Genomic DNA, 141,290 nt, shown 5'->3' with positions numbered 1-141,290 from the left:
CCCTGTTCATATAACCACACTGACAAAATAATTCCATACCCCCACATAGCCTCCTCAATCTGTCCCCTTTCATGTGCATGAGAAAGAAATGATGAGGGTGAAGGTAAAAGAAGGAAAATGCTGTGGGTGCAGTTATTATTGCTGCCCCCAATTCCTCCATGAGGATCAAGAGCAGAGAGCAATATGACCTTGAAGGCAGCAAAGAAAAAAAAAAAAAAGAGATAGCAATAACACTTTAAATTGAAAAGGTGTGAAACTTAGGAACGTATTTTCCTGCTGCTAGGAGGGTAAATCAGTAATTAGTTCATACTACACTCCTTCAGCTTCCCTGTCCTCTCTCCCAGACCAGCCTCTGCTGGCATTTCATTGCAGGGAAAGCCCAAGGGAGGAGAACTGTGACCCCTGCAAACTCCCCACAAGCTCAGCTTGGGACTATGAGCCCAAGCTCACATTCCATGAAGTGGGAAGCCTGTGGGTCCAGGAAAGAAGCGGCTGTTGCAGCTCCTACATTGCACCCTTAGGGAGCTAGCATGGTCCCAGAACCATTTCTATGCACACAACAGGAAGAGGCTTGGCCTGCATAGCCTAGACTCATTATTTTCTTCTGATCTGCTTCTGAGGAAGACAGCCCTCAGCTGTTATGCTTTCCTGTCATTATTTCTCCCCATATGCTAGGCCTTGCTCCTGCTCCAGTTGAACTATTTGTGGTTTTGTTAAGCTGGTTTCTCCAGCTTTTCCTGGTCTCTATGCCTAGCAGCCCTGCCCTTCAGGGTCCTGACTGTTCTTCCCAATTAAGGGTCTTCCACACACACACTGCTAGCACACTTGATTCCATCATCAGGACATAAGTGGAAATATTAAATGCTATTAAGTAATTATTCCTGAGAGATCATTTTATAGATTCCAGTCCCCAACTTTACTTTGAATAGCTGGTCACGGCACTTAGAGCCCAGCAGATCATCTAGTTTGCCACCTACCATACAGTCCACTTACCCATCACATAACTCAACCATTTGGTTGCAAGGGGACTATGCAACAGAAAATGGGAAAGGTCTCACTAAAATCTATGTACTCTACATTTAGTACCCTCATTTTTTCTCCATATCTGCAGTCTTGTAGAAGAGTCAGTGTTGTTAGTCAGGCATGATTTGCCCTCCTTATAACCAGGCTGGCTGCTGCTGATCACTGTGCTATCTTTTGTATGATTAACAAAGGCATCTGAAGACATTTGCTTTGAAGCAGTTCAGGAAGGAGAGAAGGGAGTACAGATGGCCTGTAGTTCCCTGGATCCTCTTCCTTTCTCCTTCTGAAAATGGGTATGATACTACCTAGAGGCCATCCTTCAAGTGTCATGACCCTTGAGAGAGAACAGAACAACCTCACAATGACATCACCTAACCTAAAACCCTTGGATGCATCCCACCTCATCTCATAGATACTAGTATGTCCAACTGGATTAAGTGTTCCATAAGGATTTTTCCTTTATAGGGTGTAGGATTTCACTCCCCAGAATTCTATGAAGAGACTCAGGGACCAGGGAGGCCTGGGGACAAGCCTTACTCATGAGATGTAAGGAAAAAGAAGCATTTCAGCCATTTCCATTTTCCTTCTCATCATTTATCCTTTTCATGGACCAATGAGCATACAATCTTCTTCAGAGGAGACAGATTCCTGACAGATACAACACAGCAAAGGGCACACAAGAAGGGAATACATGCAGAAACATGGCATATGGTGCACTCAATGAAGAAATCTCTTTGGCAGAGATAAGGGGGAAATTTCAATCAAAGATGATGCCCTAAGTGTGCTCCTGTCACTGTGTGGTACCCAAAGAGAGTGGGAAGAGAGGAGAAGTGTACTGGGAGCCTTGCAGAAGATATTGGAGCTGGTGACCTTGGCTAGACAAGTCTGCTCTTTCAAGTCTTGTACTTTAGGATTAAGAAGCCCTTACATTAGCCCGCTACATTAACCAAATCATCTTTGAAGGGGTATTTTTCCTTTATGGCTTGGAGACCTTCTTTCTCAGCTCGGAGACTCTCTCAGTTTGGAGATTCTCAAATAGGAGACTCTCTACCTCAACCTGGAGATTCTCCCTCTCAGTTCAGACTCTCCCACAAACTCCCTGTCATGGTTTTGCAATTTTGTAATTTTGCTATCAGTATTCCACATCATAACATCATGATAAAGCATGGATAATTTTGACGAATGTGCTGCTCACAGAAGAAGACTGAATGTCCCAGAGAACATCACGGTCAGTCATATGACAAGGACTCTATATAATCTCACTTCAGTGCTGGACTTGCTCTCTTGGATCCTGCCAGCTGAGGGAGTGTGTGGAAGCATTCCAGCTGTTTCGCCTAGAGTTACAGTAGGCCTCTTGGTTTTGGGACTCACTCTCTCCTATTTTACTTGATTCATTAGCCTTAATTCCAATTATATTGTATTACATTGTGTTATTCTGTATTCCAATATAGTATTTAGTAAATAAGTGTGCCTCCTTAGATCGTTGCTGCTGTATTTATTTTCTTTTTCCCTGTTTTCTTTTCCTTCTGGGCCAATGGTCTGCGGGCTGACTGCCCCCCTGTCATGGGTGCAGGTAGATTTTAGGTTAACCCACGACACTCTCCCTTTTGTGTCTTTTGTCCTTCTCGACTCAGACTCTCACTCAGTTTCAGAGATCCACTTCCTCTCTGGAATAGTGTTGAATAAAGCCCTGCAGGCATAAGCCAGGCCTCAATTAATTTGTGCCTCCTCAGATTTACCTGAGCTGCAACATCCCTGTCTCAGCTGTGCTGTTCACTGGTGGGTATAATGACAGAAATAGAATTTCGTCTTATAGGGAGAACATATATATGATATTTTTTTGTTTTTTTGGGTGGAGTGTGTAAGTACAAGAAGGATTTTACGAGCAGCAGCTGCTGAGCAGGATAAATAGCATGAGAACCAAAGATACCTCTAGGAGAAGAAAGAACGGCTTGCAGCTATGGAGAGGGTTGCTCAGGGTTGTTATTGTAGAAGCTTCCCACCAATAAGTGTGTATGATTTTTCAACACCCTTGTCTGTTTCCTATAAAAGTATGGCTTTTTGTGTAATAAAGTTAGCATGATTTGACCATACTGGTTGATGTCATGACCTCGGACGTCAGTTTCTACAACAGGGGAGGAAAGAGCTCTCTATGGAAATGGTCTGCACAGTGTGATATGAGCAAATTCTGTTGGTTCTACTCAATACCGCACAAATGTGGAGTTTCTAGCACCTCAAGGGAGTTAGTATTTATTCACTCTTTGGAGAGGCCAGTTCGCACTGTAAATATTCGTCTTTCAGATACTGTCTCTCAAAGCACAGGAAGATATTCCTAGACATTAATCTACTACCAGTGCCCATCCAGACCTTCTTGGTCTTCTTCTGGACTCACTGAAACAGCTCCATATCTTTCTTGTGTTGGGGACCCTGGCCTGGATGCAGTGCTCCAGGTGGGGCCTCAGAAGGGTAGAGTAGAGTATGAGAATTAACTCTCTTGCTCTGCTGGCCACCCCTCTTTTGTTGCAACCCGAGGCACTGTTGGTCTTCTGGGCTACAAGCCCATGCTGCTGGTTATGTGTAGATGGATGGATTCATTGCAAGGCTGAGAGCAGGAGCTGACATCCAGGACAAGGTCAGACCCAAGAGGGACCTGGCTGAAGGCTGCACCCAGTAACCACAGTGGACCAACAGGAAGCCTGGCCAAGCCATGAGGTCAACAGAAGGCCAGGCCAGACTCAGGCTGTCATTGGTCAAAATTCCCATTCAAATGACATGCATCAGGCTCTAGGAGACATGTCTAAGCAGAGACACATCAAGGCAAGGATGGACAGTCATTGCTTATGAAGTAGCTCAGGAGGCCTGCCTCAGCTTCAGAAGACAGTGCCTGAAAGATGACATCTCTGCGGTGTACACTGGCCTCTAAGATCTAGAACAGTGATGGAGTCTCCTCAGCTGATTCGCAAAACAACCACTCCTTTAGACATCTATGAGCAAATGACAAGAACACTGAAGGACACAGTAGAGGATGCAGCAAGTGTATAATGAATCGGATGAAGGACATGATATCACTGGAAATGCAGATGGCAAGTGTAGTGAGTAGCAGGTACAGAGATTAATCTGTTCCCCAGTCCTACGAAAGCATTGCCAGCAGGCCAACGCATACTGACCAAGAAAGTATGAGAGGCTTAGAGAGGCTTTCAGGTCACTTGTGGCTGGTTTTGAGGGTACTATCAGAGATCTCTGAGGCAAAAAGAAAACCAAGATATTAGATAGGAAGAGGGAGAAAAAGAGAATATTGGTAGACTTTCTCCATGTTGTCAGTGAAGACCAGGTGGCCCCGTCCTTTCTGTCTTGCAGGGCAAAAACAGCAGTGCAACATTTGTCCTACTGTCCAGTGCCATGTTGAGATTTCCAGGGGGACCTTGCCTGGGATCAGTGTCCAGCACTTTTAGTAGGGGTTGCACCTTTTGCCACAATAGCGGTTGGAAATGCAGGAGAGGTCAAAGCCCCCCGAAGTGATGGGCACTCCCTGACAGCTGAGGATGCTGCCAACAGCAGTGGAGGTGGAGGATCCGATGGCAGTATTCCAGGCAGGGTCACCACTGTGGGAGTGTGCTTAAATTACAATGGTGGTGTTCTAGCAAACACCTGCTATGGTAGTGGTATGGGTGACCAGAAATTGTGCTGAAACCTTTCTTGATTCATCCAGTGCTTGGCAGCAGAGCAGGGAAAAGACAGGAGATGCAAGTTCATGCATCATGATCCTGTGTAATACCAATAATTCTACAATCTAATCTCTGAACACAAGCTCAGACATTCCTGTGCAGATGTCTAGTCCCCTGAAGCTCTCCAAGAATGAGACATGGGACTCTGAGCTAGAGCTACAGGGAAAATCACAATAGAACATTTTGGATTAAGGTGTTATTTGTTCTTCTCCATGTTGATGAAAGAGATGAACACATGCACATGCGCTAGTGCCCACAGAATCTGTGGAGCAGTAGCAAAGGTCAAGAGAATGATCTGAGTGGTCAGATCATAGGCTTATACTGAGGGAAGTTCCTGCAGCTGTTTACACATCTACCCCAGCAGTTCCCGAGCCTTTGTCTTGATCCTGAGGGGCAAATAGAATGTTCTCTATGGTGGGTGAAGATAGAAGTTCCTGGCCAGTCCTGGTCCTTTCTCATCAGGGCTTGAGCATCAGGGCAGCTGCACTGAGGGAGTCTAAACAGCTGCACAGCAGAAGACAGCAGAAGCTGGACTGGACTGTGAGTACTGAGCTACGCTTTCCAGGTACAGCATTGTCTACTGTGAGGTGTGCTCTTCTCATCCGGCAGCACAGTTTGAGATGCAGCCCTTGTGCATGGAGAGCTGGGGAATGGCTGCAAAAGGTCTTTAACCTGAGGAGAAAACAGGTGACCAGCTACACACCCCAGTCCAGCTTTTTTAAGAAATTGAGCAAAAATGGCAGGAGACCTGCATGGATGAGTAAGGAGTTTGTGTATGAACTCAAAGGGAAGAAGGTCCATGAAATGTGGAAATAAAACCTACACATTTGGGAGAAGTATATGAATAGTGACAAAGTCTGAAGGGATGTAATGAGGAATGCTAAGGCCCACTGAGAATTCTGTCAAGCGTGGACAAGAATAATTCCATACGAGAAGCATCTGTCAATTACTGCTGCAGTACAGGCAGGAGGTGTGTTTTATGTAGTTTGACTCAGTTCCAGGGTGAGAGCCTGGACTAGGCCTCAGACAAAGGCAGACTCTGAAGTGATGATGCTGAATGCTCCATTCAGTAAATGTCCAAGGAGCCTGGCAAGGCCTTGTGAAAACAGGAGGCCTCCAAACAAACAGGAACACATGCAGCAGGTCTGCAGCAAAGCTGCTCTAGACATGGCCTTGACTGAAGGATGAATGTCTACTGAATGCCCCTCTCTCCAGTGCATAGGGAAGAGATGGATTTGTGCTAATTCCCAACAAAACAAGAGTTTTCTCATCTGACAATAGCAAACAGAAGTACAAAAAGTCACACAGAGACAAAATAAAGGATGCAGCAAAGGTTTATTGAATCAAAGGAGGGAAATGACGTCACTCCAAGTGGAGGCCCAGAGTGTGGGGAGCAGCAGGAGCAGACAAGAATCTGTTCCGCTTTTGCTATGGCAGAGTTGCCACAGGACAGCCATCTAAGTGTTCATTAAAGGAGAGAGGCTGGCACGTCACTCATCTGGTTTCTGGGACCTTCACAGAGTTTTGTGGAGAGCAGAAGGCAACAAAGAGAAGAGTGAGAAAGTGTGAGTGGAAAAGAGTATTGGTAGACATTGGCCACGTAGTCAGAGAGGCCAGTCTGTCTCCTCCTGTCTGTCTGGACAGGGCAAGCCTGACATGGTCATCTACTCTGAAAACAGCAGCACAAAGTCTGTTCTTCTGTCTAGCACCGTGTTCTGAGATCGTGGGGGTCCTTGTCTGGGATCGGTGTCCAGCACCTTTAGCAGGGGCACCTTCTGCCACAGTAGCGGTTGGAAATGCAGGAGAGGTCAAAGCCCCCTGAGGTGATGGGCACTCCCTGACAGCTGAGGATGCTGCCAACAGCAGCGGAGGTGGAGGATCCCACAACAGTGTTCTGCGGGAAGGAACTGAGGATGGGTCCAGGCAGGATCAGCACCACAGGAGAGGGCTCGATGGCAATGGTTGAGTCCTGGCACTGCCTCACACAGGGCTCATTGCAGCTGCTGGCCAGAGGAGTCGGGCCACAGGGCTGGCATGGCACACATGGGCTGCAGCAGGACATGTCTTGGGGATCAGCGTGCACCTGTTGGGAAGGAGGGTTTTGCAAAGAAAGTGAAGAGCGTGGAGCAATCTGTCATCACACTTTGATGGAACCAAGACACATACAGTGCAGGGAATAGGAGCCATTCTAGAGAGGGACAAGGCTCTCTTGACCTCTTGTCAAGACCTAGATAGACCCCCCACTGCCTACTCAGCTACTGCCGTGGCCCTACCCCAGAAACCCCTTGAATGCAAGCCCAGGATCTCTCCCAGAAAAACTTTTTTTCCCTCTTCCTTCCTCAAGGACAAGCAGCTCCAAGATCTTTCATGGAAGACAGCTGACATCAGATGAGAGGTTCACAGGGCTCAGGCCTCCTTCTGGAGAATAAGAAAGACAAGAAGGGGACTCATACTCACCTGGTTCTGAAGAAGAAGGTGTCTAGAGTAGTGGATGAGAAAGCAAGGAGCTGGGCTGCCTTTTATAATGGACTTATACTGTCCTATTTCCTGAGGCATCAATTATAGCAATGATTGTTTTCTGACAAGTTCCTCCTGAATGCATGATCATCCCAGATAATGATATGGGCCCTGTATTTTCTTCCCGTGCTGCTATGTTTCATTTCCAGCTTTTGACTGTGCCCATCCCACACTGAAGGCATCCACTTAGTAGCATGTAGGGAGGCCCAAGCATTTCCGCACAATAAATATCAGTGTGGGCAGCAGACTCAGGGAACGTGCTGGAAGAGTCCATCAAAGGCAAATGATGTCAGCCTGGGTCACTCCTTAGGGATTCTTAGTTTCCTTTCTGGCAAGAATTGTAGCAGGTCCTGGGTGTGACTCTGTCCTACTTGACAGGGCTTTGTGGAATATTCTTTCCTCTTTTCTTTCCTCTCTTTTAGTCTTTGGGTTCTTGGTATGAGGCAAGAATAGTTTTGCAGTACTTTTTCCAGGTTTTTTAAGAATAACCCAACAATAAATGGCATAACAAAGGGCATGCTTCAATATGAAAGAGTAAGAGGAGCCATACACCCAGTGGGTGAATCTCATATCCTTTCTGGGGATGGGAATTCTGACTTTGTGAGGAATTGTGCAGAAGGAAGTGGATTTTTCTGAAATTGCACTACATAGTGTAATATATCCATAAAGAGCTCCTTCTTTATTTCCATATCATGGTGCCTTTTATTTTTTGTACAAGACTATACTGTTCATATTTTCCCTAACTTACTTCTGTGATTATTCCACAGCAGTACTCAACACAGGTAAGCACAGCTCAAATGGATGGCCTAATAAAGCAAACCTGTCTTGTCAGTATCAGTGGCTTCAATGTCTTCTTCAGGTCTGCCAGTGTGCCTTTCCTCTCTGTGCAGTCTCTCTGAGTACTATGCAATTTCATTAACAGATATAGGGCTACTAACATACACTTGTGTCTTCTCTGTGTTGGATTTGTGCAAATGTCTGTGAGTGCAGATTTGAGCATGATTCCTTCCTTGTGGGCATGAGCAGGTGCCCCGTGTCCCAGGCTGCATTACATGACTTAGTGCCACTGATTTTCCAGGTCTACAGTAGTGCCAAGTGGCCTGCATGGCAGGTCACTGTACTCTCACCCACATCTGGCACAATCAAGGGACCAGGGCTCAGCAACACCACCTCATCCCATCTTATTCTTTCTCTCTTCTGTCCTTCCAGCCCCTCTTTGCTGGGGGTGCTCTGGTGCCTTCAGTTCTGCCAAAGGAGTTCTGCAATCATCCTCCAGCTATCCACACACATGGCTGTAACCCAAAATGTTCTGCATGGTGGGAAGAACACAGTTTACATCAGACAAAGCACTGGCTGCACAGATTTGCCCAGCAGTCACATTTCAATCCAACTTCATTAAGAAACAGAGCAAAAATGGCAGGAGATCTGCATGGATGAAAAAGAAGCTCATGGAGAAACACTGGGAGAATGTGAAAGTCTATGCAATATGGACATGGGAGAAATATGGGCAACCTGGGTGAAAGTATGAATGGTATCAGGGACTGCAAGGATACAATGATGAAGGTTAAGGTCCACATAGAATTAAATCTGGTGAGGGAAATGAAAGAAAATACAAAAGGCTTATTTAAGTATGTCAACAGCAATAGAAAGATGAGAGAAAATGTGGGTCCTCTGCTTAACAAGGTGAGTGCGCTGGTAATAGGGAATGCTGAGAAGGTGGAGATGATGAATACTTACTTTGCTTCAGTCTTCACTTCTAAGACTGCCCCTTGGACAGTCCAGACCATGGGGGTAAGAGACAGTCTGGAGAAAGGATGCTTTCCCCATAGAAAAGCTATGAGGAGCCATAGGAGCTCCTCAGAAATCATCTCAGCAAAATCAATGCACACTAATCCATGGGCTCCATGGGGGATTAGAGAACTGTCAGGAGTGAATGGAAAACTGCTCTTTATCACCCCTGAAAGGTCTCAGAGAATGGGATAGGTGCCTAAATTTTGGAGGATAACCAATATAACTCTAGTCACATAAGCACATTAATATATATGGTGTCATTAGCATGTATTCACATGTTCTGTGTGCTGGATTTGTGCAAATGTCTGTGGGTGTGGGTTTTTTAATTATTCCCTTCATAAGCACATGAGAAGGTGAACTGTGTCATGGGCCACAGCATAGAACCCATTCCTGTGATTGAGTTTCTGCATTTACAGTAGTGCTGGGTGACCTGTGTCATTCTGAATTATCCTGCTCTGACCCATGTCATGCGTATCCAGGGATCCAGGGCACTGCACCATTGTTTGTTGCCTAAGAGAGAGTGTTAGGAGGAAACAGAGCAGATGGGTATGTGTAGAGAATCCTGAAATTCTTTCCTAAGGAAGCCATGGCATCTCCTTAAGAAGGAGGTGGAGGCTGTGACACTAAGTCATGTCCTTTTGTCATGCTTGGACCTTACAAAGAGAAGCCTTGTCTTCTCAGCAGTTGCTGTGAACTAAGCCCAAGTGCAGTGGGAGCTGCCAGCCAAGACCAGTGAGAGCAGTGGCATCAGTATCACCTACTCACTTCCCAACATATAGTCCAGCGATTACATCCACTGATGGTGTCAGCTGCAATGTCAAAGCCTTGCATTCCTCATGGGTGACATTAAAGGCTCCAAGGAGGTGCTAGTTCCAGCAGAGTGGCTATTGGTAGCAGCACAGTCCTGTCTGGGCCTGCAGAGAAGTGCTACATCCAGTGCAGCCAAACTCCATCCAGACTAGGGTGCACCTCTGTGAATTCTCTAGTGAAAAGACTGCAGCACTCATAGCAACCACTGACTTAGGCCAATGTGAGTAAAACACAGATAGGCAAGATGGTACGCAACATGATATCCAACTCATATTTCCTGAAAAATCCTTAGAAAATGTGAACTGAGGTGAACTGGGAGGAACAATCAGAGAACACCTTCTGGTGAGTGAAAAGAGAAGGAACAACAATTGTGGAAAGAATGCATGTGTAGGAAGCTACACATGACAGAATAATCTAGATGATGAGAACAGATACCATAAAGTCAAGGACTTCAGTCAGCACTGCCTCTGCATGCCAGGCTCAGAAGAGGCTCAGAATCAAAGCAGAAATGGTCAGTGATGTACCTGGTACTGACTCTTTATACATCAAAAAGAAATATACTGAGATCATTTGGTGTTGGTACCTTCCTACAGTTATAAAGGTGAGGCCATTTCCATCAAGATTAGGAGAGATCTGGAGAACGTAATGACAAATAGGACCATGTGCTACCTGGAATGTTCCATTAAGACCAGGAGTATGAATTCAGATACAAATGTCTTGTTCTCATTTGCCATGGCTCCAAGATTTCAGAAAGGGATGGTGTCAGAGCAAGGATTACTACTGCAATAAAGGCACCAGTAAGCTTTAAAGATGAAGCCCTTGTCTGTCCTGTATCTCTTTTCTCACAGCCTCTGTTGACTGCTGCCTGTCTCGTTTTCCATCTGTCTTCTCTCATTCTCTCTCTCCTCTTCCATACAGATGGAAATACAAACATTATTACATACAAACATTATCCATCCTTCTCAAAGTATCCATCCACCTGCTCTTAACTTCATAATTGTCCCTGGAGGTGAGATATGAATTAATCTATCAAATCTGGAACATGGGGTGTTCAGTTCACACTAACACGCAAGAAAGAACTTCTTTACTGTCAGAGTGACAAAGGACTAGAACAGGCTACCCAGAGAAGTTGTGGAGTCTCCTGCTTTGGAGATATTCATGACTTGTCTGGACACCTTCCTGTGTAGGGAAGTTCCTGTAGGAATCAGCTTTAGTGGGGGGTTAAACTCAATGACCACTTCAATTCTGTGATTCTATGATTCTGTGAAGTCCAGATTTTATTTCCTGTTTATCAGTATTTCTCTTGTATTGGTTTCCGGTGACTGAGGTCAGACAAATATTGAGTGTTTGATGGTTCTGGGGGGCTGGCTGGGAATCAGTCAGTGGATGGTGAGCAATTGTTTTGTGCATCGCTTGTTTTGTATTTATATGTATGTAATTATCATTATTGTTATTTATCTCTTCCTTTACTATCTAAGTAAATTATATTTTCTTCAATCTACGACTTCTACCTTTCCTTCCAATTCTCTCCCTACTGGGAGTGGGGAGAGTGAACAGAAGACTGTGTGGTGTTCAACTGCATATTGGATTAAACAATAACATCAGTTTTTATTCTTTTTCTCAGTTCAGCTATTACTGAATTGGGTTGCTGGAAGGCTGGGAAGGAAGGATGGGATAACAGTTTTAAACATGTACCTCTAAATTCAGAGTGATAGTGTTCATCTTTGGGTTCTTTTTTGTCTATTTGTTAGATTTTCCAACATAAATTGCAGTATTCTGCTTCTGAAAAGGAAAGGTTGGTGTACCCTGATTAGGCCCAACCATGTTCCTAGTTCTCTCACTCAGCATTTCCATGCTTGACTCTGCCTATATTACTAAAAGGGCAAAATATGCCTTGCTTGGAATAGCTTGGTAATGTCTAGGAGGAATCAAACATTGAAGAGTTTAGGAAAGTAAATCCTGCTGATATCACAGTCCACAAAACTGCATGAGCAGATTGTTTCAAGAAGGGAAAGGAAGAATAAAAGAGCTGCTGGGATAGTGGCATGGGTGGCCCCGCAAAGTTGAGTAAAAATCTTGCATGCCCAGGACATCAAGTTCTTCCTTTCTTTCAGTTGCTCAGATATGACAAGAACAAGTTGCTCAATCACCTTCTTCAAGGATGGACATGAAGCTAATTTATCCATAGCTCACTGCATTGTCCTTCTTGACTTGAAGTCTGGAGTGCCACTGGCTATTTTCCAGTTTTCAGGCACCTCTTCCATTCTCCAATACCTTTCAAAGATGATACAAAGTAGTTTTGCAATCTACCAGCTCTAGAGAGCTGGAAGGTTCACTCCATCGTTCATGGATGAATTCCATTGCGGTCCATAGACTTGTGCACATTAATTTTGCCTAGATTACCTCTGACATCTCTCAAACACGAGGAAATCATCTTTTCACCAGACTCACTCTTACCTACAGGAATGTAAGATAAACTGGTTAGGGTATTCTAACTAATATTGTGGATATTCTTGTTCTTTCTTGGATGGAAATGATCTGTCCTTAATGAAGAAGTGAAGGCTGGCTTGGATCAGCTTTCTTACTAAAACAGCCCTTTTGTTAAACCATTTGTTGTTGGGCCTTTCTTTTGAGATGTGGAAAAGAATCTGTGCAAATTCTTGCCTCATACTAATATCACTGAAGTAAAACAAGTGGAAAAACAGCAGGGCAGAAAAATATTCCATGGAGAAGTGTCAAGTAGTTCAGAGTCACACCCGGGACCTGCTACAATTCTTGCCAGAAAGGAAACTAAGAGTCCCTAAGGAGTGACCCAGGCTGACATCATTTGCCTTTAATGGACTATTCTAGCACGTTACCTGAGTCTGTTGCCCACACTGATATTTGTTGTGCGGAAATGCTTGGGCCTCCCTACATGCTACTCAATGAATGCCTTCAGTGTGGAATGGGCATGATCTAAAGCTGGAAATGAAACACAGCAGCAAAGGAAGAAAACATACAGCCCATGTCATTATCCAAGATGATCTGCATTAAAGAAGAGCTTGTCAGAAAATAATCACTATTATAAGCACTGCCTCTGGATATGGGACATCTTAGATCCAGTATAAAAGGGAGCCCAGCTCTCCGCCATCTCATCCACTACACTTTTCAACTGCTTTAGAATCAGGTGAGTGTCAAGTTCCTTCCTGTCTCTCATGCTTTCCATATAGAGGCCTGAGTTCAGGGAATCTTTCATTTGTTATCAACATTGTTCTGGGATAAATCTTGGAGCTGCTTGTCACTGAGGAGGGAAGATGGGAGAAAGTATGACATGGAGGGTTCCCAGGCCTGCATTCAGGGGATTTCTGGGCAAGGGTCTCGGCAGTAGCTGAATAGACAGTGAAGGGTCTATATGGGTCTTGACAGGAGGAGGCCAAGATAACCTTGGCCCTCTCTAGAATGGCTTTCAGGTCCCTGCACTGCATGTGCCTCGGATCCCTCAAAGTACGATGACAGATTGCTCCACACTCTTCCTCTGTTTGGCTCCTTCTCAACAGGTGCACTTCCAGCTCCAAGACATGTCCTGCTGCAACCCATGTGTGCCATGCCAGCCCTGTGGCCCGACTCCTCTGGCCAGCAGCTGCAATGAGCCCTGTGTGAGGCAGTGCCAGGACTCCATCATCGCCATCGAGCCCTCTCCTGTGGTGGTGATCCTGCCTGGACCCATCCTCAGCTCCTTCCCGCAGAACACTGTTGTGGGATCCTCCACCTCCGCTGCTGTTGGCAGCATCCTCAGCTGTCAGGGAGTGCCCATCACCTCAGGGGGCTTTGACCTCTCCTGCATTTCCAACCGCTACTGTGGCAGAAGGTGCCCCTGCTAAAGGTGCTGGACACTGATCCCAGACAAGGACCCCCACGATCTCAGAACACGGTGCTAGACAGAAGAACAGACTTTGTGCTGCTGTTTTCAGAGTAGATGACCATGTCTGGCTTGCCCTGTCCGGACAGACAGGAGGAGACAGACTGGCTTCTCTGACTACATGGCCAATGTCTACCAATACTCTTTTCCACTCACTCTTTCTCACTCTTCTCTTTGTTGTCTTCTGCTCTCCACAAAACTCTGTGAAGGTCCCAGAAACCAGATGAGTGACGTGCCAGCCTCTCTCCTTTAATGAACACTTAGATGGCTGTCCTGTGGCAACTCTGCCATAGCAAAAGCGGAACAGATTCTTGTCTACTTCTGCTGCTCCCCACACTCAGGGCCTCCACTCAGTGTGACGTCATTTCCCTCCTTTGATTCAATAAACCTTTGCTGCATCCTTTATTTTGTCTCTGTGTGACTTTTTGTACTTCTGTTTACTACACTCAGATGAGCAGATTGTCTTGAGTGAGATCACGTGGCATGCACAGGACAACTGGGGAATAAGCCTAGCCAGCATGATCTATGATCTAGTGACCCATCTGGTGGATGAGGGAAAGGCTGTTGATGTGATCTACCAGACTTCAGAAAAGCCTTTGACACTGTCTTCCGTGGTATTCTCATGCAGATGATGGCAGCCCATGGCTTGGACGGGTACACTCTTGGCTGGGTAAGGAGCTGGCTGGAAGGCTGGGCTCAGACAGTGGTGGTGAATAGACTTAAATCCAGCTGGTGACCAGTCATGAGTACTGTTCCCCAGGGGTCCATGCTGGGGCTTGTCTTCTTCAATATCTATATTGATAATCTGGTTGAAGGCACTGAGTGCACCTTCAGTAAGGTTGCAGATGACACCAAATTGGCTGGGAGTGTGGGTCTGCCTGGGGGTAGCGAGGCCCTACAGAGGGATCTGGACAGGCTAGAGAGCTGGGCTGAAGCCAATGGGATGAGGTTCTACAAGACCAAATGCCGAGTCCTGCACTTCGGCTACAACAACCCCAGGTGATGCGACAGGCTTGGGGTGGAGTGACTGGAAGACTGTCCAGAGGAAATGGATCTGGGGGTATTGACTGATGCTCGGCTGAACATGAGCCGACAGTGTGCCCAGGTGGCCAAGAAGACTAACTGCTTCCTGGCTTGCATCAGAAACAGTGTTGCCAGCAGGAGCAGAGATGAGATTGTCCCCCCATACCCAGCACTGGTGAGGCTGCACCTTGAGTACTGTGTCCAGTTTTGGGCCCCTCACTGCAAGAAAGATGTCGAGGCCCTGGAACATGTTCAAAGGCAACAAAGCTAGTTAGGGGTCTGGAGCACAGGCCATATGAGGAGAGGCTGAAGGAGCTGGGCATGTTCAGCCTGGAGAAGAGGAGGCTCATGGGAGACCTTACTGCTCTCTGCAGCTTCCTGAAAGGAGACTCTAGTGAGCTGGAGGTCGGCCTCTTCTCTCATGTCATTAGTGATAGGACTAGAGGGAATGGTTTCAAGCTGCGGCAGGGGTGATTCAAGCTGGACATTAGGAAATATTACTTCTCAGAAAGGGTGGTCAGGCACTAGAATGGACTGCCCGGGGAGGTGGTGGAGTCACCAGCCCTGGAGGTGTTCAAGGAACGATTGGATGTTGTGTTGAGGGACTATGGTTTAATGGGAGCTATTGTTGATCAGTGGATGGTTGGACTGGATGGTCTTTTAGGTCTTTTCCAATCTTGGTGATTCTATGATTCTATGAGAAAGCTCTTGCTTTGGTGGGAATTAGCACAAATCCATCTCTCCCCTATGCACTGGAGAGAGGGGCACACTGTAGACATTCATTCTTCAGTCAAGGCCATGTCTAGAGCAGCCTTGCTGAAGATCTGCTGCATGTGTGCCTGTTTGTTTGGAGGCCTCCTGTTGTCCACAAGGCTTTGCCAGGCTCCTTGGTGGTTAACAGAGAAACTGATTTTTTTTCCAAACACACCTGGTCATCCTGATTAACGTTTCTAGCATTCTGTGGTATATGGGATGTTCTATGTGAGTGGCAATTTCTCAACACTGGTAAAAGCTAACTAGTCTTAGTAGTGGATCACGTTGGATATAGAATACACAGTGTTCCCAAAGGAAATATTAAATGAGGCAAATGTCAAATCATTTTGTCTCAATATTTTTTATTTTTTTTTTTTAAATGAAAGCTTTTCAAAGTACTGCATATGATGTAAACTGATACTGAATTATCCTTCTTTCCCTTGGGCAATAGGATCCTTCAGCCAGATTTCCTCCTCTTTACCCAAGACTGAACAATGGGGAAAGCCTTCCACTGGAAAGACTTTTATGAGGTTGTATTTGGGGGATGATGGTAGTCCTGGATTTGGATGGTTTTGCAGGTAGGGGTGTCTCAGGACATTTACAGTGTCACTGCTGTTACTTTGGAGCTATTGATCCCAGATGCAGTGTCACCACCTCCCTCCTATTTGTCTCTCTAGGCATTCCCTCTTCTCATAATTCTTGAATTCCCTGGCAAAGGGCCCTCTGAACCTCAAAGCTACTGCACCTCAGGGAATCAGCAGAATCTTGTATAAAAGTCCTTTCAGATGTGCCAGCTGGGATGGACTCATGGAAACAGATTAGCTTCTGGAAACTGCTGGAAGGGCACCAGAGAAAGGCTAGATGAAATCTAAACACTCTAACCTTTCTTTCATCCTGTCAAACTAAGAGAGTCTGAGCTTGCACCAGCACCTGACACCAGCACAGAAAGGTGACAGTGCAGGTTCCGGGTCTTGTGCTGGGCAGAGGATCCAGGTAATTCTGTGCACATGTGCACTAGCACATACTGTGTGTGCATATGCGTTGCACACTCAGATACATAGGCAGGACAAAATATACCTGTGCCTGCATGCAGGTGTAGTTACATCAACACACTCACAAATGCATATGCAAACAATGTGTGCACAGAAACATGCATGTGCACACCTACACACATAAGGTACGCATGTGCACTCACTCACAGGAATGGATGGACACTGTGGGGAGCTGAGTAGATACTGGGTACCCTTCTGTCAGGGCAAGTCTGCAAATCTCTGAGCAGGACAAGCCTCCAGGTGAACTGACAATATAGTTTGTGAAAGTGTAGGGACTGCTCAGAGGAGTCCAAGATTGTCAAGCAATTTCTCTAGAGGGCAACTGGAGGAGGAAGAGAAATGAACACCAAGAATCCACACAACTGCCTGGGAAGCCAACCACAGGTCCACAGGTGACTACTAGAGCAAGTTGGGAGGGAGGTGAAAACAGAGTTATGGCACAACGGAATGCAGGGAAGCTCCTGTGTGTTAAGTCAGGGATTGCAGGGCTGGGAGCTGCTGAGCCCTTGCTGTCATTGTGGCCAGAAACAATGCCTCCAGAGTGCCCCAAGGCTAGCATTACTTGCTTTTGTGGGACCCATCTGACACTGCAGCTGAGTCCTCTGCCATCACTGACTCATTCCTTGCTCAGAATTCCTGGGGCTTCTCAGTCCCCACACTCAAAAGAAGCCTCCATGAGGGAATGGATGTAGTGTAAGTCAGGAAATGAAGTGACAGTATAAGAGAAAAGAACCACATAGTCTATGTCATTAGCTGAGACGTTTTCCATTCATCTTGAGCTACCTGGAAAATTGTCACTTCTGTAGAGGCTACCTCTGGGCTGAGGCAGAGCAGGGTCAGGCTTCTGTGCCCAGATACAGACCCCTTGCTTATAGACCCATATCCTGAAGAGAGTGAGCCCAACCTTCACTAACCTCATGTGGCGAGCCTAATGCTGCTGAAGGCTCTGGGAGATCAGCAGATCACAAGCTTGTGCAGAAGGGAATTCTGCTCTAAACAGCAGTATGCTGGGGAGACAGATTAGGTCATAAGACAGCATCAGATGATGCAGGATTGTAGAAGGCATGAGAAACAGCATTTGCAATAGTCAGTTAGAGTGACTCTCCTCATCCTCCAGTACCCATGCAGAATCTGGAGGCATGATTTGCACCTGAGAGCAAGGAAGGAAGGGATAGTGTCAGAGGGTGGTGAAACACTGGAAGAGATTTCCAAGAGAAACTGTGGATATTCCATCCCTAGAAGTTCTCAAGACCTAGGTGACTGGGGTCCTGGGAAGCCTGATCTAGACCCTGCCCATGACAGGAGGGTTAGAACTAGATAATATTTAAGGTATATTTCAACTCAAGCCATTCTACAGTTCTACATGATTTTATGATTGTACTGAATGTACCCTCCAAACCCCAAAGAGTCCCCTGCACATCCCAGAAGTCAATTAGTTTTGCAAAGCATAAAGGACTCACAGACTGACATTGAAATTAGCCATCCAGATTACACACAGGGCCTTCACTCCCCTTGCACACACCCAGCTCCTTTCAGACAGGGCCATCCAAGACAGTATTCAAGGTTCAAGCCACACAAGGAAGAACTTCCTTACTGTGAGAGTGATAGGGCACTGTAACAGGCTTCCCAGAGAGGCTGTGGAATCTCCTTCTCTGGAGAATCGGGACCTGTCTGGATACTTTCCTGTGTGACCTACTGTGGGGAAAATGCTTTGTCAGGAGGACTGGACCAGATGATCTCCAAAGGACCTTTCCAATCCCTACAATTCTGTTATTCTGTGCTTCTCTGAACTCCATCATGGATGACCTATGGTGCCCTGGCTTTTTCCAGGCATGAATCAGATTCCCTGAATCCAGCTCTCTTCTTGTGTGGGCCTTTGGCCAGTCTCTACCAGGTGGTCTGATCCCTCACTGAGATCCTTGATAGAGGCATACAGGCTGTTGTCTCTGCAGAAGAAGTGAGGCAGAGCTGGGGGGCCCAGGAGGCAGGGCAGGAGGAAAACTCCATGGTTGGACAGAGTGCACTGAGGATAGTGCATCCTCCCAGCACATGGCCATGCAGTAGCAGCCCACATGTTTATATGGAGAATTAACCCAAGTTTTTGTAACTAGGTAATACCAGGGAGGAGTACTGCAGGTTCTTTTTGATTTTTATGTTCTTGTTTAAGTAAGTGTCACCTCTGAGTGGCATCATGGAACATATACTCCAGGAGACACACCAGTAAGAAAACATGCAAAAACACTGCAGCAAGGGAAATCAGAAAGTAATGAGAAGCATAAAGTAATCATCATATACATGACCCCTACCTCCTGCATTGTTCATCACCTCCCATAGCCGGTTAGCCACATAACCCATGGTGTTACCAAAAGCCCTTGAGGCAAGGAAAGGGTGAAAACAGGGGCTTTGGTGGGAGAAGGGCGAGCAGTTCCTTTCTAGGGATATTCAAGGATCTGATCACTAGTTCCCCAGCAGCTTGAAGGACAAGCTTGGGAGTAAGTAAAGGAAGGTGCTTCCTGGGAAACTTCCCTCCATGTACGTAATACTCTACAGCCCTCTTTTGCTCCTCATCCAGCCATGCTGCCCTCCACATCTCTTCTGAGTTGTCAGCAAAATTTCCATGGTAACAAAAGCCCTGCTCAGCTGAGATCTGTTCCTGAGGAAAGAGATGCTCCCCAAACACTTCAGTCAGGTCTGGTGCATTCACACACTGGTCCAGACAGGATTAAAACATCAATGACTGACAAGCATTTGTCCTTTGCATATCTACAAACATCCAAAAAGAGGTTACTATAAACTATTCATTCAAACTGCAGGACCCATTGGAAGCCTTCAGAGAAAGCTGTTACAGTTAGAGAGCTGATAGGTACAGGTGGTATGAAAGGTTTCCCTCTACTATAATATGCCCTTCTTCTTGGGTGGTAATGTTCTACTCCATGGCACCTTGGAAAAAAACCTAGTTCAACACTTGTGCAGGGAAATCAAGAGGAGATACAAGGTGGTGAAAGAGAAAGATCCTGGACCTTCGGTTTACAGCAGAAGTCCCAGGAATGGAAACAGCAAAGCAGTTTTGGTCTCTTTGGAAGTCTGAGACCAAAGATTAGCATAGATCCAAACTAAAATGATACCCATTACCTCCCACAGGAGTACTTCCCAAGGAGTGCTGTCTTCAATTCCTGTTCTCCTGCTGCCTTAAGCAGCTGCAATGTTACAGCAAGATGAAAGGTAACCATCCCCAGAGGAAATCATGTCTATTGAATCAGACCTTCAGAGGATAGCACTGTGTTGAGCAGACTCCCACTTTATTCAAAATCATATGTTGACAAGAATTCTAGACGTTGGCCTCTGGTCAGCAATTTTCACTGCTAATCTGGCAAGATAATCAATTCATGGCAAATTGTTGTGGCAGCAATCACATTCATGAGCATACAAAGAACTCATTTTTGAGTTTTCTTTAGCCACAAGATTCTTCCAGCTCTCCAGCCCAACTGTGGCAAAGAAAACAGAAACAATGAGCATGTTAACTGAGCAGGTTCTTTCATATCTTTTTCCCACAGTATTCCATGACTGAAAAGCCATTGAATTGTCTCCCACTAAAATCTTCAGTAGTACTAAGGCATTTATTTATTCAGGATGTTATAAGGGTCAATGAACAGGGAAAGATAAACATCTTCCACAGTCCTTATCAGCGTACTCTGAGTACAAGAAGCATTGGAACCATATAAAGTATCATTATACTGAGGATTAGTATTGCCCACATATTCCAGTTTATTTACCATTGAGTTGGCTTTTCTTTGCTTGCTTCTGTATTTGAATGTTGTCTCTCCTTCTGACATTTCTCCCCAATACTCACCATCATCCTCAGCACAAATAGGTGTACCTCATCTCAGAATGTCTCACTATAAATATCTTCATGTCTATTCCCTCAAGGAAGAAAAATTTTCAGGGACCATGTCTGGATTTCTCAGCTTCCACCACAGCTGCTCTCCAGGACTAGCTCTTCAGTTCCTGAAGTAGGCATTGCAACACAGGAACTGTGTGGAGAGAGAAAAAAAAATGATCCTCTGGGCAATGAGCTGTTTTTTCTTGGGCAGAAGTCAAGAACACAGGGAATCTTCCCACAAAGAAATGGTGATTACCCAGAGCTGAAGGAGAGATATGTAATAGCTCCAGGGTTTCAACAGGGAATCTTCTCACCTCTTTGGCTCATGGGTCTTACTCATCTGCTGAGGATTTAGTTCATCCTCCCATGCAGGTCCAGGAAGATATTTCCCCTCCTTTGGTTATGCTGAGAAGGATGGAATATGAAGGATGCAAAGTACAAACACTAATGTATCTCCTACCAAGGACCTTCTTCTCCAACACTGATTATCAGCTTCCCAAAATTCAATCTCATTTTGAACCCATGCCAGTTTTGCTAATTTCCTCAGACTTCAAGTCTAATTTCAGCTGTAAAAGTCACGTGGGGTGTTCTTAATGATAGATCTCTCTGATGCACAGGATGGGGATGCAGAGATCTAGACTCACGAGAGATACAATCAGTCAAGCAGAGACATAACCACTCCCAAGGCACCCTTGTGGTACATGCTACAGGCAATTATGTGGGCTCAGCTTACAGAGACAGACAGTGTTAACTTGGAGCTTGAGGTCCTCCACATATGGAAGTAACAGGTTGTTCTCTGCAGACAGTGCGAAGTGCCTCACTAAACCTACCCTAGATCTGAATCTGGATTGGTGGCTATCCACCAGCAATAGCATTTAAGGGGCCCAGATAACTGGGGGACTAAGGTGTATCAGAACATGTGTCATTAGAACAGGGACTGGAGCCGCTGCTGGAGAAGTTTAATTGCATTGTTAGGCAGTCTCACCCCAAGATGACTGTGTTGAGAATGGGACTATTTCTGTGCATGATATGAGAAGCCAGAAACTCATATTTACACTGCTTGACCATACATCCCCCATTTTATCAGCTCTTCCCTTTCCCCACCGTCCATCTCACTTCTTACAATCTAAAATAAATAAATAAGTAAATAAATCTGACATGTATTGTAGGCTTGTGTCAAAACTCATACAACAGTCTGCCACTTTATACTGCTTTCAGCAGTATCTCACCAGGCACTGACTCCATCAGTTATCTGTACATCTGCTACTGATAGAGTATAGCAGCCAGTTTTTCATTTGAAGGAGAGGTAAGTTTTCATGCTTCTTTTTATGCTTCTTACCAAATATTTTCTGCACAATTCCTTCCTGGGCCTTCTGCAGTATTTCATCTATCTTTATGTTGACCTAGACTTCTTTGCATAGCTTAGAAGGATATTTTCCCTCCTATCTATCTAAAACTCAATTATTTTGGGATTGTCTGAACACAGTAGGATCACTTCCATAGAAGTTGTCTCTCTCTCTAAAAAATGATGTAAAAATAACACATGAAAATGTGTTTGAAAATGTAAAAAGTAATGCACAAAATGTTATTTCTCCTTTTATGCTCTGGTTCTGATTTGCAACCAATGTCATTTCTCGCGTGACCAAATGATCATTGCAGGGCTGGGAACATCTGGACTCCTTACTGTGAACAACATAGCAAATAGCCCTACCAGAGACCAAACATCTCTGGACACCTTTAGTGTTCAGTCCATGTCTTCTGACTACAGTGATGATACTGACGCATCCGTATCCCGGAAATCCTTGTGCCTCTCATTGCAGCACTCAAAAAAAATTGTACGTGAAGGAATGGGCATGACATAAACCAGGAAATACAAAGGCAGCATAGAGGGAAACAGCAGCACATTCCATGTCATTAACTGAGAAGTTTTCCGTTCATTATGAGCATATTACAAAATTGTCACTTATGCAAAGACTGCCTTTGGGCCTGAGGCAGTGCAGGACCAGTATAAAAGCTAGCCCAACTCTTTATTCTCTCAACAACTTCTCTCACCTCCTCCTTCAGAACCAGGTGAGTTGGAATCTCCTTTGTTCTTCATCTCCTTCTCTAGCCTTCAAGGACATCTTAGGCAATAGCTGATCCTTGATCTTCTGTTAGTGCTCTGAGATCCTGGTCAGGGGAGAGGGAAGACAAGAGAATACGTGTATAGTAAAAAGGCTGATTCTGGGCAGAAACATTCCTGGGCCTCATTGCTATATGAAGGACTGTGGTGGGCTCAGACAAAGAAACCCTCATGCCATGCTGCTCAGTCTTTATCTTTCCTCTCTAACTGGCGTAGGTTGCAATCTGTTCCTTAAGTAATCCTGTGCTCTGTTTCTTCTCTTCCCTCATCCTCAGGTGTACATCCAGTCCCAGGACATGTCCTGCTCTGACAAGTGCCTGCCGTGTGAGCCCTGTCAGCCATGTCGGCACTGTGGCCCAACCGCTCTTGCCAGCAGTTGCAATGAGCCCTGTGTCAGACAGTGCGAATCTTCTACTGTTGTTCTCGAGCCCCCTACTGTGCTGGTGATTTTCCCTGGCCCCATTCTCACCTCCTTCCCACAGAATACTGTTGTGGGATCCTCCACTTCTGCTGCTGTAGGCAACATCCTCAGCTGTGAAGGAGTCCCCATCAACTCTGGATGCTGTGACCTTTCCTCTGTTACCAGCTGCTACTGTGGCAGAAGTTGCCCTCCCTGCTAAAGCTATGACTGACAACTCAGAGAAGGATGCCTACGTACAAGGAACCCAGAAGATGATGCCTGACTGATGACAGAGATGTTGGTCATTGCTTTCAAGAGAGGCTGATTATCCCCTGCTCTTTCTACAAATGGTGGCCGTTCATTAAAAAGAATGAGCCTGGGCTCTCTGAAAATATGGCCAATGCCTCTCTTTCCCTTACTCTCAATTTTCCCTCCTTTTATTTCATTGTTTATTGCTCCTCTCGGCCATGAGGTTCCCTCTCTTTCTGCAGGGATGCCAGTTGGCTATCCTGTGGGAACTCCTTTTTCATTATGGAGCACTGACTCTCTCACCTGCCCATGGCAACCTTTTTTCTGAGGGCTCCCCTTGGAGACATCTCTTTTCCCACTAGACTCATTAAACTCTGCTGCATCACAGACTGTTGCTTTGTGTGGTCCTTGCATCTGTGGGCACTCTCTGAAGCTGTCCAAGGAGAAAGGAATTACTTCGGGAGAGGTAAAAAGGGGGCACAAAGGCCCCCTCCTCATCATTCCTTGAGGAAAATGATGGGACTTAGTGCATTCAGTCCCTTTAAGGCACTGTTCCTTAGAGCTGAGAATGGCACTTCAGGATATTTATTGCCAGTGACAATCACCTTTCCCTTGCTGCATTTGGGCCCAGAAATATTTCCCTGGAATCAGAGCATGATGTGCAGATGAGGAGTTCAAGGACTGGAGAACTATCTTATTGCTATCACAGAAACATGGTTGAATGATTCACATAATTGGAACACCATGATTCAGGGCTATACAGTTTAGAAGGAATAGGCAAGGTAGGAGAGGTGAAGGAGTTGCCCTCTGTGTTAAGAAGGGGATAGACTACAAAGAGCAGTCTCTGATAAATAGTTATGAACATTTTGAGAGCTTATCAGTTACAATTAGGGACTCGACCAATAAAGAACATCTGGTGGTCAGGATTTGCTACAGGCTGCCCAAAGGGAGCCTGTTGATGCTTGAGATGCAGGTGTCATGCTCACAGGTTCTCATCCTGATGGGAGATTTCAGACACCCAGATATCTGCTGGGAAAACAACATGGTGAGCTGCAAGCAACCCAGAAGACTCCTGAAGTCCACTGACAACTTTCTGGCCCACATACTGGACAGACTGACAAGAGGTGTACTGTTGCTGGACCTGGTACTCACCAGTGTGGAAGAGATCATTAAAGAGGTTAAGATCTGGGCTACAGTGACCATGCCCTGGTTGAGTTTGTGATCTTGAGGAACATGGGCCTGGCCCTGAACTTCAAGATTTGCAGGGACCCCTGTCCTCCAAATCTGACAGGGTCACCCAGCCCTTTTTATACCCATGTGAGAATAGGCCAGGACAAATGGATCAGGTGGAAATCAATGCAAGAATTCCCCTAGTATGTCTGAGGATGTTTTCCTCATGAGCTAGATTATATTTCATTGCATATAATTCTCTTTTTAGAACTTTCAGATTCCTTGTCTGTCTTTTTTTTCTGCTCTGATCAGGTAGTTGTAAAGCCTCAGCCTTCTCTTCCCCAGGATGAGCAAGCCTTATCAGCCTGCCTGCACTTCATGTTCTTCAGCCCCTGAACCACTCACAGCTGCCTCTGCTAGACTTGTTGCAGTCTGTCAAGAATATTCTTGTACTGGAAAGCCCTCAAATTGATGCAGTACTCCAGATGCAGTGTCATAAGTCCCAGACAAAAGGACAAGTTCATATCTCCCAGCATTCTGGCTACACTCTGACTAATTAGTACGCCTTCTCTGCTGCAAGGGTACATTCCTTATTCCAGTTCAGCTCGTCCACTAGGACTCCACTTTTTTTTTTTTTTTTTATGAACTTCTTCCAAGATAGTTGGCCCTCAGTCAACTTTCATGCATAGATTTGTTCCTCCCAAGGTCCAAGAGCTTAGCACTGCATTTATTGAACTTGTTGAGATTCTAATTAGCCCATTTCTTCAGTCTGTTTAGGTCCCTCTAACTAACAGGCCTGTCCCAAAACATACTGACTCCTCCCCTCAATTTGGTGTTCTCCACTAATTTGCCAAAAGTGCATTACATTCCATTTTTCCCACTGTTAATATAAATGTTAAACAGCAGTGATCTCATTATTGATCACTGAAGTGCCACGCTAATTACTACCTACCAGGAAAAATTTGCATCACTTGTCGTGACTCTTTGAGCATTGGCAGTCATCCATTTTGTCAGCCATATCTCAATAATTTGTCAATAAACTGCTACAGGGGATAGTATTGAAGAACTTGCTAAAATAAAGGAACACAACATTCACTGTCCTCCCATTGTTCGCAGTGACAGTCAACTCATCACAGGAGGCAATTAAGTAGATCAGGAATGATTTGACCTCATTAAACACTCGCTGACTGTTCCCAATTGCCTTCTTGTCTTTTATGTGTTCAGAAATATTTTCTTGGAGTCATTTACTTCTTAGCATTTCCAGGAATTGAGGGGTGGATCACTGGCCTGCTCTTCATTCCTCTGCACTTACAAATATGGAGGCAATTTTACAATCTTCAGAAACTTATTCCTTTTATTTTTCAAAGAGAATAGAATGACCATGCAATGACTGGATGCCTTTCACCTGGTTCTATGGACTCATGTGTCTCCACAGTTTGTTAATGTTTCCTTAGTTCTTTCTTCCTCTCTTGTGAGTGCAGTTTTATTTCCACACACACTGCTGGCAGGCTCAGGGATGTGGAGGTCTGAGGACAAGCTTTTGCTAATGAAAACCAAGAAAAAAGATAAGCATTGAATATATCGGCTTTTTCCCCATCCCTTGCCACTTTGTGCCCTGACCCACAGAGCAATGGGTCCACACTCTCTTTAGCTTTCTTACTGCTGCCAAAGGACATGAAGACATCTCTGTTTTTGTCCCTCAACTCCCTTGATAGTTTCAACGCTGACAGATCACTTGCATCTTTTATCCAGTTCTCACATGTGCTAATAGTGCCACTGTACTACTCCCAGAAAACCTGCCCCTTATTCCACCTTCCTTGTAATTTCTTCTTCACAATCAGCTGGGAGCTCCATATTCACATATTCCAGTCCTATGCTGTGTTTGTTCAACTGAGTCATTCAGGGAAGCTGGTAACATCTCTAACTCAAACAGGGTTTGTGGAGAAACTGAGAAAATATATTTATGACAGGATCATAGAGAGAAGGAACAACAAAGACAGAGCAGTCAATAAAGGGAGATGGATGGCATAGCTGGTGACAGTTCCCAGAGGACTGTGGATCATAAGTAACCAATCATTGGAGGGTGTAGTTCCCTGAAGGGACTGCATTCTGTGCAGAACTCATGCTAGAGCAAAGGAAACAAGAAGGAAGAAACTGAAGAATAAAAGATAAAGGAACAAGCAGAGTAAAAAATAATCTCTAATGTCTGGAACCCAGTCTCCTGTGTTGCCTGTTCCCTCACCAAAGGGACTGAGCATAACCTGTGGTGATAACAAGGGCAAAGGACGCTAGTCAGGTGGAAGTAAAGTTGTTTCTATCAAGAATGCAAGATGTTTTTCTCTTGAGTGTGTAAATGTTTGTCATCTTTGTTTCCCAATCAATATCTAAGTATTCAATGTTAGATTTCCCAGGTCAAGTTTATTCTGACTTCAGCAGTAACTGCTGATTTCCCCGACTTTATTTGAGCCCACAAGTTTGCTTGCTCTTGTGCTAATTATTTTCTCTCCTGTCCCAATGAGTGAGCAAGTGGCTGTGTGGACACATAGCTGCCAGCCAGGGCTATCCCAACACAAGCACTGAAGCAGCCTCAAAAGAATGAACTTGGCTCCAGAGCTGTAAGTCCACAGTAGGTATGCTTTAATTCCTCTGAGGAGATGTCTCAGATAAGTCAGATGACACCTGAAGTCTTTTCAATCTCTGAAGCCAGTATAGGTTACATTTGCAACAAATTTACATTCCAGAACAATCCAAAATCTGAACATCCAGTGGTCTGGTGGCTAATATCAATTTCACAAACTATGTATCCTACATATTTCAGTTAACAATAAAATTTGGCTTCACACAAAGAGGAGAAGGAAGGCATGACTTCATGGAGTAAGAAGAAAGAAATGGTTTTTTGGTCAGGAAAAGATGATGGATTGCCATAATGGAGAAGCGTATGTTGCAGATGTGAGCAGACATCCATTCTGTCAGTCAAGTCACATCTGGTGACTGCAAAATGCTAAATAGAAGTATGCCATGGAAGAATGAAGAGAGCTTCAACCACACAGCATCATCTCTTGTTTTCTCAGTCTCAGTGACTGCAGTTGATGAGGAGTCTAGTTATTTCAGAAGCTCCCTGTGCAACCATGGGTGTAAGTCACTGAGGCACTGACATGGTCACAAGGGTGTTGCAAGGATTCACATGATTATTACTCACCTACTGGAGTACATTCACAGCAATCAAAAGGTTGTCAAATGCATTCTAAAGATGGATATGTGGCCCCTGAATAAGAAGGAGCTGTTCATATCACTGTGGCTGCAGACATGGTATTTTGGCTACGCTTTATCCAAATGTTGTCTCCTTCCTTACAGGTGAGTTGGAGAGAAAGGAAGACATTGATGTGGACTTACTGCAAGAAAAATTTGGAGAAAGTGCAATGGGAGGTTGTCTGCCACCAAGGGAGATCAAATGCAAGAGATATCAGGATAAGGACAACGGGAAATTCCTAGGAAGTTAGCAAAAGTAAAAATCACCTTCAACAAAAAGGGGGAAAAGGTTGTTGTCAGTACACCTGGTATGCTCAAATCTCAGGTTTCAAATCTTCCAGCAGTAATGAGGACCAGCTCAGCAGTGACAGCAAACTGGACCCTTGGTAGTAAGCATCATGCCATGCCACAGTCTTTTTCTGCTTCTCATTCAGTCCCTCTCTCAGGGTGCAGATCATAGATCTTATGAGCTAACAATGTCTCCTTAGCTATACACAACCTACCTGGCTGTGACCTGTTTCTGAGGACAGGGGAAAAAGGGAGTATCAAGAAATTCAGTGGAAAAAAGTCTGTGCAATTTTGGGAACTTGGCAAAAACTACCATACGCAAGGAATTAGTGAGCTTGTGTAACCCATGTCTATTCCTTCAGGCCTTACAATTAAAGGCTGAGAAGCTCCTACAATTGCGTGAGTACCACTGTAAGGGAATGTGATGGAATACTGAAAGAGCCTTTACTGGCCTATGCTGCATGTCAGTGGATGTTATTACAGAGATAACATCCCAACCTGGCTGGAATAGAGTTAGTTTTCTTCATAGTGGCTGGAATGGTGCTGTTTCGGATTTTCAAGGAAAATAGTGTTTATAATTACCATGTTACAAATATAGTTTGACTTTACCTGACAGAGCTCCCCAAACACAAGGGCTTTCACTGGACCGATAGGAAAACATTTAAAAAGAAAGATGATTTATTGAAGCAATACACATAATTGGTTTGGGATTGTTACTGATAAATGCGTTAACTGTAGTATTACTAATATATGACAATAGCACCAGCACTAGGGTGGTTATTCCCTTACAAAGCCATGACACAGTGCTAATATAGAGGTGAAAATGTCTATGGCATTCAGTATTACATGAGCTAGACTGGATAGAGATTGGGCAATTCACTTTAAAAATCCTGTGATTTAGGTTTGCAAAGACTGAAAACAGCCAATATTTTCTTTGGTGGTTTACCTGTGAAGCACTGGGGATTGTCAGAATATAAAAGAGAGACAATGAGGGTTGGAGAACTAGGGAAAGAAATGCTGGTGAAGGGTCTGAGGTCATCAAGAGAGTAGATGTTTCTTCTCTGTTGCCAGATCTCATGCATTATCTTTTCTAACAGTGCCAGGAAGAGCTGAAGAAAGGTTATAAGCATAGCAGCTCCCATTCACAGCTTTCTTCCTGCATGGATCTAACGTTATCCTTGCTTATTTGAGGATATGGAAGAAGGTTGGGCTGTGCTCTGCCCATGGCTGTAAATGTGCTACTAGCTCCCAGATAAAAAAAAGCTCAAAGGGGAACAGCTTTGAAAGAAAGAGACTGCTCCTGGTAGCACAGATATAAAACACAGTAAAGAATTTAAGTCACAAATACCCATGGAATTTTTACTTATCATAGTCACTGCAAAAACAAAGAGAAACTGAGAAGTCACTGTGGTGATCTGACCTTGTCTGACTGCCATATATCCGCCTGGCTACTCTCTCACTAAACCTTCTCAATGGGACAGAAAGAGAAAATAAGACAACCAAGGATTGAGGAGTTCAAGTAATTTTCTACTCAGTCCTACCAGTAAGGAGGATGGATGGGAGGAGGAGGAGGATTTTCCAAGTTAACTAATGGTTGTTGGCATTTGTTGTATGTTGGCAACACAAGGTGCTGGCAACAGGATTTTGGTTTCTATGACCAGGGGGCCCTGTTGGAAGACTGACACCTGATGGAGAGAGATGTGTTCTACCTGTTCTACCTTTCTAAGCAGAGCACATGTCTTAGCCAACAGGTTGGCCAGCCTGGAAAGAAGAGTGGTACTAAGAAAGGTGGGGGAAGGAAATATGTAGAGACAGAGTAGTCAGCAAAATACAGCTTAAACTGGAATGCTTCCAGCAGGTGCAAGCAAAGAAATGCATATAGGGCACAGATGTGGAAGATTTTCTTTCAATGCTACAGGCAAACCTGCATGTTCATTTACATCTCTGAAATGCCTGTACACCAACGCACACAGCATGAGGAATAAACAGGAAGAATTAGAGATCTGTTTGCAGTCATAGGTCTATGATCTCATTTGCAATTACAGAGACATGGTGGGGTGGCTTGCATGACTGGAATGCTGTCAGGGATGGCTATGTGCTTTTCAGGAAAGACAAGCCTGGAAGGCAAGAGGATTAAGTTGTTTTCATGTGACAGAGCAACTGCAATGTATTGAGTTCTGCCTAGGGGTGGATGAAGAGTAAATGGAAAGCTTGTGGCTAAGGATTTAGGGCAGGTTAACATAGGTGATAGTATTACAGGTGTATAGTATAGACCACCTAATCAGGAAGGGGGAGTCAATGAAGCCTTCTGTAGGCAAATGAAAGTAGCCTCATGATCACAATCCCTGGTTCTCAGGAAGGACTCCAGCTATCCCAGTATCTGCCAGATATCAGTTGCTTGTTTGTTTGGAATCAGTTATAACTAGTTCTGCCTGAAATGGGGGCAGCCTCTGGACTGTTTTCACAGAGACCACCCCTGCAGCTGCAGCAGAACACTTACAATATGAACCCAGTATAGTGGTTCAATGGATTAGGAAGCAAAATTAGATAGATTTTATTTTATTTTATTTTATTTTATTTTATTTTATTTTATTTTATTTTATTTTATTTTATTTTATTTTATTTTATTTTATTTTTTAATGACATAAAAGAAGCAGTTCAGGCTTCAGTAAGGAATTCTAGAAGAAAATTCTGAATGATATTAAAAGAAATAGGATTATTATTGACAATTAAAGATGTAGAAAAAATACTCCAAACACACAGTCATTGCCCTTTGTAGAACATTTTAAAGTAAATTTAGCAATGCAGTATTGAGAGGATGGAGCTGATTATGATCTCTGTAATTTTGTTATCATCAGCACTTGAGCTTCCTGCATTGATGTATTTCTGTGCCAGAAGTCCTCGGGCCTTTTCTCTTTCATTTAAAAAAGTCTTCTTATGTGAAAGCATGTGGCATAAGCCAGGAAATGAAAAGGTAACAATGCCGGAAACCAAAACTCAACCCATATCATTAGCTGAGATGTTTCACATTTGACATGAGACTCAGAAAATAATTACAAAGAGTGACTCTGTGCCTGGGGCAGTGCAGGACTACTATAAAAGCTGGCTCCTCTCTACTCTCATCCAGTTCTCTTGCCTCCTTCTCCTTGGAGATGAGGCATATGTGATGCTATTTCTCCTTCTCCTTCAAGATCACCACTCTCCTAATGAATGTCTAAGCTGATACCAGCTGTTCTAGCTGGGAAATAGCATCTTCCTCACATGGAACAGGGAAGAGGAGAGAAGGTATTCTACAGTATGAGGTTAGGACTTATCTGAGATGGATCCTGGGCTTTGAGATAAGCTGTGCATGCTAAACCAATAGGTGCCATTTCTTCTCCCGTGGCTTGGCACATTGCTGCTTCTCATAAGCTTCCCCCTTCTTTCTCCCAGGTGCACCTCCAGCAACTAGACATGTCCTGCTCAAACAAGTGGCAGCTATGTCAACTTTGCTACTGTATCTCCTGCTTTGGTAGCTGCTACTGTAGCAGAAAATGCCTCTCCTGCTAAAGCTGCTGGAGGAGATCCCAGAGAAGGAACATCAGGAACCAAGAAAGTGATCAGTGACAGAAGATAGAGCTTTAGAGGCACACACATGCACATTCAGAGTTCTGGGACTCACTAGAGGAAAAGACAAAACCCACTTTTATGTGTTGATTGTGCATAGCTTGAGTATGGATTACATAGACAACAACAGAATGCAGTGGGGAGAGGTGCAGAGCAGTATTAACTCCACCTCTTGCACTCACCACAAACATTCAGTCAAATCAAAACCTGTGTGTTATGTCCTCTTGTGCCACTTAGAGTGTAAAACACTGTGATAATAATATTTCAATTGACTTACACACGTATGTGCCTGTGAAGACGTGTTTGTGTTATTAAGGAGAAATGTAGGTTTTCTCATTTTATTATTAAACATGGGCTGTGTTATTTCACAAAATAATTGAATAGGGTAACATGTTCACTGCCAAAGAAACATCCAACTCATGCAACACTGTCAATTTTTTGAATTTTCAGTATTTGTATTGTATTTTAATTAGTTTTGCATGGTACTTTATTAGTGTTTCTACTATTCTGACTACATGGTGGCAATATACAAGTAATAATTGCCTCACTTTCCATTTTGATCAAGGAATTTGTGAATAGGTTTCAAGACAGACAAAAAAAATCAATTTTTCTTGTATATTTGCAACTCCATCTTCAGTCAACATAAATATACAAATCTTCAAATGGAATGTTTAGAGTTACAATCAGATATTCAACTCAAAAATTTGATCATGTATCTTTACTAGACTTTTATAAGTCCTATCTTACCAAAGGGAAATATCCCTCACTTCATTAATGTCACCACTTTTTGGCAGTACATGTATTTGTGAGCAACTATTGTCAAGGATGGAGGACAGGAAGAGTAAAATTAGATCAAAAATCTCTGATAAACTCCTTGAGAATTCACTAAGAACTGCAACCATTTCCACAGAATCAGACATTTATGCATTAGTTTCACGAAAGCAAGATCAAATTCCCACTGGTATTATACTTCTGTTGCCCTCTTTTTTGTTTTAAGAAAAAAAAATATATAAAAATAATTTGGGTACTTACATACATTAACTCTATTATGTCTTCCATGTGTGGCCCAAGACAATTCTTCAGTCAGTGTGGCCCAGACTAGCCAAAATTTTGGATACACATGTTCTACATCTTGGCTTTGCTAAACCTGTCTTGTGAACTGCAGGTGACCTCAGACTGCACAGTGGTGAGGCAGGGCAATGAAGAGGTCAAGGCACTGAACCCATATACCCTGGAGTACCATAATTTCAGGATCTATCACAGCTTTGCATGTCCTAAGCTGCACAAAGCACCTGTTCCCTGTGCATCCCTGCAAGAAATCCCCACTTTTTGGTCAGTTTACATGTTGTTGTTCTCTGGGAGAATTATAGCCCAAGTGGTACCCCAAAACAACTCACTGCTTTCTGCAGTCTCGTAACTTCTGTCTTCTCATTTTCATCTTCCCTGAGTTTGTATGAAAGACATACAGCTTCATTATTAACAGCAACATTTAAATGTTCTCTTCAATCATACTAATTTTCTTTCAAGGTAGTGATTAAAATGTTGTCATCCTAAGGGAACCACCATTTTCAGTGCAGAGAAGGAATTCCTGAAGGCACTGCTGAACTTGAAATAAGAGCTCAGGCATGCAGAATCCCATGCACTAGGCAATGCTCCCCTCACACTCCTTCTTCTATGGTTCAGATCAAAGCCACTATCTCTACTCAACTCTCTAGGCCCTGGGCACCTTTTTTTCTGTTCTTAGAGACAAATATTTCAGTGAGACCTGCAGAAATGGCACTGGGAAATTTGCCAGAGTGAGAAAATCTCCATCTCCTCACTTTTTCTGGGATAATAGAGCTTTGTTCCATGGGCTATTTGTCCTCCAGCAGAACTCACACTCACAGGATCTGTGTCAAGAGAGTAGGAGAGAAAGGAGAGTAAATCTGTGCCACTAATGTAGGAAATATCTACCCATGATAATCTTTGCTGATTAAAATGCTAGGATGTACAGAAGGAAGTCAGAGTCCCAAAGTGTGTATTCAGGGACAAAGAAACTATCTATCTGAGATGGCAGGATCCATCCCTCTGGATGTGTCTTGATTCTAGCATGTGAGGTCCAAACACTATAAGCTGTTTGGGGGGCTCTGGGCAGTAGTAAAATGCAGAATTGGGATTGAGTCCATAGCACAGTTCCCTTCTGACGTGATGGGTGGACTCAACAATGACCTGAGGTGAAGGCTGAGACCAATTCAACTGTTGGTATATGAGAGAGAAAGCAATCCACCTTCCTCAAGAGCAGAGTTGCTGAAAATGACTTATCCAGGAGGTTACCTTGCCCACTTCCCTCAACCTTTCTTCATAGGAGAGGTGCTCCAGTCCTCTGATAATCTAAGTGGCCCTCCTCTGGACTCATTCCAAGAGCTTCACATCTTTCCTATACTGGGGGCTCCAGGCCTGGACACAGTACTCCGGATAGGGCCACACAGTAGCTGAGTAGAGGGGTACATGCACCTCCCCCTCTCTGCTGGCCATTGAAGAGCACTGGTTGTAAGACCAACCCCTGAAGTACGCTTGTGACTGGCCTCCTACCTGACACAGAACCATTAATCACAACACTTTGGCTGCATCCAGCCAACCAATTCCTAATTTATTGAACAGTCCATCCTTCAAATCCATACATCTCCACTAGATGTTTGCTCCAGCAGAATGAAAAACTTAGCTAAAACTTCTTAGAAGCCATAATGACTAACTGAGTCAGCTTCCAGAACAGCTGTTTCCAGAGCCAACTCTTTGCTGTACCAATAGGATTTAGTATGACAAAAGCAGTGTTCACAGATGGATGTATGTGTGTGTTGAACACACTCTGTGCAGTAAATAATTAAGCGCATTCTGCCATCTCAAGTCTTATTAAGTTGCTGCCTTAGTTGCAATAAAGCTCTATTAAATCACTATATTTTATCTATGTTATATCAATAAATATATTCTAGCCTCTCTTCTGTAAGTTCCATCTGCAACAACTCTTTATCGGTGAGTGTAATGATAGGAGAAGGTGTAATGTCTTTAAAGTAAAAAAGAGTAGATTCATGTTAGATATTAGGAGTAAGTTCTTCACTGAAACAGGTTGCCCAGAGTAGTTGTGGATGCCCCATCCCTAGCAATATTCAGAGTTGTGCTGTATAGGACTCTGAGCTACATGATCTTGAGGAAAATATTCCTGCTTATGGAGGTGATTGGAACTAGAGATTTTTCAGGTCCCTTGCATCTAAAACATATTCTATGATTCTGTGGCATTTTTTGTGAATTCACAGGTAGCATAAAGAAGGGACAAGTAAAAAGAGTCAAGAACTCTTTTTCAGAGTGTTACGTGGGATGTGGTAAAAGCCAGCAGGAAACCTACACTTATGGGAAGGCCAAAAAAAATGGCCATCAAAGCAAGATGAGGAGACAGGGGGAAAAGAAAGACATAACACGTTCTCATGCACAGGAAGGCTTGGGTATCCAGATGATACTTGCTGGAAAATATCCTGAGGATGGCACTTCAAACAACCCCACTGCAGTAAACCAAGCTGATGACACTTACATGCTCAGGACTGGTGCAGAACTTGAGCTAAGTTTTCTGTCTCATTAATGCAATACTGCCCTAAAAATCCTTGGGCCTTTCATCTCAGCACTCAAAAAAAGCCTTCATTAGAGGATGGGCATGGCATAAATCTGGAAATGAAAAGGCACCACTGCAGGAAACCAAAGCACAACTCATATCATTAGCAGGGATGTCTTGCATTCAATGTGAGCTTGCCAGAAAATTATTACCTCTGCTAAGGGTACCTCTGGGCCTGCAGCAACAAAGGACCAGTATAAAAGGCAGCTCAATTCCCAGCTCTCCCATCCACTTCTCTTGCCTCGCTCTCCTTGGGAACCAGGTAAGTGTAAAGCTCTATCTCCTCTTGCTAAGCAAGATTTTTCTTCAGTGGCCTTGTTCTCAGATAGTTATTCTGTTCTATGCTCAGGAATTGGAGCTCCTTGCTATGGGAGGAGAATATGGTCTGCAGAGAAAGGCTGGGACATGGCTTACATGTCTTGTGATTTATGCACTCTGTGATAGACTCCCTGAGTCAGGTTGCTCTTTGTAGGGCCCTGGCACAATGAAGGGATGTGACATGCTGTCACAGTCTTTATCTCTACCCATAGCAGCTGCCCTGGCTCCTTCGTGAGAGAGTATCCAGTTGCTCTTCACATAGTCATGTACTTTGCTTCCTCCTAACTCTCTCCTAGGTTTATCTCCAGTACCAAGACATGTCTTGCTACTCCCAGTGTGTGCCATGCCGGCCCTGTGGCCCAACCCCACTAGCCAGCAGCTGCAATGAGCCCTGTGTCAGGCAGTGCCAGAACTCCAATGTTGTCATTGAGCCCTCTCCTGTGTTGGTCACCCTGCCTGGACCCATTCTCAGCTCCTTCCCACAGAACACCGTTGTGGGATCCTCCACCTCTGCTGCTGTTGGCAGCATCCTCAGCTCAGAAGGTGTGCCCATCACCTCAGGGGGCTTTGACTTATCTGGCTTTGGAAGCCGCTACTGTGGCAGAAGGCGCTACCCCTGCTAAAGATGCTGACCATGGTTCTGGGAAAGTTCTTCCAAAAACATCCAGATAAAGGAGGAATCTTCAGGCTACCGCTTTCCTGACCATTCTCAACTATTCTAGCAAATGCTGGCAGGAAGAAGAAAACTTGGCTTTCTTAAAAGCCTGTCTCATTTCTCTTCTTCCATTCCCCCATCTACCTCTTTCCATTTTCTCTTCCCCTACCCCCCCCCCCGCCCCCCAGCCTCACCATGTTCCTCTGGGTGTTGGGATTACTCTGAGCCACCCAATGCTCGGCTGGAAAGTCAGGCACATGCTCAGCAGGAAATTTTCCAATGGGATCAGGTGAATCCTGTACTGTGGAACCTCTGTTTGAATTGACATTATTTTCCTCTTTAAACATTCATTAAAGATTTCTGCATATCACTTTGGGCTTTTGATGTTTCTTCCCACTGTATTCTGCCACCAAGAGCCATTCTGGTGGAGTTTCAACCAGTTTTGTGCCTTGGACAACTGGTGCTGTCAACTGGGGTGGTCAGACCAGGAACAGATGGTACCAATGGGTAGTGACCAACTTGTTGGGGTGCAAGCAGCTGGTGTTAATATCAGGTGTCCTCACTGATCTCTGTCAACAGCTCCTGCTGTACGTGGGCTTTGCTCACAGCCATTGTCTAGTATATAAAACTATTTTGTGCCCAGCCCTGTCTATTGTTTTCAATGACAAATCTTGCAGAAATGGTGAAGAGCATACAGAGATTGTAAGAGATTCCAAAGGACAATGGTAACATTTGCACTAAGTGATGTGTGCATTAACAGTTGGTGAAGAGATTAATGCATGTATCACAAATACAAAGGTGGAATTGTTGATGAAGAACTTGAAAGAAGCAGAATGTAAGGAATGACTGTATGAATTACAGACCTAAAGAGAGAGAGAAAAGAAAACAAACAAACAAACAAACAAAAAAACAAAAAACAAAACAAACAAACAAAAAAAAAAACAGCAAGAGCTGGATGAGATTGGATTGATGAATTCAAGGTGGGGTAGGAGCAGAGGGAGGGATGGTGCAAGGGACATGGAGTACAGAGTGATCAGGAGCCACCCTGGGCCTGAAGACACCCCTGTGGGAGACAGCAATGTGAGCAGAACCATCTGTAGTGACACTGGGAGCAGGGAAGTGTGGGAGGGGCTGTCTCCAACATAGACACCTTGGTCACGTGGCACTGGTGAAGGGAGGGTGGCTGAGGCTGTGAGAACAAGGAAGACTGAACAGATAAAGGAAGAGAAGCTGAACATGCAGTATGCAATGGCAGATGGAGAAGAGGGCCTTGGAGAAACACATACCCAACTGAGAAAAGAAGACAATGCCTTCTCCTGGCTTACTTTTTTCCTTAGAGGCTATAGAATGGTTGGAGATGCTGCATGTAGGAACTTAAATGAAATGTTGAATTTTTCTTTATCAGAGAAATGAGAAAAGCAATTTGTTTTGGAATGTGAGCTTGTCCTTGGGGGCAAGTGTGGCACAATTTTCCTGACTGTGAGATCCTTGACTGGATATTGTATTTCTTTAGTCATACATATTACCACTGAGAAAATCACTCAGACCATAACATGAGTTTCACTTTTATTCCGTAGAGATCTTTGGCTGAACACATCTTCCCACATGACTGGGAGTGCATCATTTATTTTGAGATGACACTGACTATCCCAGACATCCAGGTGTTCCTGGCAGTTAGATTTGGGAATATGTGCTGAGGTCTGTAAAGGTACAGAGAAAATGAATGCAGAAACAGTAAAGAGTAAATGGATGCAGAAAGAAAGATGGGAGTATCTAAGAGGTTGCCTATCCATCACTGTGATCAGCAGCAATCATACTAGTTACATCAGAGACTCCTGTAGAAAGATGTCCGCAATAAGCCCACCATGACATCAGTTCTAAACACAGATTACATACAGTGTGCCTTCAGGTTACCTCATCCTTTCTGTGGTGTCTCCTAGGAGTGTAGAAGAATCAAGTGGAATCAAATGTAGAGAAAAGGACCCTCTCACTACTGTGATGCTTATGAACCTAATTCACTATTTACTTTCTTATGGGGAATCCAGCTTACATAGAGAGATGATGTTAGACAGTGTGTTGGGGTACTAAGTTGTCTTTGTAAGGATTTATGAATGCATACAGTAGTTCTGAGTAGGAGTGTTCTAGAGTAGCTGCGTTACGGCCTGTAAGTTAAGAGTTAGTGGGCGGGGGGGTTAGGTAGGTGTGTGTACAGGTTCTTTCATGTGCATTGGGTTTTGCGTAGTGGGTGTACGCATCTGCATGGGATTTAGGGTGGTATATAAGGAATGTGACACAGCAATAAATTGAGAGAAAACTTCATGGCATCCATATTTATGTCTCTCTCCCCCAGATGGTTGAGGTCCTGGGATAAGTCGGGTTAATTGGTGAAAGGTTTACTTTGAGAAATACTTAATATTCATTACAGCTATCCTAAGATATGACTACTTCTTATATAAAGAAAATAAATAAGCAAATTAAAGGGGAAGGAGGGAAGGAGGAAGGGAGGAAGGAAGGAAGGGAGGAAGGAAGGGAGGGAGGGAGGGAGGGAGGGAGGGAGGGAGGGAGGGAGGAAGGAACCTACATCCCATCTGCACCTGGACTTGTGTAGGCCCAATTTCCTTGGATTCCCTCTATCTTGGATCTTCCTCTCTGTGGTTACTGCTTCCCTCATGCAGGTTCTTCCCTCATTTCAGGGATGCTAGAAGGAAGACATCACCAGGGAAAAACAAAGCAAAAATATAGTCATCATAGTCTTCAGTCCATGCTTGGTCAGTAGACATTCTGTCCTATTTAGAAGTAGGCCATTTTCTCCTCATCCTGCTCCTCGATGCTAGTGCAGTTCTTACCTGCATGTGTAAACAATGTCTCTGTATCCCTTCTGGATAGCTCATCTGCTGATAAATACACCCCTGAAGCAGCTGAAGTCTCCTTTCATAGTTCTGATGCTGAAATTTGTCTTATCCACTTCACAGGGTCCAAGGCTTCTGTGTTTTTAAAGGTTTACTTGTGCTTTTGTGTAACAGATACTCATGATCAGAGTAACCTGTCCAGCTTCTCTCCTGAACATACATTGATCTTGCAATAGATTCAAACTGCTCGAGTACATAAGAGAATGTTTTGTTCACATTGCCTTTATCAGCACATTCTGTCCTCTCTCCCAGTTTATTCTTAAGGCCAAACATGGAGCCAATTACAGTGCCTGAAAGCCCTTTTGTGGGAATACAAGAAGGATTTTACAGAGCAGCAGCTGTGCAGCAAGATAAGGACTTCACAGAGCAGCAGCTGTGGAGCATAAACAGCATGAGAACTAAGGACACCTTTAGGAGAAGAAAGAATGGCTCGCAGTTGTGGAAGGGGGGGCTCAGAGTTGTTACTGTAGAAGCTTTCAACCAATAAGTATGCGTGATTTTTCAAATGCCCTTGTCTGTTTGCTATAAAATTATAGCTTTTCGGGTAATAAAGGATGTCATGACTTCAGCTTTCTGATCCAGCAACACCCTTTCAGTGAAGAACCTTTTCCTAATATCCAGTCTGAATCTCCCCTGTGAAGATTTACATTGTTCTCTCAGGTCCTATTGCTGGTCACAAGAGAGAAGGGACCAGAAGCTCCATCATAATTCACCCTCATGAGGAAACTGTAGACTGCAATGAAGTCATGTCTCAGCTTTCTCTTCTAAACTGATTAAGCCAAGTGACACCAATCACACCACATTCAACTTCTCCTGCAGACCTTTCACTATCCTGACCAAAACTGCACACAGTACTTGAGGTGATGCTACATAAGCACAGAGTAGAGTGAGTCCTAGAAGCTCTGACTGACTAGCAAGAAGATGGTTTTGTTCCACCTTTTCGGTTGAGGTTTCAAAACTGCTTGAAGTTGAATGCTCGAAGAGAAGACGGAAACCTGCAAAACTTACTTCCGTTTTCTGGACGTTGGCTTGGCACCCTCTAGAGGCAACATTGGAACATGGCACTTCAGGGCAGCCCACGAGTCAGGTGTTGATTAGATCTGAGCAGGCAGACCTAGATGCATAATTTTTGTTATTTTTAATTTTCTCAAATTAATGACTGCAACAGCCTTAGCTGAGAAGCAAGTGGTATATCAGTATAAAGAAGACCGGGCAGAGTTTTGAGGAACATTGCCTAATAGCTAGGACTGGCCTTTGCCACACATCATGCTCCCATTGCATCTAGAAGCCTAGTGATCCCTGGATCCATTCCTTTCCATAATTGCCTACCTGCCTACATCCTTGAAGAGGCACACAGTTTCTTGGGAACATTAAATAATGCGTACACTTGGTGCCTTGTAGCTGTAATGCAGTCTCACAGATCTCAGGGTGTCTGGTTTAGAAGATGAAGTAACACTAGATAATAGTTGCCAGTGTGTTTGCACAGAGGAGGTAAGCTGCAGTGAGGCATCTGCTAAACTGAGCATTACTCAGGAGTCAGTTCATCAGGGGCATCAGACATTTGCCAGCTTGATGTGTGCTGGCTAATTGCTCTTGTGGAACAAGGATGTTGCTAGGGAAGTGTCCCTTGTTGATACAAGCGCCTCATTGTTTGGGATTTAGCATCAAAGTGCCAAGCAGTGTCTGTGAAGTACTTCTTCAAAGGCCAGTCACCTCCTCACACACACGCAAGGCTTTCTCTCAACCTCTGTCCTGAACATGTTCCTCCTCACTCTCCTCCATTTCCTCTTCTCACTGGAAAGGTAAAAGAACGAATCTTCCTGCATTTTACCTCTGTAACAAAAATCAGAATGGGAGGTCACATGAAAAGCAAGCTTAAGCCAGATCTCCAGTGAGATCTAAGAACAGGACATTTTGCCTGGACAAATCAATCTCACATCATTTGATGTGAGTAGCAATTGTATAGCTTCAAAGTAAGTTGGCAAGCTAAACTCTACCACTCTGTTTTCCCACTACCCCTCCCAGCTTCACCCTTATTATGATAAGGATAGTTCAATTAAAGAAAAATAAAAACAAACAAACAAAACTGAACAAAACATTTGTTAATAAAAAAAAAAATAATAAATAAATAAATCAATAAATAGATAAATAGATAAATAGATAAACAAATACAAAATTAGCCACATAGAAGTAAAGGCAGATAGAGGTTATTTACAAATAAAGTATGAGGCAGCTGCGGTTGATAAGTAAGTAGAAGAGAAGTCTACAGGAAGATGTCACTGCAAATTGCCAGCATTTGAGGAGAGCTTATAAACAGGAAAGATACTGATTTCTTTTGTGGTCCAAAAGTAATGAGACTGTAGGAAGATTTTGTTTACATACAAGGAGGGAAATCCTTAGTCAGGGGGTGATGAGACACTGGAATACGTTGCTCATACAGCCTCTGTGATGTATGTCCTCTAAGTCTCTTTCTGACCCTTACTCTGCTCTGTTTGGGTGCAGGATGGGAAACAGAAAAGGCCTTCATGCTGTGCTAAAACTTCATGGTGTTAGCTCTACTGTTTAACTACGCCTTTATAACACAACATCATATGGGCCGTGGTGAAGAAAAATGTCTCTATCTCAGCCTGTCCCAATACTGCCCAGGTCACAGACTCCTCCTACTGAGACCATTTTCTGCCCAGCACCACTGTGTCCACAGCAGGGGGAATTGCTGCTCCTGCTCTGCCCTCTCTCCTGCTGTCCCCTTCTGCAAGCTTGTGGAGCTGCTGCACTCCCAGGTTCCCCTGCAGCTCTGGCTCTTCAGCCAGGGCCAACAGTGAACACCTTCTGCATGGTGTACATCAAGGCCGAGGGAGCATGTCAGGACAGAGAAGCAAAAAGGTAGTTCTGAAGGCAAGGGATGCTACAGGACTCATGGGCAACCCCCTCACGAGTGAGCGACAGTGATTTCCTAAGGGATCTGCCAGCAGTGTTGCAACCTTCAGGAAAGGTGTAGTGTTCCAACGTGCTAAGACACCTGCTGAAATCCATAGAGCAACACCTTTCCTCCAGGCACTTGTTGTCTGGAGTGTCCCATGGGGAAGGACAACGCAGAGGCACAGGCTGGAATGCAATAAATCTTTAATGAGGGAAAAGAAGGAAACGAGGTCACTCTGAGGGGAGGTCCTGGTGGAGGAAGCAGCAGGGACAGATGACAGTCTGCACTGTGTGGCATGCCAAACATGCTGACAGTTGCCCATCTGCCCCTTCCACGGAGAGAGAAGGACCGCTAGGTCCTTTTTGAAACAGATGCTGACATTGCTTGTCCCTCGGGAAACAAGATCCCAATGCTCTGTTCCCGGGATATTACCACCTTCTCAGTCTCTGGGAATCTTCCCCCAGGACCACGGCCAGCAGCTTTAGCAGGGGTAGCACCGCCTGCCGCAGAGGCGGCTGCCGAAGCCGGAGAGGCCGAAGCCTCCAGAGGAGATGGGCACGCCCTCAGAGCTGAGGATGCTGCCAACGGCAGCGGAGGTGGAGGATCCCACGGCGGTGTTCTGCGGGAAGGAGCTGAGGATGGGTCCGGGCAGGGTCACCACCACGGGAGAGGGCTGGATGAAGACGTTGGAGTCCTGGCACTGCCTGACGCAGGGCTCATTGCAGCTGTTGGCCAGCGGGGTGGGACCGCAGGGCCGGCACTGCAGGCGGGGCAGGCACTGGTCGAGGCAGGACATGTCTGGTGTCTGGAGGTGCATCAGCTGGGAGAAAGGGCGGAGTAAAAGGAGGGTATAGTAAGAATCAGCCTGCCATCACAGCATGTGAGTTCCAAGGCTCAGTGCGGCCTGGAGATATGGAGTCTGTGTAAGGAATCCTGTTGTCTTCTCCTTACATCTGGCCCCTCCAAGAGTGGCCAGGCACCGTGGTCACAGGTGCTGTCTAGCCCATAGTTCAGAAGACACCTCAGGCAAGACCTAGCATCTGTTGACACCACAACAGCTGCCCTCTTCCCTCTCCCCTCACTAGTTGCCTTCCCAAGACCCAACAGAAGATGAAGGCACTTCTAAATAGAGAGAATTCCTGGAGGAGGACAGAGTGATGAAAGGGCTTCAGACTCACCGTGATCCTGGGGTGATGGAGGCAAGAGGTGTGGATGAGGGAGAGAGCAGATGGACCCACTTTTATACTGCATGGGCATCGCTCCAGGCTAACAGTCACTCCATGTGAGCAGCAGTTTCCCTAGAGACTCACCTCAGATGCAAATTATGCTGGTCAGTGGTGCAGGTTGTGGTTCTGTTTCCCTCTGTTCATCCATTTCAGTTCCTCATTTCTGAAATGCCAGTTCTGTCAGGCTGACCTCTTTCAAGTGTTGGTATGAGAGACCTAAGGATTACACCAGGACAACAGCACCAAAATGAACAGAAAAGGAGGAAGAAAATGCTGTTGGCCAAACTCAAGCACAGTAAAAAGTAGGAAGCCTCACAGTAAAGCCCCACAGTAAAGTAGGAAGCCTCTGGAGGATGGAAGCGTGGACAGGTAATGCGAGAGGAATGCAGCAATAGTGTTTGTGCAGCCAGGAATCAAATGAAGAAAGCTAAAGGCCCGAGAGAATTCAGTCCATCAAAGCACATCAGAGGCAACACAAAGTGCTTATACGTGGATCTCAATGATAACTGGAAAATAAGAGTGTATGAGGGAGTTCTCCTGAAGTGAACAAGAGACCTGGTTACTTGGGACAGCAAAAATGTTGAGGTCCTGATTGTCTTCTTTGTTTCTTTCTGTCACAGGTTACCTAGATCTACCTGTGCCTGTGACAGGGGGCAGCCGCCCTGTAGGGCCCCCGGCCCAAAAGGGAAAGCAAAAGGGGAATGGTAAAAGAGAACAGCAGCAGCAATCTAAGGAGGAAAAAGTGTTTTACTAAATATGATATCAGAATACAAGATAACACAATATAATACAATATGATTGAGGCTAATAAATGGGACACAACAGAGAGAGAGAGTCTTCGAAAACCGAGAGGCCTACTGTGAACTCTAGGCAACACAGCTGGAACACTTCCCACTCTCTGAGAGTCTGACAGATAGTTCCAGCCTGGGAGCAATATTATACATATGTCCTCCTCCCATGACTTATCTCTGACCATGATGTCCTCTGGGATATGTAGCTTTCTTCTGAGAGCTGAGTATTCGGGACGTAGTTATTCCATGGAACTGGAGTATGAACTTTTTAATGATCCATACTGCACATGATGTTATGATGTGGAATATTGACAGCAACATTACAAAATCATGACACTTTCTTATCCAGCAAGCGTGGCTTTCAGAAATCTCACGGCTTAGAGGCCAGGCTGAAAACCTGGAGCTAACAAGATGTACCGTTTTGTCAGGGAAACCTTGAGAAAACTGGATAGTTGTAACACATTGCTCTCTTTTGTTCCAGAAACATTAGGGTGTTGTGTTGAGGGACATGGTTTAGTGAGAACTGTTGGTGATAGGTAGGTGATAGGACTGGGAGATCCTTTGGGTCTATTCCAATCTTGGTGATTCTATGATTCTGTGATTCTATGAAAATGAGTCCCCAGGCAAAGAAGGTCCAGGGTATTCAGAAGTGGGACGCACTGACATGAGGATATGCTTGCCTTGCTGCAAAGGCGGTTGGTTACAAATAAGGTCCTGACAATTCCCAAGACAAACAAGCTATGCCTGAAGCGCAGAATATGTCCGCTACCCACATTGACGTATTTCTGAAAGGAAACTCCTTGTGCTTTTCATCCTGGAACTTGAAAGGTGCCTCTGTGGACCAATTGGGAAGGTCAGAAACAAGGAAGTGAAATGACGGTGTTGACGGAAACTGACACCTCATCCTGCATCATTAGAAAGGATAATTTGCATTTGAGGTGAGTCTCTTGAAAAATTACTGCCTGTGTACCAGTGACTGTGGGCCTGGGGCAGTGCACAAGCAGTATAAAAGAAGGCCTGTCACCTATCTCTCAGTCATCCACTCCTCTTGCCTTCATCTCCCCGGGAACAAGGTGAGTCTGAAGCACTTCAACCATCATCTCCTTCTCTTGGGTTTGTCTGCACATACATGTGCCTTTATCCTAGGCTGGATTTTTGGGAAGCAGGTAGCTGAGAGAGAGAAGGGGGCAGACAGTGTGGCATGATGCTGGACATTACATGGGCTGTCTCCTGAGCTATGGACTAGTCAAGAACATAGCTGTGCCTGGTCCCTCTTGGCAGGAATACTGGGGTCAAATGGAAGGAGAAGGCCGCGGGCTTCCTGACACATCCAGCATATCCCTAGTCAGCACTGTGCCTTGGCTCTCTCCTGCTGGGATGGCAGGCTGCTCCTCCCTCACATACTTCTGATCTCCCAACCCTCTGTCCCAATAGGTGCCCCTCCAGACAGCAGACATGTCCTGCTACGACCAGTGCCTGCCCCGCCTGCAGTGCCGGCCCTGCGGCCCCACTCCGCTGGCCAACAGCTGCAACGAGCCCTGCGTCAGGCAGTGCCAGGACTCCAACGTCTACATCCAACCCTCTCCTGTGGTGGTGACCCTGCCCGGACCCATCCTCAGCTCCTTCCCGCAGAACACCGCCGTGGGATCCTCCACCTCCGCTGCCGTTGGCAGCATCCTCAGCTCTGAGGGCGTGCCCATCTCCTCTGGAGGCTTTGGCCTCTCCGGCTTCAGCAGCCGCCTCTGTGGCAGGCGGTGCTACCCCTGCTAGATCATGTTGCCATGGTCCCGGAGAAACACCTCCAGAGTCTGTGAAGTTTGAAGCAGACCTGAGAGAGAGCACTGGGGCCAACCTCATCTCAGAAAACATGTTCCATGAGTTGTTTTCCCCTATTCCATCTTTTTTTTTATTTGTTTTTTTTTTTCCCTCTGTCCTTCCTGCTCACCATCAGCTTTCCTGTACTGCGAGTCCCACATCAATCGGCCTTAGAAGGACCAATTGGCCCCGTGCTGTGTGTACAAAGGGCAGATGGACAACTTGGGGGCATGGCTGCCATGGCCATGTTGTGCGGATTCTCATCTGCCCCTGGTGCTTCTGGCGCCTGGGGCTCCCCTTGCACTGAGCTTGTTTCCAAATTTCCATTCATTAAATATCTAATGCATTTCATTCTGAACCTCTGGGTTATCCTTTCCTTTACAAAGGCTGCCCAGGGTGGGGGAGAGGTGTTCCTAAATGCTGGTTCTGGGAAAGGGTTCCTTACTTGCTAAGCTTATTGGGAAGAAAGAAATAGTGTGAACAGCAAAGTGGATAGCAGTCACTGAACTGCACTGGATACTTTAATGCAGCCTTAATTTGTCTCCTAAGGGTACAGCCAATTCAACTGCTCATGGCTCTGAGAAACTTGATAAAAAGCAGTGGTGAAAATACAGACAGGTGAGATTTCTCACTATTTATTTAATTTCTCACTATTTAATTAGTGTTCTCCTTCCACAGAACAGATGATGGTGTGAGGTCGTTACTATCCCCAGAGACTGTTACAGAGTGTGGGCATTGCCAAATAAGCATAGAAATACCTTTCCAGAACATTAACCACCAGATAGAGTTAGATGTAAGACAATGGAGTCCTGGCTCTGCCTGACACAGGGTTTGTTGCAGCCGTTGGCCTGAGTGGTTGGGCTGCAGTGCTGACATGACTAGCAAGGCAGGCACTTGTTTTAGTAGGACCTGACTTGCATTTGGAGGGGCATCTGTTGGGAGAGAGCACTGGGAGGAGCACTGGGCTTAGTGAAGAGCAGCATTCCATCCCTGCTTGTGAGTACGAGGACACTTACTAACTGGGAAGACTAGAATTTGTAAATTTTACTAGACTTTGTAACTCTATCCACAGGTGTTCTCCTTCACTCTCATCCCAGTTATCCCTAACAATAGTTGCTAGGCCCAACCATTTTTCCTCTTTCATCATAGCTCAGGAGAAATTTCAGAAAGTGCCAGGATCTCTCCATGACACACCTAGTACCCCCTTCTCTCTCCCAATGTTAGCAGGCACCTCAGTACTCAAAGGAAGATCAAGGATGAAGGATGTGCTGAAAAACCAAGAAGAGAACATTCTTCAGACTCATCTCTTCCCGAGAGAGATTGAATTAAGGAAATGGATAAGACTGTGATCAGATTGGACTGCTTTAAAACTGTCCTCGGCCCAAAATAACTCTATGAAGGCAGTGATTTTTCAAAAGGCTTACCTGAAATGCAAATTATGTTTCATAGTGATACAGGTTGTGTTCTGCTTTCAGATCATCTCTGCCATTTTATTTTGTTATTTTTGACCTGCTCTTTGAGAGTCAGGTACTCCTTTCATGTTCCAAGATGAGAGGTGCAAAAATTGAATGAGTAGGGACAGGCCAGAATGGGAAGAGCACGTGACCTAAGTGCAGGAAAAAAACCCTGCAGGAATGAATCCTATCTGGGAAATGAAAGACCTGCCTTAGCAGCTTCCTTTGAAGATACATAGCTTTCAGCTACTGTAGTTCCCATCTATATGCTAAAAATCTCCTGTGTTCATGAACAAGACATGTTCTTCTCTTTCCCCGACTGACTTCCAGCTCGCTCTGCCAGACACTGCATATCACTTGCACAGGCAGGTGTGCTGCTGCGTTCATACATGTTCAACCAAGGCTTCCCCTTCTAGGGGGAAATTTGCCTGTTTGTCTGACCTCATCCCGTCTTGTTGCAACCTTGAATTCATCTGACAGTCATTACCATGAGTTGTTTTTTGAAAGGATGATGTTCTCATCCGAAATCCAGTGAATGATCATAGATTCATAGAAAGGTTTGGGCAGGAAGGGACCTTTAAGATTATCTAGTTCCAACCCCCTTCTATAAGCAAGGACATCTCCCTCTAGACAAGGTGGCTGAAAGCCCCATCCAGCGTGGCCTTGAATGTCCCCAGGGAGGGGGAATCCCCAACTGGGAGTAGGGTAGTACCAGAGTGCAGGTGTGTGCAGACCCTCCGCAGCACATCATACACGCTGTCACGGGAGATCAGCGACACGAAGATGTACTTCCTGCTGGCGGTGGTTGGTTACGATGCAGGTCATGACATTTCCCCAGGCAAATGTCCCCTGCCTGCATCACAGAACCCCTACAGCACTTGGGAAATGTCTTCTACCCATACTGACTTGCTTCTGCAAGGAAACTCCTTGCACTTCTCATTCTGAAACTTGAAATGAGTCGTTGCGGCCAAACTGGGAAGGTCAGAAATAAGAAATGACAGGCTTGACAGAATCAAAAATCAAACAAACCTGTGCCACTTGGAAGCATAGTTTGTATTTGAGATGATTCTCCCGGAAAATTACTTCTTGTTTAGAGTGACTGTAGGCCTGGGGTGGTGCTGGGGTGGGATAGAAGTGGGTCCATTTCCATATTCTTTCATTCACTGTTCTTGCCTCCATCTCCCTGTGTACGAGGCAAGTCATAGTATCATAGTATCATAGTATCATGCGAGTTGGAAGGGACCTTAGAGATCATCGAGTCCAACTCCCGGGTTTCGAGCCCCCTGTGTAGCGAAGCGACACTTCTACCCCTGCACCACAGGGGGGGGATTCGAACCCGGGCCCTCCAGTGCCGCAGCCAGCAGCTTAAACCACTGCGCCACTGGGGGCACACAAGTCTGTAGCCCTTTCACCAACCACTCCTCCCCGAAGATTTCTCTGCACATCTGAAAGCCTATGAACAGTCTTGGAATTATAGCTTGCCAAGTTAGAGGGAAGAGGTCAGCTGTTGTGTGGCATCAAGTGTTGCTAGATCTTGCATGAGGTGTTTCCTGTGCCTGGTTGTTCTTGGTAGGGTCAATGGAGCCAAAGGGAAGAAGAAGACCATGGGATTCCTTACACAGCCTCCACATCCCCTGCCAGCACAGTGCCTTGGCTTTCTTCTACAGGGATGGCAGCATGTTCCTCACTCTCCCCTTCCTTGGCATGGTCCTCTATCCCAACAGGTGCCTCACCAGACACAAGACAGGTCCTGCTACGAACAGTGCCCACCATGCTGCCATGCTGGGCCTCCTCCTCTGCTGCTGTTGGCAGCATCCTCAGTTCTGAGGGTGTGCCCATCTGTCATGGTTTTGCAATTTTGTAATTTTGCTATCAGTATTCCACATCATAACATCATGTTAAGCATAGATAATTTTGACGAATCTGCTGCTCACAAAAGAAGACTGAATGTCCCAGGGAACACCACGGTCGGTCATATGACCAGGACTATATAATCTCACTTCAGTGCTGGACTCATTCTCTTGGATCCTGCCAGACATGGGGGAGTGTGTGGAAGCGTTCCAGCCGTTTCGCCTAGAATTACAGTAGGCCTCTCGGTTTTGGGACTCACTCTCTCTTATTTTACTTGATTCGTTAGCCTTAATTCCAATTATATTGCATTATATTGTGTTATTCTGTATTCCGATATAGTATTTAGTAAAATAGTGTGCCTCCTTAGATCGTTGCCGCTGTATTTTATTTCTTTTTCCCTGTTTTCTTTTCCTTTTGGGATAGCGGCCCTGCAGGCCATCTATACCCCTGTCATGGGTGCCGGTAGATTTTAGGGTAACCTATGACATAATTGGTGGAGAATGCGGGCAGATTGCCAAGAAATTTGGGCAAAAAGGGGCAAAAGTGGGCAAAAACTGCAAAAGCTGCTGTTTTTCCTGCTGTTCCTTTAGCTTCTTACAGAGCTATGAATTTTTTTGTTTTTTTTCATTAAGGAGCTATCTAAAGTTTACTTTTCTGCACCTGGGAGCTTGACCTTGTAAGTCTAGGAGGACAGCCAATACCCCGGAATATTTTGTAAACTTTTAGCTCTGCTATCTCGTTATTGAAGAGAGGAAAAAAAATGTGTGCTCTGTTAAAACTGCTTGTAAAAATGTTTTTCAGGGGACTGAATGCTCCTTGTCTCTTCCCTGAATCCATTATGCAGTTTTTGAATGCCCATTTGACCACACTGTTAATTTCCCTGAACATACTGTTGATTATTTTATTAATCTCACTCAGTATCTGGATTTATAACATTCTGAGGAAGTCTTCCCCAGAACCAGAGAATACTGAGTGGCAGGGAGTGTGGAGAGGCTTTGACTTTAAAAAGAGAGACATCTTCAGCGTCATGGAGCTTTACTCCTGAACACTTGAAGAGTCCCGAGAGTTTGATCGCATATTTGAGGCAGAAGTGGTACGGCACAGGCAGATCTCAGGAGGCACAAATGATTTGGGGCCTGGCTAATGCTTATTGGGCCTTATTCAATTTTGAAGCTGAGAGAGAGAGTCTCAGAGCTGAAAAGGCAGAGAGGGAAAAAGTTTTTGAAGCTGAGAGAGAGAGTCTCAGTGCTGAGATGGAGAGTCTCAGAGCTGAGAGAAATGACCTCCTATATCAGTGTGACACCCTCCAGTCCGAACTTGATGCCCTCTGGTCCAGGCAAGATGCACCCCAGTCTGAGCGAGACACCCTTCGGTCTGAACGAGATGCCCTCTGGTCCGAGTGTGACACCCTCCAGTCTGGACATGACACTCTCCAGTCCGAGCGCAACGCCCTCCAGTCTGAGCACGACGCCCTCCAGTCCGAGTGTAACAACCTCCGGTCAGAGCAAGGCTCCTTCCCGAGCCCAAGCGAGGCAGCCTGTAGCGGAGCAGCGCAACCCCAAGCGGACAACACCGGTCTCGGCTCTCCCGGTGGGTCTGTTCCATATCTGGAAGGGGTTGGTGCGCTTCCAGGCTGAGCAGGCGCCCACTGCTATGGCCATGGGGCAGGAGGCCGCGCTGCCTCCCATCCAGCCCGATGGAGGCCCAGCCGTCTGGCATGAGGGGCTGGCCTTAGATGTGGCTGAATGGGAGAGGTGGACAATGCTTCATCTTTATACTGACTCATGGATGGTGGCAAATGCCTTATGGGGGTGGTTGCATCAGTGGGAACAAGACAATTGGCAACGACGAAGAGGTAAACCTATTTGGGCTGCTGAACTGTGGAAAGACATTGCTGCCCAAATAAGAAACACTGTTGTAAAGGTGCGCCATGTAGATGCTCACGGGCCTAAGAGTAAGGCTACTGAAGAACATCAAAATAATCATCAGGTCGATCGAGCTGCCAAAACTGAGGTGGCTCAAATAGACTTGGACTGGCAGAACAAGACTGAATTATTCCTAGCTCAGTGGGCCCATGAGACTTCAGGTCATCAAGCAAGAGATGCAACATATAAGTGGGCCAGAGACCGAGGGGTGGACTTAATTATGCATGCTATTGCTCAGGTCATTCATGACTGTGAAACATGCACCATAATTAAACAAGCCAAGAGGAGGAAACCTTTTTGGGGGGAAGGGCGATGGCAAAAATATAAATATGGGGAGGCATGGTAGGTTGATTATATCACCTTGCCATGATCTCGCAATGGTAAGCGTTATGTGCTCACCATGATGAAGGCAACCACTGGGTGGCTTGAAACATACGCAGTACCCCATGCTATCGCCCGAAATACCATATTAGGGCTGGAGAAGCAAGTTCTATGGAGGCATGGTACTCCAGACACTTCCCCAGCAGTTCCACTCCTATCCCTGTCACCTGGGCAAGAAGCTCATGGTGAGGATGGTGTGGATGTTCCAAGTGAGCCACCCTGCAGTGAGGGGGGTCATCCTGCAGTCATGAGGCCTGGGTTCGCTGTTCCCCTATGAGGGTTTGGAGCTGGACTCTCTAGGCCAGGATGTGAAGCTGCTGGCACCATCGTGTGCCCCGGTGGCACAGTGATAGAACTGCCGCTTGCAACACCGGAGGCCCGGGTTCGAATCCACGCTGTGGCACAAGTGGTAGAAGTGCCACTCTGCTACACAGAAGGCTTGAATCCCGGGAGTTGGACTCGATGATCTCTAAGGTCACTTCCAACTCTCACAATACTGTGATACTGTGATCACCTGCTGGGGAGTTTCTTGATGAGCCTCTCCTTGATGTTTCTGTTCCACTGGAGGGAACAGATACTTGGAGGATGGCCATACCACCAGCAGTGATGCTGGTCTGCTTCTCCCCCTGCTTATGCTCTGGGCTCCTCCCTGATATCCAGATTGATGGAGACAGAGGAGGACAGTCCCAAGAAGTCCTCTGTGCAGTGGCCCTGTAGCTTAGGGAAAGGATGAGTGCACCTTGATGTGGGGGACGCCCTGCTAGTGCTGCCTTTCTCCTTTTTTCTCTCCACTGTTATCATGTTCCTCTTTCCGGCACTTTTGTCATTTTCTCGAGTTAGCAAATAATAGTGTGTTAAGTTACGTAGTATTATTTTCAGCTTAGGGATTTGCATGAAATAGATATAAATTGTTAAGAAAATAAGGTTGCTGATTGCTCACAACTATATATGTGTGTGCGTTTGTGTGTAATAAGCATAATGTAATGATGTAGAATAAGGGGTGGAATGGAACGGTTTTGCAATTTTGTAATTTTGCTATCAGTATTCCACATCATAACATCATGTTAAGCATAGATAATTTTGACGAAAGAAGACTGAATGTCCCAGGGAACACCACGGTCAGTCATATGACCAGGAATATATAATCTCACTTCAGTGCTGGACTCGTTCTCTTGGATCCTGCCAGACATGGGGGAGTGTGTGGAAGCGTTCCAGCCGTTTCGCCTAGAATTACAGTAGGCCTCTCGGTTTTGGGACTCACTCTCTCTTATTTTACTTGATTCGTTAGCCTTAATTCCAATTATATTGCATTATATTGTGTTATTCTGTATTCCGATATAGTATTTAGTAAAATAGTGTGCCTCCTTAGATCGTTGCCGCTGTATTTTATTTCTTTTTCCCTGTTTTCTTTTCCTTTTGGGATAGCGGCCCTGCAGGCCATCTATACCCCTGTCATGGGTGCCGGTAGATTTTAGGGTAACCTATGACACCATCTCTTCTGGAGGCTTTGGACTCTCTTGCTTTGGTTTCTCCACATTCAGTAACCTCAACTGTGGCAGGGGATGCCTCCCCTCCTAAAACTCTTGGCAACTGCTCCCAATAAAGTTCCCCCATGGTCCCTGAAGTTGGTAGAGGACTGGGGTCAAAGCTTTGGAGTCTTGCTTTCTGTGGGTTTGTTGATACATAGAACCCCTTGCAATAGGAAAGGGATAGGTCTAGTCTGAGCTAGGAATAAGCTACTGGCCTTTCACCTTCTGTGCAGTGGGCAGGTGAATAGCTGGCTATATAGCTCAGACTCTCATCATTCTGTGGTGCCTCTCTCACTGGGGTCTCCAATCCCAGGAAAACTTTTACTACATTCAGCTAATTAAACTTCTGCTGCATACTATCCTGGGCCTCTGTGTTTATGTTTCCCATTAAAGACACTCTCCTACTAAAGCCTGTGGAGAAACAGATTATTCTTCAGTAGTTCTGGAAGTGGGCTGATGGCACTGGTTTTGCTGAGCAATAGTTAACACAAACTTGCATTGAGTATGCTTAGTCATGCATCCACTTTAATCTCATTTTTTTTCTAAAAATGACTTCCAATGCAGATATCTCATGTGTCAGTATTGGGACCAATAAATTTCATCTTATTTGTCGGTGACATCATTGGATGAAGCGTGCATTTCACCAAATCCAAAGATGCAAACCTCTTTGGAACCTTTGTTTCTGGAGTTTGTACTATCTGGGAGAGCTCCTGGATGCCCCTTTGACATTCAGTATGCTTCCCTGTACCTCCTCCTGCCCATAGGCTCTTCCTTCCCTCCTCTGCTCATAGTTTTTGCTAGGATGCCCAGGCAGAGATGGAAGTAGCAGGACATGAATTCTCAAAATGATTCAAACAGCCTGAGCTGAGAAGCAAGTGGTATATCAGTATAAAGAAGACTGGGCAGAGTTTTGAGGAACATTGCCTAATAGCTAGGACTGGCTTTTGCCACACGTCATGCTCCCATTGCATCTAGAAGCCTAGTGATCCCTGGATCCATTCCTTTCCATAATTGCCTACCTGCCTACATCCTTGAAGAGGCACACAATTTCTTGGGAACATTAAATAATGCGTACACTTGGTGCCTTGTAGCTGTAATGCAGTCTCATTTACAGATCTCGGAGTGGCTGGTTTAGAAGATGAGGGAACACTAAATAATAGCTGCCAATGTGTTTGCACAGAGGAGGTAAGCTGCAGTGAGGCATCTGCTAAACTGAGCATTATTCAGGAGTAACTATTGCCAGATTGTCAGAGGCATCAGAGCTATGTTACCAGCTTGATGTGTACTGGCTAATTGCTCTTGTGGAACAAGGATGTTGCTAGGGAAGTATCCCTTATTGATACAAGAAGTACCTCACTCTTTGGGATTTAGCATCAACGTGCCAAGAACGTAGCATCAACGTGTCTGTGAAATACTTCTCTCCTTCAAAGCCCGGTCACCTCCTCACGCACACGCAAGACTTTCTCTCAACCTCTGCCCTGAATATGTTCCTCCTCACTCTCCTCCCTTTTCCCTTCACACTGGAAAGGTAGAAGAATTAATCTTCCTGCATTTTCCCTCTGTAACAAAAACCAGAATGGGAGGTCACATGAAAAGCAAGCTTAAGCCAGATCTGCAGTGAGATATAAGAACAGGGCTTTTTTGCCTGGACAAAGCTAATCTCACATCAATTGATGTGAGTAGCAATTGCATAGCGTCAAGGTAAGATGGCAAGCTAAACACTACAACTCTCTTCTCTCACTCCCCTTCCCAGCTTGACCATTATTATGATAAGGACTGTTCAATTAAAGGAAAATAAAAGCAAACAAGTAAAACAAAATATTTGTGAATTAAAAAAATAATAATAAATAATTGGCCACACAGAAGTAAAGGCAGGTAGAGGTTATTTTCTATTTCCCTTAAGAGGAGCACCTCTCCTACAAATAAAGGATGAGGCAGCTGCGGTTGATCAGTATGTAGAAGAGAAGTCTACAGGAAGATGGCATTGCAACTTCCCAGCACTTGAGAAGCGCTTATAAACAGGAAAGATACTGATTTCTTTTGTGGTCCAAAAGTAATGAGACTGTAGGGAATTTTTACTTAAAAAAAAAAAAAAAAAAAAAAAAAAAAAAAAAAAAAAAAAAAAAAAACCTAGAAAAGTGAAGCTTTAGATTAGATTAGATATAAGGAGGAAAATCTTTAGTCAAGGGGTGATAAGACACTGGAATACGTTGCTCATACAGCCTCTGTGATGTATGTCCTCTAAGTCTCTTTCTGACCCTCACTCTGCTCTATTTGGGTGCAGGATGGGAAACAGAAAAGGCCTTCATGCTGTGCTAAAACTTCATGGTGTTAGCTCTACTGTTTAACTTCACCTTTATAACACAACATCATATGGGCCGTGGTGAAGAAAAATGTCTCTATCTCAGCCTGTCCCAATACTGCCCAGGCCACAGACTCCTCCTACTGAGACCATTTTCTGCCCAGCACCACTGTGTCCACAGCAGAGGGAATTGCTGTTCTGGCTCTGCCCTCTCTCCTGCTGTCCCCTTCTGCAAGCTCGTGGAGCTGCTGCACTCCCAGGTTCCCCTGCAGCTCTGGCTCTTCAGCCAAGGCCAACAGTGAACACCTTCTGCATGGTGTACATCAAGGCTGAGGGAGCATGTCAGGACAGAGAAGCAAAAAGGTAGTTCTGAAGGCCAGGGATGCTACAGGACTCATGAGCAACCCCTCATGTGTGAGTGACAGTGATTTCCTAAGGGATTCACCAGCAGTGTTGCAACCTTCAGGAAAGGTGTAGTGTTCCAACGTGCTAAGACACCTGCTGAAATCCATAGAGCAACACCTTTCCTCCAGGCACTTGTTGTCTGGAGTGTCCCATGGGGAAGGACAACGCAGAGGCACAGGCTGGAATGCAATAAATCTTTAATGAGGGAAAAGAAGGAAACGAGGTCACTCTGAGGGGAGGTCCTGGTGGAGGAAGCAGCAGGGACAGATGACAGTCTGCACTGTGTGGCATGCCAAACATGCTGACAGTTGCCCATCTGCCCCTTCCACGGAGAGAGAAGGACCGCTAGGTCCTTTTTGAAACAGATGCTGACATTGCTTGTCCCTCGGGAAACAAGATCCCAATGCTCTGTTCCCGGGATATTACCACCTTCTCAGTCTCTGGGAATCTTCCCCCAGGACCACGGCCAGCAGCTTTAGCAGGGGTAGCACCGCCTGCCGCAGAGGCGGCTGCCGAAGCCGGAGAGGCCGAAGCCTCCAGAGGAGATGGGCACGCCCTCAGAGCTGAGGATGCTGCCAACGGCAGCGGAGGTGGAGGATCCCACGGCGGTGTTCTGCGGGAAGGAGCTGAGGATGGGCCCGGGCAGGGTCACCACGACGGAAGAGGGCTGGATGTAGACGTTGGAGTCCTGGCACTGCCTGACGCAGGACTCGTTGCAGCTGTTGGCCAGCGGGGTGGGGCCGCAGGGCCGGCACTGCAGGCGGGGCAGGCACTGGTCGAGGCAGGACATGTCTGGTGTCTGGAGGGGCACCTGCTGGGAGAAAGGGCGGAGCAAAAGGAGGGTATAGTAAGAATCAGCCTGCCTTCCAGCAAGGCTCAGTGCTGGCTGGAGATATGGAGTCTGTGTAAGGAATCCTGTTGTCTTCTCCTTACATCTGGCCCCTCCAAGAGTGGCCAGGCACCGTGGTCACAGGTGCTGTCTAGCCCATAGTTCAGAAGACACCTCAGGCAAGACCTAGCATCTGTTGACACCACACCTGCTGCCCTCTTCCCTCTCCCCTCACTAGTTGCCTTCCCAAGACCCAACAGAAGATGAAGGCACTTCTAAATAGAGAGAATTCCTGGAGGAGGACAGAGTGATGAAAGGGCTTCAGACTCACCGTGATCCTGGGGTGATGGAGGCAAGAGGTGTGGATGAGGGAGAGAGCAGATGGACCCACTTTTATACTGCATGGGCATCGCTCCAGGCTAACAGTCACTCCATGTGAGCAGCAGTTTCCCTAGAGACTCACCTCAGATGCAAATTATGCTGGTCAGTGGTGCAGGTTGTGGTTCTGTTTCCCTCTGTTCATCCATTTCAGTTCCTCATTTCTGAAATGCCAGTTCTGTCAGGCTGACCTCTTTCAAGTGTTGGTATGAGAGACCTAAGGATTACACCAGGACAACAGCACCAAAATGAACAGAAAAGGAGGAAGAAAATGCTGTTGGCCAAACTCAAGCACAGTAATAGGAAGCCTCTGGAGGATGGAAGCGTGGACAGGAACGTGAGAGGAATGCAGCAATAGTGTTTGTGCAGCCAGGAATCAAATGAAGAAAGCTAAAGGCCTGAGAGAATTCAGTCTGTCAAAGCACGTCAAAGGCAACACAAAGGGCTTATACGTGGATCTCAATGATAACTGGAAAATAAGAGTGTATGAGGGAGTTCTCCTGAAGTGAACAAGAGACCTGGTTACTTGGGACAGCAAAAATGTTGAGGTCCTGATTGTCTTCTTTGTTTCTTTCTGTCACAGGTTACCTAGATCTACCTGTGCCTGTGACAGGGGGCAGCCGCCCTGTAAGGCCCCAGGCCCAAAAGGGAAAGCAAAAGTAGAATGGGAAAAGAGAACAGCAGCGGCAATCTAAGGAGAAAACTTATTTTACTAAATATGATATCGGAATACAAGATGACACAATATAATACAGTATGATTGAGGCTAATAAATGGGACAAAACAGAGAGAGAGAGTCCCCGAAAACTGAGAGGCCAACTGTGAAGAGTAGGCAACACGGCTGGAACGCAAGATATGCAGCCATGAGTGCTGAGGGAGCTGTCCACTCTTGATCAAGAGTGGTGACTGTGAGAAGTGCTCCAAAACTGGGGGAATGTGCATGTTACTCCTGTTTAAGAAGACCAAGAAAGTGGAAGCACGGAGTTAGAGTAACAGGGGCCTCCGGTCAGTTTCTTGGTAGGAGATGGAACAGTGCATCCTTGAAAAAGCTAAACCCTGGAAACCATTTCTATGCTTGTGAAGGATGAAAATATCTAGAGCATTGCACTCAGCATGGATTCACTATGGAAGAGTCATGGATCCATGAAAATGATTCATCACAAAGAAATAACAATCCCGAAGGATGTGGGAAGAGGACTGTATACATTCTTGCTGGACTTCAACAACGCTTTTGACATTGTCTTCTATGAGATGATCATAGTGAAGCTGTGGAAGTATGGGCTGAATGAGTGCTCCTTAGTCTGGAGAAAAAATACAGCTCAGCTGAAGAGGCAAGAAAGCTCCCCACAAATGAACAAGGGCTGGTGGGTCCCAGAACCGTCAGGTGACTGGGGATGGTCATAAAATGGAAGTGATCAAGAAGGGCGCAGGTTCACAAATTTCTCCCAGACTCAATCAAAGATGTAGTGCATCCTTCCTGCATGAATAGAACAGGCTGCCCTACTAACATACAGGGAGTTGTCTTGTGGTGTAAAGGTGCTGGATAATATCTTTATTCCACTGCAAGTTTCCTGAGGAGACTCTGCCTGTGCATGGTATTTTACAGTCTAATTTTGCGTTGGCCACGAACCACACTTCAGGCATGGTTCCTCCCAGCTGTGTGTGCTTTCTTCATGCCTGAGCATCACTTGCACCAGGTAATTCCATCCCTGAGAGGATGGAAATCACTTTTTCAGCCATCAACTCAAAAGGTGGGACCATATTCCATGGTGCTTGTTAAGTAATAAGAGGGCTCAAGAAGGCAATACTCTCCTTCCACAAAACACTGTATGAGATTGTTACTGTCCTTGGAGACTGTTACAAGAGTGGACAATGCCAAATAAATATAGAAATGTCTTTGCAGAACAATAAGCTGTGGGTGAAGATGTTTGCAAGCAGCAGAACACCCCACCTGACTTTCCAGGGAATGAACAGAGACTTATGGAGTAGTCTGAGAGACAAACCTTGAGGGAGATGGAAAAGGGAAATAATTGTCCCCCTGTACACAGCACTGGTGAGGACGCATCTTGAATACTGTGTCCAGTTATGTGACTCTCTGCAAGAAAGACACTGAGACCCTGGAGTGTGTTCAAAGAAGGGCAACAAAGCTGGCGAGGGGTCTGGAGCACAGGCTTATGAGGAGTAGCTGAAGAAGCTGGGATTGTTCAGTCTGGCAAAGAGGAGTCTCGGAGGAGATCTCATTGCCCTTTATAGCTACTTGAAGGGAGGTGGTAGTGAGCTGGGGGTCGACATCTTCTCTTGTGTAACTGGTGATAGGACTAGAGGGAATGGGTTCAGACTGCGCCAGGGAAGGTTCAGGCTAGATGTTAGGAAATACTACTTCTCTGAAAGGGTGGTCAGGCAGTGGGACGGGCTTCCCAGGGAGGTGGTGGAGTCACTGACCGTGGAGGTGTTCAAGGAACATTTGGGTGTTGTGTTGAGGGACAAGGTTTAGTGAGAACTATTGGTGATAGGTGGGTGATAGGACTGGGTGATCCTGTGGGTCTTTTCCAATCTTGGTGATTCTATGATTCTGTGATTCTATGAAAATGAGTCCCCAGGCAAAGGCCCAGGGTATTCAGAAGTGGGACACACGGACATGAGGATATGCCTGCCTTGCTGCAAAGGCGGTTACAAATAAGGTCCTGACAATTCCCAAGACAAACAAGCTATGCCTGAAGCGCAGAATATGTCTGCTACCCGCATTGACGTATTTCTGAAAGGAAACTCCTTGTGCCTTTCATCCTGGAACTTGAAAGGTGCCTCTGTGGACCAATTGGGAAGGTCAGAAACAAGGAAGTGAAATGACGGTGTTGACGGAAACTGACACCTCATCCTGCATCATTAGAAAGGATAATTTGCATTTGAGGTGAGTCTCTTGAAAAATTACTGCCTGTGTACCAGTGACTGTGGGCCTGGGGCAGTGCACAAGCAGTATAAAAGAAGGCCTGTCTCCTCTCTCTCAGTCATCCACTCCTCTTGCCTTCATCTCCCCGGGAACAAGGTGAGTCTGAAGCACTTCAACCATCATCTCCTTCTCTTGGGTTTGTCTGCACATACATGTGCCTTTATCCTAGGCTGGATCTTGGGGAAGCAGGTAGTTGAGAGAGAGAAGGGGGCAGACAGTGTGGCATGATGCTGGACATTACATGGGCTGTCACCTGAGCTATGAACTAGTCAAGGACATAGATGTGCCTGGTCCCTCTTGGCAGGAATACTGGAGTGAAATGGAAGGAGAAGAACGCGGGCTTCCTGACACATCCAGCATATCCCTAGTCAGCACTGTGCCTTGGCTCTCTCCTGCTGGGATGGAAGGCTGCTCCTCACTTACTTCTGATCTCCCAACCCTCTGTCCCAACAGGTGCCCCTCCAGACAGCAGACATGTCCTGCTACGACCAGTGCCTGCCCCGCCTGCAGTGCCGGCCCTGCGGCCCCACCCCGCTGGCCAACAGCTGCAACGAGCCCTGCGTCAGGCAGTGCCAGGACTCCAACGTCTTCATCCAGCCCTCTCCCGTGGTGGTGACCCTGCCCGGACCCATCCTCAGCTCCTTCCCACAGAACACCGCCGTGGGATCCTCCACCTCCGCTGCCGTTGGCAGCATCCTCAGCTCTGAGGGTGTGCCCATCTCCTCTGGAGGCTTCGGCCTCTCTGGCTTCGGAAGCCGCCTCTGTGGCAGGCGGTGCTACCCCTGCTAGATCATGTTGCCATGGTCCCGGAGAAACACCTCCAGAGTCTGTGAAGTTTGAAGCAGACCTGAGAGAGAGCACTGGGGCCAACCTCATCTCAGAAAACGTGTTCCATGAGTTGTTTTCCCCTATTCCATCTTTTTTTTTATTTGTTTTTTCTTCCCTGTGTCCTTCCTGCTCACCATCAGCTTTCCTGTACTGCGAGTCCCACTCAGTCGGCCTTAGAAGGACCAACTGGCCCCGTGCTGTGTGTACAAAGGGCAGGTGGACACCTGGAGGCATGGCTGCCATGGCCATGTTGTGCGGATTCTCATCTGCCCCTGTTGCTTCTGGCACCTGGGGCTCCCGGCACCTGGGGCTCCCCTTGCACTGAGCTTGTTTCCAAATTTCCACTCATTAAATATCTAATGCAATTTATTCTGAACCTCTGGGTTATCCTTTCCCTTACAAAGGCTGCCCAGGGTGGGGGGGAGGTGTTCCTAAATGCTGGTTCTGGGAAAGGGTTCCTTACTTGCTAAGCTTATTGGAAAGAAAGAAATAGCGTGAACAGCAAAGTGGATAGCAGTCTCTGAACTGCACTGGATACTTTAATGCAGCCTTAATTTGTCTCCTAAGTGTACAGCCAATTTGACTGTTCATGGCTCTGAGAAACTTGATAAAAAGCAGTGGTGAAAATACACACAGGTGAGATTTCTCACTATTTATTCAGAAAACCTTTCAGAAGCACCTTCCAGAACCTCTGCTGAGAACCATTTCTCTCCTCACTCTTCATCGAAGAGCCTTTGAGAGGGAAGGAATGACACAGAGTTGTGTTGTGGTGAAAAAGTGCTAGATAATATCTTTATTCCACTGCAAGCTTCCTGAAGAGACTCTCCATGTGCATGGTAGTTTACAATCTAATTTTGCATTGCCTACAAGCCACAATTTTGGCATGTGTCCTCCTCAACTGTGCGTGCTTTCTGCAGGCCTGAGCATCGCTCGTACCAGTAAATTCCATCCCTGAGAGGAGGAGGAGCAAGGCAGTGTAAAGAAAACCTGCACAGCCATCAATTCAAGAGGTCTGACCTTATTCCATGGGACTTTAGAGTTAATGTTAGGGATCAGAAAAGTAGTGTTCTCCTTCCACAGAACAGCTGATGGTGTGAGGTCGTTACTATCCCCAGAGACTGTTACAGAGTGTGGGCACTGCCAAATAAGCATAGAAATACCTTTCCAGAACATTAACCACCAGAGAGAGTTAGATGTAAGACAATGGAGTCCTGGCTCTACCTGACAGAGGGCTTGTTGCAGCTGTTGGCCCGAGTGGTTGGGCTGCAGGGCTGACATGACTAGCATGGCAGGCACTTGTTTTAGTAGGACCTGTCTTGCATTTGGAGGGGCAACTGTTGGGAGAGAGCACTGGGAGGAGCACTGGGCTTAGTGAAGAGCAGCATTCTATCCCTGCTTGAGACTATGAAGACGCTTACTAGCTGGGAAGACTAGATTTTGTAAATTTTACTAGACTTTGTAAATCTATCCACAGGTGTTCTCCTTCACTCTCATCCCAGTTATCCCTAACAATATTTGTTAGGCCCAACCATTTTTCCTCTTTCATCATAGCTCAGGAGAAATTTCAGAAAGTGTCAGGATCTCTCCATGACACACCTAGTACCCCCTTATCTCTCCCTGTGTTAGCAGGTACCTCAGTACTCAAAGGAAGATCAAGGATGAAGGATGTGCTGAAAAACCAAGAAGAGAACATTTTTCAGATACACCTCTTCCTGAGAGAAATGAAATTAAGGAAATGGATAAGACTGTGAGCAGATTGGACTGTTTTAAAAGTGTCCTGAGCCCAAAATAATTCTATGAAGGCAGTGATTTTCCAAAACACTTACCTGAAATGCAGATTATGTTTCATAGTTATGCAGGTTGTGTTCTGCTTTCAGAACATCTGTGCCATGTTATTTTGTTATTTCTGACCTGCTCTTTGAGAGTCAGGTGCTCCTTTCATGTTCCAAGTCGAGAGGTGCAGAAATGGAATGAATATGGACTGGCCAGCATGGGCATATCATGTGTCCTAAGTGCTGGGAAAAAACCCTGCATGAATGAAACATATCTGGGAAATGCAAGACCTGCCTTAGCAGCTTCCTTTGAAGATACATAGCTACTTTCTTTCTTTATATACATAGATACATAGATACTTTCTTTGAAGATACATAGCTACTGCAGTTCCAATCTACATGCAATAATCTCCTGTGCTCATGAACAAGACTTGTTCTTCTCTTTCCCTGACTGACTTCCATCTCGCTCCGCCAGAGGCTGCTTATCACTTGCACAGGCAGGTGTGCTGCTGTGTTCATACATGTTCACCGAAGGTTTCCCCTTCTAGGGGGAAATTTGCCTGTTTATCAGACCTCATCCCATTTTGTTGCAATCTTGAGTTCATCTGACAATCCATACCTTGAGTAGTTTTTGGAAAGGATAATGTTGTCATCCAAAATCCAGTGAATGATCATAGAATCATAGAAGGGTTTGGGTAGGAAGGGACTTTTCAGATTATCTAGTTCCAACCCCCTGCTATAGGCAAAGACATCTCCCTCTAGACAAGGTTGCTGAAAGACCCACCCAGCCTGGCCTTGAATTTACCCATGGAGGGGGAATCCACAACCTCACTGGGCAACTTGTTGCAGTGTCTCATCACCCCCACAGTGAAGAAATTGTATTAGTTGAGTTTTTTAATCATTTCCATGTCTGATCCTGCTCTACCTAGAGCAGATTTCCTTGCTCCAGATTTGCAGTGTTTTGAGGAGCTTGGCTTCTTCCTACAAAAGAAGTCAACAGATATTACCCTTTAGCTCACTATGCCGTTCCCTGTTTCTTGCTTTAATGCAGCCATCCCAACACCTGAGGGTACTTTTTGTGCTGATACTGGTAGGACTGTAATGCGTACTTCCTGGGTTTCTCATAACATCACTAGAAAGAAAATAGCATAGCCAGATGGCATGTTAGAAATGAGGAAACGAAATGGCAGAAGTGATGAAAAACAGAAAAAAATTGAAAACCCCACAACGATGACACTGTGCCATTAGGAAGGATAATTTGGAGCTGAGGTGTGCAGCAAAACTAATGTCAATGTAGAGTGACTCTGGGACTGGGATGGTGCCAGAGTGGCAAAGATGGCAAAGGTGGTTATGACTTAGGTCATGACATTTCCCCAGGCAAATGTCCCCTGCCTGCATCACAGAACCCCTACAGCACTTGGGAAATGTCTTCTACCCATACTGACTTGCTTCTGCAAGGAAACTCCTTGCACTTCTCATTCTGAAACTTGGAATGATTTGTTGCGGCCTAACTGGGAAGGTCAGAAATAAGAAAAAGAAATGACAGGCTTGACAGAATCAAAAATCAAACAAACCTGTGCCACTTGGAAGGATAGTATGTATTTGAGATGATTCTCCCGGAAAATTACTTCTTGTGTGGAGTGACTGTAGGCCTGGGGTGGTGCTGGGGTGGAAGTGGGTCCATTTCCATATTCTTTCATTCACTGTTCTTGCCTCCATCTCCCTGTGAACAAGGTGAGTCTGAAGCTCTTTCACCAACCACTCCTCCCCGAAGATTTCTCTGCACATATAAGAGACTATGAACAGTCTTGGAATTATAGCTTGCCCTGGTAGAGGGTATAGGTCAACTGTTGTGTGGCATCAAGTGTTGCTAGATCTTGCATGAGATGTTTCCTGTGCCTGGTTGTGCTTGGTATGGTCAATGGAGCTAAAGGGAAGAAGAAGACCATGGGATTCCTTACACAGCCTCCTCATCCCCTGCCAGCACAGTGCCTTGGCTTTCTTCTACAGGGATGGCAGCATGTTCCTCACTCTCCCCTTCCTTGGCATGGCCCTCTATCCCAACTGGTGCCTCACCAGACACAAGACAGGTCCTGCTACGAACAGTGCCCACCATGCTGCCATGCTGGGCCTCCTCCTCTGCTGCTGTTGGCAGCATCCTCAGTTCTGAGGGTGTGCCCATCTGTCATGGTTTTGCAATGTTGTAATTTTGCTATCAGTATTCCACATCATAACATCATGTTAAGCATAGATAATTTTGACGAATCTGCTGCTCACAAAAGAAGACTGAATGTCCCAGGGAACACCACGGTCAGTCATATGACCAGGAATATATAATCTCACTTCAGTGCTGGACTCGTTCTCTTGGATCTTGCCAGCCATGGGGGAGTGTGTGGAAGCGTTCCAGCCATTTCTCCTAGAATTACAGTAGGCCTCTCGGTTTCGGGACTCACTCTCTCTTATTTTACTTGATTCGTTAGCCTTAATTCCAATTATATTGCATTATATTGTGTTATTCTGTATTCCGATATAGTATTTAGTAAAATAGTGTGCCTCCTTAGATCGTTGCCGCTGTATTTTATTTCTTTTTCCCTGTTTTCTTTTCCTTTTGGGATAGCGGCCCTGAAGACCCCTGTCATGGGTGCCGGTAGATTTTAGGGTAACCTATGACACCATCTCTTCTGGAGGCTTTGGACTCTCTTGCTTTGGTTTCTCCACATTCAGTAGACTCACCTGTGGCAGGGGATGCCTCCCCTCCTAAAACTCTTGGCAACTGCCCCCAACAAAGTTCCCCCATGGTCCCTGAAGTTGGTAGAAGACTGGGGTCAAAGCTTTGGAGTCTTGTTTTCTGTGGGTTTGTTGATACATAGAACCCCTTGCAATGGGAAAGAGATAGGTCTAGTCTGAGCTAGGAATAAGCTACTGGCCTTTCTCCTTCTGTGCAGTGGGCAGGTGAATAGCTGGCTATATAGCTCAGACTCTCATCATTCTGTGGTGCCTCTCTCACTGGGGTCTCCAATCCCAGGGAAACTTTTACTACATTCAGCTAATTAAACTTCTGCTGCATACTATCCTGGGCCTCTGTGTTTATGTTTCCCATTAAAGACACTCTCCTACTAAAGCCTGTGGAGAAACAGATTATTCTTCAGTAGTTCTGGAAGTGGGCTGATGGCACTGGTTTTGCTGAGCAATAGTTAACACAAACTTGCATTGAGTATGCTTAGTCATGCATCCACTTTAATCTCATTTTTTTTCTAAAAATGACTTCCAATGCAGATATCTCATGTGTCAGTATTGGAACCAATAAATTTCATCTTATTTGTCGGTGACATCATTGGATGAAGCGTGCATTTCACCAAATCCAAAGATGCAAACCTCTTTGGAACCTTTGTTTCTGGAGTTTGTACTATCTGGGAGAGCTCCTGGATGCCCCTTTGACATTCAGTATGCTTCCCTGTACCTCCTCCTGCCCATAGGCTCTTCCTTCCCTCCTCTGCTCATAGTTTTTGCTAGGATGCCCAGGCAGAGATGGAAGTAGCAGGACATGAATTCTCAAAATGATTCAAACAGCCTGAGCTGAGAAGCAAGTGGTATATCAGTATAAAGAAGACTGGGCAGAGTTTTGAGGAACATTGCCTAATAGCTAGGACTGGCCTTTGCCACACATCATGCTCCCATTGCATCTAGAAGCCTAGTGATCCCTGGATCCATTCCTTTCCATAATTGCCTACCTGCCTACATCCTTGAAGAGGCACACAGTTTCTTGGGAACATTAAATAATGCGTACACTTGGTGCCTTGTAACTGTAATGCAGTCTCATTTACAGATCTCGGAGTGGCTGGTTTAGAAGATGAGGGAACACTAAATAATAGCTGCCAATGTGTTTGCACAGAGGAGGTAAGCTGCAGTGAGGCATCTGCTAAACTGAGCATTATTCAGGAGTAACTATTGCCAGATTGTCAGAGGCATCAGAGCTATGTTACCAGCTTGATGTGTACTGGCTAATTGCTCTTGTGGAACAAGGATGTTGCTAGGGAAGTATCCCTTATTGATACAAGAAGTACCTCACTCTTTGGGATTTAGCATCAACGTGCCAAGCATTGTCTGTGAAATACTTCTCTCCTTCAAAGCCCGGTCACCTCCTCACACACACGCAAGGCTTTCTCTCAACCTCTACCCTGAATATGTTCCTCCTCACTCTCCTTCCTTTTCCCTTCTCACCGGAAAGGTAGAAGAATTAATCTTCCTGCATTTTACCTCATTAACAAAAACCAGAATGGGAGGTCACATGAAAAGCAAGCTTAAGCCAGATCTGCAGTGAGATATAAGAACAGGGCTTTTTTGCCTGGACAAAGCTAATCTCACATCAATTGATGTGAGTAGCAATTGCATAGCTTCAAAGTACGATGGCAAGCTAAACACTACAACTCTCTTCTCTCACTCCCCTTCCCAGCTTGACCATTATTATGATAAGGACTGTTCAATTAAAGGAAAATAAAAGCAAACAAGTAAAACAAAATATTTGTGAATTAAAAAAATAATAATAAATAATTGGCCACACAGAAGTAAAGGCAGGTAGAGGTTATTTTCTATTTCCCTTACGAGGAGCACCTCTCCTACAAATAAAGGATGAGGCAGCTGCGGTTGATCAGTATGTAGAAGAGAAGTCTACAGGAAGATGGCATTGCAACTTCCCAGCACTTTAGAAGCGCTAATAAACAGGAAAGATACTGATTTTTTTTGCGGTACAAAAGTAATGAGACTGTAGGGAATTTTTACTTAAAAAAAAAAAAAAAAAAAAAAAAAAAGTAGAAAAGTGAAGCTTTAGATTAGATATAAGGAGGAAAATCTTTAGTCAGGGGGGTGATGAGACACTGGAATAGGTTGTTCATACAGCATCTGTGAAGTATGTCCTCTAAGTCTCTTTCTGACCCTTACTCTGCTCTGTTTGGGTGCAGGATGGGAAACAGAAAAGGCCTTCATGCTGTGCTAAAACTTCATGGTGTTAGCTCTACTGTTTAACTACGCCTTTATAACACAACATCATATGGGCCGTGGTGAAGAAAAATGTCTCTATCTCAGCCTGTCCCAATACTGCCCAGGCCACAGACTCCTCCTACTGAGACCATTTTCTGCCCAGCACCACTGTGTCCAGAGCAGAGGGAATTGCTTCTCCTGCTCTGCCCTCTCTCCTGCTGTCTCCTTCTGCAAGCTTGTGGAGCTGCTGCACTCCCAGGTTCCCCTGCAGCTCTGGCTCTTCAGCCAGGGCCAACAGTGAACACCCTCTGCATGGTGTACATCAAGGCCGAGGGAGCATGTCAGGACAGAGAAGCAAAAAGGTAGTTCTGAAGGCCAGGGATGCTACAGGACTCATGGGCAACCCCCTCACGAGTGAGCGACAGTGATTTCCCAAGGGATCCGCCAGCAGTGTTGCAACCTTCAGGAAAGGCGTAGTGTTCCAACGTGCTAAGACACCTGCTGAAATCCATAGAGCAACACCTTTCCTCCAGGCACTTGTTGTCTGGAGTGTCCCATGGGGAAGGACAACGCAGAGGCACAGGCTGGAATGCAATAAATCTTTAATGAGGGAAAAGTAGGAAACGAGGTCACTCTGAGGGGAGGTCCTGGTGGAGGAAGCAGCAGGGACAGATGACAGTCTGCACTGTGTGGCATGCGAAACATGCTGACAGTTGTCCATCTGCCCCTTCCACGGAGAGAGAAGGACCGCTAGGTCCTTTTTGAAACAGATGCTGACATTGCTTGTCCCTCGGGAAACAAGATACTAATGCTCTGTTCCCGGGATATTACCACCTTCTCAGTCTCTGGGAATCTTCCCCCAGGACCACGGCCAGCAGCTTTAGCAGGGGTAGCACCGCCTGCCGCAGAGGCGGCTGCCGAAGCCGGAGAGGCCGAAGCCTCCAGAGGAGATGGGCACGCCCTCAGAGCTGAGGATGCTGCCAACGGCAGCGGAGGTGGAGGATCCCACGGCGGTGTTCTGCGGGAAGGAGCTGAGGATGGGTCCGGGCAGGGTCACCACGACGGAAGAGGGCTGGATGTAGACGTTGGAGTCCTGGCACTGCCTGACGCAGGACTCGTTGCAGCTGTTGGCCAGCGGGGTTGGGCCGCAGGGCCGGCACTGCAGGCGGGGCAGGCACTGGTCGAGGCAGGACATGTCTGGTGTCTGGAGGGGCACCTGCTGGGAGAAAGGGCGGAGCAAAAGGAGGGTATAGTAAGAATCAGCCTGCCTTCCAGCAAGGCTCAGTGCTGGCTGGAGATATGGAGTCTGTGTAAGGAATCCTGTTGTCTTCTTGCATCTGGCCCCTCCAAGAGTGGCCAGGCACCGTGGTCACAGGTGCTGTCTAGCCCATAGTTCAGAAGACACCTCAGGCAAGACCTAGCATCTGTTGACACCACACCTGCTGCCCTCTTCCCTCTCCCCTCACTAGTTGCTTTCCCAAGACCCAACAGAAGATGAAGGCACTTCTAAATAGAGAGAATTCCTGGAGGAGGACAGAGTGATGAAAGGGCTTCAGACTCACCGTGATCCTGGGGTGATGGAGGCAAGAGGTGTGGATGAGGGAGAGAGCAGATGGACCCACTTTTATACTGCATGGGCATCGCTCCAGGCTAACAGTCACTCCATGTGAGCAGCAGTTTCCCTAGAGACTCACCTCAGATGCAAATTATGCTGGTCAGTGGTGCAGATTGTGGTTCTGTTTCCCTCTGTTCATCCATTTCAGTTCCTCATTTCTGAAATGCCAGTTCTGTCAGGCTGACCTCTTTCAAGTGTTGGTATGAGAGACCTAAGGATTACACCAAGACAACAGCACCAAAATGAACAGAAAAGGAGGAAGAAAATGCTGTTGGCCAAACTCAAGCACAGTAATAGGAAGCCTCTGGAGGATGGAAGCGTGGACAGGTAACGTGAGAGGAATGCAGCAATAGTGTTTGTGCAGCCAGGAATCAAATGAAGAAAGCTGAAGGCCTGAGAGAATTCAGTCTGTCAAAGCACGTCAAAGGCAACACAAAGGGCTTATACATGGATCTCAATGATAACTGGAAAATAAGGATGTATGTGGGAGTTCTCCTGAAGTGAACAAGAGACCTGGTTACTTGGGACAGCAAAAATGTTGAGGTCCTGATTGTCTTCTTTGTTTCTTTCTGTCACGGGTTACCTAGATCTACCTGTGCCCATGACAGGGGGCAGCCACCCCATAGGGCCCCCGACACAAAAGGGAAAGCAAAAGGGGAATGGGAAAAGAGAACAGAAGTGGCAATCTAAGGAGAAAACTTATTTTACTAAATATGATATCGGAATACAAGATGACACAATATAATACAGTATGATTGAGGCTAATAAATGGGACAAAACAGAGAGAGATAGTCCCCGAAAACTGAGAGGCCAACTGTGAAGTCTAGGCAACACGACTGGAACGCAAGATATGCAGCCATGAGTGCTGAAGGAGCTGTCCACTCTTGATCAAGAGTGGTGACTGTGAGAAGTGCTCCAAAACTGGGGGAATGTGCATGTTACTCCTGTTTAAGAAGACCAAGAAAATGGAAGCAGGGAGCTAGAGTAACAGGGGCTTCCGGTCAGTTTCTTGGTAGGAGATGGAACAGTGCATCCTTGAAAAAGCTAAACCCTGGAAACCATTTCTATGCTTGTGAAGAATGAAAATATCTAGAGCATTGCACTCAGCATGGATTCACTATGGAAGAGTCATGGATCCATGAAAATGATTCATCACAATGAAATAACAATCCCGAAGGATGTGGGAAGAGGACTGTATACATTCTTGCTGGACTTCAACAATGCTTTTGACATTGTCCTCCATGAGATGATCATAGTGAAGCTGTGGAAGTATGGGCTGAATGAGTGCTCCTTAGTCTGGAGAAAAAATACAGCTCAGCTGAAGAGGCAAGAAAGCTCCCCACAAATGAACAAGGGCTGGTGGGTCCCAGAACCGTCAGGTGACTGGGGATGATCATAAAATGGAAGTGATCAAGAAGGGCGTAGGTTCACAAATTTCTCCCAGACTCAATCAAAGATGTAGTGCATCCTTCCTGCATGAATAGAACAGGCTGCCCAACTAACATACAGGGAGTTGTCTTGTGGTGTAAAGGTGCTGGATAATATCTTTATTCCACTGCAAGTTTCCTGAGGAGACTCTGCCTGTGCATGGTATTTTACAGTCTAATTTTGTGTTGGCCACGAACCACACTTCAGGCATGGTTCCTCCCAGCTGTGTGTGCTTTCTTCAGGCCTGAGCATCACTTGCACCAGGCAATATTCCCCTTCCACAAAACAGCTGATGGTATGAGATTGTTACTGTCCTTGGAGACTGTTACAAGAGTGGACAATGACAAATAAGTATAGAAATGTCTTTGCAGAACAATAAGATGTGGGTGAAGATGCTTGCAAGCAGCAGAACACCCCACCTGACTTTTCAGGGAATGAACAGAGACTTATGGAGTAGTCTGAGAGACAAACCTTGAGGGAGATGGAAAAGGGAAATAATTGTCCCCCTGTACTCAGCACTGGTGAGGCCGCATCTTGAATACTGTGTCCAGTTATGTGACTCTCTGCAAGAAAGACACTGAGGCCCTGGAGTGTGTTCAAAGAAGGACAACAAAGCTGGCGAGGGGTCTGGAGCACAGGCTTATGAGGAGTAGCTGAAAAAGCTGGGATTGTTCAGTCTGGCAAAGAGGAGTCTCGGAGGAGATCTCATTGCCCTTTATAGCTACCTGAAGGGAGGTGGTAGTGAGCTATGGGTCGACCTCTTCTCTTGTGTAACTGGTGATAGGACTAGAGGGAATGGGTTCAGACTGCGCCAGGGAAGGTTCAGGCTAGATGTTAGGAAATACTACTTCTCTGAAAGGGTGGTCAGGCAGTGGGACGGGCTTCCCAGGGAGGTGGTGGAGTCACTGACCGTGGAGGTGTTCAAGGAACATTTGGGTGTTGTGTTGAGGGACAAGGTTTAGTGAGAACTATTGGTGATAGGTGGGTGATAGGACTGGGTGATCCTGTGGGTCTTTTCCAATCTTGGTGATTCTATGATTCTGTGATTCTATGAAAATGAGTCCACAGGCAATGGCCCAGGGTATTCAGAAGTGGGACACACGGACATGAGGATATGCCTGCCTTGCTGCAAAGGTGGTTACCAATAAGGTCCTGACAATTCCCAAGACAAACAAGCTATGCCTGAAGCGCAGAATATGTCTGCTACCCGCATTGACGTATTTCTGAAAGGAAACTCCTTGTGCCTTTCATCCTGGAACTTGAAAGGTGCCTCTGTGGACCAATTGGGAAGGTCAGAAACAAGGAAGTGAAATGACAGTGTTGACGGAAACTGACACCTCATCCTGCATCATTAGAAAGGATAATTTGCATTTGAGGTGAGTCTCTTGAAAAATTACTGCCTGTGTACCAGTGACTGTGGGCCTGGGGCAGTGCACAAGCAGTATAAAAGAAGGCCTGTCACCTATCTCTCAGTCATCCACTCCTCTTGCCTTCATCTCCCTGGGAACAAGGTGAGTCTGAAGCACTTCAACCATCATCTCCTTCTCTTGGGTTTGTCTGCACATACATGTGCCTTTATCCTAGGCTGGATCTTGGGGAAGCAGGTAGTTGAGAGAGAGAAGGGGGCAGACAGTGTGGCATGATGCTGGACATTACATGGGCTGTCTCCTGAGCTATGGACTAGTCAAGGACATAGCTGTGCCTGGTCCCTCTTGGCAGGAATACTGGAGTGAAATGGAAGGAGAAGAACGCGGGCTTCCTGACACATCCAGCATATCCCTAGTCAGCACTGTGCCTTGGCTCTCTCCTGCTGGGATGGAAGGCTGCTCCTCACTTACTTCTGATCTCCCAACCCTCTGTCCCAACAGGTGCCCCTCCAGACAGCAGACATGTCCTGCTACGACCAGTGCCTGCCCCGCCTGCAGTGCCGGCCCTGCGGCCCCACTCCGCTGGCCAACAGCTGCAACGAGCCCTGCGTCAGGCAGTGCCAGGACTCCAACGTCTACATCCAACCCTCTCCTGTGGTGGTGACCCTGCCCGGACCCATCCTCAGCTCCTTCCCGCAGAACACCGCCGTGGGATCCTCCACCTCCGCTGCCGTTGGCAGCATCCTCAGCTCTGAGGGCGTGCCCATCTCCTCTGGAGGCTTCGGCCTCTCTGGCTTAGGCAGCCGCCTCTGTGGCAGGCGGTGCTACCCCTGCTAGATCATGTTGCCATGGTCCCGGAGAAACACCTCCAGAGTCTGTGAAGTTTGAAGCAGACCTGAGAGAGAGCACTGGGGCCAACCTCATCTCAGAAAACATGTTCCATGAGTTGTTTTCCCCTATTCTATCTTTTTTTTTATTTGTTTTTTTTTCCCTGTGTCCTTCCTGCTCACCATCATCTTTCCTGCACTGCGAGTCCCACTCAGTCGGCCTTAGAAGGACCAACTGGCCCCGTGCTGTGTGTACAAAGGGCAGGTGGACACCTGGAGGCATGGCTGCCATGGCCATGTTGTGCGGATTCTCATCTGCCCCTGTTGCTTCTGGCACCTGGGGCTCCCCTTGCACTGAGCTTGTTTCCAAATTTCCACTCATTAAATATCTAACGCATTTCATTCTGAACCTCTGTGTTATCCTTTCCTTTACAAAGGCTGCCCAGTGGAGGGTGGGAGAGAGGTGTTCCTAAATGCTGGTTCTGGGAAAGGGTTCCTTACTTGCTAAGCTTATTGGAAAGAAAGAAATAGCGTGAACAGCAAAGTGGATAGCAGTCACTGAACTGCACTGGATACTTTAATGCAGCCTTAATTTGTCTCCTAAGTGTACAGCCAATTTGACTGTTCATGGCTCTGAGAAACTTGATAAAAAGCAGTGGTGAAAATACAGACAGGTGAGATTTCTCACTATTTATTCAGAAAACCTTTCAGAAGCACCTTCCAGAACCTCTGCTGAGAACCATTTCTCTCCTCACTCTTCATCGAAGAGCCTTTGAGAGGGAAGGAATGACACAGAGTTGTGTTGTGGTGAAAAAGTGCTAGATAATATCTTTATTCCACTGCAAGCTTCCTGAAGAGACTCTCCATGTGCATGGTAGTTTACAATCTAATTTTGCATTGCCTACAAGCCACAATTTTGGCATGTGTCCTCCTCAACTGTGCGTGCTTTCTGCAGGCCTGAGCATCGCTCGTACCAGTAAATTCCATCCCTGAGAGGAGGAGGAGCAAGGCAGAGTAAAGAAAACCTACACAGCCATCAATTCAAGAGGTCTGACCTTATTCCATGGGACTTTAGAGTTAATGTTAGGGATCAGAAAAGTAGTGTTCTCTTTCCACAGAACAGATGATGGTGTGAGGTCGTTACTATCCCCAGAGACTGTTACAGAGTGTGGGCACTGCCAAATAAGCATAGAAATACCTTTCCAGAACATTAACCACCAGAGAGAGTTAGATGTAAGACAATGGAGTCCTGGCTCTACCTGACAGAGGGCTTGTTGCAGCTGTTGGCCCGAGTGGTTGGGCTGCAGGGCTGACATGACTAGCATGGCAGGCACTTGTTTTAGTAGGACCTGCCTTGCATTTGGAGGGGCAACTGTTGGGAGAGAGCACTGGGAGGAGCACTGGGCTTAGTGAAGAGCAGCATTCTATCCCTGCTTGAGACTATGAAGACGCTTACTAGCTGGGAAGACTAGATTTTGTAAATTTTACTAGACTTTGTAAATCTATCCACAGGTGTTCTCCTTCACTCTCATCCCAGTTATCCCTAACAATATTTGTTAGGCCCAACCATTTTTCCTCTTTCGTCATAGCTCAGGAGAAATTTCAGAAAGTGCCAGGATCTCTCCATGACACACCTAGTACCCCCTTCTCTCTCCCAATGTTAGCACGTACCTCAGTACTCAAAGGAAGATCAAGGATGAAGGATGTGCTGAAAAACCAAGAAGAGAACATTCTTCAGATACACCTCTTCCCGAGAGAGATTGAATTACGGAAATGGATAAGACTGTGATCAGATTGGCCTGCTTTAAAAATGTCCTGAGCCCAAAATAATTCTATGAAGGCAGTGATTTTCCAAAACTCTTACCTGAAATGCAGATTATGTTTCATAGTTATGCAGGTTGTGTTCTGCTTTCAGAACATTTGTGCCATTTTATTTTGTTATTTTTGACCTGCTCTTTGAGAGTCAGGTGCTCCTTTCATGTTCCAAGTCAGAGGTGCAAAAATGGAATGAATATGTACTGGCCTTGCATGGGCAGATCATGTGTCCTAAGTGCTGGGAAAAAACCCTGCATGAATGAAACACATCTGGGAAATGCAAGACCTGCCTTAGCAGCTTCCTTTGAAGATACATAGCTACTTTCTTTCTTTATATACATAGATACATAGATACTTTCTTTGAAGATACATAGCTACTGCAGTTCCAATCTACATGCAATAATCTCCTGTGCTCATGAACAAGACTTGTTCTTCTCTTTCCCTGACTGACTTCCATCTCGCTCCGCCAGAGGCTGCTTATCACTTGCACAGGCAGGTGTGCTGCTGTGTTCATACATGTTCACCAAAGGTTTCCCCTTCTAGGGGGAAATTTGCCTGTTTATCAGACCTCATCCCATTTTGTTGCAATCTTGAGTTCATCTGACAATCCATACCTTGAGTAGTTTTTGGAAAGGATAATGTTGTCATCCAAAATCCAGTGAATGATCATAGAATCATAGAAAGGTTTGGGTAGGAAGGGACTTTTCAGATTATCTAGTTCCAACCCCCTGCTATAGGCAAAGACATCTCCCTCTAGACAAGGTTGCTGAAAGACCCACCCAGCCTGGCCTTGAATTTACCCATGGAGGGGGAATCCACAACCTCACTGGGCAACTTGTTGCAGTGTCTCATCACCCCCACAGTGAAGAAATTGTATTAGTTGAGTTTTTTTAATCATTTCCATGTCTGATCCTGCTCTACCTAGAGCAGATTTCCTTGCTCCAGATTTGCAGTGTTTTGAGGAGCTTGGCTTCTTCCTACAAAAGAAGTCAACAGATATTACCCTATAGCCCACTACGCCCTTCCCTGTTTCTTGCTTTAATGCAGCCATCCCAATACTTGAGGGTACTTTTTGTGTTGATACTGGTAGGACTGTGATGTGTACTTCCTGGGTTTCTCATAACATCACTAGAAAGAAAATAGCATAGCCAGATGGCATGTTAGAAATGAGGAAACAAAATGGCAGAAGTGATGAAAAACAGAAAAAAATTGAAAACCCCACAACGATGACACTGTGCCATTAGGAAGGATAATTTGGAGCTGAGGTGTGCAGCAAAACTAATGTCAATGTAGAGTGACTCTGGGACTGGGATGGTGCCAGAGTGGCAAAGATGGCAAAGGTGGTTACGATTTAGGTCATGACATTTCCCCAGGCAAATGTCCCCTGCCTGCATCACAGAACCCCTACAGCACTTGGGAAATGTCTTCTACCCATACTGACTTGCTTCTGCAAGGAAACTCCTTGCACTTCTCATTCTGAAACTTGGAATGAGTCGTTGCGGCCAAACTGGGAAGGTCAGAAATAAGAAAAAGAAATGACAGGCTTGACAGAATCAAAAATCAAACAAACCTGTGCCACTTGGAAGCATAGTTTGTATTTGAGATGATTCTCCTGGGAAATTACTTCTTGTGTGGAGTGACTGTAGGCCTGGTGTGGTGTTGGATTGGAAGTGGGTCCATTTCCATATTCTTTCATTCACTGTTCCATATTGTGTCATTCATTGTTCATCTCCCTGTGTACGAGGCAAGTCTGAAGCCCTTTCACCAACCACTTCTCCCCGAAGATTTCTCTGCACATATGAAAGCCTATGAACAGTCTTGGAATTATAGCTTGCCCTGGTAGAGGGAAGAGGTGAGCTGTTGTGTAGCATCAAGTGTTGCTGGATCTTGCATGAGGTGTTTCCTGTGCCTGGTTGTTCTTGGCGGGGTCAATGGAGCCAAAGGGAAGAAGAAGACAATGGGATTCCTTACACAGCCTCCACATCCCCTACCAGCACAGTGCCTTGGCTTTCTCCTGCTGGGATGGCAGGATGTTCCTCACTCTCACCTTCCTTGGCATGGCCCTCTATTTCAACAGGTACCTCACCAGACACAAGACAGGCCCTGCTATGAACAGTGCCCACACCATGCTGGCCATACTGGCCCTCCTCCTCTGCTGCTGTTGGCAGCATCCTCAGCTCTGAGGATGGACTCATCTCTTCTGGAGGCTTTGGACTCTCTTGCTTTGGTTTCTCCAGATTCAGTAATCTCAACTGTGGCAGGGGATGCATCTCCTCCTAAAACTCTTGGCAACTGCTCCCAACAAAGTTCCCCCATGGTCCCAGAAGTTGGTAGAGGACTGGGGCCAAAGCTTTGGAGTCTTGTTTTCTGTGGGTTTGTTGATATATAGCACCCTTGCAATGGGAAAGAGATAGGTCTAGTCTGAGCTAGGAATAAGCTACTGGCCTTTCTCCTTCTGTGCAGTGGGCAGGTGAATAACTGGCTATATAGCTCAGACTCTCATCATTCTGTGGTACCTCTCTCACTGGGGTCTCCAATCCCAGGAAAACTTTTACTACTTTCAGCTAATTAAACTTCTGCTGCATACTATCCTGGGCCTCTGTGTTTATCTTTCCCATTAAAGACACCCTCCTACTAAAGCCTGTGGAGAAACAGATTATTCTTCAGTAGTTCTGGAAGTGGGCTGATGGCACTGGTTTTGCTGAGCAATAGTTAACACAAACTTGCATTGAGTATGCTTAGTCATGCATCCACTTTAATCTCATTTTTTTCCTAAGAATGACTTCCAATGCAGATATCTCATGTGTCAGTATTGGGACCAACAAATTTCATCATATTTGTCGGTGACATCATTGGATGAAGCGTGCATTTCACCAAATCCAAAGATGCAAACCTCTTTGGAACCTTTGTTGCTGGAGTTTGTACTATTTGGAAGAGCACCTGGATGCCCCTTTGACATTCAGTATGCTTCCCTGTACCTCCTCCTGCTCATAGACTCTTCCTTCCCTCCTCTGCTCATAGTTTTTGCTAGGATGCCCAGGCAGAGATGGAAGTAGCAGGACATGAATTCTCAAAATGATTCAAACAGCCTTAGCTGAGAAGCAAGTGGTATATCAGTATATTCAGGAGTAATTATTGCCAGATTGTCAGAGGCATCGGAGCCATGTTGACAGCTTGATGTGTGCTGGCTAATTGCTCTTGTGGAACAAGGATGTTGCTAGGGAATTATCCCTTATTGATACAAGAAGTATCTCACTCTTTAGGATTTAGCATCAATGTGCCAAGCAGTGTCTGTGAAATACTTCTCTCCTTCAAAGTCCAGTCACCTCCTCACATACACGCAAGGCATTCTCTCAACCTCTGTCCTGAATACGTTCCTCCTCACTCTCCTCCCTTTTCCCTTCACACTGGAAAGGTAGAAGAACTAATCTTCCTGCGTTTTCCCTCTATAACAAAAACCAGAATCGGAGGTCACATGAAAAGCAAGCTTAAGCCAGATCTGCAGTGAGATATAAGAGCTGGGCATTTTTGCCTGGACATAGTTTACTTCACATCATCTGGGGTCATCAGCAGGTCATTATCATTATTATAATAAGGACTGTTCAATTAAAGGAAATCAAAACAAACAAACAAAACAAAATATTTGTTAATTAGAGTAAATAAATTAAAAAAAAATAAAAAAATAAAAAAAGAATTGGCCACACAGAAGTAAAGGCAGATAGAGGTTATTTTCTATTTCCCTTAAGAGGAGCACCTCTCCTACAAATAAAGGATGAGGCAGCTGCGGTTGTTCAGTATGTAGAAGAGAAGTCAGAGGAAGATGTCATTGCAACGTCCCAGCACTTGAGAGCTTATAAACAGAAAAGATACAGATTTCTTTCATGGTCCAAAAGTAATGTAGGGAATTTTTACTTAAAAAAGTAGAAAAGTGAAGCTTTAGATTAGATATAAGGAGGAAAATCTTTAGTCGGGGGGTGATGAGACACTGGAATAGGTTGCTCAGAGAAGCTGTGAATGACCAGTTTCTGGAGGTGTTCAAGACCAGGTTAGCTGGTGTCCTGAGAAACACAATATAGTGGATAGCAACTGTGCCCATGGCAGGCGAGTCAGAACTGCAGGATCTTTAAGGTTCCATGCAATTCAAATGATGTGATTCTAGGATTCTATGTGAGGGAAGTATCCATGAGTTCTGCAGTGCCATTGGACTTTAGTCCCAGTTTTTCTGCCTCTCTGTCCTGATGTTTCTTCTAGATATCAATGCACAGCAGAAGGTGGCCACTGCTGGCCCTGACTGAGGAGCCAGAGCTTCCCTGGGAGAGCAGCAGGCCCACAGGTTCATGGAAGGGGGCAGGAGTGGAGACAGGGAGTGGGGAAAAGAGGTGAGAATTCCTCCTGCTGGGTTGGGAGGACCATGTAGAAAATGAAGTGAGAGTGGAAGAGCTAGGTCTATCAGGAACGAAGACAATTTGTCTCACACAGAAGGTGGGAAGTGAGGAAGGAACCGATGCTTACTAAAATCATTCTGTGGTCAATGCACCACACAAGTACACAGGAAGTGCATGCTCCCTCCCTTCTTCTTCTGCTTTTGTCCATGTTTTATCTCAGGAAAAGGTGTGGGCAGAAAATGTGAGGGAGAGACTGAGGGCAGGAGGAGATGCTGTAGGTGTTCTGCAATCGCCAGCAGCTAAGGCTGGAGAGGGGCTTGCAGCTGAGGACACAGCTGGGAATGGTGAAACAGGTCCACAGAGCCCAGATTGGCAGCAGGATAGCAGCCACTCAGGTCAACACAAAGGAAGTTAAAATAGGGGAGGATAAGCAAAAAGAACAAACAGTGATGCTAAATCAGTGTCTCCCTACCACCTGCCAGAATGAAGACCGGTGCCCAGTCAGTCAGCCTCTAAATAATAATTACTTTAGAATGACTACTCCATGTTTTATAGACAAGAATTATGTGATACGGCGCACCATATCCCCTTGGTTAATTTAGGTCAGCCATCCATGCTGTATGTCCTCTAAGTCTCTTTCTGACCCTTACTCTGCTCTGTTTGGGTGCAGGATGGGAAACAGAAAAGGCCTTCATGCTGTGCTAAAACTTCATGGTGTTAGCTCTACTGTTTAACTACGCCTTTATAACACAACATCATATGGGCCGTGGTGAAGAAAAATGTCTCTATCTCAGCCTGTCCCAATACTGCCCAGGCCACAGACTCCTCCTACTGAGACCATTTTCTGCCCAGCACCACTGTGTCCAGAGCAGAGGGAATTGCTTCTCCTGCTCTGCCCTCTCTCCTGCTGTCTCCTTCTGCAAGCTTGTGGAGCTGCTGCACTCCCAGGTTCCCCTGCAGCTCTGGCTCTTCAGCCAGGGCCAACAGTGAACACCTTCTGCATGGTGTACATCAAGGCCGAGGGAGCATGTCAGGACAGAGAAGCAAAAAGGTAGTTCTGAAGGCCAGGGATGCTACAGGACTCATGGGCAACCCCCTCACGAGTGAGCGACAGTGATTTCCCAAGGGATCCGCCAGCAGTGTTGCAACCTTCAGGAAAGGCGTAGTGTTCCAACGTGCTAAGACACCTGCTGAAATCCATAGAGCAACACCTTTCCTCCAGGCACTTGTTGTCTGGAGTGTCCCATGGGGAAGGACAACGCAGAGGCACAGGCTGGAATGCAATAAATCTTTAATGAGGGAAAAGTAGGAAACGAGGTCACTCTGAGGGGAGGTCCTGGTGGAGGAAGCAGCAGGGACAGATGACAGTCTGCACTGTGTGGCATGCCAAACATGCTGACAGTTGTCCATCTGCCCCTTCGACGGAGAGAGAAGGACCGTTAGGTCCTTTTTGAAACAGATGCTGACATTGCTTGTCCCTCGGGAAACAAGATCCTAATGTTCTGTTCCCGGGATGTTACCACCTTCTCCGCCTCTGGGAATCTTCCCCCAGGACCACGGCCAGCAGCTTTAGCAGGGGTAGCACCGCCTGCCGCAGAGGCGGCTGCCGAAGCCGGAGAGGCCGAAGCCGGAGAGGCCAAAGCCTCCAGAGGAGATGGGCACGCCCTCAGAGCTGAGGATGCTGCCAACGGCAGCGGAGGTGGAGGATCCCACGGCGGTGTTCTGCGGGAAGGAGCTGAGGATGGGTCCGGGCAGGGTCACCACCACGGGAGAGGGCTGGATGAAGACGTTGGAGTCCTGGCACTGCCTGACGCAGGGCTCGTTGCAGCTGTTGGCCAGCGGGGTGGGGCCGCAGGGCCGGCACTGCAGGCGGGGCAGGCACTGGTCGTAGCAGGACATGTCTGGTGTCTGGATGGGCTCCTGTTGGGAGAGAGGTCCAGGGGAAGCCTGGAGCTGAATGAGAAGCAGTCTGCCAGCCCTCAGTCAGAGAGTTAAGACACATGCCAACTGTGGAGCTGGTGGCCTCGAAAGGATGCCAGCAGGTCTTCTCCTACACTTTGGTCCTCCTTGTCCTGGCAAGCATCTATCACTTTCAGGTAGGTCTCCTTCTAGACCATGGGTCAGGAGACACTCCAGTGTTTCTCCGTGACACACCTGCTGTCCCCTCCTTCTCCTCTACTTAGCTGTCACCCCAATACCCAAAGTAAGATCAAGGCACAAGCGTGTGCTGAGAAATCCCCAGTGATTAGAAAGAGGAGGAGTATGGCCTTCAGACTCACCTTGTTCCCAGATCAGCGGAGGCAAGTGGAGTGGATGTGAGAGGAAGAAGGGCCTGCTTTTATACTGTTCTGATAATGCCTCAGGTCTAAAGTCACATTACGTGGGCAGTAATTTTCCAAAAGACTCACCTCAAATGCAAATTATTTTTCCTAATGGCGTAGTCTTTTCATTGTTTTTCTGACGACTTTGTCATTTCATTTCCTCATTTCTGACCTACTCATTTGTACACAGAGAATCCTTTCAAGTTCTAGGATGAAAAGTGCACAGATTTACCAGGCAGCAATGCATGAGTCTGGGCACATCTTATAACCCAAGCCATTAGAGTGTTCCCTTGTTGGTGTTTTAGTTGTCTTTGGAAATATCTTGCACATATTATCTCGTCCATTTATAGTCTGTTCTGGATACTCATGACCTCTGGATACTCAGCACACTGCTAAACTGCTGATTCATGTTCAGCTGAACACCAATCATCAATCAATACCCCCAGGTCCATTTCCTCTGTGCTGTCTTCCAGACACTCTGCCCCAAGCTGGTAGCATTGCATGGGGCTGTTGTGGCCAAAGTTCAGGATGCATCTTTTGATCTTGTTGAACCTCATCCCACTGGCTTCAGCCAAGCTCTCCAGCCTGTCCAGATCCCTCTGTAGGGCCTTGCTAGCCCCAGGCAAATCAATACTCCCAGCCAACTTGATGTCATTTGCAAACTTACTGAGGGTGCACTCAGTGCCCTCATCCAGATCATTAGTAAAGATACTGAAGAGGACAGACCCCAGCATGGACCCCTGGGGGACACTACTTGTGACCAGTCACCAGTTGAGTTTATCTCCATTCATGACCACTCTCTGGGCTCAGCCCTCCAGACATTTCTTTACCCAGCCAAGAGTGCACCTGTCCAAGCCACAGGCTGCCAGCTTCTGCAGGAGAATACTGTGGGAGACAGTGTCAAAGGCTTTGCTGAAGTCTAGGCAGACTACAAAAACAGCCTTTCCCTTGTCCACCAGATGGGTCACTAGATCATCGAAGGAGATCAGGTTGGTCAATCAGGACCTGTCCTTCATGATCCCATGCTGGCTTGTTCCGCACATGATGCATGATCACCCTCAAGACAATCTGTTCCGTAACCTTCCCTGGCACCGAGGTCAGGCTAACCTGTAACCAGGCCTGTAGTTCCCTCAGTCCTCCTTAGAACCCTTCTTGTAGATGGGAATTACACTGGCAAACTTCCAGTCTTCTGGGACCTCACCAGTCAACAAGGAGTGCTGATAGATGATGGAAAGTGGCTCAGCTGTCACCTCTGCCAGTTCCTTCAGCACTCTCAGGCTAATCTCATCTATCCCCATGGACCTGTGGCAGTCCAGTTGGAGTAGTAGATCTCTGTTTCCTCCTGAACTGTGTGGGTTTATTCTGCTTCCCAGACAAGACTACCAGGTCAGAGAGAGGAGTAGCCTGAGGATAACCGGTCTGTCCTCTAAAGAGAGACATAAAGAAGGCATTCAGAACCTCTGCCTTTTCCTTATCCTCAGTGGTCACATTCCCAGCCTCATCCAGTAAAGCATGGACATTCTCCTTAGTCCTCCTCTTACTGCTGATGTATTTATAAAAGAGTTTCTTGTTCCTTTTTACTCTATTGACCAGTTTGAGTTCAAGCTGGGCTTTTGACTTTCTGATAACAAACAGCTTCTTCTTAACAACTTCTCTTTACTCTTTCTGAGTCACCCGTCCTTTCTTCTGCAGGAGGTAGGTTCTCTTTTTCTCCCGGAGCCTCAAGAATAGCTCCCTATTCATCCACGCTGATCTTCTTCCCTGCCGGCTCATTTTGCAGCTCATGGGGACAGCCTGCTCCTGTGCCTTTAAAACTTCCTTTTTGAAGAGTAACCAGTCATCTTGGACCCCTTTACTTGCTAAGAATGAATCCCAGGTGATTCCCTCTGCTAGTCTTCTGAACAATTCAAAGTCTGCCCTCCGGAAGTCCAAGATGGCAGTTTTGCTGCTCCCCCTCCTGGTTCCACCAAGCCATTCCTGAAGGTCAGTCTTGTTGGATAAGAAAGAGACAATGAAGGCATTCAGTACTTAGCCCTTTTTATCATCCCAAGTAAACAAGTCTCCTGTTGCATTCAAGAGAGCATCCACATATTCTCTAGCCTTTCTTTGGCCACTGAATTACTTGTAGAAGCCCTTCTAGTTGCCCTTGATGTCCTTTCTCAGATTGAATCCTATCTAGCTTTTAGCTTTCCTTACTTGATCCCTGTCTTCATGGACATTGTGGCTGTACTCCACCCAGGTTACCCATCACTACTTTCATCCTTCAGAATCTTCATACTTTTGTGTTTGAGTTTGGCTGACAGTTGTAAGGCTGTGAAACAGTCCAGGCCTGACTTCCCCTTCCTAAATTCATGCTGACCACTCACTGTCACCTGCTTTCACACCTTTTGCTTGCCATGACTTTGAAAGTCAGTTGAGAGCAGCCTTGCAGTGATATCTGCCAATCCCTTGTGTGTATGCTGCTAGGTCTAATGTATTCATGTAAGTCCAGTCTGTTTATCTGTTTCCAAGCCTGTTCATCCTCTACTGAAACAAAGTCTCAAATTTTGCCAGGATCAAATCTTCACATTAAAATCTTGGCCAAGAACCTTTTGAGATCTCCACTTTCTCCTCATGCCCTGTCCCCAGGTAAGATGTCCCTTCAGTACTGGGGCTCCCTTCACTTTAGCCTTGATTTTATAACTGCCATGAAGGTCTTCTTTGTTCTCTTTGTGCCTTGCCTGTCTCAACTCCTGTAGGGTACTGGCTTTCCCAACACCAAGACTGCATTCTCAGATAGACTGGCAAGCTATCTCCCTAGGGCAAACATCATCAAGAGGAGGGCATACATTAGGACAGCCTGGATGCCAGTGAAGGCCATGGCCAGTGAATATCAGAGTGAGCCAAGAGAGAGGCAGAAGAAAGATTCATGCGGTATGTCTGTGGGAATGAAGTGACATGCTTTTTTGAGTGAAAACACCTTATAGAACATAAAATTGTGAAATGGACTTGCAGCTACCTGTTGACTAGAGAAAAAATTAACAATCTCGTGAAGGCCTCAGAATAAAAACTATGCTATAACATTCTTGTAAATATTGCAGAATAAACACATACATATGTACGGTGAGGAAAACAAGAGTTATCTTGCTTAAGGTGGTCTTGGGCCATCCCCCCCCCCCACACACACACAACACCAAGGCCCTCCACACCAACATGCAAGGGGAGAAGTGCAGTGGTACAGCCTACACTGTAGGTGTTCAAGCAATAAGAAGGGAGAAAAAACATATAAATATCTATCCAGAAGGAGAAAATTTTGAGGAGTGCATCTGCAAGCAGCAGTACAGTCCACCTGCCTGTGAGGGGAAAGAGAAACTGATGGAGCAGGAATGAAGGTAGGCAGGGAGGGAGAAGGGCACAATGAATCCACACACACACATACACACACACAAACACACACACAAAAAAAGCCCTTGAATATCCAGAAGAGACTACTACATGGACCAGAGAATATGTGCACCTTTGCAACAAAGTTGCAAAGTAGAACAAGACATTTCCACAGACAACTAAAACACCAACAAGGGAACACTCTAATGGCTTGGGTTATAAGATGTGCCCAGACTCATGCATTGCTGCCTGGTAAATCTGTGCACTTTTCATCCTAGAACTTGAAAGGATTCTCTGTGTACAAATGAGTAGGTCAGAAATGAGGAAATGAAATGACAAAGTCGTCAGAAAAACAATGAAAAGACTACGCCATTAGGAAAAATAATTTGCATTTGAGGTGAGTCTTTTGGAAAATTACTGCCCACGTAATGTGACTTTAGACCTGAGGCATTATCAGAACAGTATAAAAGCAGGCCCTTCTTCCTCTCACATCCACTCCACTTGCCTCCGCTGATCTGGGAACAAGGTGAGTCTGAAGGCCATACTCCTCCTCTTTCTAATCACTGGGGATTTCTCAGCACACGCTTGTGCCTTGATCTTACTTTGGGTATTGGGGTGACAGCTAAGTAGAGGAGAAGGAGGGGACAGCAGGTGTGTCACGGAGAAACACTGGAGTGTCTCCTGACCCATGGTCTAGAAGGAGACCTACCTGAAAGTGATAGATGCTTGCCAGGACAAGGAGGACCAAAGTGTAGGAGAAGACCTGCTGGCATCCTTTCGAGGCCACCAGCTCCACAGTTGGCATGTGTCTTAACTCTCTGACTGAGGGCTGGCAGACTGCTTCTCATTCAGCTCCAGGCTTCCCCTGGACCTCTCTCCCAACAGGAGCCCATCCAGACACCAGACATGTCCTGCTACGACCAGTGCCTGCCCCGCCTGCAGTGCCGGCCCTGCGGCCCCACCCCGCTGGCCAACAGCTGCAACGAGCCCTGCGTCAGGCAGTGCCAGGACTCCAACGTCTTCATCCAGCCCTCTCCCGTGGTGGTGACCCTGCCCGGACCCATCCTCAGCTCCTTCCCGCAGAACACCGCCGTGGGATCCTCCACCTCCGCTGCCGTTGGCAGCATCCTCAGCTCTGAGGGCGTGCCCATCTCCTCTGGAGGCTTTGGCCTCTCCGGCTTCGGCCTCTCCGGCTTCGGCAGCCGCCTCTGCGGCAGGCGGTGCTACCCCTGCTAAAGCTGCTGGCCGTGGTCCTGGGGGAAGATTCCCAGAGGCGGAGAAGGTGGTAACATCCCGGGAACAGAACATTAGGATCTTGTTTCCCGAGGGACAAGCAATGTCAGCATCTGTTTCAAAAAGGACCTAACGGTCCTTCTCTCTCCGTCGAAGGGGCAGATGGACAACTGTCAGCATGTTTGGCATGCCACACAGTGCAGACTGTCATCTGTCCCTGCTGCTTCCTCCACCAGGACCTCCCCTCAGAGTGACCTCGTTTCCTACTTTTCCCTCATTAAAGATTTATTGCATTCCAGCCTGTGCCTCTGCGTTGTCCTTCCCCATGGGACACTCCAGACAACAAGTGCCTGGAGGAAAGGTGTTGCTCTATGGATTTCAGCAGGTGTCTTAGCACGTTGGAACACTACGCCTTTCCTGAAGGTTGCAACACTGCTGGCGGATCCCTTGGGAAATCACTGTCGCTCACTCGTGAGGGGGTTGCCCATGAGTCCTGTAGCATCCCTGGCCTTCAGAACTACCTTTTTGCTTCTCTGTCCTGACATGCTCCCTCGGCCTTGATGTACACCATGCAGAAGGTGTTCACTGTTGGCCCTGGCTGAAGAGCCAGAGCTGCAGGGGAACCTGGGAGTGCAGCAGCTCCACAAGCTTGCAGAAGGAGACAGCAGGGGAGAGGGCAGAGCAGGAGCAGCAATTCCCTCTGCTGTGGACACAGTGGTGCTGGGCAGAAAATGGTCTCAGTAGGAGGAGTCTGTGGCCTGGGCAGTATTGGGACAGGCTGAGATAGAGACATTTTTCTTCACCACGGCCCATATGATGTTGTGTTATAAAGGCGTAGTTAAACAGTAGAGCTAACACCATGAAGTTTTAGCACAGCATGAAGGCCTTTTCTGTTTCCCATCCTGCACCCAAACAGAGCAGAGTAAGGGTCAGAAAGAGACTTAGAGGACATACATCACAGATGCTGTATGAACAACCTATTCCAGTGTCTCATCCCCCCCCGACTAAAGATTTTCCACCTTATATCTAATCTAAAGCTTCACTTTTCTGCTTTTTTTTTTTTTTTTTTTTTTTTTTTAAGTAAAAATTCCCTACAGTCTCATTACTTTTGGACCACAAAAGAAATCAGTATCTTTCCTGTTTATAAGCGCTTCTCAAGTGCTGGAAAGTTGCAATGACATCTTCCTGTAGACTTCTCTTCTACATACTGATCAACCACAGCTGCCTCATCCTTTATTTGTAGGAGAGGTGCTCCTCTTAAGGGAAATAGAAAATAACCTCTACCTGCCTTTACTTCTGTGTGGCCAATTATTTATTATTATTTTTTTAATTATCAAATATTTTGTTTTGCTTCTTTGTTTTTATTTTCCTTTAATTGAAGAGTCCTTATCATAATAAGGGTGAAGCTGGGAAGGGGAGTGAGAGAACAGAGTTGTAGTGTTTAGCTTGCCATCTTACCTTGACGCTATGCAATTGCTACTCACATCAATTGATGTGAGATTAGCTTTGTCCAGGCAAAAAAACCCTGTTCTTATATCTCACTGCAGATCTGGCTTAAGCTTGCTTTTCATGTGACCTCCCATTCTGGTTTTTGTTAATGAGGTAAAATGCAGGAAGATTAATTCTTCTACCTTTCCAGTGAGAAGGGAAAAGGGAGGAGAGTGAGGAGGAACATATTCAGGGTAGAGGTTGAGAGAAAGCCTTGCGTGTGTGTGAGGAGGTGACCTAGCTTTGAAGGAGAGAAGTATTTCACAGACACTGCTTGGCACATTGATGCTAAATCCTAAAGAGTGAGGAACTTCTTGTATCAATAAGGGATACTTCCCTAGCAACATCCTTGTTCCACAAGAGCAATTAGCCAGTACACATCAAGCTGGTAACATAGCTCTGATGCCTCTGACAATCTGGCAATAGTTACTCCTGAATAATGCTCAGTTTAGCAGATGCCTCACTGCAGCTTACCTCCTCTGTGCAAACACATTGGCAGCTATTATTTAGTGTTCCCTCATCTTCTATACCAGCCACTCCGAGATCTGTGAGACTGCATTACAGCTACAAGGCACCAAGTGTACGCATTATTTAATGTTCCCAAGAAACTGTGTGCCTCTTCAAGGATGTAGGCAGGTAGGCAATTATGGAAAGGAATGGATCCAGGGATCACTAGGCTTCTAGATGCAATGGGAGCATGATGTGTGGCAAAAGCCAGTCCTAGCTATTAGGCAATGTTCCTCAAAACTCTGCCCAGTCTTCTTTATACTGATATACCACTTGCTTCTCAGCTCAGGCTGTTTGAATCATTTTGAGAATTCATGTCCTGCTACTTCCATCTCTGCCTGGGCATCCTAGCAAAAACTATGAGCAGAGGAGGGAAGGAAGAGTCTATGGGCAGGAGGAGGTACAGGGAAGCATACTGAATGTCAAAGGGGCATCCAGGTGCTCTCCCAGATAGTACAAACTCCAGAAACAAAGGTTCCAAAGAGGTTTGCATCTTTGGATTTGGTGAAATGCACGCTTCATCCAATGATGTCACCGACAAATAAGATGAAATTTATTGGTTCCAATACTGACACATGAGATATCTGCATTGGAAGTCATTCTTAGGAAAAAAATGAGAGTAAAGTGGATGCATGACTAAGCATACTCAATGCAAGTTTGTGTTAACTATTGCTCAGCAAAACCAGTGCCATCAGCCCACTTCCAGAACTACTGAAGAATAATCTGTTTCTCCACAGGCTTTAGTAGGAGGGTGTCTTTAATGGGAAAGACAAACACAGAGGCCCAGGTACCACAGAATGATGAGAGTCTGAGCTATATAGCCAGTTATTCACCTGCCCACTGCACAGAAGGAGAAAGGCCAGTAGCTTATTCCTAGCTCAGACTAGACCTATCTCTTTCCCATTGCAAGGGGTGCAATGTATCAACAAACCCACAGAAAACAAGACTCCAAAGCTTTGACCCCAGTCCTCTACCAACTTCAGGGACCATCGGGGAACTTTGTTGGGGGCAGTTGCCAAGAGTTTTAGGAGGGGAGGCATCCCCTGCCACAGTTGAGGTTACTGAATGTGGAGAAACCAAAGCAAGTGAGTCCAAAGCCTCCAGAAGAGATGGGCACACCCTCAGAACTGAGGATGCTGCCAACAGCAGCAGAGGAGGAGGCCCAGCATGGCCAGCATGGTGGGCACTGTTCGTAGCAGGACCTGTCTTGTGTCTGGTGAGGCACCTGTTGGGATAGGGGACCATGCCAAGGAAGGGGAAAGTGAGGAACATGCTGCCATCCCTGTAGAAGAAAGCCAATGCACTGTGCTGGCAGGGGATGTGGAGGCTGTGTAAGGAATCCCATGGTCTTCTTCTTCCCTTTAGCTCCATTGAACCTACCAAGAACAACCAGGCACAGGAAACACCTCATGCAAGATCCAGCAACACTTGATGCTACACAACAGCTGACCTCTTCCCTATAACATGGCAACCTATAATTCCAAGACTGTTCATAGGCTTTAAAATGTGCAGAGAAATCTTCGGGGAGGAGTGGTTGGTGAAAAGGCTTCAGACTCACCTTGTTCACAGGGAGATGGAGGCAAGAAAAGTGAATGAAAGAATAGGGAAATGGACCCTCTTCTATCCCACCCCAGCACCACCCCAGGCCTACAGTCACTCCAAACAAGAAGTAATTTCCCAGGAGAATCATCTCAAATACAAACTGTCCTTCCTAGTGGCACAGGTTTGTTTGATTTTTGATTCTGTCAAGCCTGTCATTTCTTATTTCTGACCTTCCCAGTTTGGCCACAACGACTCATTCCAAGTTTCAGAATGAGAAGTGCAAGGAGTTTCCTTGCAGAAGCAAGTCAGTATGGGTAGAAGACATTTCCCAAGTGCTGTAGGGGTTCTGTGATGCAGGCAGGGGACATTTGCCTGGGGAAATGTCATGACCTACATCATAACCAACCACCGCCAGCAGGAAGTACATCTTCGTGTCGCTGATCTCCCGTGACAGCGTGTATGATGTGCTGCGGAGGGTCTGCACACACCTGCACTCTGGTACTACCCTACTCCCAGTTGTGGATTCCTCCTCCCTGGGGACATTCAAGGCCACGCTGGATGGGGCTTTCAGCCACCTTGTCTAGAGGGAGATATCCTTGCTTATAGAAGGGGGTTGAAACTAGATAATCTTAAAGGTCCCTTCCTGCCCAAACCTTTCTATGAATCTATGATCATTCACTGGATTTTGGATGAGAACATCATCCTTTCAAAAAACAACTCATGGTAATGACTGTCAGATGAATTCAAGGTTGCAACAAGACGGGATGAGGTCAGACAAACAGGCAAATTTCCCCCTAGAATGGGAAGCCTGGGTTGAACATGTATGAACGCAGCAGCACACCTGCCTGTGCAAGTGATATGCAGTGTGTGGCAGAGCGAGCTGGAAGTCAGTCGGGGAAAGAGAAGAACATGTCTTGTTCATGAACACAGGAGATTTTTAGCATATAGATGGGAACTACAGTAACTGAAAGCTATGTATCTTCAAAGGAAGCTGCTAAGGCAGGTCTTGCATTTCCCAGATGTGTTTCATTCCTGCAGGGTTTTTTTCCTGCTCTTCCCATTCTGGCCTGTCCCTACTCATTCAATTTTTGCACCTCTCATCTTGGAACATGAAAGGAGTACCTGACTCTCAAAGAGCAGGTCAAAAATAACAAAATAAAATTGCAGAGATGATCTGAAAGCAGAACACAACCTGCATAACTATGAAACATAATCTGCACTGCAGGTAAGCCTTTTGAAAAATCACTGCCTTCATAGAGTTATTTTGGGCCGAGGACAGTTTTAAAGCAGTCCAATCTGATCACAGTCTTATCCATTTCCTTAATTCAATCTCTCTCGGGAAGAGGTGAGTCTGAAGAATGTTCTCTTCTTGGTTTTTCAGCACATCCTTCATCCTTGATCTTCCTTTGAGTACTGAGGTGCCTGCTAACATTGGGGGAGAGAAGGGGGTACTAGGTGTGTCATGGAGAGATCCTGGCACTTTCTGAAATTTCTCCTGGGCTATGATGAAAGAGGAAAAATGGTTGGGCCTAGCAACTATTCTTAGGGATAACTGGGATGAGAGTGAAGGAGAACACCTGTGGATAGAGTTACAAAGTCTAGTAAAATTTACAAAATCTAGTCTTCCCAGATAGTAAGTGTCCTCATACTCACAAGCAGGGATGGAATGCTGCTCTTCACTAAGCCCAATGCTCCTCCCAGTGCTCTCTCCCAACAGATGCCCCTCCAAATGCAAGACAGGTCCTACTAAAACAAGTGCCTGCCATGCTAGTCATGTCAGCCCTGCAGCCCAACCACTCAGGCCAACGGCTGCAACAAGCCCTGTGTCAGGAAGAGCCAGGACTCCATTGTCTTACATCTAACTCTCTCTGGTGGTTAATGTTCTGGAAAGGTATTTCTATGCTTATTTGGCAGTGCCCACACTCTGTAACAGTCTCTGGGGATAGTAACGACCTCACACCATCAGCTGTTCTGTGGAAAAAGAACACTAATTAAATAGTGAGAAATCTCACCTGTCTGTATTTTCACCACTGCTTTTTATCAAGTTTCTCAGAGCCATGAACAGTCAAATTGGCTTTACCCTTAGGAGACAAATTAAGGCTGCATTAAAGTATCCAGTGCAGTTCAGTGACTGCTATCCACTTTGCTGTTCACACTATTTCTTTCTTTCCAATAAGCTTAGCAAGTAAGGAACCCTTTCCCAGAACCAGCATTTAGGAACACCACTCCCCCACCCTGGGCAGCCTTTGTAAAGGAAAGGATAAAACAGAGGTACAGATCGAAATGCATTAGATATTTAATGAGTGGAAATTTGGAAACAAGCTCAGTGCAAGGGGAGCCCCAGGTGCCAGAAGCACCAGGGGCAGATGAGAATCCGCACAACATGGCCATGGCAGCCATGCCTCCAGGTGTCCGTCTGCCCTTTGTACACACAGCACAGGGCCAGTTGGTCCTTCTAAGGCCGATTGAGTGGGACTCGCAGAACTGGAAAGCTGATGGTGAGCAGGAAGGACACAGGGAAAAAAAAACAAATAAAAAAAAAAACATGGAATAGGGGAAAACAACTCATGGAGCACGTTTTCTGAGATGAGGTTGGCCCCAGTGCTCTCTCTCAGGTCTGCTTCAAACTTCACAGACTCTGGAGGTGTTTCTCCGGGACCATGGCAACATGATCTAGCAGGGGTAGCACCGCCTGCCACAGAGGCGGCTTCCGAAGCCAGAGAGGCCAAAGCCTCCAGAGGAGATGGGCACGCCCTCAGAACTGAGGATGCTGCCAACGGCAGCGGAGGTGGAGGATCCCACGGCGGTGTTCTGTGGGAAGGAGCTGAGGATGGGTCCGGGCAGGGTCACCACGACAGAAGAGGGCTGGATGTAGACGTTGGAGTCCTGGCACTCCCTGACACAGGGCTCGTTGCAGCTGTTGGCCAGCGGGGTGGGGCCGCAGGGCTGGCAGGGCAGGCGGGGCAGGCACTGGTCGTAGCAGGACATGTCTGGTGTCTGGAGGGGCACCTGTTGGGACAGAGGGTTGGGAGATAAGAAGTATGTGAGGGAGGAGCAGCCTGCCATCCCAGCAGGAGAGAGCCAAGGAACAGTGCTGACTAGGGATATGCTGGATGTGTCAGGAAGCCCACGGTCTTCTCCTTCCATTTGACTCCAGTATTCCTGCCAAGAGGGACCAGGCACAGCTATGTCCTTGACTAGTTCATAGCTCAGGAGACAGCCCATGTAATGTCCAGCATCATGCCACACTGTCTGCCCCCTTCTCTCTCTCAACTACCTGCTTCCCCAAGATCCAGCCTAGGATAAAGGCACATGTATGTGCAGACAAACCCAAGAGAAGGAGATGATGGTTGAAGTGCTTCAGACTCACCTTGTTCCCAGGGAGATGAAGGCAAGAGGAGTGGATGACTGAGAGAGAGGAGACAGGCCTTCTTTTATACTGCTTGTGCACTGCCCCAGGCCCACAGTCACTGGTACACAGGCAGTAATTTTTCAAGAGACTCACCTCAAATGCAAATTATCCTTTCTAATGATGCAGGATGAGGTGTCAGTTTCCGTCAACACCGTCATTTCACTTCCTTGTTTCTGACCTTCCCAATTGGTCCACAGAGGCACCTTTCAAGTTCCAGGATGAAAGGCACAAGGAGTTTCCTTTCAGAAATACGTCAATGCGGGTAGCAGACATATTCTGCACTTCAGGCATAGCTTGTTTGTCTTGGGAATTGTCAGGACCTTATTTGCAACCGCCTTTGCAGCAAGGCAAGCATATCCTCATGTCCGTGTGTCCCACTTCTGAATACCCTGGAGATCGACCCCCAGCTCACTACCACCTCCCTTCAGGTAGCTATAGAGGGCAATGAGATCTCCTCTGAGACTCCTCTTTGCCAGACTGAACAATCCCAGCTTCTTCAGCTACTCCTCATAAGCCTGTGCTCCAGACCCCTCGCCAGCTTTGTTGCCCTTCTTTGAACACACTCCAGGGCCTCAGTGTCTTTCTTGCAGAGAGTCACATAACTGGACACAGTATTCAAGATGCGGCCTCACCAGTGCTGAGTACAGGGGGACAATTATTTCCCTTTTCCATCTCCCTCAAGGTTTGTCTCTCAGACTACTCCTTAAGTCTCTGTTCATTCCCTGAAAAGTCAGGTGGGGCGTTCTGCTGCTTGCAAACATCTTCTCCCACAGCTTATTGTTCTGCAAAGGCATTTCCGTATTTATTTGGCATTGTCCACTCTTGTAACAGTCTCCAAGGACAGTAACAATCTCATACATTCAGGTGTTTTGTGGAAGGAGAGTATTGCCTTCCTGAGCCCTCTTATTACCTAACAAGCACCATGGAATATGGTCCCACCTTTTGAGTTGATGGCTGAAAAAGTGATTTCCATCCTCTCAGGGATGGAATTACCTGGTGCAAGTGATGCTCAGGCCTGAAGAAAGCACACACAGCTGGGAGGAACCATGCCTGAAGTGTGCTTCGTGGCCAACGCAAAATTAGACTGTAAAATCTCATGGAAGACAATGAAAGACATAGAAGACAATGTCAAAAGCGTTGTTGAACTCCAGCAAGAATGTATACAGTCCTCTTCCCACATCCTTCGGGATTGTTATTTCATTGTGATGAATCATTTTCATGGATCCATGACTTTTCCATAGTGAATCCATGCTGAGTGCAATGCTCTAGATATTTTCATCCTTCACAAGCATGGAAATGGTTTCCCCGTTTAGCTTTTTCAAGGATGCACTGTTCCATCTCCTATCTAGAAACTGACCGGAGGCCCCTGTTACTCTAGCTCCCTGCTTCCATTTTCTTGGTCTTCTTAAACAGGAGTAACATGCACATTCCCCCAGTTTTGGAGCACTTCCCACAGTCACCACTCTTGATCAAGAGTGGACAGCTCCCTCAGCACTCTTGGGTGCATCTCTTCATGGAGCAAAAAAGAGCAATGTGTTACAACTATCCAGTTTGCTCAAGGTTTCCCTGACACAACAGTACATCTTGTTAGCTCCAGCTTTTCACTCTGGCCTCTAAACTGTGGGATTACTGAAAGTCACGCTTGCTGGATAAGAATGTGTCATGGTTTTGTAATGTTGCTGTCAATATTCCACATCATAACATGATGTGCAGTATGGATCATTAAAAAGTTCCTACTCCAGTTCCATGGAATAACAATGTCCCGAATACTCAGCTCTCAAAAGAAAACTACGTATCCCAAAGGACTTCGTGCTCAAAGATAAGTCATGGGAGGAGGACATATATATGTAATCTCTCTCCCAGGCTGGAGCTCTGTCTCTCAGACTCTCAGAGAGTGGAATGTGTTCCAGCCGTGTCGCCTAGAGTTCACAATAGGCCTCTCAGTTTTTGGGGACTATCTCTCTCTGTTTTGTTCAATTCATTAGCCTCAATAATACTGTATTATATTGTATTATCTTGTATTCCGATATCATATTTAGTAAAATAAGTTTTCTCCTTAGATTGCCGCTTCTGTTCTCTTTTCCCATTCCCCTTTTGCTTTCCCTTTTGGGTCGGGGGCCCTACGGGGTGGCTGCCCCCTGTCATGGGCACAGGTAGATCTAGGTAACCTGTGACAGAAAGAAACAAAGAAGACAATCAGGACCTCAACATTTTTGCTGTCCCAAGTAACCAGGTCTCTTGTTCACTTCAGGAGAACTCCCTCATACACTCTTATTTTCCAGTTATCATTGAGATCCACGTATAAGCCCTTTGTGTTGCCTTTGACGTGCTTTGACGGACTGAATTCTCTCGGGCCTTTAGCTTTCTTCATTTGATTCCTGGCTGCACAAACACTATTGCTGCATTCCTCTCGCGTTACCTGTCCACGCTTCCATCCTCCAGAGGCTTCCTATTACTGTGCTTGAGTTTGGCCAACAGCATTTTCTTCCTCCTTTTCTGTTCATTTTGGTGCTGTTGTCCTGGTGTAATCCTTAGGTCTCTCATACCAACACTTGAAAGAGGTCAGCCTGACAAAACTGGCATTTCAGAAATGAGGAACTGAAATGGATGAACAGAGGGAAACAGAACCACAATCTGCACCACTGACCAGCATAATTTGCATCTGAGGTGAGTCTCTAGGGAAACTGCTGCTCACATGGAGTGACTGTTAGCCTGGAGCGATGCCCATGCAGTATAAAAGTGGGTCCATCAGCTCTCTCCCTCATCCACACCTCTTGCCTCCATCACCCCAGGATCAAGGTGAGTCTGAATCCCTTTCATCACTCTGTCCTCCTCCAGGAATTCTCTCTATTTAGAAGTGCCTTCATCTTCTGTTGGGTCTTGGGAAGGCAACTAGTGAAGGGAGAGGGAAGAGGGCAGCTGTTGTGGTGTCAACAGATGCTAGGTCTTGCCTGAGGTGTCTTCTGAACAATGGGCTAGACAGCACCTGTGACCACTGTGCCTGGCCACTCTTGGAGGGGCCAGATGTAAGGAGAAGACAACAGGATTCCTTACACAGACTCCATATCTCCAGGCAGCACTGAGCCTTGGAACTCACATGCTGTGAAGGCAGGCTGATTCTTACTATACCCTCCTTTTGCTCCGCCCTTTCTCCCAGCAGGTGCCCCTCCAGACAGCAGACATGTCCTGCTACGACCAGTGCCTGCCCCGCCTGCAGTGCCGGCCCTGCGGCCCCACCCCGCTGGCCAACAGCTGCAACGAGTCCTGCGTCAGGCAGTGCCAGGACTCCAACGTCTACATCCAGCCCTCTTCCGTCGTGGTGACCCTGCCCGGACCCATCCTCAGCTCCTTCCCGCAGAACACCGCCGTGGGATCCTCCACCTCCGCTGCCGTTGGCAGCATCCTCAGCTCTGAGGGTGTGCCCATCTCCTCTGGAGGCTTTGGCCTCTCCGGCTTTGGCAGCCGTCTCTGCGGCAGTCGGTGCTACCCCTGCTAAAGCTGCTGGCCGTGGTCCTGGAGGATGACTTCCCTGGACCCAGAAGTTGGTAGAGGCCCTGAGAGGGAGCACTGGGAGCTTTTCTGAGGGAACAAGCAACACCAACACCTCTTGCAAAAAGATGGGGCCAGCATGGACTCTCAGAATGCACTGCCATATCTGCCTTTCTCCTCTTCCACTTTCCTCTTTTCCTCCTGATGCCTTTTTTGTTACCCCTGCTCCTCTGATCCATCAAATTTAGACAACCAGCTGAGGGAGAGGCTCTTGTCCTTCTTCCTCTGTGGAAAAATGTCAGATGGACATCTGCTGGGATATCCACCATGACCACGCAGTGCAGGTGCTGTCCCTGCTGCTTCCTGCTTGGTGTCCTCCCCTCAGAGAAACTTTCTTTCCCTCTTTTGACTCAATAAAATTTTGGTGCATCTCAGTCTGTGCCTCTGCATTGCTCTTCCCTGCAAACACTCCATGTGCCAGCAGGATGTCTGCTGCTCTGGAGACTTCAGCAAGTATGTGTGACACATAGGGTCCATCACCTTTTTCCTATCAGTGGTAGCCTGGTACTGCTGACTCCCTTGGCAGAGCACTGTCACTCCCACCTCCGGACTGTGTCCACCAGTCCTGCAGTGTCTTTGACCTTCAGGCCCAGTTTTATTAGAATGAAGAAGAGTGGGTCAGCTATTCCCTTTGACCTCCTGTGTTCATTCCTGCTCTTGTATTCCAGGATCTGTGTTGTGTCTTTAATGTCTTAATACCAATCTGGGAGTTGTGTTCTTTTAGGTTGTGGTTATCACATAATGTCATAGAATCATAGAATCATTCAATTTCCTGGGTTGAAAAGGATCATCTTGTTTCAAACCCCCTGCCATGGCAGGGTCACCAACCAGTGGACCAGGCTGCCCATAGCAACATCCAGCCTTGCCTTGAATGCCTCTAGGGATATGGGGTTACAGTGTGTCACCACCCTCTGAGTTAAAAACATCATCCTACTATCTAACTTAAATCTCCCCTTAGTTTCAAGTCATTTCCCCTTGTTCTATCACTAAGCATTCTTAGAACTGCAGTCCTTGTCCAAGGCAGGTATAACCCTAACTATTTTCCATAGTACATTTTTTCATATGTACTACACAAATTTTATCTCCTTCTACTGTACAAAAGAGACTGGATTGGACAGGGCCATCTTGATTTACAGATCCACAAGTACTGATTAACCCAGTGGCTTCTGCTAGATATTTATCCTGATGCTTGAATGTTCCAACACACATTGCTTTCCACAGAGTTTTTAACTATCCATTGTGTCTTTCAAATTTTCTGGAAGCTGGTGCAGGACTGGGAATATGATCAGAGAATCACAGAATCATAGAATAATAGAGTCATAGAATCATATAATGTTTTTTATTGGAAGGGACTTTTAAAATTATCTAGTTCCAGCACTCCTACTACAGGGACATCTCCATATTTATATTTTTTTCTACCACTTTTCATACCAGAGAGCTTTCATTCACTTGGACTGCTTAATTGCAGAATGTTTCACGTTCATGAATAATTTGCATAATTGTGTCATCCACAATTAAGTTCACCCCTTGATCTCAAGCCCATTTATATGTTGCATCTCTTCTTTGGTGACCTGAGGTGTCATGGGCCTACTGAGCTTCAAATAACTCACTGTCGTGTTAGTATAAATCTATCTGAGCCGTATGTGGATTGATGAGCCATCTGTGCCATATGCATCTGGATGAGGAGCCATGAGATATGGTTTAGTAGCTTGTGGTGGCAATAGTAAAGGGAGGATGGTTGGACTAGATGATCTTGCAGGTCCTTTCCAACCTTGGGATTCTATGACTCTATGATTCTATATCAATTCTAGAGGCCCCACTTACCTCCTGGTTGTTTTTATGTACAGTGTCCTGGCTCCTGAGTACATGAGCATCAACATAATGCACCTTGATGGCCATATTCCCTACTTGGGTAGCAATATTTTTTTACAATTCATTGGTCCCAATTGTTTTTTGCTTCAATGCCACCAGTTGCTTTGCTTTCACTGGAGCACAAGTCTTATGAGGAGTGGCTGAAGGAACTGGGATTGTTTAGTCTGGAGAATAATAGGCTCAGGGGATACTTTGTTTTCTACAGGTACCTGAGAGGATGTTGTGGTGATATGGGGATTGGCCTCTTCTCTCACATAACTAGAGATTGTACTAGAGGGAATGGCCTCAAGTTGTGCCAGGGGAGATTCAGGTTGGAAGTTAGGAAAAACTTATTCTCTGAAAGAATGGTCAGGCACTGGAACAGGCTTACTGGAGAGCTGGTGGAGTCACTATCCCTGATGTTGTTAAGCAACATTTAAATGTTGTACTAAGGAACATGTTTTATTGGGAAATATTGGTAGGTTGATGATCCTGGATGATCTTGGATGTCTTTTCCAACCTTGGTGATTCTATGATTCTGTGATTCATTCTCCACTTCTCTTATATAGAAACATCTAGATCCAGTTGAACATCCTTCACCTCTGCAAACTGTCTCGATTCTCCTTCTCCTTAGGTGGCCTCTGTAACGTGCTGCATAGGGCTTCACACACAAGCCCTCCGTCTCCAGTAATTCCCCACAATGAGATAGGACACATCAGTGAACAAGGCGTGTTTATTTCCATTTGTTGATAATTTGATATGGTGGGGCCCCTTCAGCAGGCATTACTTCCCCCCAAATGATGTTTCAAAATTTTTATCTTCAAGCCAGTTCACGATCAAATCTAAAATTCCTGAGTGATTGGAATTTCCTATCTGGGCCTGCTGTGTAATCAGCACAATCCACTTACTCCAAGTATCATCAGTAGCATGGTGTGTGGAAGGGACTTTCCCTTTAAATATCCAATTTAGCACAGGTAGTCAAAGTGTTAAAAGGAGCTGCACTTCAGTACCAGTCACTTCTGAAGTAGCATCATATCCCTCATATTTTGCTATTATGTTCTTTTCAGTTGAAGAGTAGCACTCTTCAGATCTTCTGTATCCTTGACTCCAAAACCCAAGGGGTTGATCTTCAGCCTCCCCTGCTTTCCTTTGCCAAAAGCTCCAGGTTGGACCCTTCCAGCTGGCTGCAGTATAGAGCAAGTTTTTTACATCATGCTCTGTCTGGGCTGGTCCCAGGACTACTGCACGGGCTATCTCCTGTTTCATTTCCTCAAAACTTGTTTTTGTTCATGGCCCCATACAAAAGTGATCTTTCTTGTTACTTGATGGAGAAGGCTCATGGTGAGACTGTAATCTGGGACATGCATTCTTCAGAAACCCACTGCACTTAGATAATATTTCTTTCTTACTAGTAGGCAGGGATGTAGTAGTGATTTTGTTGATCACATCCGTCAGGATGTGACAATGTTCATCTTGCCATTTTGTTCCCAGGAACTGGATTTCCTGGACAGGTGCCTTGACTTCACTTAATAGTGAAACCAGCTTGCAGAAGGATTTGGATTTTCTTCTCTCTCTAAAACTTCTCCTGCTATATTGCTCCACATGACAATTCCATCAATGTGTTGCAGGTGCTCAGGAGCTTTACTCTGTTCCAGTGCAGTTTGAATTAGTTCATGGTAGATGGTTGGGCTATGTTTCTACCCTAGGGGCAGACAATTCCAGGGTACTGAACACCCAAGTAAAGGCAATCTGTGGCTTGTATTATTTTGCCAAGGGAATGGAAAAGAACACATTAGCAATGCCAGTTGTGGCATACCACTCCACTGCCTTCAACTTCAGTTCTATCAGTAGATTGTCTCTATCTTTACATATTTCAGCTGATGTTTTTGCCGTTTTTTCTTCAATGGTTTCCTCAGTGACCCCTCTCCTTCTTCCTCTTTCCTTGCAGTCTCTTTACACTCTCAGCAAGATGATCTTCGCTGCAACTTTCTTCCTTCAGTGGAGGCAACTCACACTAGCTGAGGTTCTTTCTCTGATTGAGCCTCCATTGCAGGTTCAGAGACACTTTCCCTTGAAGAGTGTTGAACAGCACTCAGTGGGCATAAGCCATTTCCCAAACAATTTGTGCCTCCTTAGATCTGCAAGAGCTACAACCTTCCTCTCTTAAATTCCTGCCTAAACTTTCAGTAGGTGTTTGGGAGTGAAGCTCCATGACAATATGGGTACCCACCTCTCTAAGTTTTCTCCCAAATTTCTCCACACCCCCTGCCACTCAATACAGACCGCTTTGGGGAAGATCCCTGACCAATACTGATAATGAAAAGCATGTTTAGGGGACATGACTATACTATTGTGACTGTTTGGACATTCCAGAAATAAGCAAAAAATTCAAGAGAAGGAAAAAGAAAATGTGAGAAGAGGGAAACTTGAAAACATGAATAAACACTTCTTGTCCTTCCTCTCCCATTGGCAAAATTCCTGATAAGGCCACTGAGGAAGTAAAGCCATTACCACCCTCAGGAGTGCAATTTTTAAGGCTTAAACCATGCTGCATTGTGTACAAGCACTGGATGAGTGTTCCCACCAGTGCTCTTAAGCTGTTACACACATAGATGCAGACCCAAAGAACAGAGTGGCCTTCTTAAAAAAGCTCCAATAGATTCCAAGTAATCAGAAGCACAATCAGCATGATTGTATACCATAACTGAGAAAAGCTGCATTTAAAGGGGAGAAAAATCCCATTTTCTTCTTATTTAGCAAACAGTATCAAGTTGGTGCAGTGCCAAAATTTCCACTGAAAATCATAATGCAGTTCCATCAGATCTATTACTTCTATCACTGTCATTCCCCGGGTGGGGCACAAATTAATGGCATAGCTTGAGGTTATTCTGTCACACAATAGGGTGGCTAGGCTCTCCTCCCATCCTTCCAAACACACAAAGTCATCGGAGAAGTGAGAAAGAGGAGATTGATTGAAATAATTTACTAGAAATTTTAAAGGAATGGGAGATAATACAATACAGAAGGTATCAATGGGAGAGAGAGATGCCTTCTAACCTGCAACTTAAAATATAGAACACCCTTTAGCAAGGGGCTTGGACTAGAGTATCTGCAAAGGTCACTTACAGCCCCTTCAATTCTGTGATTCTGTGATTGATATCAAATCATTGTATCAAGGCTCTCTCCAACTTCTCTTCAATAACAACCTTTACATTGATGGAAGGAAAGCTGTGGGAGGAGACATCACCAGGACAGCTGACCCCAAGATACCCAAGGAATATTCTAGACAATATGACATTACACTCAGCAAGAAAAGATGAGGGAAGGGAAGGAGGACTGGGGAGTCTCATTGTGAAAATACCCATCCTCCCAGACAATGTCTATGACTATGGACTCCCTGTATCCCAAGACACAACTGAATATCACTGGGTGATGGGAAGCAGAGAAAGCTTGTTTTCTCTCCCTGTACTTCTATGCAGCCTCTGCTTGTTTTCCTTTTTTCACTTTCGTTTAATTATCATCATCTTATCTCAACTCATTAATCCTTTCCTTCTATCAATTTTTCCTAGTCCCCTGATCCTTTCAAGAGGGAGAGTGAGAGAGCAGCATTGTGGAAATACAATAAGGACTGTACAGAACAGCAGCTGTGGAGCAAGATAAACAACATGAGAACCAAGGGCACCTCCTGAGGAAGAAAGAACAGCTTGTGCCTCTGATTGGATAAGTGCCCACATGAACAGTTGAAGAAGTGTTTGTGGATGTTCTGTTGACGTGTAGGGAAGAATGGGAAAGCTAAGAAAAGAAAACTTGTGAAGGTATGTAAGTAATGTGAGAACTGGTAATAAACTATTTGAATCATTCACATCAGAGTCTTTGCATCAGATGCAGCACAGCATAGTCAGAATTTGTTGGCAATCATTCTGAACTCACCACAATGGGCTAAAGACTACAATGAGACAAAGCATTAAAGGCCAACTGAATTAAGCCTAGGAGTTCTGCAGGCTACATCAAATTGTGCACAACATTTAAATGGGGGAGAGTCATTTCAAAGGAGCCATCCTGCAGAGGATGGCTGAGCATCAGTCTCATGTTAGGATCTGCAAAGTGTTTTTCACATTCCTACCTTATCTCAGTTACATTTCCCTTCTGTTCTTACAGTGTATTTATGTCAACAAGTGAATTCTTCTCACTCTTCCCCTTCCTAGTAACTTCTGAAAATTACAGTGGGTAGGAAGCAACCAAGAAACTGGTTAATACTTCTGTGCATGCAAGGGTCATTGTGTTGGATACAGAGCCATTCAGAAGCTCTCCAAGGAAATGCACTGTCCACCCACAAAGGCTGCAGAGACACTTGCAGACAAGGTAGGGGAGCTCCTGAATAGCCACAAAAAGCATCTGGCCACCATCACACAGGTTCTGCCAATGCCCACTTGGAAGCTGGCTTGATGCTGCACAGAGCTCACAGCACATACAACTTGTGTACCCTCAACAGCAGAGACCCAAAAGCAGAACCAATATAAACATAACCCCTCCCAGAAAATGTGACTCCCTTTGACATGGAAAAACAACAAAAACACAAAAATCATCCTGGAGTAGAAGAGCAGGAGTGTATCCAGGAGCTCAAGTGCTATGGCATTCTCACTCTGCTCACTTCTCACATGACTGAATTTGGAACAGTGTACTCAGATGTGGACTCTTTTAGAAGGAAGACATCCAGCATGTAGAACATGTTCTGCTGTGCTCTCATAAGAGGAAGAGTTTTCCGCCCTGGAAGCTACAGCCTCCACCTTCGTTGCTACTGCTGAGATGATCAGAAACGATTAAGAACTGCAAAGTAAATCATAGACACTGAACAACTACGGATTATTCTGTACTGTGATAATCAGCCTTGTGGAGGGTTACTCAACCCCAGAGACCACGTCAATGAAAAACAGGACAAAAAGCAGAGGCTATTTCAAGTAAACACTCCTGAACTGATACCAATTGTTCAAAACAGCACTCAGAACCACTTCCAAGAATAACCACAGAGAAATGCCTCAATCCCTAGATACTGTGGCACAGCCGTTATAGTGGAATAGAGAACACAGAGACAATGATTAAGATGCAGTCATATTTAATGAAGCAAAACCATGGTGGGGGCTAATGCAGGAATCATGACGAAGAGATGACAGTCGGCAATGTATGAAGCTGGTAGATGGACTGCTGTCTGTCCAGCTGCCCTTTCCACAGAGGGAGAAAGGACAGGCAGGATGTTGGTGTGATTGAGCTGGTTCCAGAGCCCTGTCTCAAGTCCCACAAAGAATTCATGCACATTGGGAATCTTCCTCCAAGGCCATAAGCAGAAGCTTTAGCAGGGGAAGTACCTCCTGCTACTGTAGCGGCTGCCTAAGCCAGAGAGGCCAAAGCCTCCAGAGGAGATGGGCACACCCTCAGAGCTGAGAATGCTGCCAACGGCAGCGGAGGTGGAGGATCCCACGGCGGTGTTCTGCGGGAAGGAGCTGAGGATGGGTCCGGGCAGGGTCACCACCACGGGAGAGGGCTGGATGTAGACGTTGGAGTCCTGGCACTGCCTGACGCAGGGCTCATTGCAGCTGTTGGCCAGCGGGGTTGGGCCGCAGGGCTGGCAGGGCAGGCGGGGCAGGCACTGGTCAAGGCAGGACATGTCTGCTGTCCGGAGGGGCACCTGCTGGGACAGACGGCAAGGAAAACACAAAACGGAGTGAGCAGCAGCCTGCCATCCCAGAAGGAGAGAGCCAAGGCACTCTGCTGGCTGAGGATTTGGAGGCTATGTGAAGAAGCCCATTGTCTTCTCCTTCCTCACTGCATAGAAACAGACCGGAATAGCCAGGCACAAACAGGTTATTGCCTACACTACTGCTCAGGAGACACCTCTGGCAAGACCCATATCTCCATGATGCATGTGCTGCCCTAACAGAACTGCCTGCTCTCCCAAAGCACAACATAACATGGAGGCACTTGTACGTGCACAGAAATCCCAAAAAAAGAGGTTGTGAAAGGGCTGTGGACTCACCTCGTTCCTAGGCAGATGGAGGCAAGTGGTGTGGATGACTGAGTGAGGACCTGGACCTGCTTTTATACCACTCCACCACTGCCCCAGGCTCACAATCACTGTGTGCAGACTGTAATTATCCACAAGACTCACCTCTAATGCAAATTTTCACTCGTAATGTCACAGGTTGTGTTTCTGGTTTCTGTCAAGCCTGACAAATCATTTCCTTCTTTCTGACCTTCACTAATTGGCTGTGGAGACACCCTTCATTTTCCAGGATGAGAAGTACAAAGAATTTCCCTGCAGAAACACGTCACTATGGTTATAAGGACGCATCCCAAGTCCTGGAGGGATTTTGTGCTACCGGCACAGCATGTGGATCAGGGGAAATGACATTACCTTCTTTGTAACAATCCTATCAGCAAGGAAGCCATACCCACCTGTCAGTGCAGCCCTGTCCAGGACATTCAGAGCCTTCTTTGTCTAGAAACTCATTTTTCATCCTTGCTCATCTCGCTGAAAAGGTAGGTGGCAGTTCTGCTTCTTTCATATGCCTTGGAACGCAAAGACAATTGTTCTGGGAACACATTTGAATGTGTGCTTGATTGATGATTCCTGTCTCATAACAGTGTCTGGGGTCATCTACCAACCCATGCCATCAGCTATTTTATGCAAGTATAACATACCTTTCCTGAGCCCTGTTATTAACCAAAAAGCCCCATGGAATCTGGTCTCTACGGTAGATGGCTGTGCTGGTTTTGTGGACAGAGACCAGATTCCCCTCTTTTCAGGGAAGGATTTTCCATGTTTGAGTAGGATTCTTCCCAGTGTGGTCTTCAGGCCTGCAAACAACACACCTGCTGGGGCGGCCTCACACCAATACGGTGGCTCATGGCCAATCCAAAATCAGATTCAAAATTGCCTTCTCTCAGGAGAGATCATTCGGGATGCCTGGCTTCTATAGATATTTTCTTGCACTTCCAGAACATGTCCCAGCTGCACCCATGTCTGCAGGGCAGGACAGTGTTTTCTTCATGCAGGAAGGATATCTTGCCTGCTTCTTGTTGTTGGGGAGAACTCTTGTTACTACATCCTTCTTCATCACTTCCAGTCCAAGAACATGCCCATCTACACAACAGGGTCAGGACCCAGAAGTCCCAGCTCATTAGACTTGAGGACACATGCAACCGCAACAGATCTGCATTTTAACAAGGCAGAGGAAGTTGCATTCAGGCCGTTCTTCAACAACTTCATCATCTTATTGAGGCCTGCATCAAAAGCCTTACTGATCTCCAGCAAGAATATGTCCCGTTCTCTTCCCTATCAACCAGGCTTTCTATTTTATTGTAGACACTTCTCAGCTTGATCAGATCTTGTGAAGGACAGAACTGTTTTTCTTTTGTTGTCTCAAAGCTTGCTTCGTGAGGCCTTTCTGATGGTAAGACTCTGACTGGCAACTGCTAACTTTCTGAGAGAGTGAATGGTGGGTGCTACCGTGCAACAGTACCTGTGCTTATGATTGCAAAGATAAGCGGAAGCAGGACAAGCAGTCTTTTTCAGGGGTGCTGCTTGAAGGAGCTGTCCACTGCAGAAGGCGATAATGCTTGTGTCTGGCAACAGAGACACCACCAGCCCATGCTGGCTTATCTGTGGGCCAGGAATGTCAGAAAAGCTGGTTTTAAATCATTTTACAAAGTGTGTTTGCTTTCAGAAGATGCTTCTTTAGACGTTCAGTGTTTGTTCAAGATACATTCCCAAAAATGCTGAGCTGTAATCCTCAGACTTCAAAGAAGAAAAAAACAACCCCACAGAAATGGGGGATAAAAGGCCCTCACTAAACTAGGGACTTTGGAGACAAATTCCCAAAGACACCTTTGATGGAGAATTCCCATAGGGCAAAACCTCTTCGGAAGGACCCCCAAGGCCGGCTTGCTGCGGAGCTTCCAGACTTTCTCCCATCCCCCGCAGTGATCAGGCGAGTTCCTGAGATCAATGGACCTACGGTGGTGACTATATCTCTTTTGCTCTCTACAGACTCCTTGCTTATATTTCCTACTTTTCCTATCTCTCATCTTCCCTTCCCCATCTCCCTAAAACTGCTAGGACTTTAATAAACTGGTTGGACCAACATATGAACCGTTGCTTCTTAATCTCACGCTGGGTATACACATATCAAAGAACCTTGCCTCCCTCCTAGAAATTGGAGCGAGACAGACCTCAGCTTCTTCACATTAAATCCGTGCTGATTACTGCATTTGATATATTCACCCTTCATGTGACAGAAAAAGTTCTCATGATGCACGGCTTCAGCAGCTCCATAGGACTGGGAAGTACAGTCCTGTAGCTCCCCCGCTCCTCCTTGGTTGTCATAAACAGGACAGCCATTCACTTTTCCACGAGACATTGGGGCACTTCCCTCAATCACCAACCTACGTTTGTCAAGAGTGAAATGTTCCCTCAACTCTCGTGGGGGCATCTCATCATGGGACAAATCAGCCTAAAGAGTTACAAATATCAACTTTCCTCATGCTTTCCTGGCCAAAAGGTACAACTTGATGGCTCCGGTTTTTCATCCTGGCCCCTGACCAATGGGGTTCTATAAGCAACTCATGCTGGCTAAGAAAGAAACATTGAACACAATCAGTGCATCAGCATTTTCAGTGCTCAAGGAAGGACTCCCATTTCCATGGGGAGAACACTCACACCTTCTTTTATTTTCCTTTAATCATTAAGATCATGGTAGAAAATTTTTTCTTGCACTTCATGTCCTTAGCCATGCTCTGACACTACGGCTGTTTTCATCTCAGATAACAATTTTGCTAACATCTTCCCGAAGCTTCATAATCCTGAGACTGAGATTGGAAAGCATTTTTTTCATCAACAATACAGGCCTCTTTCTCAGGATACCTTACGCATGAGCTTCCAGGAGGTGATCCTTGAGTATTAACCAGATTCCTCGGGCTCCTCTTCCCTCCAGGATCATATCTCAGAATATTCAACCAAGCAAATTCCTGAAAAGGCTTCATCACTTTTAGAGTGTGTATGGCAGTGCTTTGTTCTACATTACAGGCCCATTCACCTGACCGCCACTTTCTCAGGATATCTCACTCACGAGCTTCCCAGAGGTGATCCTTGAGTACTAACCAGCTTCTTCAGGCTCCTCTTCTCTCCAGGAACTTATCTCAGAGTATTCAACAAAGCAAATTCCTAAAAAGGCCAATGCCTGCTCTCCAGAAGTCATACTCAGTGAGCTTGATGTGCTCTCTTTGCTGCCTGTAGGATATTGCATGCCAGCAATTCACAAATGCTGAAGCTGTAGACTTTAAGACCCTAGAAGTCCGCAGCTGGGCCAATTACCGAAATAACACCAAGAGGGTGAGTGGTAAAATGGCGATTTCTTAAAGCAAACACACACTTATATAACCTATGCCCTTCGTGTACGCCTCTCTTGTACGCGTCATCGATCCTTCCAGAAATTAGGGAGGGCCTGTCGCGTGACAGCCCGATATCCCCGTATTTCGCCTAATACAACATCTCCCCCTCCCCATGCTAAGAAAACTTAACCCGTTACAATACGCAACACTACAGATTCCTAACAAACCCTTAACTAAACCTTAACAAACTCTCTATAATATAATTAGTAGCATAAGGCACAACCATGTTATGAAAACACCACCACAACTGTGTGGAGCAAGTGACTGAATAGTCCTCTTGTTGTCAGGAACCTTTCGAGAAGCAATTCTCATCCGCGATGTTTTCCATCCCTCTTCATTCTTCTTACGCCTGATGCATCTTCTCTGTATGGTGAACATCCGTCAAAGTCTTTCTGTCCATATCCTCGATAGCGTCCATCAGCTCATCAGCACACAGCAGCATGTACCATCATTGCATTAATGCGTACTCGATATGTAGTGACTAGGTAACTAGAATCTCAACCTATAGGATAAGAAGATCACACCTTAAGAGATAAGTGAAGTTGCAACCACAGATTGTGAATCTACTGTTGGCTGAGACCCAACAATTCTCAACTGAATCCCAAAGGTCCTTGCACTTGTTGTTCGAGCGATACTTATCACTGAGACCAACAGGAGCAGAACAACCTCAGGTACCAGATTCCCCATTGACTGCTCCTGTAAAGAAAGAACTCTTATCCCACTTCCCATAGTCAGTAAAGCGAGAAATGAAGCAGGACCCATTGTGAGTCCTAACGTGGCTGGGCAAACCAACCACAGCAACAGCGATTGTCCAATGGTATTGGACTGCAGTCGAGCCAGACCTGACATGCTGAGTGGCCATAATGACAATAGAGGAGGTACTCACAGCAATAACCCACCATTGGCAGGGAGACAAGCAAGGCTCCCAGGTGACATCCATTTGCCAGATCTGCAGCGATCCCAGGCCAATGACAGGTGTGCTGGTAACTTTATCTGCTGTTGCATTACCTGTGGCAAAAGGCTTGGCACCCCAGAGTGATCACACACACGTAAGGGTGCAACAGGAGCTGTGCGGAAGACCAAGGCCTCTTCCAGAGTTCCAGCAGCCTCTGTACTTGAGAGACCCTCCTGGCCCATCCGGGCCAACTGCTTGACTGCAAAGATGGAATCTGCAACAATGTTAGAGGGTATCATTCGCCAGAGGTGCACTGCAGCTGTTACAGCCATCACCTCAAGCATCTGCACGCTGACCTTTCTGTTTGTGAAGACAGCAGCCTGCCAACTACTGTTGGAATCCTGCCAAACCATCGCCCTGAGACTAAGAGTCTCATGCTGCACAAGCGATCCTTCCATGCAGCTCTGTACGATCTTTTGCCAAACTGCAGGCCTTTCGTTAGACCGATTTTTGGGTTCTTCTGCATCGGATCCCTTTAGCTGACCATACAAGGGTTTCCTCAATCCTGAAGGCATTCCCAAAGCACTCCGAACCCACTGGAGGGTTTCTACTATATTCTGCACATCCCATAGTGTCTTTACATGTGGTTGAATATCAAGACCCACCAGCTGCATTATCTCAGGACTAAACTTATATCCCAAGCGCTCTGCTCTAATCCTCCCCTGCATGCCTATACCATGCACAGGGTGAAAGGAATCATCCTGCTCAGCAGCCAACACTCTCCCAAGCTCTGTCATCCACCCTTCTTTCCAGAGTGTGTATTGCACCCACTTGAGAATCACGTATGCGAGGCTTTCAGTGTCATGAGAGAGCACAGGGCCATGCACCGTCAAAGTTTCCGCTGTGTTTAAAGCTAGAGGCAAACGAAACTCTCGGCAGCAGCCAGCAGCCCGATGCCGGAAGGCGGAGCGGCTCCGCGCCGGCGAATCGAGCCCCGGTCCCCTGCATGACAGGCAGGCAGCAGGAGCCACAGCGAGCGAACAACTTGCAGCTGCGGGCCCTGTCGGTCCCCTTTGGACCTGGCTACTCCCCCCCCCGGGATAGCACCATGTTTGCGCTCCCCCCGGGTCTGGAACATGCCTACTTCTCCAACCACTTGAATTAACCGCGCGCCCGCACTCCCCGCCCCCCAATGACAAAGGAGAGGGGTCGAGAGGGGATGCGGTCGACTGGAATTCGCCATCTCCCTGTGGGGGTGCAGCCAGCGCCCTTAAAGCAACAGCTGACTGCAACTTTTTTCCCTCTCCGGGAGGTGCAGCTAGCACTGGAGCAGCGACTGGCTGTAATACTTGCTCTCCCTGATCCAATCTCTCAGCTGCTTTTCCCGGCTGGTCCCGGTCAAGTACAAGCCCAAGCGACAAACACGCTTCAACAAGCTTCCCCTCCATCCTGGAGGCTTTAAGAGAACCCAAAATCAAACCCCAGGTCGCAAAACTCTCACTAGTCAGTGGGGTGCTTTTCTGATGGTCTAACACATACTTAATAATTTGCCCTGGGGTGGTCAAAGTCCCAGGCGCCGCTCTAATTATCTGTTGAATCTCCGGAAGCGATCTCTGTTTGAGGCAATCTATCACGACCAAGGACTGAACGTCCTCGGGCAGGTCAGACCCCTCAACAGCACGAAGCAAACGATTTGCAAAATCAGAGAATGACTCAGAGGGCTCCTGTTTGATGTCAGTCCATGGGAGCACAGGCTTTGCGACCTTAGCCACTGTCCGCAGGGCTGTGAGGGCTGCAGTTGTAAGCGCAGCCAGCTCCCCTGCTCTAAGCGTCCTTGCCTGGCCATCAGGAGATCCCACCATACCATCTGCTAAACCCAGAAGGCGAGGGAGAGTGGTCCGGGTGACTCTAGCCCCTTGGCCCTCACCTTCACGTTCATTGGCTGGGTGGTCAGCATTGCGATTCGCCTCTGCCACCACAACCTGAAGCAATCTATTCCATTCATCATACCACAGAGTATACTGCACGGGTTCAAGAATGACCCGCATCAGATTGGTCACATCATACGGTAAAAGACTTGAGGCCATAAGAGCCTCAGCAGCCGACATAGTCACCGGAGAACGCAGACCCGTGTTCTTAACTAATTCAGCAAGGCGAGTAATCGCCTTGGTATCCAGAGGGGTCCACGCTGAACCCTCCTGCTTTACAACTATCGGAAGGGCAAACGTTGTTGTTGCCGGGTCAGCTGCCTGGAGATCTTCTGTCGCCCGAGCCCAATCAGTGAGTGTGGGCGGGCTCACGAGGGGGGGTGCTGTGGGGCCACATCCCCCCTGGGCGGGCTCTTGGGCTGCCCGCTTCAGATCACCACACCCACAGCCACGCTCACTATCTTGTGGGGCGGAGTGATCCCCTCCCTTTTGGGAGGGAACACTTTGGCAGGCAGAACCTGACGGTGGGGAGGTACCGCCCACCCGCTGCCCGCTGTTATCAGCTCCATTACTGACATCACCACATTCCTCAGGGGGCCGCCCTCCCCCTTCGTCCCTAAAAGGTTTCAAGGAAGGATATAGGTTCCGAGCAGGATAAGGAGGTGGGGGCTGGGTGTCGTCCTGGTCAGAGCGGTCTTGCGCAACTTCCTTCTGGATTGTTCTCGAAGGTGAAGCATTGGGTGGGGACGAGGAGGTCGGCGCCATCTTGGCCCCTTCCGAACCTGCAGAAGAGACAAGATTCCCCCCCGCCTCCAACCCCAATAGCTCCCTAGCACGCTGGATTGCGAGTTTCTCCTCCCGAGCCGCTTTCAACGCCTCTAAGATAAATCCCCAGACCTTGAATTCCGACACCCTACGGATGGCTAGCGTTCGCTGAGATAACGCGGTCGTAATTCTATCCCAATTGTCAGGGTTATATAAATCAGAGGGGGATACTAATAGTCCTTCTTTCTCCAGCAGCAAGAGGACTGCTGTAACCTCCTTCTTAGAAGGAGTCTGTTTTCCACAGTGAAGTTTACAAGCATGAAGAATTACCTTAATAACGGCTTCCATGTCGCCTCGGCCCACGTCTCCGGCCGCCCCCGGGCGCTTCCCAGACAGATCCTGGGGATTCTGAGCGCTCTCTGTCTCTCCCCCGACGAAGAATCTTGGCCACGATCTCTCCGTCCCGGGCTTCTACCACCCGCGGCAAAGGGAAATGAACCGCCGCCCGTGGTAGGATCCTTGCCGTTATGCTAACAGCTGCCCCCGTCTCTTCTAGGTCTTCTAAGTCTCCTTATCAGTCTACACTGTTATAAATCGCAGCTTATCACGTCGGTGGGTCACCATTTGTAGACTTTAAGACCCTAGAAGTCCGCAGCTGGGCCAATTACCGAAATAACACCAAGAGGGTGAGTGGTAAAATGGCGATTTCTTAAAGCAAACACACACTTATATAACCTATGCCCTTCGTGTACGCCTCTCTTGTACGCGTCATCGATCCTTCCAGAAATTAGGGAGGGCCTGTCGCGTGACAGCCCGATATCCCCGTATTTCGCCTAATACAACATGAAGCCAGTGCTGACTTTAACATTCAACATGAGCCCACCCAATTCAGCAGGATGATATACTGAAAAACACCACTTCTCAGAGCTCCTCTATCATTTGCAGAAGGAAGCTAATGTCAAATCAGACAGCAAAACTCCTCAATTGCTAATGACCTGACATATAGATGGTCCACCAGATACCACGGTGGCTGGACATTTGGAACTTGCAGCACCATGGCCAGTGAGTGGGGGATTAGAGAGAAAGGATGAGAGTCAGAACCATGCAGCACATGTGAAAGGAAGAGAAATCACATGTGCATGGCTTCAGATTTTAATGCTGTGAGGAGATGCTTCCCTTCTAACAAAATGAGTTGCCAACCATTCCTTGGACTTCTCACATGAGCACTTGAAAAGAAGTTACCCTGGCAAAATAGTCATGACAGGAATGAGGAAATGAAATGGCAGAGTTGACAGAATTTGTGCCATTAGGAAGGATTATTTGCATTTGAGGCATGACTCTTGGAAAATTACGGCTTGCTTAGAGTAACTGCTAGCCTGAGGTAGCGCACAAGCAGTATAAAAGCAGGCCCATCTCCTCTCTCTCTCATCCATTCCTCTCTCCTCCGCCTCCCTGGGAACAAGGTGAGTCCACAGCCCTTTCTCCAGCTCCTCTTCATCCACAATTTCTCTGATGTGTCTTGGCAGAGAGGTCTCCTGAGCCACAGGCAAGGGAGAATACTGAATGTGCCGGTCTGCCCTTGTCAGGGTCTGTGGCTAGATAAGGAAGGAGAAGATCATGGTCTTCCTTATACAGCTTCCAGATCCGCAGCCAACACTGTGCTCTGGCTCTCTCCTGCTGGGATGGCAGGCTGTTGCTCACTCTCCCCTTCATCTGCATCACCCTCTGTTCCAACAGGAGCCCCTCCAGACACCAGACATGTCCTGCCTCGACCAGTGCCTGCCCCGCCTGCCCTGCCAGCCCTGCGGCCCCACGCCGCTGGCCAACAGCTGCAACGAGCCCTGCATCAGGCAGTGCCAGGACTCCCACGTCTACATCCAGCCCTCTCCCGTGGTGGTGACCCTGCCCGGACCCATCCTCAGCTCCTTCCCGCAGAACACTGCCGTGGGATCCTCCACCTCCGCTGCCGTTGGCAGCATCCTCAGCTCTGAGGGTGTGCCCATCTCCTCTGGAGGCTTTGGCCTCTCTGGCTTAGGCAGCCGCTACAGTAGCAGGAGGTACTTCCCCTGCTACTGTTAATGCTGCTGGCAGTGCCCTTGGACAAAGACCTCCCTAGACTCAGAAGTTGGTAGCAGTCCTGCAACCGAGCACTGCAATCTTGTTTTTAGAGGGTCCGTCCAAGCAATGCCAACACCACTTGCAAAGGAACCGGTCCAGCATGAACTCTCAGAAAGCTTTGTCCATGTTTGCCTTTCCCCTCTTCTGCTCACTCCTTTTCCTCCACATCCATTCTTTGTCACCCGTGCCCAAGTGGTCTGTTAACCCCAGGAATCCAGGCCAGGGAAAACATGATGGCCCATCTCCCACTGTGGAAAATGCAGATGGACAGCTGGTGGGACATCAACTATGGCCATAGTGCCGACTCTATTCCTGGTTATTCCTGCATGTTGACCACCCCTTGGAACAATTCTCTTCCCCTCTTTTGACTCAATAAATTTGTGGTGCAGATGAATGGTCTTGAAGTGTTCATTTTTGTTGGCTTTTCCCAAGGAATACAGCCATCTCAAGGTGGTGCTGCACAAGACTTACCTGGATAGTCATGTTGGCAGAAAAAGGAAAAGAATAAAAGAGGAATCAGCAACCACGCAGATAGGTTTTCATCACAAAGGAATCTCTTGACAGGAATCTCATGACAGTGGAATTAAAGAATGCACTGCTCAATGAGCCATCACAATATAAGTAACACTTGTGTAAGAAGACCCAAAAATCATATAAACAAATCTGAAAGCACACCATACCAACAGCCACTGTAGGATCTATCAAATCCAGACATAGGAAGAGAACCTCTCTATCATCCCACGTACTTGTATCTCATGTGTTGATAAACTGTTGCCTACCTTGAAGAAAACGAATCTTTATCCGTGCCTACACAGAGCAGTATGCCGTGTAATGAGACAGTGCTTTTCTGTGCAAGAGAAAGATGTCAGTAAGCCAAAAACATAAAACAACAGAGAACCACGTGTACAGCACATGGTTTCATCAGTCTGGCTACAGGGAGTACATGTGACAGTGGGCTGAATAATCTGCATCAGCCCTATAAGTCAGAGCACAGGAACTGCACAGAAATTAGTAACCAGAAGGTTCCAGTTTCTATTAGGTGGGTCCACAGAGTGAGTAGAAGACCTGTTCTTACATTATTCCTAATGAAAGGACTTCTTATTTCCATTTACATGATTATGTGATGGATACTATAATCAGGACCTTTGTGACATGTGGGTACTTCTCATTTGTACCAGCCCTATTGTAATCTCTTTATCACAGAGGGTGAGGAGTGACCAAGACTCTGGAGGGATCTTTTATGCGTACTGGGAATATTGCACTGGCTTATAAGGCCATTCAGGAACTCTACAAGGAAGTGCAGCATCCATCTGTAAAGGCTGCAGAGACACTTGCAGACAAGGTGGGGGAGCTGCTGAATTGCCACAGGAAGCAGCTGGGCACCATCACACATGTTCAGCCAGTGCCCACTTGGAAGCTGGCTTGATGCCGCACAGACCTCATGGCATATACAGCAATCGTACCCTCAACAACAGAGACGCAAAAGCAGAACCAATATAAACATAACCTCTCCCAAAAAAATGTTACTCCCTTTGACATGGAAAAAGAACAAAAACACCAAAATCATCCTGGAACAGAAGAGCAGGAGGGTATCCAGGAGCTATAGTGGTACGGCATTCTCACTCTGCTAACATCTCAGATGACAGAATTTGGAATGCTGGACTCAGATGTGGACTCATTCAGAAGAAAGACAACAATCACAAAGAGGAAGTTCTGCAGTGCTGTCATAACAGGAAGAATTTTCCTCCCTGGAAGGTACAGCATCCATCTTCCTTCCTACTGCTGAGATGATCAGAAACGATTAAGAACAGAAAAGTGAATCGCAATCAATGAACAACAATGGATTTTCTTGTACTGTGATAATCAGCCTTGGGAAGGGTTACTCAACCCCAATCCAAGGAAGTGCAGCGTCCATCAGCAAAGGCAGCAGAGACACTTGCAGACAAGGTGGGGGAGCTGCTGAATACCGACAGGAAACAGCTGGCCACCATCACATAGGTTCTGCCAAGGCCCACTTGGAAGCTGGCTTGATACCGCACAGACCTCATGGCATGTACAGGTTGTGTACTCTGAAGAGCATAGACCCAAAAGCTCAACCAATATAAAGATAATCTCTGCCAAAAAAACTGAGACATCCTTTGACAACAAAAACACAAAAAGCATCCTGGAGTAGAAGAGCAGGAGTGTATCCAGGAGCTCAAGTGCTATGGCATTCTCACCCTGCTCACTTCTCACATGACTGAATTTGGAACAGTGTACTCAGATGTGGACTCTTTTAGAAGGAAGACATCCAGCGTGTAGAGCATGTTCTGCTGTGCTCTCATAAGAGGAAGAGTTTTCCGCCCTGGAAGCTACAGCCTCCACCTTCCTTGCTACTACTAAGATGATCAGAAATGATTAAGAATAGTGAATCGTATTCACTGAAAAACTTCAGATTTCTTTGTATTGTGATCATTGGCCTAGTGGAGGGTTACTCAACACCACTGCCCACGTCAATGAAAAACACGACAAAAAGCACTGGTTGGTTCAAGAAGACAATCGTGAGCTATCTTACCAACTGTTCAAAACAACACTCAGAACCACTTCTAGGATTAACCCCAGAGAAACACTTCACTCCCCAGATATCATGGCACAACATTTATAGGGGAATATATAACACAGAGACTATGCTTAAGATGCAGTCATATTTAATGAAGCAAAAACATGATAGTGACTAATGTAGGAATCACCAGAAGCAGATGAGAGTCGGCAATGCGTGAAGCTGGTAGATGGACAGCTGTCTGTCCAGCTGCCCTTTCCACAGAGGGAGAAAGGACAGGCAGGACGCTGGTGTGACTGGGCTGGTTCCACGGCTCTGTCTCAAGTCCCACAAAGACTTCATGCACATAGGGAATATAACTCCAAGGCCATCACCAGCAGTTTTAGAAGGGAAAGTACCTCCTGCTACTGTAGCGGCTGCCTAAGCCAGAAAGGCCAAAGCCTCCAGAGGAGATGGGCACACCCTGAGTGCTGAGGATGCTGCCAACATCAGCGGAGGTGGTGGATCCCACAGCGGTGTTCTGCGGGAAGGAGCTGAGGATGGGTCCGGGCAGGGTCACCACCACGGGAGAGGGCTGGATGTAGACGTTGGAGTCCTGGCACTGCCTGATGCAGGGCTCGTTGCAGCTGTTGGCCAGCGGGGTTGGGCCACAGGGTTGGCAGGGCAGGCGGGGCAGGCACTGGTCGAGGCAGGACATGTCTGGTGTCTGGAGGGGTACCTGCTGGGACAGAGGATCAGGAAAGCACAAAACGGAGTGAGCAGCAGCCTGCCATCCCAGCAGAAGCGAGCCAAGGCACTCTGCTGGCTGAGGATTTGGAGGCTATGTGAAGAAGCCCATTGTCTTCTCCTTCCTCACTGCATAGAAACAGACCGGAATAGCCAGGCACAAACAGGTCATTGCCTACACTACTGCTCAGGAGACACCTCTGGCAAGACCCAGCTTCTCTCCATAATGGATGTCCTGCCCCTTTCCCCCTAACAGAACTGCCTGCTCTCCTACAGCACAACATAACATGGAGGCACTTGTATGCAAAGAAATTCCAAAAGAAGAAGAGGTTGTGAAAGGGCTGTGGACTCACCTTGTTCCTAGGCAGATGGAGGCAAGTGGTGTGGATGACTGAGTGAGGACTTGGACCCGCTTTTATACCACTCCTGCACTGCCCCAGGCTCACAATCACTGTGCGCAGACTGTAATTATCCACAAGACTCACCTCTAATGCAAATTTTCACTCCTAATGGCACAGGTTGAGTTTGTGGTTTCTGTCAAGCCTGACAAATCATTTCCTTCTTTGTGACCTTCACTAATTGGCTGTGGAAACACCTTTCAAGTTCCACAAAGAGAAGTACAAAAAGTTTCCCTGAAGAAACACATCACTGTGGCTTAAAGACACATCCCAATGCTAGATAGGTTTGGGGCTGCAGACACAGCCCGTGTATCAGAGGAAATGACATGACCTTATTTGTAACAATCCTATCAGCAAGGAAGGCTTATCCTCCGGTCAATGCAGCCATGTCCAGGACATTCAGAGCCTTCCTTCTCTGGAAACTCATTTTTCATCCTTGCTCATCACACTGAAAATGTAGGTGGCAGTTCTGCTGCTTTCAAATGCCTTGGAACACAAAGGCAATTGTTCTGGGAACATGCTTGAATGTTTGCTTGACTGATGATTCCTCTCTCATAACAGTGCCTGGGGTCATCAACCAACCCATGCCATCAGCTATTTGATGCGAGTACAACATTGCCTTTCTGTGCCCTGTTATTACCCAAAAAGCCCCATGGAATCTGGTCTCTATGGTAGATAGCTGTGCTGGTTTTGTGGACAGAGCCTACATTCCCCTCTTCTCGGGGAAGGATTTTGCATGTTTGAGTAGGATTCTTCCCAGTGTGGTCTTCAGGCCTGCAAACAACACGCTTGCAAGGGAGGCGCCTCATGACAACAGGGTGGCTCATAGCCAATCCAAAATCAGATTCAAAATTGACATCTCTCAGGAGAGACCCTTGAGGTTGCCTGGCTTCTATAGATATATTCCTGCACTATCAGAACATGTCCCAGCTGCCTCCATGTTTGCAGGGCAGGAAAGTGTTTTCCTCATGCACCAAGGATACTTTGCCTGCTTCTTGGTATAAAGGGAGAACCTATGTCACTACGTCCTTCTTGATCACCTCCAGTCCAAGAACATCCCCAGCTACCCAACAGGGTCAGGACCCAGCAGTCCTTGCTCATTAGAGGAGAGGACACATACCACTGCAACAGCGCTTACTTTTCACAAGGCTGAGGAAGGCGCATTCAGACCATTCTTCAACAGCTTCACTATGATCATCTTAATGGGGGCAGTGTCAAAAGCCTAACTGAACTCCAGCGAGAATATATCCCGTTCTCTTCCCTGCCCACAACGCTTTGTATTTTACTGTAGACACTTCTCATCTTGGTCAGACCGTGATTTCTCCACAGTAAATCCATGCTGATTACTGCATCTGATATATTCACCCTTCATGTGACAGGGAACAATTCTCACAATGCTCTGCTACAGCAGCTCCATAGGACTTAGACGTACAGTCCTGTAGCTCCCTCGCTCCTCCTTGATCATCATAAACAGGACTGTCGTGCACTTTTACCCAATACTTTGCGGCATTTTTCATGTCACCACCCTACGTTTATCAAGCCTGAGATCTCCCTACGCACTCATGGGCGCATCTCATCAGGGGACAGATCACCCTAACGTGTTACAAATATCCAGTTTGCTCAAGATCTCCTTGTCCAAAAGGTACATCTTGATAGCACCAGTTTTTCGTCATGGCCTCTGAGCAATGGCATTGTAAAGACAACTCACGCCGCTAAGAAAGAAACAAAGAACACAATCAGTGCCTCAACATTTTCAGTGCCCAATTAAGCAGTTCTCCCATTTCTATGAGGAGAACACTCACACGTTATTTATTTTCCTTTAACATTTAAGATCCTTGCAGAAGCCTGTTTTTTTCTCCATCATGAATTTTGCGAGACTCAATTGTATCACGCCTTTAGCTTCTTTCACGTCACTTCTGGTTGGGCAGACACAATGGCTGTATTCCTCTCAGATTACACGTTTTTGCTACCACCCTGCAGAGGCTTCATTATACTGAGGTAGTGTTAGGCCAACAGTGTTTTCTTCCACAATACAGGCCTCCTGTCCCGTTCATCTGACGGCCTCTTTCTCAGGATACCTCACTCATGCACTTCAAGGAGGTGATCCTTGAGTATTAACCATCTTCCTTGGGCCCCACTTCCCTCCAGGATCTTATCTCAGAATATTCGACAAAGCAAATTCCTGGAAAGGCCAAAGTCTGCTCTCCAGAAGTCAAAGGTTCTGAGCTTGCTGTGTTCTCTTTGCTGCCTTTAGGACACTGAATACCAGCATTTCACAAACGCTGAAGCCAGCGTTGCATTTCAGATTCACATTCAACATAAGCCCACCCGACTCAGCAGGATGATATACTGAAAAACACCACTTCTCAGAGCTCCTCTATCATTTGCAGAAGGAAGCTAATGTCAGATCAGACAACAAAACTCCTGGTTGCTAATGGCCTGGCAAGTAGTCGGTCCAGCAGATACCACGGTGGCTGGACATTTGGAACTTGCTGCACCATGGCCAGTGAGTGGGGGATTAGGAAGAAGGGACGAGAGTCGGAACCATGGAAGCATGTGTGAAAGGAAATCACAGCTGTATGGTTTCACATTTTTGTGCTGTGAGGAAATGCATCGCTTCTAACAAAATGAGTTGCCAGCCATTCCTTGGATCTCTCACACACGCACCTGAAAGAAGTTACCCTGGCAAAATAGTCATGACAGGAATGAGGAAACGAAATGGCAGAGTTGACGGAATTTGTGCCATTAGGAAGGATTATTTGCATTTGAGGCATGACTCTTGGAAAATTACGGCTTGCTTAGAGTAACTGCTGGCCTGAGGTAGCACACAAGCAGTATAAAAGCGGGCCCGTCTCCTCTCTCTCTCATCCATTCCTCTCTCCCCTGCCTCCCTGGGAACAAGGTGAGTCCACAGCCCTTTCTCCAGCTCCTCTTCATCCGCAGTTTCTCTGAAGTGTCTTGGCAGAGAAGTCTCCTGAGCCACAGGCAAGGGAGGATACTGAATGTGCCGGTCTGCCCTTTTCAGGGTCTGTGGCTAGATAAGGAAGGAGAAGATCATGGTCTTCCTTATACAGCTTCCAGATCCGCAGCCAACACTGTGCTCTGGCTCTCTCCTGCTGGGATGGCAGGCTGTTGCTCACTCTCCCCATCATCTGCATCACCCTCTGTCCCAACAGGAGCCCCTCCAGACACCAGACATGTCCTGCCTCGACCAGTGCCTGCCCTGCCTGCCCTGCCAGCCCTGCGGCCCCACCCCGCTGGCCAACAGCTGCAACGAGCCCTGCGTCAGGCAGTGCCAGGACTCCCACGTCTACATCCAGCCCTCTCCCGTGGTGGTGACCCTGCCCGGACCCATCCTCAGCTCCTTCCCGCAGAACACTGCCGTGGGATCCTCCACCTCCGCTGCCGTTGGCAGCATCCTCAGCTCTGAGGGTGTGCCCATCTCCTCTGGAGGCTTTGGCCTCTCTGGCTTAGGCAGCCGCTACAGTAGCAGGAGGTACTTCCCCTGCTACTGTTAATGCTGCTGGCAGTGCCCTTGGACAAAGACCTCCCTAGACTCAGAAGTTGGAAGCAGTCCTGCAACCGAGCACTGCAATCTTGTTTTTAGAGGGTCCGTCCAAGCAATGCCAACACCACTTGCAAAGGAACCGGTCCAGCATGAACTCTCAGAAAGCTTTGTCCATGTTTGCCTTTCCCCTCTTCTGCTCACTCCTTTTCCTCCTGATGCATTCTTTGTCACCCGTGCCCAAGTGGTCTGTTAACCCCAGGAATCCAAGCCAGGGAAAGCATGATGGCCCATCTCCCTCTGTGGAAAATGCAGATGGACAGCTGGTGGGACATCAACCATGGCCATAGTGCCGACTCAATCCCTGGTTATTCCTGCATGTTGACCACCCCTTGGAACAATTCTCTTCCCCTCTTTTGACTCAATAAATTTGTGGTGCAGATGAATGGTCTTGAAGTGTTCTTTTGTGTTGGCTTTTCCAAAGGAAGATGGCTATCTCAATGTGGTGCTGCACATGTCTCTTATTCAAGCAACCTGGAATGTCATGATAGCAAAAAAAATAAAATAAAATAATATAAAATAAAATAAAATAAAATAAAATAAAATAAAATAAAATAAAATAGAGTAAAATAAATAAATAAATAAATAAATAGGAGTAAAAAAAATAATAATTAAAAAAAAAAAAAGGAATCAGCAACCACGCAGTTACGTTTTCATCACAAAGGAATCTCATGAAAGAGGACTGAAAGAGATGCACTGCTCAATCAGCCATCACAGTAGAAGTAAAACTGGTGTAAGAAGACCCAAAAGTCATATAAACAATTCGGAAATTACACTATACGAACAGCAGCTCTAGCATCTATCAAATCTTGCTATAGGAAGAGAACCTCTCTATCATCCCAAGTGCTTGCATCTCACATGTTGATAAACTGTTGCCAACCTTGAAGAAAACGAGCGTTCCCCCATGCCTATAAAGAACAGTATGCCATGGAATGAGACAGTGCTTTTCTGTGCAAGAGACAGATGTCAAAGACCCATAATAAGAAACCCGTGACAACAGAGAACCACAGGTGTGCAGCACATGGCTTCATCTGTGTGGCTACAGGGAGTACATGTGGCAGTGGGCTGAATAATCTGCATCAGCCCTAGAAGTCTGAGCAAAGGAACTGCACAGAAAATCAGTAACCAGAAGGTTCCAGTTTCTATTGGGTGGCTCCATAGAGTGAGTAGAAGGGCTATTCTTATGTTGTTCCTAATGAAAGGATTTCTTATTTCCATTTACATGTTTATGCGATGGATACTCTAATCAGGATCGTTTGACAGGTGAGTTCTTTTTATTTGTCCTAGGCCTATTGTAACCTCTATATTACAGAGGGTGAGGAGTGACCAAGACTCTGGAGGGATCTTTTTTGTGTACTGGGGACATTGCACTAGTTTATAGGGTCATTCAGGAGCTCTCCAAGGAAGTGCAGTGTCCATCAGCAAAGGCAGCAGAGGCACTTGCAGACAAGAAAGGGGAGCTGCTGAATAGCCACAGGAAACAGCTGGCCACCATCACATGGGTTCTGCCAAGGCCCACTTGGAAGCTGGCTTGATACCGCACAGACCTCATGGCATGTACAGCTTGTCTACCCTGAAGAGCAGAAACCCAAAAGCTCAACCAATATAAAGATAATCTCTGCCAAAAAAATGAGACATCCTTTGACAACAAAAACACAAAAAGCATCCTGGAGTAGAAGAGCAGGAGTGTATCCAGGAGCTCAAGTGCTATGGCATTCTCACTCTGCTCACTTCTCACATGACTGAATTTGGAACAGTGTACTCAGATGTGGACTCTTTTAGAAGGAAGACATCCAGCGTGTAGAGCATGTTCTGCTGTGCTCTCATAAGAGGAAGAGTTTTCCGCCCTGGAAGCTACAGCCTCCACCTTCCTTGCTCCTACTGAGATTATCAGAAATGATTAAGAATTGCAAAGTGAATCGTAGTCCCTGAACAACTTCAGATTTCTTTGTATTGTGACAATCAGCCTTGTGGAGGGTTACTCAACCCCACTGCCCACGTCAAGGTAAACCAGGAGAAAAAGCAGTGGTTGGTTCAAATAAACACTCATGAGTTGTTGCATCAATTGTTCAAAACAACACCAAGAACCACTTCCAAGATTAACCGCAGAGAAACACCTCACTGCCTAGATATCATGGCACAGCCTTTTTAAGGGAATATATAATACAAAGTCAATGATTAAGATGCAGTCATATTTAATGAAGCAAAAACATGATGGTGGCTCATGTAGGAATAACCAGGAATGGATGATAGTCAGCAATGTGTGAAGCTGGTAGATGTACTGCTGTCTGTCCAGCTGCCCTTTCCACAGAGGGAGAAGGACAGGCAGTTCCGGACTACATGGGCTTTGTGAGATGACTGTCCACAAATTCAGATGGTGAGCAGTAATGGCACAGGAAGGAAAAAGCAAGATGGAGGTGAGTGAAGGCAGTCAAGGATAAAAGATGTTGGTGTGATTGAGCTGGTTCCAGTGCTCTGTCTCAAGTCCCACAAAGACTTTGGGAACACTGGAGATCTTCCTCCAGGGACAGCAGCATTAAAAGTAGTAGGGGGCGTACATCCTGATGCTGTAGACGCTGTCAAAGTCAGGAAGGCCAAAGCCTCCAGAGGAGATGGGCACACCCTCAGAGCTGAGGATGCTGCCAACGGCAGCGGAGGTAGAGGATCCCACGGCGGTGTTCTGCGGGAAGGAGCTGAGGATGGGTCCGGGCAGGGTCACCACCACGGGAGAGGGCTGGATGAAGACGTTGGAGTCCTGGCACTGCCTGACGCAGGGCTCATTGCAGCTGTTGGCCAGAGGAGTGGGGCCGCAGGGCTGGCAGGGCAGGCGGGGCAGGCACTGGTCGAGGCAGGACATGTCTGGTGTCTGGAGGGGCACCTGCTGGGACAGACGGCCAGGAAAACACAAAACGGAGTGAGCAGTAGCCTTAGCCTGCCATTCCAGCAGGAGCAAGCCAAGGCACTCTGCTAGCTGAGAATATGGAGGCTATGTGAGGAAGCCCATGGTCTTCTCCTTCCCCACTGCATAGAAACAGACCGGAATAGCCAGGCACAAACGAGTCATTGCCTACACTACTGCTCAGGAGACACCTCTGGCAAGACCCAACATCTCTCCATGACGCATGTGCTGCCCCTTTCCCCCTAACAGAACTGCCTGCTCTCCCAAAGCACAACATAACATGGAGGCACTTGTATGCAAAGAAATTCCAATAGTAGAAGAGGTTGTGAAAGGGCTGTGGACTCACCTCGTTCCTAGGCAGATGGAGGCAAGCGGTGTGGATGACTGAGTGAGGACTTGGACCCGCTTTTATACCACTCCACCACTGCCCCAGGCTCACAATCACTGTGTGCAGACTGTAATTATCCACTAGACTCACCCCTAATGCAAATTTTCACTCCTAATGTCACAGGTTGTGTTTCTGGTTTCTGTCAAGCCTGACATTTCATTTCCTTCTTTCTGACCTTCACTAATTGGCTGTGGAGACACCCTTCATTTTCCAGGATGAGAAGTACAAAGAATTTCCCTGCAGAAACACGTCACTATGGTTATAAGGACGCATTCCAAGTCCTGGAGGGATTTTGTGCTACCGGCACAGCATGTGGATCAGGGGAAATGACATTACCTTCTTTGTAACAATCCTATCAGCAAGGAAGCCATACCCACCTGTCAGTGCAGCCCTGTCCAGGACATTCAGAGCCTTCTTTGTCTAGAAACTCATTTTTCATCCTTGCTCATCTCGCTGAAAAGGTAGGTGGCAGTTCTGCTTCTTTCATATGCCTTGGAACGCAAAGACAATTGTTCTGGGAACACATTTGAATGTGTGCTTGATTGATGATTCCTGTCTCATAACAGTGTCTGGGGTCATCTACCAACCCATGCCATCAGCTATTTTATGCAAGTATAACATACCTTTCCTGAGCCCTGTTATTAACCAAAAAGCCCCATGGAATCTGGTCTCTACGGTAGATGGCTGTGCTGGTTTTGTGGACAGAGACCAGATTCCCCTCTTTTCAGGGAAGGATTTTCCATGTTTGAGTAGGATTCTTCCCAGTGTGGTCTTCAGGCCTGCAAACAACACACCTGCTGGGGCGGCCTCACACCAATACGGTGGCTCATGGCCAATCCAAAATCAGATTCAAAATTGCCTTCTCTCAGGAGAGATCATTCGGGATGCCTGGCTTCTATAGATATTTTCTTGCACTTCCAGAACATGTCCCAGCTGCACCCATGTCTGCAGGGCAGGACAGTGTTTTCTTCATGCAGGAAGGATATCTTGCCTGCTTCTTGTTGTTGGGGAGAACTCTTGTTACTACATCCTTCTTCATCACTTCCAGTCCAAGAACATGCCCATCTACACAACAGGGTCAGGACCCAGAAGTCCCAGCTCATTAGACTTGAGGACACATGCAACCGCAACAGATCTGCATTTTAACAAGGCAGAGGAAGTTGCATTCAGGCCGTTCTTCAACAACTTCATCATCTTATTGAGGCCTGCATCAAAAGCCTTACTGATCTCCAGCAAGAATATGTCCCGTTCTCTTCCCTATCAACCAGGCTTTCTATTTTATTGTAGACACTTCTCAGCTTGATCAGATCTTGTGAAGGACAGAACTGTTTTTCTTTTGTTGTCTCAAAGCTTGCTTCGTGAGGCCTTTCTGATGGTAAGACTCTGACTGGCAACTGCTAACTTTCTGAGAGAGTGAATGGTGGGTGCTACCGTGCAACAGTACCTGTGCTTATGATTGCAAAGATAAGCGGAAGCAGGACAAGCAGTCTTTTTCAGGGGTGCTGCTTGAAGGAGCTGTCCACTGCAGAAGGCGATAATGCTTGTGTCTGGCAACAGAGACACCACCAGCCCATGCTGGCTTATCTGTGGGCCAGGAATGTCAGAAAAGCTGGTTTTAAATCATTTTACAAAGTGTGTTTGCTTTCAGAAGATGCTTCTTTAGACGTTCAGTGTTTGTTCAAGATACATTCCCAAAAATGCTGAGCTGTAATCCTCAGACTTCAAAGAAGAAAAAAACAACCCCACAGAAATGGGGGATAAAAGGCCCTCACTAAACTAGGGACTTTGGAGACAAATTCCCAAAGACACCTTTGATGGAGAATTCCCATAGGGCAAAACCTCTTCGGAAGGACCCCCAAGGCCGGCTTGCTGCGGAGCTTCCAGACTTTCTCCCATCCCCCGCAGTGATCAGGCGAGTTCCTGAGATCAATGGACCTACGGTGGTGACTATATCTCTTTTGCTCTCTACAGAATCCTTGCTTATATTTCCTACTTTTCCTATCTCTCATCTTCCCTTCCCCATCTCCCTAAAACTGCTAGGACTTTAATAAACTGGTTGGACCAACATATGAACCGTTGCTTCTTAATCTCACGCTGGGTATACACATATCAAAGAACCTTGCCTCCCTCCTAGAAATTGGAGCGAGACAGACCTCAGCTTCTTCACATTAAAGCCATGCTGATTACTGCATTTGATACATTCACCCTTCATGTGACAGAAAAAGTTCTCATGATGCACGGCTTCAGCAGCTCCATAGGACTGGGAAGTACAGTCCTGTAGCTCCCTCGCTGAGGGATGATCAGAAACAATTCAGAATAGTGAATCGTAGTCACTGAAAAACTTCAGATTTCTTTGTATTGTGATCATTGGCCTAGTGGAGGGTTACTCAACACCACTGCCCACGTCAATGAAAAACACGACAAAAAGCACTGGTTGGTTCAAGAAGACAATCGTGAGCTATCTTACCAACTGTTCAAAACAACACTCAGAACCACTTCTAGGATTAACCCCAGAGAAACACTTCACTCCCCAGATATCATGGCACAACATTTATAGGGGAATATATAACACAGAGACTATGCTTAAGATGCAGTCATATTTAATGAAGCAAAAACATGATAGTGACTAATGTAGGAATCACCAGAAGCAGATGAGAGTCGGCAATGCGTGAAGCTGGTAGATGGACAGCTGTCTGTCCAGCTGCCCTTTCCACAGAGGGAGAAAGGACAGGCAGGACGCTGGTGTGACTGGGCTGGTTCCACGGCTCTGTCTCAAGTCCCACAAAGACTTCATGCACATAGGGAATATAACTCCAAGGCCATCACCAGCAGTTTTAGAAGGGAAAGTACCTCCTGCTACTGTAGCGGCTGCCTAAGCCAGAAAGGCCAAAGCCTCCAGAGGAGATGGGCACACCCTGAGTGCTGAGGATGCTGCCAACATCAGCGGAGGTGGTGGATCCCACAGCGGTGTTCTGCGGGAAGGAGCTGAGGATGGGTCCGGGCAGGGTCACCACCACGGGAGAGGGCTGGATGTAGACGTGGGAGTCCTGGCACTGCCTGACGCAGGGCTCGTTGCAGCTGTTGGCCAGCGGGGTTGGGCCACAGGGTTGGCAGGGCAGGCGGGGCAGGCACTGGTCGAGGCAGGACATGTCTGCTGTCTGGAGGGGCACCTGCTGGGACAGAGGATCAGGAAAGCACAAAACGGAGTGAGCAGCAGCCTGCCATCCCAGCAGAAGCGAGCCAAGGCACTCTGCTGGCTGAGGATTTGGAGGCTATGTGAAGAAGCCCATTGTCTTCTCCTTTCTTCTCCTTCCTCACTGCATAGAAACAGACCGGAATAGCCAGGCACAAACGAGTCATTGCCTACACTACTGCTAAGGAGACACCTCTGGCAAGACCCAGCTTCTCTCCATAATGCATGTGCTGCCCCTTTCCCCCTAACAGAACTGCCTGCTCTCCCAAAGCACAACATAACATGGAGGCACTTGTATGCAAAGAAATTCCAATAGTAGAAGAGGTTGTGAAAGGGCTGTGGACTCACCTCGTTCCTAGGCAGATGGAGGCAAGCGGTGTGGATGACTGAGTGAGGACTTGGACCCGCTTTTATACCACTCCACCACTGCCCCAGGCTCACAATCACTGTGCGCAGACTGTAACTATTCACAAGACTCACCTCTAATGCAAATTTTCACTCCTAATGGCACAGGTTGAGTTTGTGGTTTCTGTCAAGCCTGACAAATCATTTCCTTCTTTGTGACCTTCACTAATTGGCTGTGGAAACACCTTTCAAGTTCCATGAAGAGAAGTACAAAGAGTTTCCCTGAAGAAACACATCACTATGGGTTAAAGACACATCCCAATGCTAGAGGGGTTTGGGACTGCAGACACAGCACGTGTATCAGAGGAAATTACATGACCTTTTTTGTAACAGTCCTATCAGCAAGGAAGGCTTATCCTCCGGTCAGTGCAGCCATGTCCAGGACATTCAGAGCCTTCCTTCTATGGAAACTCATTCCTCATCCTTGCTCATCACTCTGAAAATGTAGGTGGCAGTTCTGCTGCTTTCAAATGCCTTGGAACACAAAGGCAATTGTTCTGGGAACATGCTTGAATGTTTGCTTGACTGATGATTCCTCTCTCATAACAGTGCCTGGGGTCATCAACCAACCCATTCCATCAGCTATTTGATGCGAGTACAACGTTGCCTTTCTGTGCCCTGTTATTACCCAAAAAGCCCCATGGAATCTGGTCTCTACGGTAGATAGCTGTGCTGGTTTTGTGGACAGAGCCTACATTCCCCTCTTCTCGGGGAAGGATTTTCCATGTTTGAGTAGGATTCTTCCCAGTGTGGTCTTCAGGCCTGCAAACAACACGCCTGCAGGGGAGGCGCCTCATGACAACAGGGTGGCTCATAGCCAATCCAAAATCAGATTCAAAATTGACATCTCTCAGGAGAGATCCTTGAGGATGCCTGGCTTCTATAGATATATTCCTGCACTATCAGAACATGTCCCAGCTGACCCCATGTTTGCAGGGCAGGAAAGTGTTTTCCTCATGCACCAAGGATACTTTGCCTGCTTCTTGGTATAAAGGGAGAACTTACGTCACTACGTCCTTCTTGATCACCTCCAGTCCAAGAACATCCCCAGCTACCCAACAGGGTCAGGACCCAGCAGTCCTTGCTCATTAGAGGAGAGGACACATACCACTGCAACAGCGCTAACTTTTCACAAGGCTGAGGAAGGCGCATTCAGACCATTCTTCAACAGCTTCACTATGATCATCTTAATGGGGACAGCCTCAAAAGCCTTACTGAACTCCAGCGAGAATATATCCCGTTCTCTTCCCTGCCCACAACGCTTTGTATTTTACTGTAGACACTTCTCAGCTTGGTCAGACCGTGATTTCTCCACAGTAAATCCATGCTGATTACTGCATCTGATATATTCACCCTTCATGTGACAGGAAACAATTCTCACAATGCTCTGCTACAGCAGCTCCATAGGACTTAGACGTACAGTCCTGTAGCTCCCTCGCTCCTCCGTGATCATCATAAACAGGACTGTCGTGCACTTTTACCCAATACTTTGTGGCATTTTTCATGTCACCACCCTACGTTTATCAAGCCTGAGCTCTCCCTACGCACTCATGGGCGCATCTCATCAGGGGACAGATCACCCTAACGTGTTACAAATATCCAGTTTGCTCAAGATCTCCTTGTCCAAAAGGTACATCTTGATAGCACCAGTTTTTCGTCATGGCCTCTGAGCAATGGTGTTGTAAAGACAACTCACGCTGCTAAGAAAGAAACAAAGAACACAATCAGTGCCTCAATATTTTCAGTGCCCAATTAAGCAGTTCTCCCATTTCTATGAGGAGAACACTCACGCGTTATTTATTTTCCTTTAGACTTTAAGATCCTTGCAGAAGCCTTTTTTTTTCTCCATCATGAATTTTGCGAGACTCAATTGTATCACGCCTTTAGCTTCCTTCACGTCACTTCTGGTTGGGCAGACACAATGGCTGTATTCCTCTCAGATTACACATTTTTGCTACCACCCTGCAGAGGCTTCATAATACTGAGGCAGTGTTAGGCCAACAGTGTTTTCTTCCACAATACAGGCCTCCTGTCCCGTTCATCTGACGGCCTCTTTCTCAGGATACCTCACTCATGCACTTCAAGGAGGTGATCCTTGAGTATTAACCAGCTTCCTTGGGCCCCACTCCCCTCCAGGATCTTATCTCAGAATATTCGACGAAGCAAATTCCTGGAAAGGCCAAAGTCTGCTCTCCAGAAGTCAAAGGTTCTGAGCTTGCTGTGTTCTCTTTGCTGCCTTTAGGACACTGAACACCAGCATTTCACAAACGCTGAAGCCAGCGTTGCATTTCAGATTCACATTCAACATAAGCCCACCCGACTCAGCAGGATGGTATACTGAAAAACACCACTTCTCAGAGCTCCTCTATCATTTGCAGAAGGAAGCTAATGTCAGATCAGACAACAAAACTCCTGGTTGCTAATGGCCTGGCAAGTAGTCGGTCCAGCAGATACCACGGTGGCTGGACATTTGGAACTTGCTGCACCATGGCCAGTGAGTGGGGGATTAGGAAGAAGGGACGAGAGTCGGAACCATGGAAGCATGTGTGAAAGGAAATCACAGCTGTATGGTTTCACAATTTTGTGCTGTGAGGAAATGCATCGCTTCTAACAAAATGAGTTGCCAGCCATTCCTTGGATCTCTCACACACGCACCTGAAAGAAGTTACCCTGGCAAAATAGTCATGACAGGAATGAGGAAATGAAATGGCAGAGTTGACGGAATTTGTGCCATTAGGAAGGATTATTTGCATTTGAGGCATGACTCTTGGAAAATTACTTTTCCAAGCTTGCTTAGAGTAACTGCTGGCCTGAGGCAGCATACAAGCAGTATAAAAGCGGGCCCGTCTCCTCTCTCTCTCATCCATTCCTCTCTCCCCTGCCTCCCTGGGAACAAGGTGAGTCCACAGCCCTTTCTCCAGCTCCTCTTCATCCACAGTTTCTCTGAAGTGTCTTGGCAGAGAAGTCTCCTGAGCCACAGGCAAGGGAGAATACTGAATGTGCCGGACTGCCCTTGTCAGGGTTTGTGGCTAGATAAGGAAGGAGAAGATCATGGTCTTCCTTATACAGCTTCCAGATCCGCAGCCAACACTGTGCTCTGGATCTCCCCTAATAGGATCGCAGGCTGCTAATCACTCTCCCCTTCCTTTACATCACCCTCTGTCCCAACAGGAGCCTCTCCAGACACCAGACATGTCCTGCCTCGACCAGTGCCTTCCCCGCCTGCCCTGCCAGCCCTGCGGCCCCACCCCGCTGGCCAACAGCTGCAACGAGCCCTGCGTCAGGCAGTGCCAGGACTCCAACGTCTACATCCAGCCCTCTCCCGTGGTGGTGACCCTGCCCGGACCCATCCTCAGCTCCTTCCCGCAGAACACCGCCGTGGGATCCTCCACTTCCGCTGCCGTTGGCAGCATCCTCAGCTCTGAGGGTGTGCCCATCTCCTCTGGAGGCTTTGGCCTCTCTGGCTTAGGCAGCCGCTTCAGTAGCAGGAGGTACTTCCCCTGCTAAAGCTATTGGCAGTGCCCTTGGACAAAGACCTCCCTGGACGCAGAAGTTGGTAGCAGTCCTGCAACAGAGCACTGCAATCTTGTTTTTAGAGGGTACAAGCAATGCCAACACCACTTGCAAAGGAACCGGTCCAGCATGAACTCTCAGAAAGCTTTGTCCATGTTTGCCTTTCCCCTCTTCTGCTCACTCCTTTTCCTCCTGATGCATTCTTTGTCACCCGTGCCCAAGTGGTCTGTTAACCCCAGGAATCCAAGCCAGGGAAAACATGATGGCCCATCTCTCTCTGTGGAAAAAGCAGATGGACAGCTGGTGGGACATCAACCATGGCCATAGTGCCGACTCAATCCCTGGTTATTCCTGCATGTTGACCACCCCTTGGAACAATTCTCTTCCTCTCTTTTGACTCAATAAATTTGTGGTGCAGATGAATGGTCTTGAAGTGTTCTTTTGTGTTGGCTTTTCCAAAGGAAGATGGCTATCTCAATGTGGTGCTGCACATGTCTCTTATTCAAGCAACCTGGAATGTCATGATAGCAAAAAAAATAAAATAAAATAATATAAAATAAAATAAAATAAAATAAAATAAAATAAAATAAAATAAAATAAAATAAAATAAAATAAAATAAAATAAAATAAAATAAAATAAAATAAAATAAAATAAAATAAAAAAGAGTAAAATAAATAAATAAATAAATGAGTAAAAAAAAAAAAAAAAAAAAAAAAAAGTAATCAGCAACCACGCTGTTACGTTTTCATCACAAAGGAATCTCATGACTGAGGACTGAAAGAGCTGCACTGCTCAATCAGCCATCACAATAGAAGTAAAACTGGTGTAAGAAGACCCAAAAGTCATATAAACAAATCGGAAAGTACACCATATGAACAGCAACTGTAGGATCTTTCAAATCTTGCTATAGGAAGAGGACCTCTCTATCATCCCAAGTGCTTGCATCTCACATGTTGATAAACTGTTGCCAACCTTGAAGAAAACGAGCGTTCCCCCATGCCTATAAAGAACAGTATGCCATGGAATGAGACAGTGCTTTTCTGTGCAAGAGACAGATGTCAAAGACCCAAAATAAGAAACCCGTGACAACAGAGAACCACAGTTGTGCAGCACATGGCTTCATCTGTGTGGCTAAAGGGAGTACATGTGGCAGTGGGCTGAATAATCTGCATCAGCCCTAGAAGTCTGAGCAAAGGAACTGCACAAAAAATTAGTAACCAGAAGGTTCCAGTTTCTATTGGGTGGCTCCATAGAGTGAGTAGAAGGGCTATTCTTATGTTGTTCCTAATGAAAGGATTTCTTATTTCCATTTACATGTTTATGCGATGGATACTCTAATCGGGATCATTTGACAGGTGAGTTCTTTTCATTTGTCCTAGGCCTATTGTAATCTCAATATCACAGAGGGTGAGGAGTGACCAGGACTCTGGAGGGATCTTTTTTGTGTGCTGGGGACACTGCACTAGTTTATAGGGTCATTCAGGAGCTCTCCACAGAAGTGCAGCGTCCATCAGCAAAGGCAGCAGAGGCACTTGCAGACAAGAAAGGGGAGCTGCTGAATAGCCACAGGAAACAGCTGGCCACCATCACATAGGTTCTGCCAAGGCCCACTTGGAAGCTGGCTTGATACCGCACAGACCTCACGGCACGTACAGCTTGTCTACCCTGAAGAGCAGAGACCCAAAAGCTCAGCCAATGTAAAGATAATCTCTGCCAAAAAAATGAGACATCCTTTGACAACAAAAACACAAAAAGCATCCTGGAGTAGAAGAGCAGGAGTGTATCCAGGAGCTCAAGTGCTATGGCATTCTCACCCTGCTCACTTCTCACATGTCTGAATTTGGAACAGTGTACTCAGATGTGGACTCTTTTAGAAGGAAGACATCCAGCGTGTAGAGCATGTTCTGCTGTGCTCTCATAAGAGGAAGAGTTTTCCGCCCTGGAAGCTACAGCCTCCACCTTCCTTGCTCCTACTGAGATGATCAGAAACAATTCAGAATAGCAAATCGTAGTCCCTGAACAACTTCAGATTTCTTTGTATTGTGATCATTGGCCTAGTGGAGGGTTACTCAACACCACACCACTGCCCACGTCAATGAAAAACAGGACAAAAAGCACTGGTTGGTTCAAGTAAACACTCCTGAGCTGTCTTACCAGCTGTTCAAAACAACACTCAGAACCACTTCCAAGATTAACCGCAGAGAAACACCTCACTCCCCAGATATCATGGCACAACTTTTGCAGGGGCATATATAACACAGAGACAATGATTAAGATGCAGTCATATTTAATGAAACAAGAACATGGTGGTGGTTCGTGCAAGATTCACCACGAACAGATGACAGCCAGCAATGCCTGAAGCTGGTAGATAGACTGCCATCTGCCCAGCTGCCCTTTCCACAGAGGGAGAAGGACAGGCAGGTCCTGCCTACATGGGCTTGGTGAGAATGACTGTCCAGGAAAGCAGAAGTAGCAGTAATGGCAAAGGAAGGAAAAAATGAGATGGAGGAGGGGAAATGCAGACATGGATCAAAGATGTTGGTGTGATTGAGCTGGTTCCAGTGCTCTGTCTCAAGTCCCACAAAGACTTTGGGAACACCGAAGATCTTCCTCCAGGGACAGCAGCATTAATAGTAGCAGGGGACATACCTCCTGCTACTGAAGCGGCTGCCTAAGCCAGAGAGGCCAAAGCCTCCAGAGGAGATGGGCACACCCTCAGAGCTGAGGATGCTGCCAACGGCAGCGGAGGTGGAGGATCCCACGGCGGTGTTCTGCGGGAAGGAGCTGAGGATGGGTCCGGGCAGGGTCACCACCACGGGAGAGGGCTGGATGTAGACGTTGGAGTCCTGGCACTGCCTGACGCAGGGCTCGTTGCAGCTGTTGGCCAGCGGGGTGGGGCCGCAGGGCTGGCAGGGCAGGCGGGGCAGGCACTGGTCGAGGCAGGACATGTCTGCTGACTAGAGGGGCTCCTGTTGGGACAGAGGATCAGGAGGACACAAAACAGAGTGAGCAGCAGCCTGCCATTCCAGCAGGAGCAAGCCAAGGCACGATGCTGGCTGAGGATACGGAGGCTATGTGAGGAAGCCCACGGTCTTCTCCTTCCTCACTGAATAGAAACAGACCGGAATAGCCAGGCACAAACAGGTCTGTACCTACACTGCTGCTCAGGAGACACCTCTGGCAAGACCCAACATCTCTCCGTGACGCATGTGCTGCCTTTTTCCCCTAACAGAACTGCCTGCTCTCCCAAAGCACAACATGACATGGAGGCACTTGTATGTGCAAAGAAATCCCAAAAGAAGAAGAGGTTGTGAAAGGGCTGTGGACTCACCTTGTTCCTAGGCAGATGGAGGCAAGTGGTGTGGATGACTGAGTGAGGACTTGGACCCGCATTTATACCACTCCTGCACTGCCCCAGGCTCACAATCACTGTGCACAGACTGTAATTATCCACAAGACTCACCTCTAATGCAAATTTTCACTCCTAATGGCACAGGTTGAGTTTGTGGTTTCTGTCAAGCCTGACAAATCATTTCCTTCTTTGTGACCTTCACTAATGGCTGTGGAAACACTTTTCACGTTCCACGATGAGAAGTACAAAGAGTTTCCCTGAAGAAACACATCACTGTGGCTTAAAGACACATCCCAGTGCTGGAGGGATTTTGGGCTGCAGGCACAGCACATGTATCTGATAAAATGACATGACCTTATTTGTAACAATCCTATCAGCAAGGAAGGCTTATCCTCCTGTCAGTGCAGCCATGTCCAGGACATTCAGAGCCTTCCTTCTCTGGAAACTCATTTTTCATCCTTGCTCATTACTCTGAAAATGTAGGTGGCAGTCCTGCTGCTTTCAAATGCCTTGGAACACAAAGGCAATTGTTCTGGGAACATGCTTGAATGTTTGCTTGACTGATGATTCCTCTCTCATAACAGTGCCTGGGGTCATCAACCAACCCATGCCATCAGCTATTTGATGCGAGTACAACATTGCCTTTCTGTGCCCTGTTATTACCCAAAAAGCCCCATGGAATCTGGTCTCTACGGTAGATAGCTGTGCTGGTTTTGTGGACAGAGCCTACATTCCCCTCTTCTCAGGGAAGGATTTTCCATGTTTGAGTAGGATTCTTCCCAGTGTGGTCTTCAGGCCTGCAAACAACACGCCTGCAGGGGAGGCGCCTCATGACAACAGGGTGGCTCATAGCCAATCCAAAATCAGATTCAAAATTGACATCTCTCAGGAGAGACCCTTGAGGATGCCTGGCTTCTATAGATATATTCCTGCACTATCAGAACATGTCCCAGCTGCCTCCATGTTTGCAGGGCAGGAAAGTGTTTTCCTCATGCACCAAGGATACTTTGCCTGCTTCTTGGTATAAAGGGAGAACTTACGTCACTACGTCCTTCTTGATCACCTCCAGTCCAAGAACATCCCCAGCTACCCAACAGGGTCAGGACCCAGCAGTCCTTGCTCATTAGAGGAGAGGACACATACCACTGCAACAGCGCTTACTTTTCACAAGGCTGAGGAAGGCACATTCAGACCATTCTTCAACAGCTTCACTATGATCATCTTAATGGGGGCAGCGTCAAAAGCCTAACTGAACTCCAGCGAGAATATATCCCGTTCTCTTCCCTGCCCACAACGCTTTGTATTTTACTGTAGACACTTCTCATCTTGGTCAGACCGTGATTTCTCCACAGTAAATCCATGCTGATTACTTCATCTGATATATTCACCCTTCATGTGACAGGAAACAATTCTCACAATGCTCTGCTACAGCAGCTCCATAGGACTTAGACGTACAGTCCTGTAGCTCCCTCGCTCCTCCTTGATCATCATAAACAGGACTGTCATGCACTTTTACCCAATACTTTGTGGCATTTTTCCTAGTCACCAACCTACGTCTATCAAGGCTGAGCTCTCCCTACGCACTCATGGGCGCATCTCATCAGGGGACAGATCACCCTAACGTGTTACAAATATCCAGTTTGTTCAAGATCTCCTTGTCCAAAAGGTACATCTTGATAGCACCAGTTTTTCATCATGGCCTCTGAGCAATGGCGTTGTAAAGACAACTCACGCTGCTAAGAAAGAAACAAAGAACACAATCAGTGCCTCAATATTTTCAGTGCCCAATTAAGCAGTTCTCCCATTTCTATGAGGAGAACACTCACACGTTATTTATTTTCCTTTAACATTTAAGATCCTTGCAGAAGCCTTTTTTTTTCTCCATCATGAATTTTGCGAGACTCAATTGTATCACGCCTTTAGCTTCCTTCACGTCACTTCTGGTTGGGCAGACACAATGGCTGTATTCCTCTCAGATTACACATTTTTGCTACCACCCTGCAGAGGCTTCATAATACTGAGGCAGTGTTAGGCCAACAGTGTTTTCTTCCACAATACAGGCCTCCTGTCCCGTTCATCTGACGGCCTCTTTCTCAGGATACCTCACTCATGCACTTCAAGGAGGCGATCCTTGAGTATTAACCAGCTTCCTTGGGCCCCACTTCCCTCCAGGATCTTATCTCAGAATATTCGACAAAGCAAATTCCTGGAAAGGCCAAAGTCTGCTCTCCAGAAGTCAAAGGTTCTGAGCTTGCTGTGTTCTCTTTGCTGCCTTTAGGACACTGAACACCAGCGTTTCACAAACGCTGAAGCCAGCGTTGCATTTCAGATTCACATTCAACATAAGCCCACACGACTCAGCAGGATGGTATACTGAAAAACACCACTTCTCAGAGCTCCTCTATCATTTGCAGAAGGAAGCTAATGTCAGATCAGACAACAAAACTCCTGGTTGCTAATGGCCTGGCAAGTAGTCGGTCCAGCAGATACCACGGTGGCTGGACATTTGGAACTTGCTGCACCATGGCCAGTGAGTGGGGGATTAGGAAGAAGGGACGAGAGTCGGAACCATGGAAGCATGTGTGAAAGGAAATCACAGCTGTATGGTTTCACATTTTTGTGCTGTGAGGAAATGCATCGCTTCTAACAAAATGAGTTGCCAGCCATTCCTTGGATCTCTCACACACGCACCTGAAAGAAGTTACCCTGGCAAAATAGTCATGACAGGAATGAGGAAACGAAATGGCAGAGTTGACGGAATTTGTGCCATTAGGAAGGACTATTTGCATTTGAGGCATGACTCTTGGAAAATTACGGCTTGCTTAGAGTGACTGCTGGCCTGAGGAAGCACACAAGCAGTATAAAAGCGGGCCCATCTCCTCTCTCTCTCATCCATTCCTCTCTCCACCGCCTCCCTGGGAACAAGGTGAGTCCACAGCCCTTTCTCCAGCTCCTCTTCATCCGCAGTTTCTCTGATGTGTCTTGTCAGAGAAGTCTCCTGAGCCACAGGCAAGGGAGGATACTGAATGTGCCGGTCTGCCCTTTTCAGGGTCTGTGGCTAGATAAGGAAGGAGAAGATCATGGTCTTCCTTATACAGCTTCCAGATCCGCAGCCAACACTGTGCTCTGGATCTCCCCTAATAGGATCGCAGGCTGCTAATCACTCTCCCCTTCCTTTACATCACCCTCTGTCCCAACAGGAGCCTCTCCAGACACCAGACATGTCCTGCCTCGACCAGTGCCTTCCCCGCCTGCCCTGCCAGCCCTGCGGCCCCACCCCGCTGGCCAGCAGCTGCAACGAGCCCTGCGTCAGGCAGTGCCAGGACTCCCACGTCTACATCCAGCCCTCTCCCGTGGTGGTGACCCTGCCCGGACCCATCCTCAGCTCCTTCCCGCAGAACACCGCCGTGGGATCCTCCACCTCCGCTGCCGTTGGCAGCATCCTCAGCTCTGAGGGTGTGCCCATCTCCTCTGGAGGCTTTGGCCTCTCTGGCTTAGGCAGCCGCTTCAGTAGCAGGAGGTACTTCCCCTGCTAAAGCTATTGGCAGTGCCCTTGGACAAAGACCTCCCTGGACGCAGAAGTTGGTAGCAGTCCTGCAACAGAGCACTGCAATCTTGTTTTTAGAGGGTACAAGCAATGCCAACACCACTTGCAAAGGAACCGGTCCAGCATGAACTCTCAGAAAGCTTTGTCCATGTTTGCCTTTCCCCTCTTCTGCTCACTCCTTTTCCTCCTGATGCATTCTTTGTCACCCGTGCCCAAGTGGTCTGTTAACCCCAGGAATCCAAGCCAGGGAAAACATGATGGCCCATCTCTCTCTGTGGAAAAAGCAGATGGACAGCTGGTGGGACATCAACCATGGCCATAGTGCCGACTCAATCCCTGGTTATTCCTGCATGTTGACCACCCCTTGGAACAATTCTCTTCCTCTCTTTTGACTCAATAAATTTGTGGTGCAGATGAATGGTCTTGAAGTGTTCTTTTGTGTTGGCTTTTCCAAAGGAAGATGGCTATCTCAATGTGGTGCTGCACATGTCTCTTATTCAAGCAACCTGGAATGTCATGATAGCAAAAAAAATAAAATAAAATAATATAAAATAAAATAAAATAAAATAAAATAAAATAAAATAAAATAAAATAAAATAAAATAAAATAAAATAAAATAAAATAAAATAAAATAAAAAGTAAAATAAATAAATAAATAAATAAGAGTTAAAAAAAAAAAAAAGTACTCAGCAACCACGCTGTTACGTTTTCATCACAAAGGAATCTCATGACTGAGGACTGAAAGAGCTGCACTGCTCAATCAGCCATCACAATAGAAGTAAAACTGGTGTAAGAAGACCCAAAAGTCATATAAACAAATCGGAAAGTACACCATATGAACAACAACTGTAGGATCTTTCAAATCTTGCTATAGGAAGAGGACCTCTCTATCATCCCAAGTGCTTGCATCTCACATGTTGATAAACTGTTGCCAACCTTGAAGAAAACGAGCGTTCCCCCATGCCTATAAAGAACAGTATGCCATGGAATGAGACAGTGCTTTTCTGTGCAAGAGACAGATGTCAAAGACCCAAAATAAGAAACCCGTGACAACAGAGAACCACAGGTGTGCATCACATGGCTTCATCTGTGTGGCTACAGGGAGTACATGTGGCAGTGGGCTGAATAATCTGCATCAGCCCTAGAAGTCTGAGCAAAGGAACTGCACAGAAAATTAGTAACCAGAAGGTTCCAGTTTCTATTGGGTGGCTCCATAGAGTGAGTAGAAGGGCTATTCTTATGTTGTTCCTAATGAAAGGATTTCTTATTTCCATTTACATGTTTATGCGATGGATACTCTAATCGGGATCATTTGACAGGTGAGTTCTTTTCATTTGTCCTAGGCCTATTGTAATCTCAATATCACAGAGGGTGAGGAGTGACCAGGACTCTGGAGGGATCTTTTTTGTGTGCTGGGGACACTGCACTAGTTTATAGGGTCATTCAGGAGCTCTCCACAGAAGTGCAGCGTCCATCAGCAAAGGCAGCAGAGGCACTTGCAGACAAGAAAGGGGAGCTGCTGAATAGCCACAGGAAACAGCTGGCCACCATCACATAGGTTCTGCCAAGGCCCACTTGGAAGCTGGCTTGATACCGCACAGACCTCACGGCACGTACAGCTTGTCTACCCTGAAGAGCAGAGACCCAAAAGCTCAGCCAATGTAAAGATAATCTCTGCCAAAAAAATGAGACATCCTTTGACAACAAAAACACAAAAAGCATCCTGGAGTAGAAGAGCAGGAGTGTATCCAGGAGCTCAAGTGCTATGGCATTCTCACCCTGCTCACTTCTCACATGACTGAATTTGGAACAGTGTACTCAGATGTGGACTCTTTTAGAAGGAAGACATCCAGCGTGTAGAGCATGTTCTGCTGTGCTCTCATAAGAGGAAGAGTTTTCCGCCCTGGAAGCTACAGCCTCCACCTTCCTTGCTCCTACTGAGATGATCAGAAACAATTCAGAATAGCAAATCGTAGTCCCTGAACAACTTCAGATTTCTTTGTATTGTGATCATTGGCCTAGTGGAGGGTTACTCAACACCACTGCCCACGTCAATGAAAAACAGGACAAAAAGCACTGGTTGGTTCAAGTAAACACTCCTGAGCTGTCTTACCAGCTGTTCAAAACAACACTCAGAACCACTTCCAAGATTAACCGCAGAGAAACACCTCACTCCCCAGATATCATGGCACAACTTTTGCAGGGGCATATATAACACAGAGACAATGATTAAGATGCAGTCATATTTAATGAAACAAGAACATGGTGGTGGTTCGTGCAAGATTCACCACGAACAGATGACAGCCAGCAATGCCTGAAGCTGGTAGATAGACTGCCATCTGCCCAGCTGCCCTTTCCACAGAGGGAGAAGGACAGGCAGGTTCTGCCTACATGGGCTTGGTGAGAATGACTGTCCAGGAAAGCAGAAGTAGCAGTAATGGCAAAGGAAGGAAAAAATGAGATGGAGGAGGGGAAATGCAGACATGGATCAAAGATGTTGGTGTGATTGAGCTGGTTCCAGTGCTCTGTCTCAAGTCCCACAAAGACTTTGGGAACACCGAAGATCTTCCTCCAGGGACAGCAGCATTAATAGTAGCAGGGGACATACCTCCTGTTACTGAAGCGGCTGCCTAAGCCAGAGAGGCCAAAGCCTCCAGAGGAGATGGGCACACCCTCAGAGCTGAGGATGCTGCCAACGGCAGCGGAGGTGGAGGATCCCACGGCGGTGTTCTGCGGGAAGGAGCTGAGGATGGGTCCGGGCAGGGTCACCACCACGGGAGAGGGCTGGATGTAGACGTGGGAGTCCTGGCACTGCCTGACGCAGGGCTCGTTGCAGCTGTTGGCCAGCGGGGTGGGGCCGCAGGGCTGGCAGGGCAGGCGGGGCAGGCACTGGTCGAGGCAGGACATGTCTGCTGACTAGAGGGGCTCCTGTTGGGACAGAGGATCAGGAGGACACAAAACAGAGTGAGCAGCAGCCTGCCATTCCAGCAGGAACAAGCCAAGGCACGATGCTGGCTGAGGATACGGAGGCTATGTGAGGAAGCCCACGGTCTTCTCCTTCCTCACTGAATAGAAACAGACCGGAATAGCCAGGCACAAACAGGTCTGTACCTACACTGCTGCTCAGGAGACACCTCTGGCAAGACCCAACATCTCTCCGTGACGCATGTGCTGCCTTTTTCCCCTAACAGAACTGCCTGCTCTCCCAAAGCACAACATGACATGGAGGCACTTGTATGTGCAAAGAAATCCCAAAAGAAGAAGAGGTTGTGAAAGGGCTGTGGACTCACCTTGTTCCTAGGCAGATGGAGGCAAGTGGTGTGGATGACTGAGTGAGGACTTGGACCCGCATTTATACCACTCCTGCACTGCCCCAGGCTCACAATCACTGTGCACAGACTGTAATTATCCACAAGACTCACCTCTAATGCAAATTTTCACTCCTAATGGCACAGGTTGAGTTTGTGGTTTCTGTCAAGCCTGACAAATCATTTCCTTCTTTG

At 46.6% G+C, this 141,290-nt stretch overlaps 14 protein-coding genes and 2 pseudogenes across 14 annotated transcripts; 8 read left to right on the top strand and 8 right to left on the bottom strand.

Annotated features, from left to right (window-relative positions):
- Positions 1 to 42,479: 42,479 nt before the first annotated feature.
- LOC140262338 (feather keratin 1-like) lies at positions 42,480 to 42,794 on the bottom strand. Its single transcript, XM_072356630.1, has one exon. The coding sequence runs from the start codon at positions 42,792 to 42,794 to the stop codon at positions 42,480 to 42,482; it is 315 nt and encodes a 104-aa protein (XP_072212731.1).
- Positions 42,795 to 43,577: 783 nt separating this feature from the next.
- On the top strand, positions 43,578 to 45,785 carry LOC140262510 (feather keratin 1-like; annotated as a pseudogene).
- Positions 45,786 to 56,152: 10,367 nt separating this feature from the next.
- Positions 56,153 to 56,467, bottom strand: LOC140262381 (feather keratin 3-like). The gene has a single exon (XM_072356696.1). The coding sequence runs from the start codon at positions 56,465 to 56,467 to the stop codon at positions 56,153 to 56,155; it is 315 nt and encodes a 104-aa protein (XP_072212797.1).
- Positions 56,468 to 58,027: 1,560 nt separating this feature from the next.
- LOC140262509 (uncharacterized) lies at positions 58,028 to 60,620 on the top strand. Its single transcript, XM_072356897.1, is given in 4 exon segments — positions 58,028 to 58,268; positions 59,828 to 59,881; positions 59,884 to 59,927; positions 60,285 to 60,620. Coding segments are annotated over 4 exon segments (675 nt in total).
- A 7,668-nt stretch (positions 60,621 to 68,288) lies between these two features.
- LOC140262378 (feather keratin 3-like) lies at positions 68,289 to 68,603 on the bottom strand. Its single transcript, XM_072356687.1, has one exon. It carries the CDS (start codon positions 68,601 to 68,603, stop codon positions 68,289 to 68,291), a length of 315 nt encoding a protein of 104 aa, XP_072212788.1.
- A 1,558-nt stretch (positions 68,604 to 70,161) lies between these two features.
- LOC140262508 (uncharacterized) lies at positions 70,162 to 72,655 on the top strand. The gene is given in 4 exon segments (XM_072356896.1): positions 70,162 to 70,402; positions 71,863 to 71,901; positions 71,904 to 71,962; positions 72,320 to 72,655. Coding segments are annotated over 4 exon segments (675 nt in total).
- A 7,759-nt stretch (positions 72,656 to 80,414) lies between these two features.
- On the bottom strand, positions 80,415 to 80,744 carry LOC140262367 (feather keratin 1-like). Its single transcript, XM_072356676.1, has one exon. The coding sequence runs from the start codon at positions 80,742 to 80,744 to the stop codon at positions 80,415 to 80,417; it is 330 nt and encodes a 109-aa protein (XP_072212777.1).
- A 4,691-nt stretch (positions 80,745 to 85,435) lies between these two features.
- Positions 85,436 to 85,765, top strand: LOC140262364 (feather keratin 1-like). The gene has a single exon (XM_072356667.1). It carries the CDS (start codon positions 85,436 to 85,438, stop codon positions 85,763 to 85,765), a length of 330 nt encoding a protein of 109 aa, XP_072212768.1.
- A 6,207-nt stretch (positions 85,766 to 91,972) lies between these two features.
- LOC140262506 (feather keratin 1-like) lies at positions 91,973 to 93,684 on the bottom strand (annotated as a pseudogene).
- Positions 93,685 to 95,892: 2,208 nt separating this feature from the next.
- LOC140262370 (feather keratin 3-like) lies at positions 95,893 to 96,207 on the top strand. Its single transcript, XM_072356678.1, has one exon. The coding sequence runs from the start codon at positions 95,893 to 95,895 to the stop codon at positions 96,205 to 96,207; it is 315 nt and encodes a 104-aa protein (XP_072212779.1).
- A 15,254-nt stretch (positions 96,208 to 111,461) lies between these two features.
- On the top strand, positions 111,462 to 113,222 carry LOC140262505 (uncharacterized). Its single transcript, XM_072356895.1, has 3 exons — positions 111,462 to 111,653; positions 112,529 to 112,606; positions 112,881 to 113,222. Exons 1-3 carry the CDS (start codon positions 111,462 to 111,464, stop codon positions 113,220 to 113,222), a joined length of 612 nt encoding a protein of 203 aa, XP_072212996.1.
- Positions 113,223 to 116,182: 2,960 nt separating this feature from the next.
- LOC140262504 (feather keratin 4-like) lies at positions 116,183 to 116,497 on the bottom strand. Its single transcript, XM_072356894.1, has one exon. The coding sequence runs from the start codon at positions 116,495 to 116,497 to the stop codon at positions 116,183 to 116,185; it is 315 nt and encodes a 104-aa protein (XP_072212995.1).
- A 3,624-nt stretch (positions 116,498 to 120,121) lies between these two features.
- Positions 120,122 to 120,442, top strand: LOC140262503 (feather keratin 1-like). The gene has a single exon (XM_072356893.1). The coding sequence runs from the start codon at positions 120,122 to 120,124 to the stop codon at positions 120,440 to 120,442; it is 321 nt and encodes a 106-aa protein (XP_072212994.1).
- Positions 120,443 to 130,566: 10,124 nt separating this feature from the next.
- LOC140262502 (feather keratin 1-like) lies at positions 130,567 to 130,881 on the top strand. Its single transcript, XM_072356892.1, has one exon. The coding sequence runs from the start codon at positions 130,567 to 130,569 to the stop codon at positions 130,879 to 130,881; it is 315 nt and encodes a 104-aa protein (XP_072212993.1).
- A 1,647-nt stretch (positions 130,882 to 132,528) lies between these two features.
- LOC140262501 (feather keratin 1-like) lies at positions 132,529 to 133,836 on the bottom strand. Its single transcript, XM_072356891.1, has 2 exons — positions 133,538 to 133,836; positions 132,529 to 132,553 (listed from the first exon to the last, which is right to left on the bottom strand). Exons 1-2 carry the CDS (start codon positions 133,834 to 133,836, stop codon positions 132,529 to 132,531), a joined length of 324 nt encoding a protein of 107 aa, XP_072212992.1.
- A 5,555-nt stretch (positions 133,837 to 139,391) lies between these two features.
- Positions 139,392 to 140,694, bottom strand: LOC140262500 (feather keratin 1-like). The gene is made up of 2 exons (XM_072356890.1): positions 140,396 to 140,694; positions 139,392 to 139,416 (listed from the first exon to the last, which is right to left on the bottom strand). Exons 1-2 carry the CDS (start codon positions 140,692 to 140,694, stop codon positions 139,392 to 139,394), a joined length of 324 nt encoding a protein of 107 aa, XP_072212991.1.
- Between the last annotated feature and the right edge of the window lie 596 nt (positions 140,695 to 141,290).

This window comes from Excalfactoria chinensis, chromosome 24 (assembly GCF_039878825.1).
Source record: "Excalfactoria chinensis isolate bCotChi1 chromosome 24, bCotChi1.hap2, whole genome shotgun sequence".
Lineage (NCBI taxonomy): Eukaryota > Metazoa > Chordata > Aves > Galliformes > Phasianidae > Excalfactoria > Excalfactoria chinensis.
This window is presented reverse-complemented; position numbering and strand designations above follow the sequence as displayed.

What these genes read in the sequence shown, in the direction of transcription:
- LOC140262338 (XM_072356630.1), bottom strand. Translation starts at nt 42,794, where the DNA reads ATGTCCTGCCTCGACCAGTGCCTGCCCCGCCTGCAGTGCCGGCCCTGC.
- LOC140262381 (XM_072356696.1), bottom strand. Translation starts at nt 56,467, where the DNA reads ATGTCCTGCCTCGACCAGTGCCTGCCCCGCCTGCAGTGCCGGCCCTGC.
- LOC140262378 (XM_072356687.1), bottom strand. Translation starts at nt 68,603, where the DNA reads ATGTCCTGCCTCGACCAGTGCCTGCCCCGCCTGCAGTGCCGGCCCTGC.
- LOC140262367 (XM_072356676.1), bottom strand. Translation starts at nt 80,744, where the DNA reads ATGTCCTGCTACGACCAGTGCCTGCCCCGCCTGCAGTGCCGGCCCTGC.
- LOC140262364 (XM_072356667.1), top strand. Translation starts at nt 85,436, where the DNA reads ATGTCCTGCTACGACCAGTGCCTGCCCCGCCTGCAGTGCCGGCCCTGC.
- LOC140262370 (XM_072356678.1), top strand. Translation starts at nt 95,893, where the DNA reads ATGTCCTGCTACGACCAGTGCCTGCCCCGCCTGCAGTGCCGGCCCTGC.
- LOC140262505 (XM_072356895.1), top strand. Translation starts at nt 111,462, where the DNA reads ATGAAGAATTACCTTAATAACGGCTTCCATGTCGCCTCGGCCCACGTC. An exon ending in GAAATGAACCGCCGCCCGTG is followed by an intron (nt 111,654 to 112,528) that starts GTAGGATCCTTG and finishes AGCCTGAGGTAG; the next exon opens with CGCACAAGCAGTATAAAAGC. An exon ending in TCCGCCTCCCTGGGAACAAG is followed by an intron (nt 112,607 to 112,880) that starts GTGAGTCCACAG and finishes CTGTTCCAACAG; the next exon opens with GAGCCCCTCCAGACACCAGA.
- LOC140262504 (XM_072356894.1), bottom strand. Translation starts at nt 116,497, where the DNA reads ATGTCCTGCCTCGACCAGTGCCTGCCCCGCCTGCCCTGCCAACCCTGT.
- LOC140262503 (XM_072356893.1), top strand. Translation starts at nt 120,122, where the DNA reads ATGTCCTGCCTCGACCAGTGCCTGCCCTGCCTGCCCTGCCAGCCCTGC.
- LOC140262502 (XM_072356892.1), top strand. Translation starts at nt 130,567, where the DNA reads ATGTCCTGCCTCGACCAGTGCCTTCCCCGCCTGCCCTGCCAGCCCTGC.
- LOC140262501 (XM_072356891.1), bottom strand. Translation starts at nt 133,836, where the DNA reads ATGTCCTGCCTCGACCAGTGCCTGCCCCGCCTGCCCTGCCAGCCCTGC. An exon ending in AGCCGCTTCAGTAGCAGGAG is followed by an intron (nt 132,554 to 133,537) that starts GTATGTCCCCTG and finishes TCTGCTCTTCAG; the next exon opens with GGTAGACAAGCTGTACGTGC.
- LOC140262500 (XM_072356890.1), bottom strand. Translation starts at nt 140,694, where the DNA reads ATGTCCTGCCTCGACCAGTGCCTGCCCCGCCTGCCCTGCCAGCCCTGC. An exon ending in AGCCGCTTCAGTAACAGGAG is followed by an intron (nt 139,417 to 140,395) that starts GTATGTCCCCTG and finishes TCTGCTCTTCAG; the next exon opens with GGTAGACAAGCTGTACGTGC.